At 43.2% G+C, this 144179-nt stretch overlaps 11 protein-coding genes, 3 long non-coding RNA genes and 1 pseudogene across 16 annotated transcripts in view; 12 read left to right on the top strand and 3 right to left on the bottom strand.

Annotated features, from left to right (window-relative positions):
- Positions 1–2217, bottom strand: part of LOC132449148 (uncharacterized) — a 2651-nt gene extending 434 nt beyond the window's left edge. Inside the window, exons 1-3 of the long non-coding RNA XR_009523518.1 lie at positions 2203–2217; positions 1043–2120; positions 1–599 (exon numbers count right to left, since the gene is read on the bottom strand). The exon at positions 1–599 is cut by the window's left edge and continues 434 nt beyond it. This is a non-coding gene — a long non-coding RNA (uncharacterized LOC132449148). The remainder of the gene's footprint in view (positions 600–1042; positions 2121–2202) is intronic.
- A 26817-nt stretch (positions 2218–29034) lies between these two features.
- LOC132449142 (gamma-crystallin M2-like) lies at positions 29035–30426 on the bottom strand. Its single transcript, XM_060040791.1, has 3 exons — positions 30301–30426; positions 29888–30130; positions 29035–29499 (listed from the first exon to the last, which is right to left on the bottom strand). The coding sequence occupies exons 1-3, from the start codon at positions 30307–30309 to the stop codon at positions 29224–29226; spliced, it is 528 nt and encodes a 175-aa protein (XP_059896774.1). The 5' UTR covers positions 30310–30426; the 3' UTR covers positions 29035–29223.
- Positions 30427–31499: 1073 nt separating this feature from the next.
- On the top strand, positions 31500–32897 carry LOC132449141 (gamma-crystallin M3-like). The gene is made up of 3 exons (XM_060040790.1): positions 31500–31627; positions 32187–32429; positions 32529–32897. Exons 1-3 carry the CDS (start codon positions 31619–31621, stop codon positions 32802–32804), a joined length of 528 nt encoding a protein of 175 aa, XP_059896773.1. The 5' UTR covers positions 31500–31618; the 3' UTR covers positions 32805–32897.
- Positions 32898–36353: 3456 nt separating this feature from the next.
- On the top strand, positions 36354–37255 carry LOC132449143 (gamma-crystallin M3-like). The gene is made up of 3 exons (XM_060040792.1): positions 36354–36493; positions 36572–36814; positions 36922–37255. Exons 1-3 carry the CDS (start codon positions 36485–36487, stop codon positions 37192–37194), a joined length of 525 nt encoding a protein of 174 aa, XP_059896775.1. The 5' UTR covers positions 36354–36484; the 3' UTR covers positions 37195–37255.
- A 1869-nt stretch (positions 37256–39124) lies between these two features.
- Positions 39125–40184, top strand: LOC132449138 (gamma-crystallin M1-like). Its single transcript, XM_060040787.1, has 3 exons — positions 39125–39279; positions 39473–39724; positions 39852–40184. The coding sequence occupies exons 1-3, from the start codon at positions 39268–39270 to the stop codon at positions 40122–40124; spliced, it is 537 nt and encodes a 178-aa protein (XP_059896770.1). The 5' UTR covers positions 39125–39267; the 3' UTR covers positions 40125–40184.
- A 2968-nt stretch (positions 40185–43152) lies between these two features.
- Positions 43153–44179, top strand: LOC132449136 (gamma-crystallin M1-like). Its single transcript, XM_060040784.1, has 3 exons — positions 43153–43287; positions 43476–43727; positions 43855–44179. The coding sequence occupies exons 1-3, from the start codon at positions 43276–43278 to the stop codon at positions 44128–44130; spliced, it is 540 nt and encodes a 179-aa protein (XP_059896767.1). The 5' UTR covers positions 43153–43275; the 3' UTR covers positions 44131–44179.
- A 5589-nt stretch (positions 44180–49768) lies between these two features.
- On the top strand, positions 49769–50745 carry LOC132449137 (gamma-crystallin M1-like). Its single transcript, XM_060040785.1, has 3 exons — positions 49769–49868; positions 50066–50317; positions 50437–50745. The coding sequence occupies exons 1-3, from the start codon at positions 49857–49859 to the stop codon at positions 50710–50712; spliced, it is 540 nt and encodes a 179-aa protein (XP_059896768.1). The 5' UTR covers positions 49769–49856; the 3' UTR covers positions 50713–50745.
- A 2607-nt stretch (positions 50746–53352) lies between these two features.
- On the top strand, positions 53353–54229 carry LOC132449133 (gamma-crystallin M1-like). Of its 2 annotated transcripts, XM_060040781.1 has the most exons (3): positions 53353–53454; positions 53561–53812; positions 53923–54229. In XM_060040781.1, the coding sequence occupies exons 1-3, from the start codon at positions 53443–53445 to the stop codon at positions 54196–54198; spliced, it is 540 nt and encodes a 179-aa protein (XP_059896764.1). In that variant the 5' UTR covers positions 53353–53442; the 3' UTR covers positions 54199–54229. The 2 variants fall into 2 exon arrangements, with proteins under 2 accessions (XP_059896764.1, XP_059896763.1); XM_060040780.1 differs by lacking the exon at positions 53353–53454 and having other exon boundaries at positions 53525–53812.
- A 6999-nt stretch (positions 54230–61228) lies between these two features.
- LOC132448920 (beta-crystallin B1-like) lies at positions 61229–69074 on the top strand. The gene is made up of 7 exons (XM_060040477.1): positions 61229–61330; positions 61476–61727; positions 61830–62101; positions 65635–65765; positions 68286–68302; positions 68414–68665; positions 68768–69074. Exons 1-7 carry the CDS (start codon positions 61319–61321, stop codon positions 69038–69040), a joined length of 1209 nt encoding a protein of 402 aa, XP_059896460.1. The 5' UTR covers positions 61229–61318; the 3' UTR covers positions 69041–69074.
- An 8863-nt stretch (positions 69075–77937) lies between these two features.
- LOC132448652 (uncharacterized) lies at positions 77938–79933 on the bottom strand. Its single transcript, XR_009523403.1, has 2 exons — positions 79582–79933; positions 77938–79497 (listed from the first exon to the last, which is right to left on the bottom strand). It is a non-coding gene; the product is annotated as an uncharacterized LOC132448652 (long non-coding RNA).
- A 321-nt stretch (positions 79934–80254) lies between these two features.
- On the top strand, positions 80255–83827 carry LOC132448912 (uncharacterized; annotated as a pseudogene).
- Positions 83828–87156: 3329 nt separating this feature from the next.
- LOC132448628 (gamma-crystallin M1-like) lies at positions 87157–88100 on the top strand. The gene is made up of 3 exons (XM_060040073.1): positions 87157–87251; positions 87440–87691; positions 87794–88100. Exons 1-3 carry the CDS (start codon positions 87240–87242, stop codon positions 88064–88066), a joined length of 537 nt encoding a protein of 178 aa, XP_059896056.1. The 5' UTR covers positions 87157–87239; the 3' UTR covers positions 88067–88100.
- Positions 88101–107073: 18973 nt separating this feature from the next.
- On the top strand, positions 107074–107994 carry LOC132448629 (gamma-crystallin M1-like). 2 transcript variants are annotated; one of them, XM_060040075.1, is made up of 3 exons: positions 107074–107123; positions 107334–107585; positions 107691–107994. In XM_060040075.1, exons 1-3 carry the CDS (start codon positions 107112–107114, stop codon positions 107961–107963), a joined length of 537 nt encoding a protein of 178 aa, XP_059896058.1. In that variant the 5' UTR covers positions 107074–107111; the 3' UTR covers positions 107964–107994. The 2 variants fall into 2 exon arrangements, with proteins under 2 accessions (XP_059896058.1, XP_059896057.1); XM_060040074.1 differs by lacking the exon at positions 107074–107123 and having other exon boundaries at positions 107313–107585.
- Positions 107995–125214: 17220 nt separating this feature from the next.
- LOC132449134 (gamma-crystallin M1-like) lies at positions 125215–126134 on the top strand. Its single transcript, XM_060040782.1, has 3 exons — positions 125215–125322; positions 125449–125700; positions 125828–126134. The coding sequence occupies exons 1-3, from the start codon at positions 125311–125313 to the stop codon at positions 126101–126103; spliced, it is 540 nt and encodes a 179-aa protein (XP_059896765.1). The 5' UTR covers positions 125215–125310; the 3' UTR covers positions 126104–126134.
- A 9815-nt stretch (positions 126135–135949) lies between these two features.
- Positions 135950–138738, top strand: LOC132449024 (uncharacterized). Its single transcript, XR_009523490.1, has 3 exons — positions 135950–137760; positions 137845–138324; positions 138561–138738. It is a non-coding gene; the product is annotated as an uncharacterized LOC132449024 (long non-coding RNA).
- The last annotated feature ends 5441 nt before the right edge of the window (positions 138739–144179 follow it).

Genomic DNA, 144179 nt, shown 5'->3' with positions numbered 1-144179 from the left:
TCAAACATGAATGCTAAGAAACTACAAACCAAATGCACTTTTCTTCCCACATCTTTCTACCTACTGGCAGTGTGAAACCAGGAACAAAAAGCTAAATAAGGGTCAAGGTCTAGTCCCAGCTGCAGCGATGCTGCTGGATTATCACAGAGGTCGAAGCGGTTTCAGCTTGACCCTTGAAGGATGAGCACGTCACATTTTTTTCTGCAGGTGCTGTACAAGTGGGGGGCTACTACTTTGTTTGAAAAGAGGAGAGTCGGGAATCGGTATATTTCAATTATTTTCTTTCTTTCTATTATCGGCAATTAAAGAAAAAAAACAATGCTCAGGAAAAACCATTCAGGATCTTCGTCAAAGCGTTGACATTTCTTTTCACCTTGGGGCCTTGAGGAAATTAAAGTGTGTGGACTCCATTACGGACTCTCTCATCATAAATCTGGCCGTACAGCAAACACACACACACACAGACACACAATAGCGACTCCCACCTTCACGCCTCTATTCCCAAACAGCAGAGTGAGGTGAAGTTCAGCCTGCATTTCCACATCTAAGCGGTGTTGCTGTTTTAGTCCCGGCGGCTGGCGGCTAATGAAAAGTTGAAGCTGAGAGAGAGAGGGGGGGGGGGGGAATAAAAAAGCAGGACTTGTTCGGGCTCATCCGAACGCAAAGTGAACACACATGCAGCGTTCGATAAAGAGAGCCGACGCAATGCCTGGAAATAACACAGAAAGCAACCGAGGGGAGAGACAGGGGAGGACGTTTACAGTGAACACACACGATATCAAGTGAGACATGAGATGTACGGCGTGTATGGGGAGGCGAAAGAAAGGATGGGGGGGGGGGGGGGGAGTAGAGAGAGCGAAGAGGAGTTGAAGGGCACTGATGAATACAAGGCGGGCTGATCAATAACACAGTATTGGTGGGCTTTGGAGACACGGCAGCGGGGAACGCAACAAGGTTGGGAAAAGAGAGAGAGAGAGAGAGAGAGAGAGGGGGATAGGGAGAGGGAGAGAGAGAGAGAGCATTCAAGGATACTCTTGCCTACCTCAGGCCATGCCTGCCTTGTCCGCGTGCCATCCCTGCTGGCGGTGCACCTCAGTGGCGTGCTGACAGCCTGTGGCCGGACCGCTAGGAGAGCATGAGGAGGAGGAGGAGGAGGAGGAGAAGGAGATGGGGCTGTAGACGTTGATGCGGGTCTCGGGGCTTGCCAGAGCTCCTGTCTGCCGTCTGGCTCCCGGAGAGCAGCCTTGTCCTGCTCTCTGTCGCTCTCTCTGAAAACCCGCGGCTACAAGCGGCGCGGTGCGGGCACTGGAGCAACGGCAACCGACAACAACGTCCCTCCCATCCAGCCTGAATTAATTACGCTTGGCTTTTTTTCTTTTCCTTCTAACGTCCACGCTCCCTCTCTGTTTCTCTCTCTCTCTCTTTTACCTTCACAAACACACACACACATACACACACACACACACCCCCGCGCGCACACAGAGACAGTCCCTTCCTCCTCGCCCTTGCTCTGGTTCTGTCACTGAGTCTATGTCTTACCGTTTCTCTCTCACTCTCTCTCTTTCTCTCTCTGTTGCTCCCCTCAGTCCCTCCCACCCTCTCTCGCTTTCTGATTCTCACGCGCGTGTGGTTAACTTCTCGCTTGTGCGCGCTCTCTTTCCCTTCCTCTCTCTCAGTCTCTCCCTTCCTCTCTCTGTCTCTCACTCCCTCTCTCTTACTCTCCCTCTCTCTCACTCTCTCTCTCTCTCTCCGCCCCTACTCGACCACTTTGAGTGCGGCTCTGTGCGTTCTGTGTGATTTCTCACCTTTTCCATCCTCCAAAGGGTTTAAAAATGTCCCTGCACTTTCTATTTTGACAGCTTGTTTACATAGTACACGTCTCTCTCTCTCTCTCTCTCTCTCTCTCTCTCTCGCCTTTTAGCACAACTCTGTCACATGCAGTACTTACAGCACAATGCTCCAATGCCCTACCACCACCCACCCTACCTAGCAGAAAGGGGTGCACGTACACATACACACACATTATGCACACACATGTACACACGTGCAACCTGTAGTGTTTGTCAAAGAATTGTAAAGATGTGTGCTCAACTTATGTGTTTTTCAGCTCTTGGCTATTTCTGTGGAGAAGGAAACCATACCTACATCAGCTTCCCTTCCCCAGAAAAAACAATAGATGCCCAACACACTTGTTACCCTCACTTCTCTATTGCCGCTGTCTTGCCAAGACAGCCTGCTGTATTTCTCTCTTTGTGTCTACATGGCTCCCCACCGCTGTCCCTGGGAGGGAGCAGAAGAAGAAAAATGTGACCCAGAGAAACAGGAGAGGAGGTGAATTGTGCATCTTGTCTCTGCATCTGTTCCATGTCGATCTCCACCTGCCATTCCAACTGTTTACCAAGAGATAGACAGAGAAAGATAGACCGACAGACAGAGAGAGAGAGAGAGAGAGAGAGAGAGAGAGAGACCGAGAGAGAGAGAGAGAGAGAGAGAGAGAGAGAGAGAGAGAGAGAGAGAGAGAGAGAGAGAGTGAGTGAGTGAGTGAGTGAGTGAGTGAGTGAGTGAGTGAGTGAGAGAGAGAGAGAGTGACAAAAACAGAGCGAGAGAGAGTTATAGAGAGAGGGAGAGAGAGCCGTATAACACCTTCATCTCCACCTGTGTCAAGGACCTAGAGACTGGGGAGGTATCGGTAGGATGAGGGCAGCGATGAGGATCCATTAAAGGGGGCAGGGATAGAGGAGGAGAGCAGGGGAGCGAGTAGCATAGCGGGGACGGACACGCTGAAAGGTCAGCCCCTACTCATGGTTCCATCAGAGTCATCATGAGTTCAGCCCGGGGGAACGCAACGGCGTGTCGGAGGAATCCTGCGGATCCTGACTGGTTTCACACTCCCCCCCCTCCCCCCCCTCACCCTCCTGGAAGAAAGGCCTGGCACGCATGTGGACCGAAGGCCATCCAGCGCTGTGTCACTAGGCAGCCAAAGGTCGGGACGTGCAGGACTGAAAAGTCTAATTCCCCTTTTTGAAACCAAAATATCAACTGCCACATGCACGAGAAGGGTGGGAGGGAGGGAGGGAGGGGGTGGAGGGGTGACATGTTGCCTAAGTTTAGCAGCAGACAAAAAGGGATAAAAATAACAGCCAAGTGTACAGTCGGCCCCCGTTTTTGTATGATCAGAAAGAGACTTTTGTCTGGCTTATAGTTTTCACTGCTACACACGACTTTATAGCCCATCACGACCGCTGCTGTTGTTTCATCTTGTGTCTGAGTCTTTGACGATCAGGAGCCCGACAACTTCAACGAGAACAGAGTACCTACCGGAAAGGATTTGTCAGACATCGTTTTTTTAAAGCTCTAGTACCGTTCTAGTTAGAAATCACATATCGCATCAGCATCAATTCAGGATTATCTAAAAAGGGAACAATCTGTATTCAGTGTAGCGATCACCTCGGTGGGTCCCCCTGTTTCGCTCTTTGTCATTCTGACCAAAAGAGACAACCCTCCCATTCCTCTGAGGTGTCTTGGTTGATTCTATCAAGACGAACACGAGACAAAAAGCAAAAGGTTTTAACTGCTGGCTGTCCCGTCCTGGGCCGGCCTCCAGGGCATGTACGTTATCCCTGTGCCAGCCCCATTCATCCCAGCTGAGAGGGAGACCTGTCTACCATTTAACCAAGAAAAGAGGCAGGCCCGGCTATAGGTGCTGACTAAGGCCCTTCCCCGCCAATCCATCACAGCAATCGAAAAGGCTGGAGACTACTCGTTGCACCTGATGAATGTTTCAAAATGTGTGTGTGACAGGATTCTAATCATCGCTCTTTCAAATTCCCCCTCTGAGATCTCCACCACAAGAGTGTGTGTGTGTGAGTGTGGGTGTGTGTGTGTGTGTGTGCGTGCATGTGTGGGTGTGTGTGTGTGTGCGTGCATGTGTGTGTGTGTGTGTGTGTGTGTGTGTGTGTGCCCACCTGTTTACCCAAGTAGGTCACCGTCGCCTTCCCAAACTCACATTTCGCGAGGTTCAGTGTCAGAGACGCATCAGCCAGTCGTTGAAACACGGCTCTGAGCGAATCCACATGAGCAGGCCACTCTGACGAGTGTATTACCACATCATCCAAATATGCAGTACAGTTAGGCACACCACTAAACACAATATTCACCAACCTCTGGAAAGTGGCCGGTGCGTTTCGCATCCCGAAAGCCATCACGGAATACTGTAGAAAATGATCTGGAGTCACAAAAGCACTGATGGCAGAAGCCCGTGGTGAAAGGGGAACTTGCCAATAACCTTTCAATAGGTCAAACTTTGTTACAAGGCGAGCTGATCCTATGGTATCCACGCAATCATCTACGCGGGGCATAGGAAAAGAGTCCGGCACAGTGACATTGTTTACCTTCCGATAATCTGTACAGAATCGGACAGTCGCGTCAGGCTTTGGAACTAATAAGCACGGAGAACTCCATGGGCTAGAGCTGGGCTGTGCTTAATTATGTTCCAATAAATAATCAACCTCTTTCTTCATCAGAGATCTCTTGTAGGCATTTACTCTGTATGGGTGCTGTTTAATCGGTCTGGACTCACCCACATCTATGTCGTGCTCTAACACCGTAGTGCGGGTAGGCACATCTCCAAACAGACAGGGGAACTCAGAGATAAGGCAGAGTAGGTCAGCTTCCTGTTCCCTGCTTAAATGATGCATTAAAGACGGTAGTTTTAACAACATTTCTGAGTTTGCCAACCGAGGGGTCTGTTGCTGGGCATTGCGCAAACTCAGTCCATCCTCATCACTCACTGCCGTAGCGGGCTCACAGCTACTGACACCGCAGCCGCAACAGTGGCTACAAGAGGCGCACTGCGTGTCTCGAGCTGAGCGTCGCCTCTAGTGTAGTACTTCTTCAACATGTTAATGTGACACACTCTGGTTTTCCGCCTTCTATCAGGGGTTCTGACTACATAATCAGTCTCACTCAAACTCCTGTCAATAGTGTACGGTCCTGAAAATCGTGCACTCATTGAACTACCTGGAATGGGCAGCAACACTAAAACCAAGTCACCTGCTTGAAAAGACCGCGGAAGTGCTTTCTTATCGAAATGCCGCTTCATACCCTGTTGTGCAACAGAGAGACTTTCCCTAGCGATACTGCAAGCCTCGTGCAGTCGTTCTCTGAAGCGACTCACGTAGGTCAGAACGTTTCGCTGGGTGGGCGAACTCTCGCCAGTTAGCTGGTCTCTCAACATTCTTAAAGGGCCTCTCACTGTGTGACCAAATACCAGCTCTGCTGGACTAAATCCTAGTGACTCTTGCACTATTTCCCTAACTGCAAATAAAGCCAAAGGGACTCCTTCATCCCACTCCCTACCACTCTCCATGGTATATTTCCGCAACACTGACTCAAACGTCTGATGCCATCTTTCGAGCGCGCCCTGTGACTCCGGGTGATAAGCACTCGAGATTCTGTGTGATATAGACAGTGATGTTAAAACCTGTTCAAAAATACCCGAAAGGAAGTTGGTACCTTGATCGGTTTGCACGATCTTAGGGAGCCCGAAAGTAGAAAAGAACTTGATCAGGGCCTTTACTACTGACTGAGCTGTTATGCTCCTAAGAGGGATCGCCTCAGGGTACCGGGTAGCTACACACATTATGGTCAACAGGAACTGGTTACCGGATTTCGTTTTTGGCAGAGGGCCAACACAATCCACAAGTACATGCTCAAACGGTTCCCCTATAGCTGGGACCGGGTGAAGAGGCGCAGGCTTTATAACCTGATTAGGCTTCCCCGTGACCTGACATACATGGCATGTACGGCAAAACAACGACACATCTCGCTTCAAACCTGGCCAGAAGAACTGTCGCAACACTCGGTCATAGGTTTTTGTAATACCTAGATGACCAGACCAGAGATGTTCATGAGCCAGAGATAGAACGGCCTGTCGGTACGGTGTAGGCACAACAATTTGAAAGACATTAGTCCAGTCATTATTAAACTCAGCGCGAGATTTCCATCTCCGCATCAAGAGATCATTTTCAACAAAATAATCACTTTCTTTATTTTTAGCGCTCTCTGGAGCAAGAGCCGCATCAAAACACTTCACCAAAGTCACGTCCTCTTTCTGAGCAGCAATCAGATTACTTCTAATCATAGGCAACCTAGTTGTCTCTTTGGTGGAAGTATCACATTGAACCTTAGGCTGGACACTCGGCTCAGCAGTAGACTGAGGAAACACAGGTGGAGAAACAGTCTGGCCGGTCAACTCAGTCGCGAACAGAGTATCCGACAAAACAACTGCTTCACCCAAACTACGTGCTTGAGCACGAGTGACCACACACACAGGGAACACTTCAGGGAAGTCCTGAGCCAACACATCAGGCTGCAAAATCTCAGGTCGTTCTAGAACTTCTAAAACTGGCATCACTTTGCCACCAGCGATGTCATTCCCTAGTAGAAATGTGACGCCTCTAACAGGCAAAGACGGGCGCACACCCACTTTAAACACTCCATTTGCTAAGTCACAGGATAAATGTATCTCATGGAGAGGCACAGACACAAACCCCATTTCAATGCCTTGCACAAGCCCACTAGAGCCACTTAACGAGTCATTACTAAAAGGTAACACATCCGATAAGATAAAAGACTGTGCTGCGCCAGTATCTCTAAGGATACGCACTGGACACTGGTTCAACGCATTTGCGCTGAGAGAAACCAACCCGTCCAACATGAACGGTTTATAACAGGGTTCCAGATTGTCACCCTCCATCTCCGGGGCTAGGGACACTGGACCCACCAACGTTCGCACTAACAAAACCTCTTTTGGTCGTTTGCTTGGCTGTGACAGCTTGCATATTTTTGAATGGTCTAGCATCATTTCCTTATTTTCTGGAGAGACTGGAGAGATCCGTATCGATCTCCAACACTTCCTGTTTTTTATGACGCAATATGACGATTTTTGCGTGCAAGAAAACAGGAAGTGTAAGAGGGGATGATTCTCGTACGACTACAACCACTAGTCCCACCCCCCTCTAGGGGGTGGGACCCACTGACGCTACAGACCTATTAGAGCAGTGCCAGTGGGTGGGACTTCACCAGCAGAAACTAACATCCACAGCGTCTGAAGCTAAGATAACAGAGGCTGTTGATAAAACTGAAGTACATTGGCGGAGGGTACTGGATCTGACATAGAAGATGGCTCCATGCAAAAGTTCACCATTTCGAAAGAAATACAAACGAGGGCTACCGTATTTTCCGCACTATACGGCACACCGGATTATCAAGCGCACCTTCAATGAATGGCCTATTTTAGAACTGTTTTCATGTATAGGGCGCACCGGATTATAAAGCGCATAGAATAGAAGATACTGCAGTCAAACGTTTGACTGGGGTTGCGTTATGCATCGACTAGACCGAGCTGTGCTAAAGGGAATGTCAACAAAACAGTCAGATAAAGTCAAACTTTATTAAGCGTTCTGACAACTCCGGTCACTCCCATGGTAACGATGTTCAAACGTTAATGTGCATATTAACAATATCTCATCAATATCAATATCTCTTAACAATAAGCTCACTTTTTCAGTTCATTCCGTCTACGAATCCCTCGAATTCTTGTGTGTCCGAATTGAACAGTTGGGCGAGTACGGCATCCAACATGCCCGGATCCCTCTCGTCATTATCCGAGTCAGTGTCGCTGCTGTTGCCTGGCAGTTCAGTGATTATTCCTGCCTTCGTGAAAGCTTAGACCACAGTTGAGACTGTTATATCAGCCCAGGCATCCACGATCCATTGGCAGATAGTGGCGTAAGTCGCCTGGCGCTGTCTCCCCGTCTTGGTGACGTGTGTTCGCCTTCTTGGCCCCGTCCACACGAAGCCGATTTTTTGGGTGAAACCGCATAAAAAAACGCTTTTGGTGGACACGGGCTACAGCCACACCAAACGCGTATAACGTGCCTAACTTGAAGCTTGATCATTGTGTGTCACTAAAATGGTTCAACGCGCCTGTGGCTGCGCTGGATTTAGGAGTCCGAGGTAGGAAACCCAAACGCAATAATCGGGTTAAATAACTTCACATGGTGTGTCTGGTGTGTTTCCAGCATTCGTAGTGTTGATCAGCAGATAGTCCGCCAAGACGTTGAGGTTGCTTAGTAACCAGAGACGCTGTCCATGCAAGTGAATGGAGCGTTCCCTCTTCGTCATAACTATCAAACCAAACATCCTTCACATTCAACGAGCGAACATTATGAAATTAAAATGCACATTTCTCGCTAAAAATGTTTACATAAACGCATTTAATTGCGTAACTATGTTACTATTTCCACCCAGAATAAAGAAAGATGTCGGCCGTATGCTTCTGTGCAAGCGTCACTACTCTAGTGACGTCGGTTCAAGCTCCACGCTGATTTGTTCCATTAGTAGATGGAACAAGGAGGTGTCCGATAGGCGGAGATGATCAGCGGGAGTGGCCGCCAGCGAAGCTGTGCATGGTGGGAGTTGTTGTCTTCAATCCACAAGCGCCAAAAAGTCACTTTCTGCCTTTTCTCGGTCAAGACTGCACCAAATTAGAATTTTATTTTATTATTCGACTACATATAGGACCCAATTTCAATACATATTCATGCCTCCACCGGTGAAATGCTCCTTTAAGCTTCACCTCTTTTTCTGCAGCTATCTCTAATTCAATTTTGCGGTTGGCGGTGTCCGCCTCCATCTCTAGCTCCATCTTCCGAATAGCCAACTTGTGACTGTATTCGGCGTCTCTATCTTTTTTCTGAGCCTCCAGTTGCAAACGCGCTATGCGTAGCCTATGGCGGGCATCATCACTTACCCTAGGTAAGGAAAACGGAGAGAATCGGGGCACAGAACGAGGAGGCTTAAACTCCACATTAGCGTCTGTATCTACAGGAACTGGCTCACTCTCAACCAGCCCTCTCTCAACTACTTCTTCCTCCCTGCTCTCCTTCTCTGAGCTAGAAGACAAGGATGGGGAAATAGTAGGCTCACTAGCAGTCGCACCGCTGCCAGTACCAAACACTTTTTCGTGTACTAACATCTGTACAACAGCTTCTTTCAATTCTGCTTTAAGCAGACCTGCTGATGCTTCAAATGAAAAATGTGCCGCAATGGCATACAAATCTTTTTTTCTGCAGCGATCAATCTGATCCACAGAAGGATCACTAAGAAAACCCTCAAGGTTAAACACTCATTTTTTCTCAAATAGCCTTAAGCCAAAACTTTACCAACCTAACCAGCCTACTTGACGTGTGCACTGCACACCAACACTCATCAAACCCGTTGCTTAAAAGGATCAAGGATCCCGGACGAGCCCCCAATTTATGTTACGCCCCCCTGGTGGCTCGGAGTAGGACGCAACATAAGGGCAACAGGTTTGGGAAAGTGAGGGTGCAGTCACACAAAATCCAGGACAAAAGGTGAATTCAATATGAAGTGTTTATTTACAAAAAAGGCAACACAGGGATCAACAAGGACTGTCAGTGGCACCAAAGAAAAGAACATAACAAAACCCTCCCCCCCCCATTGACAGGTGCTTTGCACCCAAAAAGTACAGTGGGTGGTGCTCACTCTAACCTAGGGTATTAACAACAGGTAAACCTACGTGTATGAAATATGTAAACCCCAGGGTATCTTAACTATCCTTATTGACCCTGTGCGCACAACAAAAGAATTAACAAAGACAAAACTAAAGTAGGCTGCTAACAACTAAAGTAATAAGGTTTAAACAAATGTGTAATACTAAAGACAATACAATAAACCAACAAAGAAACCAAGCACTCGCAAGCACTAGTAAACACTAGCAAATACACTCAAAAACAAGCCAACAGAGCTCAACCAAAGCTCTGCCACAGCTCAAACCAAAGCACTCTACCAGTGACAAACAAACACAGGACCATTTAAAGGGGAATGGTTGATGGGAGATCTGGAACAGGTGTGGTGATTTGGTGATTGGGACCAGGTGTGCACATCTGAGAATTTGGAGAATGAAAACAGGAGGAGGAGACAGAACAACAACACAAACATACTACACAAAACAGAACACAATACATGTAGGCCTATACCATGTATAACATATAAGACATACAGAACACTGTACGTAACAGTGTGTGTGTGTGTGTGTGTGTGTGTGTGTGTGTGTGTGTGTGTGTGTGTGTGTGTGTGTGTGTGTGTGTGTGTGTGTGTGTGTGTGTGTTAGTGCATGCATGTATGGTCGTTTGTATTGGGGCCTCCAGTCTGTTGTTTCACTTCCTGCAAACATTGCATCTATCTTTATTTATCTAGGTGTTAACATCACCAACAACCACCACGGACAGGTACACTAAATCCTCTGCACGAACAGTGTTGGCCTCACACACAGAGACAGGCAACAAGAGATTATACATGTTAAGGAAGGACGAAAACAACACACGTCCAAGGGATTAAGGCTGAGATTAACACAATCTAACATATTTGTGTACCCAGCTACACATGGAATCCATCAAAATAAAAGTGTGTCCTGCAAATACACTTGAAAAGGTGTCTGATGTGCACAATATGCATTGCATGTATACGCATCTTTCTCTACGAAAAAGTGGTTAAGCCACACAAAAATTCACATTCAGGTATGCATAAACAACCCTTGATAAGGGCAAAACAGGAAGTGGAAAGTAGTACTAAACAGACAAAGGACTCGGTTGACTTGATGGAAAACAAAGCAGCCATGAGAAGAGCTGTGGAAAGGCAGAACATAACAATGCAGTGGTTGATGTGGGGAGCTAAGAATCGAGCAGAGAGCAGGCTTCGGAAAGGTCAACAGTTTATGGGTTCAGCGTATATGCATGTCTGTTAAGTGCGGTAAAGTGTGTCTGATGTTCCAAATGGTTATACTAATTTGACTTAAAATGTTGAAAAGCTTTCCCTTTTTTTCAGTTTGTATGTTTGGGAGAATATTGAGAGAAGCCAAAAGTTGACCATTCATTGGAAACTTTTTTGAAAAAGGCCTATTATATAATCGATGTATAATAGTGAGCCTTGTGTCTTATTGCCCTCTGGGGATCAAAGTGTAGCAGTACCAGGAAGGGCTGCCGTGGGTCAACCCTCATGCAACAACATTGTTTACAATACAGAAGAGCTAAAATACTGACGGAAAACCAGCATTGGAGGGACAGTGTGTGTGAATTTCAATTCATCCATGATGAGTAACCGCTCAATAGGTATGAATTGATCGCTATTCTATGTTCTTAAATGAAAATAGATTGTGGGTATAGACACAGACATGTGAACACAAGGTGCATACAACACAAAGGGCGTTGCCATAAATCCAACATCTCCTCATGAAAACTGCTTGGATGTAGGCAGTTTGATTTGACAGAGAATCTCTACTCCTCCTCCCACCAACACTTCCAGTCGATAACAATCTAATTCCCATTGGGCCCGCCAGACCCCCAAGGCCCCATCAGTCCTTACTGGTCTTTGGGTCCTTGACTGGCTATTTACTGGTCTCATGCTGCTGGAGGGACAGCAGATCAATATGGATCAGCTCATCAATTGGCTCAAACTAACGATGGAACCCACAGTGGCTGGTCCAATCAGATGGAGGCCATCAGTGCTAATGCCAACACTCTAGCCTCGTCAGTGGAGTAAATGTTGTGTATGAAAGATAGTCCAAAGAATGAACCATGTGCTAAATAATAAATCATACAGATAGAGGCATGGAAAAGTTCAAAAGGAAATAGGGAAGCGGTGAAGTGAGTAATACGTGTTTAGTATGACAATAGATGAGCTACATATGACTACTAACCTTAACCATAACTTCTGCTGCTGTATTTTTTTTAACTTGCATACGTTCATGCTGTACGAATGTGAGTGTGACCAAGCCACCCACTCACACGCAACCGCACACACACACACACACACACACACACACACACACACACACACACACACACACACACACACACACACACACACACACACACACACACACACACACACACACACACACACACACACACAAACACAGCAATTTCACAAAGTAGACAAAATAAAAAACTAAACCATACCTTATTGTAATGTTCACACTGACTAACGGAAAAACCCGAAAAAATAAATTGATAAATGCATGGCATGAGGAAACAGAAAGGAAAAAACTGGGGTGGTGGTTTCAATGTCACTTTGAAAAAACAGAATGGAAACTCACGTTTGTTACTCATTGGGTAATCTCTCAAATCAGATGAGATTGCAATCTAAGGTTTAGAGGAGGACAAGATTGAATCATTGTGAACTGAACTATTGAACGAGTGAACTACTTTTCACTAACCACATATTTCTACCACTCATGTTGTTGGAAGCTGGGATATGTAAGCACATAATTGGCTGTTAAAAGTGAACACAAACTTAGCCAGCAAAAATAAACAGTACAAAAGTATCTGCAAAGGTTTCAAGTCAACACTTGAAACCACTGTATACATTCACAGATTAAAGGCCCTGTCTGAATCCTTTGTATACTTGCGCAAAGCAGTATATCTCTGTAAAGAAACAGGAAACAAGGTTTTACTCTGCCCCTTCAGATTTCGGTTTCTGCTCCCCAGCTCTGTGCTCTATACCCCCCCATCTGCTCAAACATAGGCTAAACAATTTTTTTGACTGCTCTAGTAAACCACAGAGACCCTAAGAAATTGATTGGAGGGTGATGTAGTTTTATGCTAGTTCCACATATTGTGGTATTCGAACAAAGAGAAACAGGTGCATAATATCAAATAAAGAACAAAGAAATAAAAAATTAAGCAATTAAATCAATGTCATTTTTTCCCTCCTTCCCCTCCTTGAATGTTCACGCTGACAATGAATCTCCAATACAAGATGACAAGATATATAATATCCACAAAGTTTGATTTGGGATGGTTTCCCCATAGAGAATTTTCTCTCTTAACAGTGTGGGCTGGAATAGGAAAGAGGGAGTAAGGGGGAGGGAGAGCTTGATGTGGTCTGGTCTCAAGGAAGGAAGACCTTTGATCAAATGAGGTAAACCCCTTTCACATCACCCATGGGCTGCTCCACTCCAAACACACTGACAATGCATGAGACGGACACAGTTCTTCCATCCCCTACTATATGATGTAAAAATGCTAAAGTTGAGCTACCTAGCCCTTTTTTGGGGCCCACTGTAAACACTATTACGTATGACTATTTATGGCATTTTCAATGTATCATTCACAGTGCCGATTCACATTTTTTACTAAATGACAGACCTGTGGCAACAGCTGTTGAAATTATAGAAAGTTCCTTACACAAAGCATCGGGTTATCCAATTCAGCATTTAGAAATATATGAACATCCTATCTATTATTGGCATCCAATCATATGTATGTTTGACTATTCTTTGCTCTGAGTTGATTGTTACCTGATATATTGAGGTGTGCTGATTGGACGAAACACAACCAACTGTAGTGTAGTTAAGTTAATCTGTTTTCCTAAATGGAATAAATCCAACTCTAAATCCCTAGTGTACACAGGTTTGCATACACAGACTTAGTCCTACTGTAGTGCTTGCTACCCATCATGAACTGTTTATGTAGCCTTGTAGCATTTAATAAACATGTCTGCCTGTATGAAATTCAGGCTTTCGAAAGAAAGGTGATACATTATTGACATGGACTGCACTTAGAGTAGCTTGGCACCTGGGAAAGGCAGTGAAAGAATGATTGGGAAATGCACCAAATACTATCAACCATTGGGTTGTGTCTATTTTACATACAATGTCTGAACGTATGATATCGAGGGTAAGTAAACCCACAACTCCAGAGCAGTGGTGACAGTCCTAATATTTAACAAAAAGCGTCTGCGTTGGTGTCCATAGGAGCGAGTGCAAGGGCTGTCACCAAACATTGTCAAAACCCACGTCACATTCACATTCACCAGAGATTGCTACCAAATACTACTCAGTTTTTAGCTGTAAACAGCAGACATCAGCAGACATCACCACATTTTTGCCAAAAAGAACACTGAAATGTTCACCAAAACATTGTGGGACCCAAACATGACAAAAAAATAAGTGATCTTGGGGCTCACCCAAATCCGAGGACTAGAGCTAAGCCAATGATCGATTCGTTTTCACCAGCAAGCAGGATTGGATGCCAATCTTTGATAGGCCAAAATATCCCCAGAGGTAGAAAAAGAGTCTTGTAAGAAATGCCAGAAACACCTATGTGCTTAAATTAATTTGACATTCAAAGCAGTCATTTGCCATTTGGCCAAATAACCATCCCTCGTGTCATGACAAAAAGATACACAAAGATGGAAAATAAAATCTGGCCAATTTACACACACTCCCAATCCCACACGAGGAAACAACACAAGGAAAGCAGGAAGGCACAGCTAGCATAGAAAACCAACACACACACACACACACACACACACACACACACACACACACACACACACACACACACACACACACACACACACACACACACACACACACACCAATCCACTCAAGCAAATTAAACAATTCCCGCAGACACAGGAGTCTATTCATACATTTAACTCATGGATCCTCTCGGAAAATTGAAAGAGGCAGTGTTAACCTTTTACAATGTAGCATTACATGCAGTAGGGAATTTACATTGTCATAAAACCCAGAGCTTTTGATTTGGGATAAGTTTGGCTGAAACTGTCGTTGAACTGAATTGCATGATGAGGCAGGGACCCCCACTGTCCTACTCATTGGTGCTGTGTAAAGACATTCATCTCACACACACAAACACACACACACACACACACACACACACACTGAGATAGCACACAGAAAACAAGGCCAAATGGGCAATTGCTGATCCCCAAATCCTCAAATAAGGGCTAATCACATTCGTAGGCCATTATCATCCCTGATAATTTTCCTCCATTTCCTCTTCCATGCAACTGATTCCAGTTGCGGGAAGTGCGTTAACACTAATGCACTGGAGCCTACTGTCCTAGCACAAAGCCTAGTTCATAACATGCTTACACTCTCTGATGGAGAAAGGAGATATTGGAGACTAGACATATTTAGTTGACCTCATTTCCTGAAGGGGATAGAGCATTCGGAAAGAGTGAGGTTGAGATCAAATTGGAGATGTGCAGGAGGTGGGGGAGAGAAGAGTGGGCGGGGGGGGGGGGGGGGGGGGGGCACTGCCCATCGTTGTCCGACAACTGTACAATTTAGGGTGATGACATCAACAGCCTCCTGTAGCCATAACAACAGTAATCTCCCTGGATTTGGTAGCAGGTGACCGAGGTGAAAGATGTTCATTGGCTGCTCGACACCTCACTGGTCACAGGACGAGGAGGAGTGGGAAGCACCCTGATGCATCATAATACATTTCCACTGCGCAGAACTTCAACAAAATGACATTCCCAGAAATGTAAATTGCAACAGTTACGAATAATGATGAGTCAAATCCCTTTCTTTTCTGTTCAGTTAGATGGTTTGAAACCCCAGCTCTCGGAGTGGTCGCAACTTTTATTAATTCAAGTAACACTACGCCTGGAGGACTGTGAAGAATAAAAATATATGAAACTGAGCGTTTCTGCTTCCATTTCTTTCCTGTAACAAAATAACCATCTGAATAAAAAGATCATAATTCCAATTGAACCATCGCCATAATTTTTTGCCCTTCTGCCAAATTTCATGAGTTAGCTTAACTAGGCAAATAAAAAATGCTGTTATTTTAAAAAACTTGCGTTTCATGTGTCACATTTTGAATAGCGAACAGGAAAAATATTCAGGCTACAGATTTTAAACAGATAAATTCAAATAAATCCATCAAACAAATGTGTCATCTAAAGGAAATGTTTGGGCTTTGTAATATATCTTTATTATTTTCTGTTATATTTTTTAGACATTTTCTAGATTGTTTGTGGTTTGTTTAGCCCTTCCAATCTTCCTTTAATTTAAGTGGGAATCTTTCATCTTTCATTTCAAATACTGTATGGCATTCTTTGAAAAAACATAAATACAAATAGCATAAAAAATATATATCTTTGCTACAAACCGTTCAAATTATAGCAACTTCATTGAGTATTTTCTATTTCAACCCAAAATACTACTACTATTTTATAAACTATTTCTGGGATCTGGTTTAAAAAGAGTGCGTTTGCACTCACCTAAAAATACTGTCCAATAAAAAAAGCCGAGTGGACAAGGTGTTCCGTGTGCACAACCGATGGATCAGGTGTAACATTTTTGCAGGGAAGGTGTCACCGGCAAACCACAGGATATTGTTAATTTGTGTAGGATGTTATAGAACCTGCTGTCCTCTATGTAACAGGCTTGAAGCTAAACACATGCTGTGCTCTTCTCATCTCATCTTCTCATCCTCTCCTGTGTCACCCGCTCATCTTACTGCAGCTTACACAACGCGACGAAGGAACCGAAACGGAAGCACGGAACAAAGCAGCCCTCTTCGGTGGAGTTTGGGGGACAGGGGGGTGCAGGGGTGCAGGGGTGCAGGGGTGGATCGGTGGCTTGTTACAAAGGTAATCATTTGCCTGTCTTTTTTGTTTCCTTCATCCCAACGTGGACCACCGTTGGGGGCTGCCTACAGCCTACACACACACCACAGGAATGGCGATGGAAAGACGTGTCAAGAGCTGCCAAGGCTTTTCCTGGATGGCTGTGTCTCAGCAGTTTTTAATTAAAAGGCTCTATTTGTGCCACACGCCCCAGCTGCCCGTGAGAGAGAATACAAGCGGAAAGAGAATTACTGCATTCATCCCCCCGCTGGCTTGGGCCCACCCATTGCCCATCATTTTACTTAGACACATATGCCACCTAAACAGAACATCTGGTTACTTGTTCACATTTATTGACTGGTAGTATCGGTGATGGGAAGCCCAGGTATTAATGCAAAAGAGAGAAAGGAATACCTAATTTTAATACCTAGCCACATAATGGCACTACTATGTCAATGCAACCTTGCAGAATAAACACTGATCAGTGATAACTGTCACATCAACCCTCGCATCAAACTTCTAGCTGATCCCGGCACATCTCTAATTCTCACAAACTGCTATTCTACAAAATCATGTCCTCTTCCCTAAATGCGTTAAGACAATGTGGGGAGATCCTACAGTAAGAAGACTGTAAAAGACAGATGCACTATGACGGCTCTGCAGTCATTATCTTGTGCGTCATGTGACGTGTGCATGGATCATATTGGGAGTTTTGGGAACAAACGCTGTGACATGAGACCGTCCCTCTCTTCGCGCCTGTAGTCGGCACTTTAATGTGCATCGTCAGATGGACAATGGTGACACAGCACAGCACTCAGTCTGAATAACCTCACGAGGTCGGCTTTACCTTCTTGTGGATAAGATTAGGGGTGTGTGTGTGTGTGTGTGTGTGTGTGTGTGTGTGTGTGTGTGTGTGTGTGTGTGTGTTTGTGTGTGTGGGCGGGTGGGTGAGGTAATGGAGACAAACAGAAAGAAAAAAAGAGACATAGACTGTGATTAGACATAGATTAGCTTTTTAGATAAGTGCTTCCATTCCCATTGTCTAGACAGAAATGTCAGATGACGCTATCGTTTTTAAACATGAAAATATTTATGCAACCCCCCCAACCCACACATGCGTGATTCATCTTTTCAAAATGAAAATGCAATTATGGTATGATTTGCATTCAAGTATAGGATATTTACAGGAGAGCAGGAGAAAATTGCCTGTAAAAAAGAATTGCTTAAACGTAAAATGGATTAATCATAAAATGGAACCCATCTCACCTCAGTATGGGAAAAAAAACAATAGATTAGGATTTATTACAGTTTTGCAAGAACAGGACAAGTGATAAACAATGCTTAGAATCATTTAGTTCATAGCCAGCACCTTTTTTCAATTCTCTGTAAAACACATGAAGTCTGTAACTTCCTGCTGAAAACAGGAAGTAAGCAGTAGTTTTCTATTGGCTGCCCACCCATGTTTGACAACGGCCATTTGCACCTGCTCTTATGAAACACAATGTGTCTGCATTTCTAAAACAATTAGGACTTTTATGTGCCTCAAACCGCTGCTCTTATACTTGCCCTTTAAATACTGGGCCATGCTGGTGTCCCCTCACAGCTCCAGAGAACTTGGATCGAGTCCCATGATGTGTGTGTGATTCTTCTGACAGCCACAGCCCCTTCCTCCTGGATGGGTTGCTGTCTCTTTGTTTTCAGGCCTGACTGGGGTTGTTAGCGGAATATGGAGCACCTGAGGCTGGTCATGGCTGATTAAGAGCTATCTACCTTTCATGTCCCAGCACTCCACCTCCAGCATTCATCAAATTCATACACACATGACGCAACTGCTTTGTTGACCTCTTAGACCTTTCTGAGTCACTAGTTTGCTACTAATTTCCACTTGTGTGATTCACTGTGCCTATGCTTTTGATAGATAAAACAATACATCAAAAACAACATAAACAAAAAGATTCAATGCTTTATTCCAAATAAATACAAAATAATCTCTCTCTCACTATATATATATATATATATATATATATATATATATATATATATATATATATATATATATATATATATATATATATATATATATATATATATATATATGCATAAATAAGTTTGAGAAGTAGTAAAGAAATTAGTTTGAATAGTCAAAACAAAAATACAAATATTGATCAAATTGATTACAGGTCAACTGGATGTGACAATATCGGCCTCCTTAACAGCCTAGATGTAGTGTATACAGATACCAGGCCTTTTACATCACCGGAATGCGTCGTACCCTTACCTCCATCCAAAGAGGACATAATGAATATATTGGCTGTATATATTAATACACACAACTGTCGATCGGCAGGGACATTTTGTCGCTTACCATTAGATAATAAGTTGGCCTGCATTGCATGGGATTTGTTTATAGACCGTCTAAGTGTTGGTTAAATTTTTTCCAAAGAGCATGAGAAGGGGTGTTTGGGATCTACATCCAAACACAATTTATCTTCCCGCCCACAAAGTGACAAAAGCAATTACACCCTGATTCATTTTTGTCAGTTGTAATGCGTGCAAGGAAACCCCAAATATTTCAATAAAAGGTTCTGGTGTGATCTGTGGGACACTTCTCCAATAGTGTGTTAAAGATGTACTGCCAGAGCACATTGTACACAGAGAGGGTTCACATCCTTGTACATTTTGGATAATCTTCTCTGGTCCTTGTGAATGAGTTCACGTTGGTGAGACCATGCTGAGGCCAAATACAAGAGAGGTGCGTAGCCTTTTGAGTTCCCCTTCCCATAGTTTGTCAGATACAACCTGTTCCTCTTCCCATGAAGAATTAATGTCATACAATGAGGTGGTTTGTAAAGGGCAATTATTCTCAAGGTACCTTTCTGAGTAGGGAGTGGGGTATGAAGTGTGTCAAATGGGGTTTTACCAGGAATGGTGTCGGAATTCGGGGATCCATCCTGCGGACGTAAATCAGAATCTGTCTGATTGCTCAAATATATAGTATATATATTGTTAACATTGAGATCTCCTTTGAAATCCTTTGATAGCGACACTAGACCATGTTGACAGAACCCCCTTCAGCTTTTTGGGGTCCAGTGCCCTCCTTCTATGGGCCTCAGCCCAGCACTGCTCAGAAGGCCTCCATTACTGTCCAATAAATCAGACTCTAGAATAATATCTAAAGACTGATGGGAGACAAGGTCAAATCTGGGCCAACGGGGCGCTTCACTTTCTTTCGCTCCGTATACGTTTAGCTCAATCATGTTGCTGGAGGCGGGTACAATTAAGCTCGTAATTAGCATACACAAAATCGTCCAGAAGTTAACTGTCAAATCGTGTCTGTAAAGGTTTCAAATCAACACTGGCAACTGTAGAATAACACATTTTAAAATCCACTTTTGGAAGCTTCGTCAGCTCGCGCAAATTAGTTTTCTTCCTAATGGAAATGGAAACAAGATGCTACTCCGGCCCTTGTATTCCTGGTTCCTGCTATGTGCTGCCCCCCTTCCCCAGATGTTCCACCGTAACTTAGTAGGAGTGCTGGATCACAGATAATCGCTACTGTGATGCAGCTGGCCTATCTAAACTAACTGAGCAAATTACGTTTGCCCCGAGGTTTTCCAAGTATAGACTGTGGTAACGGTCGTAAAAAATAAATCCTGTGACCCATCTCAGAGAATGGGCTGAGGCCTCTGCTTACGCAAAAAGCAAGAGAACCAGAGCACCAGCGGCCGGGTTTCCACTCTCTGGGAGGTCTCCCAGCCCGCCTCCTTCGGGAGAACTTGTGATTCCATTATTGGATTGTTTCACCATTCATCGGCATGACAATTTCCCCTCAGAGTGGTCATTATAGATGGCTTGGCACGAGATAATTAAAAAAAAAAAAGACCCGATGCCCGGAAACGAGGACCCATGAAGGGGTGTGCTGCTGACTCCAATCTAATTTCCAGAGGCTTCTCTCTCTCAGGGTCTCCTCGTCGGAGGAGGGAGTACCGGGGGCTTGGGGGTCGTCTTGTAGCAGTGGGGACATTATCTGACAAACACACAACATGTGCAAAGAGGGTGACAGGCTTTTCTTTATATCTTCTTCAATACGGTGACACTGACATTCACTGAGCAACGTCCCAAAGCCACCGGTTCCTCAAAAGGACAAAATAATTACGTAGTTGCCAAGGTATAAACATTAAATAAATCCCCAGGAAGGCATACACAAACACACATAATATACACAGCAATGAGTCACACAATGCAACCCTAACCCTAACCCTAAGCCTGTTTAATCAATGTAATAAAAAAAAGTCCTTTCCAAATGTAACATCTCTCGTCTCCACATTTGGTTGGAGCAGGAGAGGGTGATGGATGGCGTTGTTTCATAATGGTGAGGCTCATGAGGGCAAGGCGTTGACCACCAGGCGCGTGTCTGTTGTGGCAACCCAGGAAGAATCACTAAACACTGGTACAGTAGTCCCTTCCACCGAAGCGCGGCTGGCGCACGCACACTGCAGCCTTTTGTTTACAGGCTACAGGGCTGGTGCGCAGCACAGAGTTATTTCCTCGGGCGAAGGTTACACACAAGCATTGTGAGGCAATCCCAATGGTGAGGCATTCAAATAAAACCTTGCCCGGGTTCCACTGAGATCGATGCTGTGTCGAGGGAAAGGCTTGCTTGAATCAACATTGTGTATAAATCAGAGGTGTTTGAGACCAGGTGGAGTGGATTCAATGAGCTGCCTGGATAAAGAAGTGAAGGAAAAAGCTTTGTGGTGACAGATGCGGCATCTCCCCTGCTCTGTGTCGTATGCCGGTGGTTTTACAGCCTTTCGCTCCTCTTCTCATTAGAATGCAGCTCTTGTCAGCTGCTGCACACAGAGAGGGGAGATGGGAGTGATGAAACCAGGGCTAAAAATAGCCGCCTCCCAGGATCCCCCCTTCATGCCGCTCTGTAAACATTCAGAGAGCCAGCGTCAGCCAGCACCGGCCAAGACCTGTGTGTGTGTGTGTGTGTGGTTTTGTGTGTGTGTGTGTGTGTGTGTGTGTGTGTGCATGTGCGTGTGTGTGTGTGTGTGTGTGTGTGTGTGTGTTCATTAGGGAACATGTTTATGTGCACGGGTGTGTCGTGTGGCACGACAAATGTGTACGTGATGCTTGCAAGCTCGTAGGACTGCTGGCCAAAGTGTGTTCTGGCCTAACCACCGTATCTTTGCCACGCTGCTTATCTATTACGAGTTCATCTATTGAGTTAACAAGCATGGGGTTGAAAAGGCTCTGGAGGGAAGATTTGCACAGCATACACACAGGACACAGCATCATGTTTAACATGTAGCTGGGACACCACTGATGATCACCACTGATGTATAATGTATTTTTCTTTACAAGCATATATTAGTCCAGATGGTCAAATATGAGGCCAATTGGCAACATGAATGATAAATGACAATAGAGAAAAGGAAAAAACCCTTGAGTAAATCCAGCCGGGTCATTCCTGTCCCCTGGTGTGCTCTGAAACAACATTGACTCCGTCTATTTGAGACTTTATTAATAAAAGCAAATATTGTGTGTCACTCAAACACACACACACACACACACACACACACACACACGCACACACACACACCCCCACACACACACACACACACACACACACACACACACACACACACACACACACACACACACACACACACACACACACACTAATACGTGCAATGTGACCTCATCCAAAGCAAGATTGTATTACTATTATTAACTAATAAACCCGACTAAAACAGTAGCAGTATTTACCCTTTGCATGGACGACTATTACAAAATACCATATCTACATGTTTGTCTTTGGACAAACCTATATGGTTTATTTAGCAAAGCAAATTTTGTGTGGCTCAAATCAAAGGCATTCAGCACCAGAGAGCAGTAGCCTATTTCGGACCAACCAAGTTACTGATGCCAACCTCGTAAAATGCAGTCAGTAAATTAAAATGAGGTGGTCTTTTAAAGAAAAGATTACACTAGCTGCAAGCCCCTAATCTCTTATGAACATGCAACGGCTCTGATTAAAATTCTTCCCATGCATCATGAGGCAGAGAGCTTTGTGCAGGGAGTCAATACACTGGCTTACACGTGCAGCACATCATTTAAATCAGCCAATTCGCCTTTAATCACTCAGGACAATCTCACATTCAAATCACAAGAAAAAAAACATGGCATGCACAGCCTCCTTTCCTACCAAACCATGGTGACGGGACACTGGAGCATACATACAAATAAGGGAGTATTTTCCTGGTCCAGACAAACACAGGCTGCTAGTATCGGGATCTGTTGGAACAAGATGGGGTGTCTGCGCATTTCTTTCTGTGTTTCTGCGGTCATATCGCATTCAATTCCACCGATCTGGAGGGATGGATCATAGAGAAGCTGAAGGGAGATGAGTTTCCATGGCAATACTGTATTGCTTTTTTTCGTTCTTTTTTCTCTCCAGTTTGACGTCATATCAGGCTCCGTGGTAAATCCTTTGCACTGAGGTGTGTTAGCGCATGATTGTGCACTTGTGTGCGCTTGCGCTTTGTGTGTGTGTGTCTGTGTGAGCACAAATGCAAATAGAAAAAGTGTTTATCATAAGGTAATATTATTAAAAAATTTACGAAATAATGTTATAATGATTATTTTATGGTGGACCCTTTTTGTACTATTCATCCCTGGAGGACTCTGCGGTTCACATAAAATAATCCGAAATTGGTATATTTTTTTCTGTTTTGTAATTCTTAAATCTCCCATGCTGATGTCAGAGCTGCAGTATGCCACTGCTGTATCCTGTGACTCCTACACAAGCCCTTTGAACTTCATCTGCTGTAGACATGGCGACTGAACCGGTTCTACTTCAAAGAATGCTAAGTATTTGTTACCCGGCCTGGCTAAATGACTGGACACAGGTGTTGTGTGGTCGTTTGCTACCGTGCTGAGAAAGTGGGATGTTGGGAGAGGCTGGTGCACGTCCACTAAATGTGCAGTGGACATGCACCACATTTTAGATGGCTTTCATTTGTCCATGTGTCTGCCCATCCACTATTAATGTAATCCAGTCTAATGCTGTCCTCTAGTGGCATCAAAGGGAATTGTTCAAATGGACTTTAGGGAATATATTGTATGACCTATTGTATGCTCAATACATTTACTATACAGGCCTTGAAAATCCATGCAGCTCCATTTCTCTTTGTATTTCATTGAGTTCCGTGTGCATGCTCTGACTGAGATGTAATATGTGTGAGGGAACTAAAGTGAGAAAGGAGTTAAGAAAGGAAAGGAATGTAGTGACAGGCCACATAAAGATGAACTTTGTTTACTAGAGTATACAATGCGTTCTGCATAGGGCTTACTGTGAATGGCTATTTGTGTCCCAAACTTTGATCCAAATTAAGGTCTCAGCGTGTCCCAACATGGACCAGGTGTCTGGGTATGAGAGTGTGAACAGAGGTACCCATGGGCGTGTGTGTGTGTGTCTTAGTGTGTGTGCTTGTCTCGTTGTGTGCGTGTCTTGGTGTGTGTGCGTGCCTGTGTGTGTGTGTGTTTGTTTGTATGTGCCTGTGTGTTTGTGTCTGTGTGTCCCCACTTGTGTTTGACGGCATCTCTGCGTTGATGTGTGTGTGTTCGTGTGTGTGTGTGTGTGTGGGTGCGAATGTCAATCGGTGTGTCCACACTTGTGGGTATGGAACTGTGCATTAATCTGAGTGTCTGCATGTGTGAGAAGTTGCGTTCGTGACGGTCAGTATGTGTGAGGTGTGTGTATGTATTTGTGTCTGCCTGCGTGAGTGTGTCTTTGTGTGTGACTTTCAGCGTGTGTGTGTATGTGTGTGTGTATGTGTGTGTGACTCTCAGTGTGTCTCTGTGTGTGTGTGTGTGTGTGTGTGTGTGTGTGTGTGTTTGTGTGAGATGTGTGAAGGACACGTGTGATCACCGGCCAGCCGGCGACGGGGTTGGCAGGAGGTCCCAGGTCGCGGGGACATGACCTCACCGCGGTGGTTCTCTCTGAGGACTGCGGGGTGACAATCAACCGCGACAACATCAAGCTCCTCAGCAATAATGACCTTAACATCACTTTGAACACACAACGCAGTGTAGATACACACACACGCACGCACACACACACAGACACACACACGCAGACAGGCACGCAAGGATACACACACACAGACACAGACACACGCACACACACACACACACACACACACACACACACACACACACACACACACACACACACACACACACACACACACACACACACACACACACACACACATGCTCGCAGGCATACACATCTAAACACACGTTATGTGCGTTCTGCATTAGGGTTATTGCTCCTCTCTTATTCACTCTCCCACTCTCTCCATCCGCCCTTTTTTAATCATGGACAAGCATTTAGGCATTAATATTGCATTACTCTATCGCAATACAATAGTGTTAATATTTATCAATTGCTGCTTCTTATTATTCTCGAGTAATATTAAAGATAATGCTTTTTTTTTTCTTAAGCTTTATATGTATTTATTATTTATTTATATTATTTATTTAATATTTAATAAATGTAAAAAATACAAAATACAACATATTTCGCCAGTTTTGATTATTCTGTGAAGTTTTTAACAAAGCAAAACATATCTGCTACTATTATATTTCTGCTATTATACTGATTGCCTCTGAGTATCAGCTTAGTTTTCTCTACTGCAGGAGAAAGGAGACCAAACACTCATCATGCAGCTATAAATAGAACTCATTTAGAAATGGTGACAATTGAACAACTAACACATTTACTTGAAGTCAGCAGTATAAACAACCACAACGCAATGTAAAGCATGGTGCGCACACACACGCGCACACACACACACACACACACACACACACACACACACACACACACACACACACACACACACACACACACACACACACACACACACACACACACACACACACACACACACACACACTGTGCAGTACCTGCCAACACCCACCAGGGGCTCCCTTCAACACAACTTGTCCCTAGTACCGACTTTGTTCTCGAACACCAATCAATAGTAATCCAACTCTCTCATCCCACCCCAAATCCCTTTGTCATTCTCTCATTCATCCCCCCTGCTAGAGCATGGAGGGGTTTGGGGTTGGGGGGGGGGGGACACAAACAAGCCTGTGTGGGAGGGGATGGGGTGCATTGAGGTCAGCTATGTGTGGCTAGGTGAAGGTGCTGGCATTGGCAGCCATTGTGTTGCCAAAGACCCGTTGTTGTTTCAGTGAGCCTCGCCCCTGCTGGCTTCAGCACTATCGGCCAGCTGACACGCTCCGGGCCAAACCCAGAGTCATCAGCATGCCTGCACCCCTTTGTCTCCAGGTTAAGCCGGGGTCTGCCACCAGGGTTTGACACACATTGTGCACCTTCTGCCTGTGGTGGGGCTGCAGACTTTAGACTGTGAAATGCATAAGCCCAGGATTGTATCATAGTCGAGTTGATGCAACATGGTAAACCATTACAGCTATATACTAATATATAATATATATATAATATTGATACTTGAATGTAGTGTATATAGAAATATTATATTAAAAGTTATATATTACAAAGTATGTGTATTTCCAGGACTATCGTGACTTCCAGCAGAGGGGGATATTGACATTTGGGAGAGTCCCCCCCCCCTGGCCCACTGTTTGGGCCCAAGGGTGGGGGGGCCCAAACGCATGACAACAGACGACGATTGTAATGGCGTGTTTGAGATGCCTCACACCACCCGCACGAGTTGCAAAGTGGGAAATCTCACAGCTTTCTTGCGGCTATTCACGGAGGAACGCCACCTTTTGGTTGGTCCCACAAGGGATTCATAGAATCAGCTGAGTACAGTGAGGTTGATCGTACGACTCGGAAAGCAAAGTTGGCTGCACCCATAAAGATATTCATTTTCTATGTATTTGTACCACGTTGGTCATTTTAATGTAGATTTTAAATGCTCTTACACACATGATTACATTGCTAGTTTATTCCCGTCACCAATTTATGCAATTGCACGGCTGGTTTTCTAAAGAGGCTAACGTATCTAACAATAACAATAACTAGCTAATTACTCACAAAGACAAATGGGAATGCTATAAGTGCTGCAAGCCAGGAAATTAAGTCACACGAGCAACTCGGGCGGTTGTATGTTATATGTTCAATCGTTATTTGTTGGGAAGGAGCAGAGGCTGGTTGATGCAGGAGGCCAACCGGGTTGGTGTAGGAACAATTAAGGCAGTGGGAAATGACAACACCGCTGTAGTGCCAGTATATAACTAGACTGTGACGATCTGGCGAGGAAGGGTTCAGAAGCCATGGTTAATAAGCAGGAAGTGTTGATTGTGATGATCCACAGCTGTGTCTGTTTGAATAGGAGAAAGGAGGAGTCTGGAGAGGTTGGAATCCGCTAGCTCCGCCCACAACAATAAAACATCGACAGACAAAACACACAGAGTGATCGTAGCTCCCGCCAGTATCCACGGCTGATGCCATAACAATCACTTGACCTTGGCTGGGACTAGAGATTATCCCAACACATATTACAAAGAAACTAGATATGAAACTAAAATTTTAGTTTATTTGTTACCAGAGACCCACCACATCACCACCACCCAGAGTGGTTTATTTTGGTTCATTGTGACCAGCTGATAGACAGGCTCTTTGATTAAGAGAGAAACTTTGTGACTGTGAGGGTATATACTTATGTCTTGCACTGGAAGTATTGGCTCCAATCTGCGATGACACTATGTAGATGTCAAATTCGACTTTCAGAGTTCAAAGAAAGGTCATCATAATAACCAACCGACTTTTCAATAGCAAACTCAATTGTGGCAGTCAATATTACGTCATGTCCTATTGGTGTCAAATCCTTTGGTTTTGCATTTTAATTTGTGGCAACATTTCAATGCTTCATACCACGTTGACAAACTATTGTACAATTATACGACGGCGGCATGGGCTTTGATCACACAGTCCATGTTTTAAGATTTTTTTTTCTTTTTTCAGCAGTTGCCACCAATGCCAATGCACCAATTTTTTATTTATTTTTTCCAAATCTTAGCGAGGGAAGCCCACTATCTCAGGGAGTTGCAGGATCAGCTGGTGCTGTAGAAGGACTGATGAGAAAGAATGGAATATGAATTGTAGAAATATTGCAAAGGCTTTATCCACCTTCTCTATACCACAAGACGTTTTCCTGCGGTTTACGAGACACTATAACTCAAAAGTCATTTTAGCTCTAAGACGTTTGAATAGCCAGTCAATTATATTTTTATGTTCATGACTGTATTCCAGAATGTATAAGACAAGTATTCTGTCATAGTCAATAGGCCAAACATTGATTATAGCATGGTTTCCGGTTGATGGCTGTAACAGTGACTCTAGTCACTGCTGTTCATTTTTGTTCTGAAAGACAAGTCAAATATTCAACTTCAATAAGTATGTACATTTTTTTAAGATGTATGTAGGGATTGAACCAAAAACTGTTTAAACAACAACACAATACCTCCACACTGTCTGTTCATTTTACAATGAAGATTTTCAAAAGTCAAAATAAATTGACTTATTTTCATTAATCAAACAATACCTTTGACCCACTTCTCACACCATAGTGAAGCATGGACACTATGTCTGTGAATTCATCGAGGGATCAGTTGGATTAAGTAGCAGCAAGGAGAACCTCAGGTGGCAATCTGCTATAATTTATTTATTTATTTTAGAGCTGTCAAGCGATTAAAATATTTAATCGTGATTAATCGCATTAATGTCATAGTTAACTCACGATTAATCGCAAATTCGTTTTCTATGCTAAATATCCCTTGATTTCTTCGTCCCATTAATTCTTCTCGTTTTAATTCTCTTATCAACATGGTGAAGTGCATCGGCTTGCCTTGTGCAAATGATTTTTTATTGATAACAACATTGGCATATACTGATCAAAACGATACAAGACGATACAAAAAAAGAGCCTATAGTGCAATTAAAAGACTGCTTTGAACAAATGTCATTTGAACATAGCAGTCAGGCTACTGCTTCTTTGTTTTGAGCCAAAGAAAATTATTATTATTATTTTTTTCTTTTATAAAAGATTTGCGTTAATCGCGCGATAAAAAAATTTACGCCGTTAAAATTGGTTTGCGTTAACGCCGTTAATAACGCGTTTAACTGACAGCTCTAATTTATTTATTTATTTATTACGGCTCACGGCCATAGCACATGGCATGGAGCACAAAATTCAACTTAAATCATTACAGACCAAAACAATGGTGCACGGCAAGGGAAAAAAATAATAATTTAGTCATAAATCAAATACATTAAAGCTGGTCGGGTCTCCTCAATGGAAGCGAGCATAAATGTAATGTGGTAAAAGTGTATGGAATTAATTTCATCGCTAAATGTATGGATATTATTTTGATTCACAAGCAGTCCGATACAATATTAAACCAGCATTCAGTATCGGTTAGAACTCAGTCCTGGCTCCCTTGGTTTTGTCAAATGTTTTTGACCTAAACCTCACTGAATACAACACGACAACAATATCTTTGCAGATTGGAGGCTTTTAATGTCAATGTGCATACACACTTAAGAGTGGACTCTGGAAGAAAGTTTGGAATGGAAAAGGAGTGGAAGGAGAGAGAGGTTTTAAAACTTGAGATGATGATCTAAGGCTCTCAAAACCAAGAGATGGTTTTCATTCGTTCCATCACGGAATTCCTCCATGGTGGGTTCTAGAACTCTGTGATCCTGCGGAAGGAGCCCACCCCAGGGGAAGGCGCGCCCCAGTCGGTGTAGTTGTGGTACTCGCCACGATCCAGGAAGTACTGTTGCCCCTTGAAGTTTGGCTGCTCGTACAGGGCCCAGGCGCCGTCCGTCACCACGCAGGAGTGGAAGTCGCTGAACTTGAACGCCTCTGAGACCGATGGGCAGTCCTCGGTCCACTCTGCACTTTGCCCTTCGAAGTCCTGCTCATCGTAGAACTTGATCTTCCAGGACTTTCCATAAACCTGGAAAATTCAAAAGGACACAGGCGAAGAAGAGAGTAAGATGTTACAATCATAATTTGTCTTCATTGTTTAACTAATGCTGTCCTCTCTGTGTGTCCATCGCTGTTGATTGATTTATTGGCTGTCTTCCTGGTTTCCTCCACCTATAAACGGGCATGGGCAAACCCCTGCCAAAACATGAGCCCTTTATCTCTCCTTTTTGTCTGTTGGCCTTCCACTAATTACTGCCGGATCAGTGCACACTGGTATTTTGCTCGGGTACTCTATCGCACCCAGTTATTAATAAGACATTAAACTCCAGTTAAATGTGTACAGGAACACTCTAATCGAAATATAAACAATCCCAGTGGTGCCCTGGAGAGTGACTATACCGTTTCGCTCAGCTTACATTTTTGATGGAGCGACAAGACCTGATGTTGTCATTGAAGCTCATCCACTGCTGCTGATCAGGGTACTCCCCTGGGCTCAGGATGTACTGGTAGCCCACGTAGTTGGGCCGTTCGTACAGCACCCAGCAGCCGCCCTCCACCCTGATGGAGCCGCAGCGGCTGAAGAAGGAGCTCAGGTCCGGGCAGTCGCTGCTGCACTCATAGCACTGACCCTGGAAGTTCCTGTCCTCAAAGAATATGATCTGTAGGGAAAGGAAACGTGCTGGTGAGTGACCGTTGTATGTTGCACAGTTTTGTTAAGCTGCAGCACAAAGACATAATTTTATGCATGTCTAAAGATCAAAATAAAAAAGATGACCACTGCAAACAAAAGTTGATTGTGGTGGAAATATTTTTAGTTTGCGATCCTTACCTTCCCCATTCTTAATGATATTGCTCCGCCTTTTTTCTCCAATTTTATTTAACCTTTATTTATTCAGGTAGATAACACAATCAGATAAAAACCAATCTCTTTTGGAAGGGTGAGCTTCCAGCCAGCTGCAGCTTGGTTGTGCTATATATCGAAATGCAGAATGTGCTGACAGGAGGATGCCATTGACATCTAAATTAGCTTGATTTGCATATCAGCAAAAAATACTTTTTAGTTTGATTTCAAATGTATTATATCAAAGATTGGCCCGAGGTGAGAAGTGAAATGTATTAAGACCATTGGCCGTACTATGTGTACGACTTTTACTTTAGTAACCGGAGTAACTAAAGGTTTCTGATTCTATTACTTTTTACGACAATAAATTGTTTTTCTTCTGCAGAAGTTTTTATTTAGTGCAATGAAATTGCTCTTAATGGAACGGCGGACAATCGCTTAATGGTATAGGCAACATTTCATATATTAAGAAATGTATTTCATACATTAACAAGTGCATACAGTAGAAATGCTATTGAGATTTAAACTCTTATGACTAATATAAGTGAGTTATTAGCACTTCTAGCTAATAAGAAATTGATTACAAAAAGTCTAACAAATTTGTAATAAATTACTTTCTATTTAATAGTGATGCAATCAGCAAAAATACAGCTGCAAACAAGCTTAGTTTTGCATTCACTTTGCATTCTTCTTCAACCACAGACAGGTCTTGATTTAGATAATAAAAGCCTTTACAAATAAAAAACTAGAAAGCTGATTCATGTGCTATACCTATATCAGGTATGAATCTACCATAATTTCTGCATCATGGTTGTACTGAACAAAATAATCTCCCGACCTAAAAGCATATTCCCTGTGGCTTTTATTGATAATGTTAAGGTTTACACCAACATTTTTGTATATTTGATCAGTGCACTGCACACACACACACACACACACACACACACACACACACACACACACACACACACACACACACACACACACACACACACACACATTAGCCATTTGATTTGACATTGAAACAAAATACTTAGTAAAACTACAGATATTCACTTTGTAAATGTTATTTATGTCCTTTAAGCATATGAACAAATACAACATGTACCCCTCTCATCTTGCACTCAACTCTCTTTTTAGAATGCGCAGTGGCACAAATAAAGTGAACAGCGATTGCATATGTGCTTATTCATCAGGTTCAACATCATGTGAATGACAAAACCCTGCTACCGTATCAGTACAAGTATAAAAGGGCCCCAGCAGCCATGGCTTTCTGACAGAACTGCACATCAACAAACCATCAAACATGGGCAAGGTATCTATGAATTGTATTTTGTACCATTACATTACATTTATTTAGCCAACGCTTTTATCCAAAGTGACTTCCACATTGTACATTTAACATTGCAGCTACAACCCAGGAATTGCAGCAACATTCAATTAATCAGATAAACAAACTGCATCAAATGCTGCATTTTAGAAACAATTTAGAAAGTATATTTTTCTCCTAACTAATGTGAAGGATTTAGCTGAGACTAACAGTGACAATAGTCTGAACAGCTATATAGAGTGCACATCATCAATCTAAATTGGCATTTACATTAGCATTGTAGAGTCACTGTTTTTGGCAATGTTGCAAGCGCTTCTATCCAAATCAACCTTAAATGATTCCAGAGATACAGATCATTAAGAACTGTAGCAGGTAGGGAGGAGGCATCTTGCTCATTGATGCAAAGAGACTGTAAATACTAACCGAGAAACTTTTGGCTCAGAGTCTGATACCATAGCCTTGATAGCTTGTATCAGTCAGCCCCCACTTCCTTTACTGGCCATAAAATGTGTTAAACGTTTCAATTTTGAATCTCATTTTCCAGATTACTTTCTACGAGGACAGGAACTTCCAGGGTGGCTCCTATGAGTGCATGAGTGACTGCGCCGACATGTCCTCTCACATGAGCAGGTGCCACTCCTGCAAGGTCGAGAGTGGCTGCTTTGTGATCTACGATCGCACAAACTACATGGGCAACCAGTACTTCCTGAAGAGTGGAGAGTACCCTGACTACATGAACATGATGGGCATGTGCAGTGGCATCAGATCCTGCCGCATGATCCCCATGGTAGGTATCAGAATAAAGGAAAGATTAACACACAACTGGTTTTACTCATATGGATTATATTTTAACCAATTGCGTCTTCTTCTTAATTAAAAAACACAGCACAAGGGCCAGTACAAGATGAAGATCTACGAGAGGGAGAACTTCGGTGGTCAGTCCAATGAGATGATGGAGGACTGTGACAACATCCAGGATCGTTACAGCATGTCCGACTGCCAGTCTTGCCACGTGATGGACGGACACTGGCTGACGTACGAGCAGCCCCAGTACAGAGGCAGGATGATGTACATGAGACCAGGAGAGTACAGGAGCTTCAAGGATATGGGATATGATGGAGTTAGATTCCACTCTTTCAGAAGAATCATGGATTCCTGTTAAGAATAGAAAGGAATGCTGTTCAAGCACATAATTGCTCATGCTGTGTGGACTTGTAGTACCTTGTACAATAAAAACTTGATTTAAATCCACAAATGTCCCTTTATTCTCTTTATATCTCTCTGCTAATATGGTAGAGTATTCTGTCATACATTCTGGTGTATTAATTAATACACCAGAGCCTGTAGAAGAAAAAGCAAAGCAACATAATGGTAAACTGTTTAAATATTGCAAGCTTCAATCATTGCATGACATAACGACTATTTTAATCTCATGAAGAGGTGCATAGACATACTGGGACTACCCCTGTGAGATCATCTAAATATTCACGGCTGCGTCTCATAATGAATATCAACCTGAATATCAGTCGAGTTTCAGCTAGGCAGCAATAGTTATCCACCTCTAGGCGTGGCCGTAATGGTGTCAAAAAACTCAGCAATTTTTGATTTGGGTAGAAAAATGTGTATGAAGTCGGAGATAAATCATGATCATCCAATCATGTTTCCTCAAACATAAATCACACAGCGTTATCATCTTATTGCAAAGAAATTGTATAGAGGGAGGGGGCAAATTATAGGTTGTTTATTTTAAATGTCTTGCTTCCGTCTGCTGTCTCTCTCTTTACAACTGTCAAATCTAGAGCAGCTTTGAATACAATTATACGGCTAGAAAGGAATGGAGACTTAGACAGATGCTTTTCTCTAAGTCAATCAACTGCAGTCTATATCATATAACAATTCTCATTGGGAATGATCTATCTAGACTTAGACTTTAGACTTTATTGTCCCCAAGGGGAAATTTTTCTTCACGTCACAGTACATTACATATATGGGCCGCACGCCGACAGACAATAGACAGAAACAAATAAACATCTACACAGATCTACATAAACATCTACACAGAGTAGGACTGGGGGTGATTTATCTTGGCCTTTTATTGAGTGCTGTTATGGCTGCAGGCACCAGGCTTTTGCCGTAGCGAACAGGGACCTATACCTGCGTCCAGACGGCATGACAGTGAAGTGGCAGTTGAGAGGGTGTGTGTTGTCCTGTGCTATTGTGGATGCAATGCGTGAGATGGCCTTTATATTGAGCTCTGACAGTGTGGGTGTGGGGAGACCAATTAATCTACTATCTATTAATCTATTATCTATAGACAGAGATGCCACGACAGCTTACCTTCTGAGAAGCTGCTGAGACATTTACCTACAACACAAGTATAGTCCGTACCCTTATTTTGGAAATGAAGCAGATAGAAATTAAATAGATGCAGGCCTATCAATTGATTGCTGGATTGCTTGGAGACTTTAATAGCCATCATATAGAATGGGGCTACAGTAGCTCCAGTGCTGGTGGTGACTTCCAGGTAGACTGGGCCTCTACTTCTGAGGCGACACTCCTATACGATCCGAAGGAGCTGCACACTTTCTATTCTGCATGAGGGAACAGCACCACCAATCCAGATCTGGAATTGGCAAAATGGAACAACAACCAGCCTCTCCCTGTCATACACATCCCGGACATGTTCACCCGGTCACAACATCGACCATCTCTCATCACCATCCCATCCCTTTTCCAACCATTGCAAGAGAGGAATGCCAAGAGGTGGAACTACCGCAAGGCAAACTGGGCAGGCACTTCACGACACTATTGAACAAGGCAGCTGCTGGCCTACCATACCCGTGCCACAACAACCCAAATGATGCCTACGACTCGTACTGCAAGATGCTGCTGGCCGCAGCCAAAAAGAACATCCCAAGCAGTATACCAAAGCCTACGTTCCCTGCTGGGATGACGAATGTGAAGACCTACTTCGCACCCATGCAAAAGCACAAGCCAGCGTAGACAGGGACAAAGCAGCAGACGTCTACGCTGTAGGCTAATCGAGAAACAGAGGCAACGATGGACAGGGACTGTGGAATCAATCGACTTCACACACGCCAGCCGCCGGGCGAGGCAGACCATGAACAAGCTGACTGGAATGTCAACAACTCCAGCACAGTGTTCCATCACCAAAAAATCCATTGCGTCACTCCTGAAAAGTAATGGCCACTTCTAAAATGAGGAAAAGGACCTCGCCAGAACAACGTCAGCGAGAGTCCTTGAGCTGTTCAGGGCCCCCAGGATGCAATTTCAACCTATCCCCTGATTTCACAACACCATATATCACACAGGCCGTCCAACGCCTTAAGACCATAAGGCACCAGGTTTAAACAGAATTAACCCGGAATACATTAAACACCACGGCAAGAAGGGAACCGACTGGCTGTGCTCTTTTCCCTCTACATGTCTCCAACATTCAAAGCTGCCAAAGATCTGGTTCCTTGCCAAGGTAATCGCCCTGCTGAAGCCAAACAAGCCAAGCGAAGACCCCAAGGGATACCGGCCCATCTCATTGCTCTGCATTCCATACAAGCTCCTCAAACGTATTATCCTGGCGCGTCTCAACCCAGTGTTCGACCCACAGCTGCCTGAAGAACATCTTCCAGGCTGGAGGGAAGGCCGGCACCTTTTTGCTGGACCAAACAGCAGCATTTGACATTGTCTGGCTGTGTGGACTACATGTGAAGCTTCTGGGAACTATCCCAGACAAGCACATTGTGAGCTTCATAATGGAGATGCCGAGTAACCGCAGCTTTCGGCTATACACCAGCAACGGCCAAAGCAGTAGGGTGAGAAAGCTCAAGGACGATGTCCCACAAGGCTCAGTGCTGGCACCTATGCTGTTAAACATCTATCTCCACGACCTATCTACTACACAATCAAGGAAGTACGGCAATGCAGATGACTTGGCCATCCTACTGAGTAAGCCATCCTGGGAAGCAGTAGAGGAGGGCCTCTCTGGAGACATGAACATCCTGTCTTCATACCTGAAGAACTGGTGCTCTTACTCTCCTTTGTGCATTCCATACTATCAATAATATTGCTATTGTTGGTTTGATTTCAATTATATAACTTAATTTGAAGGGAAATACAAAAATCTACTGCTACACCCCACATGCTGATTCTGTATCTCATAGCGGTATTAAATAAGAATAGAAAAAGTATAAAATAATGTTATTCTAATTGAAAGGCAAAGTTGGATGTTGTCGCTGTGTCAATTTTTTATAAATTAGGTAAAAATGGTTGTTCAGTTCATGTGCTGATTTTTGCTTTGAATTGTCACCCATTCGGTAAAGTATGTTGTCTTCAACTTCCTTATTGAATATTGACCAATTGATCATATAACATAAAAAAAGGATTTCCCAATACGGCCCATGACTGTGCCTTGTGTTGTTATGCAATTGTGAGTGGTTGTAATGTATATGATTAAGGCAATTATCATGAGATACAAGGCCAGCTTTTTTATAACTTAAATTCAATTCAATTATTTTATAATATTGTTGGATTTCTGTAGTGTACTGTAAATGATACAGTATGTTTGGAAGCTTCTGTTGTTCTCCTTTTGTAAGAAAACAATACAGTGCAGAAAAATGCATTTGCACTACACATGTATAGAGTGTTGGATAACCTGCAGTTGCATAATCCTTTTAACATCAACACCGCTCTGCATGCCGCTATGATGCTTGGTCAGGGGTTTGCACAATTAAATCCCTACATGACGTTTAGCGCAAACAAGTATAAAAGAAAGAGTTACAACGTTGAGAATTCAGAACATCCAGAGGCCCACCAAAACCTGCAACCATGGGCAAGGTAGGCATCTCATCTTTTCCATCCTGTAGTAAAAACCACCTGTGAAAAAATTGTAGCTCAATACCCATCTTCTTTCAGATCATTTTTTACGAGGACAAAAACTTCCAGGGCCGCTCCTATGAGGGCATGAGCGACTGCGCCGATATGTCCTCTCACCTTAGCAGGTGCAACTCCTGCAGGGTGGAGAGTGGCTGTTTCATGGTCTATGAGAGGAACAACTACATGGGAAACCAGCACTTCATGAAGAGGGGAGAGTACCCCGACTACATGAGCATGATGGGCATGGGCAGTGGCATCATGTCCTGCCGTATGATCCCCATGGTATGATATACAACATTTACAAGATAAACGGTTATTTTATACCAGTTGTTTATTGAGTAATCCTTTTGAACTGATGGCTAATAACATTTCCCATTATTCCATTACAGTACAAGGGCCAGTACAGGATGAAGATCTACGAGAGGGAGAACTTCGGTGGTCAGTCCAATGAGATGATGGACGACTGTGACAACATCCAGGATCGTTACCGCATGTCCGACTGCCAGTCCTGCCACGTGATGGACGGGCACTGGCTGATGTACGAGCAGCCCCAGTACAGAGGCAGGATGATGTACATGAGGCCCGGAGAGTACAGGAGCTTCAGGGATATGATGAGCTGCCAGAGGTTCATGAGCATGAGGCGTATCACTGATATGTGTTAAGCATCCCCTTTTGCCACCATGTGTACAAAATATGTATTCAATTAAAAAATTTATGAATTCATCCATTTCGTCAGCTTCGTCTCATTCATTTCTTCTGTATTAATTTAGTATTGACTACAGAGGCATAACTTGGTGGCATGTTTACCCTTGGTGCCTACAGTTATTATAAAATGAATTATAAAAATGTTCAGAGGAAGGCAACTTTAATTAAAAACTTAAGGACTTCCTACTATAATGTGTTTCTTTGTTGCTTTTCTATCGTGTTGCTTACTTGACAACACCGATTTTTTTGCTTGTAATATATGTTAATATATATAATATAATAAGATACAAAAAATAACACAAAATAAAGGAAAATAGCTTAAATAGCCTACTTGAAATGCGGAATATGACATTTTCAACTTTGGTATTAGTGTTTCCCTACTGAATTGAGCAGTACCTTAAAGGACAAAGTAAATACATGTTCCTCCTTTAATCTAATGTACACATTTTACTATATATTCTGTCCGTGTTTGTTCTACGACCAGGATATGTCGATAAGTTGCGCCATGGGTGCAAATTTGAATGACAGGCAGCGGGGGGATCAAAGGCCAGAGTTGGGCAGCCGTGACAATAAAATAAGACTACTGAATAAGCTTTTGCAAGAACCTGCATTATCCTACTAAAGCTAAAACTCCTATTTGGCAACAGATCACAACCTCAATAAATATTGCTTATATTTTGTATTCATGTATTCATTCAATTTTTTGTATTATGATTAATTATTATAAATTTTGTGTTCATCATGTTTTAATCACATACTCGCTCGGTGAACCAAGAGCAACAGTCTTGTCCAGTAGCGATACTGGAAGGAAAATTGGATTTTGAGAATCTGTTTTCGTATTGGAACAATCAAGGCAAGGAATGGCACTAGATTTGTTGGAAAGGTTATAGATCGGCTGAGGAAAAACTGATAATCCTCCATCAATAAAAAAATATACAGAGAATATAATAAAATGGTTGCCAATAGTTGGTCCTTTGCACCTGTTGCCCCTTAGCAGAACTAACAAGCAAACAAACTCTTAACACAAACTTGAAATCCATCTTTCTTTTGACTTTATTAAATCACATGTTAAAGATTGGGGAGGAGACCTCGATTTAGACCCAGGACTAGTTGGAGAATTCATATCTCAACACTGGCCTGGGAATGCCTCAGGATCCCCCTGTCAGAGCTGGTCAATGTGGCCTGGTAAAGGGAAGTCTGGGGCCCCTTGCCAGAGCTGCTGCCCCGGCGACCCGACCCCGGATACATGGTTTTGAAGATGAGGATGTTAAAGATTTCGCCATTTTCTGAAAAAGTCGTGAATTCTGCTTATCACTGGATAAGCCGTTGATAGAGCATTATCTTATGTCAAAAATGTAGACATATAAAGTTGACTAAGGCTTTTAAATGTAACGATTTCAGCCATAAATAATAGCAGCCATATATGGCATACAGTTACAACATGCACATAATCCATATCAATGAGGCAATCAATGTAATTTATTCACTCATTGTATTGTACTAGAAAGTAAAATTGAGCTATTTCAGAACAATTTTAAACAGCAAACCGTTTCTCAGTTTTAAATTCTAATTAAATGTAGAATAATTTATAACATAAATACACACTATTTAGTATTCTGGTAAAAATATATATCATATTTTCAGGTTTCCCATGACAATTCAGTATTTTAGGAAACCTAACCTTGTTTGATCATTTAAGCATGCAATTAAAAAAATGAATCAAGAATCAAAACATCATTGATATATCACATGCTTATAAATAAACGTTATTATTTAATCTTATATTCAAACCCACATTAAGAGGCAGCGACGCTTTCAATGAACACGATTATAATAGGAGAGTTCGACCTTGTTAGAGCATGAGTAAGCCTCTGTATGGATTTCTATAGCATGTTGCTTGGTCAGTTGTTTGCACAATAGGGGTGTCAGGCAGTGTTTGAGTCTGTTCTGGTATAAAAGTATGAGTCTGACACAGGTAGGGTATCAGTTCACCAACCGATCTCTGACAGACCTGAGTAACCAAAGCAATCATGATGGGCAAGGTAAAACATTTTTTAATGTAATGTATTTACATAAATATATAAGAGTTATACTTTCTATATTACATTATTTAATATATATGGTTTAATGATAGTATATTAACTGATGGCTGATTTTCTTTCAAATAAATACTAATCAGTAATGGATAAAATAATCCAGTATTATCTACAATGGTTGACCAATGTTTTGTTTCAGATCACTTTCTACGAGGAGAAGAACTTCCAGGGTCGCTCCTATGAGTGCATGAGCGACTGCTCCGACATGTCCTCCTACATGAGCAGGTGCCAGTCCTGCAGGGTGGAGAGCGGCTGCTTCATGCTCTATGAGAGGAACAACTACATGGGCCAGCAGTTCTTCATGAAAAGGGGAGAGTACAACGACATGCACCGCATGCAGAGCATGGGAATGATGTTTGACAACATCAGGTCCTGCAGAATGATCCCCTTTGTAAGAGAAGTAACCGATAGTTCAAACATTACTCACTCCCAGTTCAACTTCTACATTGGTGTTTAGTGTGTATGTTCATTTAGGTTATGAGTCTGCTCACATTTTTCTTTGAATATCTGCATTACAGCACAGAGGCCAGTTCAGGATGAAGATCTACGAGAGGGAGAACTTCGGTGGTCAGTCCAATGAGCTGATGGACGACTGTGACAACATCCAGGAGCGTTACCGCATGTCCGACTGCCAGTCCTGCAACGTGATGGACGGACACTGGCTGATGTACGAGCAGCCCCAGTACAGAGGCAGGATGATGTACATGAGGCCCGGAGAGTACAGGAGCTTCAGGGAGATGATGAGCGGCCAGAGGTTCATGAGCATGAGGCGTATCACTGACATGTGTTAAGCATCTTCTTTTGCCACCATGTGTACAAAATATGACAATAAAAAAATATTGATTTCATAACTTTTGACTCATCCATCTCAACTAAAGTAACTTGATACAGTATTGACTACATAGCATGACACAAGCCACCTAATAGAATTTGGTTCGTAGAGCTTTTGTTAAATGAATGCTTACATTTTTCACAGGAAGGCAATTCGATTAAAATATCATTAGCATTTCACCGTATAATGGGCCAGAATTTTTGTTGCTCTTTCATTGTGTTCCTTAGCTGACAACTCACTGGCTTTTCTGTCATGATTTGTCTCCATTTATTCAATTTGCTTAAAGATTAAATGAAAGATAAGACAATACTTTTTTGATTCCAGATGGGAAATTCATGTAGATGCAAACATAAAATAAAAAATGTTAGTTGAAAAATGTAATCCATATAGAATTTAATACTTTATAAGAATGTACATCATGGGCATGGTTTAGAAAATTCTGATTTTGGCATATATAATAGCAAAGACAGGATTTTCTCGAATGTGTTATTTTTTATTAATACTTGTGATGCGCTTTGTCTGATTATGAGATTTTCATATTTGATATTTGGTGTGCCCCCATGTGTTTAGGTATGTATGTGTTGAAGGATAAGGCTGATATTTCTTTCTCTTTCAGTCCAAAGTATACATTTAATTATATTTTTATCAGCATGTGTCAGTGTTTGTTTGTTTGTTTTTATTTAGATCCCCATTAGCTTTTGCAAAGTAGCAGCTATTCTTCCTGGGGTCTATCATATTTTAGTGTGACAAATACAATGTAGAAATACACCGAATGATAACAGACATGACATACATCACATGAATGCATAACATACTACAAAAAGAACACACAGACAATACGTAATTACATTTCACCTAAAACATGTTTAACATCACAAAACAAAATACATAACAAAACACAAAAAGACAGCTGCATCAATTAAAGTTGATAGTTAGATAATGACTTTTAAGTTGTTTTTTAAAGCTATATAGATTTAGTAATATGTAATATGAGTAATATGAAAAGGGAGTGAGTTCCATTGTTGCATTGCCCAATATATAACTACGTTGAATCTTTGTCTTGGATCTTGGTAAACTAAAACAACCTCCAACTGCATGCCTTGTTGAATAATTAAGTGCCACTGAACTGAAAGACACATTTCTATAAATAATAGGAGGTGATTTTGTTATTATGACATTCTTAATAAAAACCATCAATAATGACAGAAATCTAGTTTTTACATCTAACCAACCTAATGATTTGTGCATTTTAATAACATTAGTTCTCCATCCACAAGAAAGAGCAACTCTTGCTGCTTTATTCTGGACCAACTGCAATTTCCTTATATTACTCAATGAAGTAGTGGACCAGACTATAGAGCAATAGTCTATATTAGACAAAACCAAAGCTTGCATCACATGCCTAAGTGTATGTGTGTGCATGTGTCTGTGTGTTTATGTCCGTTAAAAGGATATTAAAAAAATTAATACCGATTTACACAACATTTGGTGTGATGGTGGTCATGGGCTGAGGAAGTGCAGATTATATCTTCACGCCAATTAGAAATCATGGGTTTGGCAGAGGGTGTGCCATTTGTGTGTAGTTATATGTCCCTTTGTGAACTAAATATCTGTAAAGGTTGTTCATGGATTTGGTGGGGTTGGTGTACCATTACCAGGCTGAGGAATAACTGATTCACTATTGACACAAATTGGCAAAAAGTGAGTGTGGCACATTACAAAAATACACATTACTTCTGAACGGATTGACGTAACACCATAACATTTCATGGCAAGCTTGCTAAAAGGTTGGAGTTCAGGTGAGTAATTTTTCATACCACTTGGCTAGACATTAAAATTGCACATCACTAATGAACAGACCAAACACTTCCAAATTTGGTGCGAAGGCTGGTGAAGGCCGGGAAAGTGTTGTCTGACTCCTTCACCATGTGTCTGAAAGGGGTGTGGTGGGCATTGCTTAGCACAAAACAGCAGGGTACTGCTAAATTTATTTAAGTGTTGCCTCAGAATTTGTTAGTAGGGTTGGTCCCACTCATTAGGGGTTGACCTCCCCAGATCACACTGTTGAAATGACTCAAAGTATGCCTTGGTGCTGTCGTCCGGGGGCGGAGGTTTGTGCTCTACGGACCACATTTTCTTGTTCACGAAACATTCTCGAAATTGTACATATTTACATTATATTTTGCTTCTCATTTATTATTTATACATTTGATAATTAATTATTTATTGAACATTGAACTATAGAATAACTGCTGTACAAACCTCTATCTATAAAGAGTACAACAGTGGATTTGATCATATTGCTTTCAAAAGTTGTTTGTAAGCCCATAATGGCCCTAAACATAACTATCAAGTAACTGTAGCCCGAACCAAAATTCCATCGTTCTTTCAAATTTATATGTTCAATATTTAGCAATTGTGCTGAATTGTAGCGAATTCAGTTTATCACTCGATAAGTGAATTTAATTTAGGATTAATTTGGATTGAAGATGTAGACCTTGAAGGTTGATTATATAGGCTTTTTTACGATTTGAGCCATAATTGACAGCAACAATATTTGACATACAGGTGAATCTGCACATAATCACCATCAGTAACGTAAAACGTTTGTATATTTTATAACATTGCATGTAATACAATTTTTGTTCCAAAAGTTACATTGCATGTAATAAAATTGGGAGTTAACATTAGCTTTTTCAGATAGTAATGAATAATTTAACAGCGAAAATTGCTCGAGAATTCCAGTCTAATACCAATTTGTTCTATTTCCGCCATTTGTTGAATTTTTTTGAATAAAAACATGAATAAATAATCAAACATTACCAGAAAAACATAATAATCCAACCTAATATTGGAACCATCTTAAAGAGGCTGTGTCGCTTTCAGTTAACGTTACATCCAAAAGTTAAATTAGGAAGGTTCGAGCATGTTAGAGCATGAGTAAGCCTCTGTATGGATTTCTATAGCATGTTGCTGGGTCAGTTGTTTGAACAATAGGGGTGTCAGGCAGTGTTTGAGTCTGTTGTGGTATAAAAGTATGGGCCTGACACAGGTAGGGTATCAGTTCACCAACCGATCTCTGACACACCTGAGAAACCAACACCGCCATCATGATGGGCAAGGTAAAAAATATTTATGTAAAATATTTAAATTAAAATATATATAACAATAAGAAATTATATCTAAAATAATTAAATTTTATCTGATTATATTATAATAATTTAAATGAGCTATTTTTTATATATATAACAATCATTAATGGTACAGGGTTCTATTATTGTCTTCAATGGTTGATTTTTTTTTGTTTCAGATCACTTTCTACGAGGAGAAGAACTTCCAGGGTCGCTCCTATGAGTGCATGAGCGACTGCTCCGATATGTCCTCCTACATGAGCAGGTGCCAGTCCTGCAGGGTGGAGAGCGGCTGCTTCATGCTCTATGAGAGGAACAACTACATGGGCCAGCAGTTCTTCATGAGGAGGGGAGAGTACAACGACATGCACCGCATGCAGAGCATGGGAATGATGTTTGACAACATCAGGTCCTGCAGAATGATCCCCTTTGTAAGAGAAGTAACAGATAGTTCAAACATTACTCTCTCCCAGTTCAACTTCTACATTGGTTTTTAGTGTGTATATTTATTGAGGTTATGAGTCTGCTCACATTTTTCTTTGAATATCTGCATTACAGCACAGAGGCCAGTTCAGGATGAAGATCTACGAGAGGGAGGACTTCGGTGGTCAGTCCAACGAGATGATGGACGACTGTGACAACATCCAGGAGCGTTACCGCATGTCCGACTGCCAGTCCTGCAACGTGATGGACGGCCACTGGCTGATGTACGAGCAGCCCCATTACAAGGGAAGGATGATGTACATGAGGCCCGGAGAGTACAGGAGCTTCAGGGATATGGGCATGAGCGGCCAGAGGTTCATGAGCATGAGGCGTATCACTGACATGTGTTAAGCTTCTTCTTGTGCCACCATGTGTATAAAATAAAAATGCTATGATTTCATATATTTGCACTTTGACTCATCCATTTCTTCTATAATAAGATGAAAAAAATCTGCTTACATCAATATCCTAGTTTTCTAAGTTTCCAGTCTTTGTTTATTTTTTTGTGTATCTTACCTCGTAATCATCAATGACATGATTTTTTAAAAATTATTTATGTTCATGATACGCTAAGTTTAGAATAATTTGAGCAATTACATGTACAGCAGCGTGGGGTTTGCTTGTGTCTATGAGCAGGATATCTCTAAAAGCGCATCACATATATAACCAAATTGGTTAGAATGGATATTTCTTTGCCAAGGAAAATTTTATTGGCTCTTTATGACAATTGGCTAAATAGAGGGCAAGTCAGCTGGTGTTTCACTTGAGTATGTGCTGTAGAATTTAAAGAATGACATACAGATGTCAGTTACAGAATACCATGAGCATACCAACATTTGAAAACAGGGAGAATACAAGCCCCCATGGGGAACATACAGAGCAGAACCAATGCAGGTGGAGGCTGTGGGTGAAATTCGGCGTGTGTGTTTGAGATGGAAGGTCTTAAATTGACTGCCTACCAGTGTTTGATTGGTTAGCAGTCAGCTGATAGGGGTGCATGACTAGAGTGTCCTGCCAGAACTAGCTACCTTCATTTGCATCTCTAGAAAGTTGAATATAGGCTCTTAAACGCAGCTTATCACACAGTCCTTGGCGCGGATCTGGGGCTATCTGATCACAATCTGGGGCTGTGACTTCACATATATGCTTCTCTCAGGAGAGCTGTTCCAACACACACCATGATAAGTAATAACATTGACAAACTCTGTCTCACAGCAAGACTCTTCATTTAGAGAAGGCGAGGGCTTTCAGGGATTTGTGGAGACAGGGATTTGTATAGACTGGCTAAGTACACTTTTGGAAGGACGATTAAGGAGGCCAAACGACAGGACAAACAATCTAGAACAATTCACAGCCAGTGACTCCTCCTCAATCATTTACTTTGCATAAAGCTTTCGGCATGAAGACCCATAAAGCAAGCCCTCCAGACTCTTCTTTTTCATTGATATCAAGTCTGGAACTTGCCCCCAAATGCCCGGAGCGATGTACCAGCCCAATTGGCTTCCATGATATTGGCTAGGGGCAGTGTGAACTCTTCCAAATAAAAAAAATGTAACCACTGATACTGCGAAAAAGAAAAAGTAAAACAGCCCAGCACGAAGAGGGGAGATTGTTATGTAAAAGAATTGGCGCCTCTATTATCGTATTTACGGTAACGGTAGACAAAGCATTCAAAATGGGACTCTTGCTCCAGCACCTCGTCTCCTCAGGCACCTGGATCCTATTTGTGGACTTCTGCTCCTCAATCAAAGCCATCGCCTTAATTCTTCTCCACAACAAGCTATCCCAGCAAAGCTTGTCAAAGTTCAACCCCAGGCGGATCACTGACTACCTGCCAGACAGGAAGAAGAACGTGCGGCTGAGAAAGCTGCTCTCAAAGCCATCAGCACTGCAGCACCACATGGCTGTGTGCTCTCTCCTTCACTCTTCTCCCTCTATCCCAATGGCTGCACCTCTAGCCATCCTTCAAAGCCATCATTGAGTCTTTCCTCAGCTCATCTTTCACCGTCTGGTTTACTGCCTCCTCAGCCAAGGAAATTCTGACTGCAGTGGATTATTTGGTCAGCCGGGAAGGTCATTGGCTTCACCCTGCCGTCTCTCCTGGACCTGTACCAATCCGGGCCGGGAAGAGAGTAGGAAAGGTCATTGCTAATCCTTGTCATCCCGGTCACCACCTCTTCCATAGACTTCCATCGAGCAAAAGGTTCTCTCAAGACCAAAACCTAGTGGAGGAAGGAGTGGAAGAAGCTGAAGGGGACGGATGTTTACATGAACGAGCACCTGGTTAAACGCAATGCCAACATAGCAAAAGAAGCACGCGATCTGAGGAAAAACAAGAAGATTCAACAAACCTGGACGAGGAAATGCAAAGTGTTCATCAAACTCAACGGCGATACTCCAGAGGAGGCCAAAGTGATGGTCATCAGGAGCATCGAGGAGTTGGGCAAGTACTGACATGACATCTGTCTCACAACACGCTAAAGTGTCCACCACACCAGACACTGACGCTCTACATTACAACACGCGCACTGTCAATTCACACCAATCCCAGGATGACATTACCCGTTTATCTGACTTGATTACGAGCATGTTCAGCTGAAACCTTCGGAATACACAGATCACCAAACACAGGATATTGATCAAGATATAGACCCGGACAATAACTTTTTCTTCAACCTCAATGAGAACTGTCATTATTACACTAGTGAGCAGTTCAATGCAAAAATGTACTGTACTGGAAAACTGACAATAATTCACTTTAACAGCAGGCATTTGAGCAAAAATGTCCATGCAATCAAGGACTATTTACACACATTTGCCATTCCTTTTCACGTAATTGCTATATCTGAATCCTGGATCACTGAGGGGGAGGAGACCAACTATACTCTAGAGCAGGGGTGTCAAACTCATTTTAGCTCAGGGGCCACATGGAGGATAATCTATTCCCAAGTGGGCTGGACCGGTAAAAATATGGCATAATTATATAAAATTAAACATGCTGTGAGCACACCAAACACAGGTTTCGCATTTACTTCTGTGAATAAAAAGGACGATGACCATTTTTCTTGGAAAACTCTGCACTCTGTGTCCACTTTTCGTCTTTTTGACAGAGACATTTTGGGGCAATGAGAGTGCCAAAGCGCATAATGTTGAAAGTATAAGGCAGAACGACAAGGTAGCTCCGGGCTAGCTGCACTACCTGTTTATACTTGCTCCCTGCTCAGCCCCGGTATAAAGTTTTCTTGCTTAACGTAATTGCTATAGCGACTTCTAGTGGACACATTAAGAAGTTTCCTTCTTTGAAAAATAGCAGATCATTTTACGTTACATTCCAAAGCGACTTCCAGTTACACACAATTGTCCAGTAGTTCAATGTACAACAAATTAATCAGTGCCATTCAATGCAATCCATGTAATGCTAGGAAGGATTTTTATAAAAAATAAATAAAAAAAAGTATAATTTTTTCTTTTACAATACTGTACTTCACAAAATCATCTCGCGGGCCGGATGAAACCCGTTCGCGGGCCTGATCCGGCCCGCGGGCCGTACGTTACTGTAAATCACCGCAAACAAAAACCACTTTGTTGCAAAACTTTGAGAACATAGAGTCAATCCAGTTAGTGAAGATTTCAATACTTCTGTAATGGTTCTGTAAATACAGCTTATTATGATGTTTTTTGTTTTCTCCATACAGATTTCTATTGTTATGCATTCCAGTACATTGTCCATTGTTACTGTCATTTCATCAACTATGTGAAATTATAAAGCATTGATCACGAAAATCCCCACTCCTCCCCCTCCTTTATTTTGTCTGTTGATGTTAACCAGGTCATAGCCCTCTCAAAAAAAAAGTGGTTTGATTACAACAAATGATCCCTAAACCTGGCTAAAACTAAAATTATGCTATTTGGATATGGTAAAAGAGATGTGCAGGTAAAAATGGAAATAGATGGGGTGGAAATCGAAAGAGTACACAAAATGAAATTTCTTGGAGTTATGATCGATGATCTAATCAGTTGGAAATCACACATAAAACTTGTTCAAACCAAATTGTCAAAAAGCATTGCAGTAATAAACAAAGCAAAGCAGGCTTTGGATCATAAATCACTCCACACTCTTTACTGTGCACACATTTCGCCATATCTAATGTACTGTGTCGAGGTCTGGGGGAACAACTACAAAACCTCATTAGCACCAGTAACTATCCTGCAGAAGAAAGCGATTTGTGTCATTCATAAGGTTGGATATTTGGACAATACTCATTCATTATTTCTAGTCAAAAATAATGAAATTCACTGACATGGTGAAGTTTCAAACTGCTCAGGTAATGTACAAAGCAAAAAACAAACTCCCAAATAATATTCAAAAATTATTTAATGAAAGACAGCTTAGTTATAATTTGAGGGGGAAACTAAATTTTGACAGGTTCAGCATCCGAACAACCAGAAAAGGCTATTGCATTCAGTTTGTGGGGTAAAGCTGTGGAACAGTTTGAATATGGAGATCAAGCAATGTCCAAGCATGAAACAGTTTAAAAGAAGATACAAAGAGATGGTTTTCCAGAGTTACAGTAATGAAGGAGGGCTTTGACGGCTCATTACTTGTTAACATGACTAGTTAACTGTGTGATCAGCAGTGAGCTATTGGTCTTAAGGGTGGTGTCGCGTGCTGTGGTGGCTCGGCCTTCTGCTGTCTCCACAGTTGCTGTGGTGCTGGCAGTTGGAGTGGCTGACATTTTTAGTGTGTCAGTGAGTAGGAAACATGGGTATGTGAAGGATTGTATATGTATGGATTTACAGGAAATATATTGGTACGTTGTGTGAATCTATGTGTACTGGTATGGTGTACAGATATGCAAGTGTTCGTGTGTACGGTTGTGTGTATGTGTATTGGTATGGAGTACAGAAATGCAAGTGTTGTACGCTTGTGTGTATCTATGTGTATCTGTATGGTGTACAGATACGCAAGTGTTGATACATAGATTTATTATCATGAAAATGAGAAATGAGTCTGAACGAAACAGGTAGTTTTGAGTTTGAGTTTTGATTTCTGACCTGTTGCATATTTGAAATAAATCATTCATTCATTCATAGTTGCACCTGAACAGTTTCCTTACCTTTGCAGAGGGTCTCATAAAAAGCACTCCTGCCTCCCACTGACTGGGACTTCGACTCTTACCTCTCTTGTAAAATAAACACGTGAAAAACAAATGTATATAAATCCACACATTTAAATCTGTATTAGTGATATTTTTTTAATCAAAATCGACATGTCTTGTACCCATTTCCTTCGTTGCTTCTTAGTCTTCCAGAGCCTACTATAAATTAAAGTACTGAAATAAGTAGTGTGTAAATTTGTGTGTATAGTTGTTACTTGTTTTAATTCTCGTTTTGGTTCTGGTTTGTATTTTTGCTAATGTCATTAAGCTTTACACACTTTATGCACCAGCAACCGAGTCGCTTTCCTTGTACGTGTTATTAGAATTGGCAATAAAATAATTCTGATTCTTAAATGTTAAAATCCAGTCATGATTCCTAACAGCAATGTTTGACTTAGAGATAAGACAGAACATAATTACTTTGATCGATAAAAAAAAAGGTATTTTACTAAACTGTGTACTGTAAAGTTAACATGAGCTTTTCAGAAAAGCAATAACTTCTTAAATAACAGGCATTATTTAAGATTTTCAGGCAAATAGCCTAGCTGGCAACCATATGCTCTACCATGGCCATTTAATAAAGCATTAAACAAAAGATTACAAGAAAATTATTTAAATATATATCGCAGGCTTACCCGATTTTTTTTTTAAATCAAATCTAATAATAAAAATCCTCTTTAAGAAGGAGAGTTTCTTTCAGTTAACTCCCTAACCCAGTTTTCAATAAGGAGAGTTCGACCCTGGTAGAGCATGAGTAAGCCTCTTTATGGAATTCTATAGCATGTTGCTGGGTCAGTTGTTTGAACAATGGGGGCGTCATGCAGTGTTGGAGTCTGTATAAAAGTATGGGCCTGACACAGGTAGGGTATCAGTTGACAAACCGATCTCCGACCGTCCTAAGAAACCAAAACAGCCATCATGATGGGCAAGGTATAAAATATAAATATTAAGTACTTATGACAAACATTATATGATATAAATTAATAATTAATTAATTCATGATATCTGATCAGATAACAATATATTTAATTAAAAATAACAAATATATATTTTTTAATAATCAATCAATCATTAATGGCACAAGATTTACAGTATATCTGCTATGGTTGACAAATGTTTTGTTTCAGATCACTTTCTACGAGGAGAAGAACTTCCAGGGTCGCTCCTATGAGTGCATGAGCGACTGCACCGACATGTCCTCCTACATGAGCAGGTGCCAGTCTTGCAGGGTGGAGAGCGGCTGCTTCATGGTCTATGAGAGGAACAACTACATGGGCCAGCAGTTCTTCATGAGGAGGGGAGAGTACAACGACATGCACCGCATGCAGAGCATGGGAATGATGTTTGACAACATCAGGTCCTGCAGAATGATCCCCTATGTAAGAGAACTCACCAAAAGTTCCACTCTTACTCTCACATAGTGCCACTTTTATATTGGTGTTTAGTATATATGGTTATAGGAGTCTGCTGACATTTTCTCTGAATCTCTGCATTACAGCACAGAGGCCAGTTCAGGATGAAGATCTACGAGAGGGAGAACTTCGGTGGTCAGTCCAACGAGATGATGGACGACTGTGACAACATCCAGGATCGTTACCGCATGTCCGACTGCCAGTCCTGCAACGTGATGGACGGACACTGGCTGATGTACGAGCAGCCCCACTACAAGGGCAGGATGATGTACATGAGGCCCGGAGAGTACAGGAGCTTCAGGGATATGGGCATGAGCGGCCAGAGGTTCATGAGCATGAGGCGTATCACTGACATGTGTTAGTTTAATCATCAATAAAATTTGAACTGACATATATTTGCTTGATATCTTCTTGGTCCTTTCAACTTGATAGCACCTGATTATTCTGGAGACAGCCATTTAGATTAAAAACATATATGAAAGCAATGTTGGAGGGAAAGTTTTATCTAAAAGGATACGGGGTACAAAAGTAAATACAATCCAATGTGTATTTTAATGTATTAACATTGTCTGTGGAAATTAAAATGGTGGAAAGTTATTACGTATCAAGACCTGGAAGGTCACAAAGATGTCAATATTGAGGTCCACATAAAACTCAAAGAAAACATCAGCATTGAAAAATCCAAAAACACAATTCACATATTTAATAAATATTTGTGTCACCGGATTTAACAAATCATTGACACCTATACAAGAATCAAACCAGTGACTTGTTCTGGAATGTAAAATTGTATAATAACTCGGAAAAATGTATCAAACAACAAACCATCTATGATCAATTAAGCAACCAACCTGATGTGCCTTTCAACTGATTTTCCTAATAAACACCACCATCTTAACCCTGTCCGGCTGCAGGATTTATTCCACTAATTAAACTACCATCGTCCAAAAAGACAGCATATGATCCAGTTTGTTAAATCCTTGGACTCTGACACAACATCTGGACATGATGTTGGTGGGATTGTGGCCAAGAGTTCTTACCTGTTCTTTCCTAGACTGACAGAGGCTTATTAAACGTGGTGTTACCCCGATCTATCGCAACGCAATTTCTGTTCTCCTTCATATGAGCTGTGTTCGCCAGTTAACAATCCACGGAGCGAGAAGAATTACATTAAAAGAACAACAACAAGGACTGGTCAAATAAATGTAAAGGGCCCTATCTTGCATCCAGCGCAATTGACTAAATCACTGGCGAATATGTCGTTGCTAGTTTGCAACTGGCGCAGAGCGTTCTTCTCCCTCCTTTGGGAAAGAACAGCTGATACAGCGGTATTAAGTTATACTTTTAAATAAATGCATCTGCAAACACTGTACAGTAAACACATATTTTCTTGACACAGACATCGTGTACATGCCCATAACTTTTAGGATTGATGAGCATTTGATCGTGAGAAAACATTGTTTTACCGCAAATGAGTGTTTAAAAGAATGAATGAATGCGGGCGCGCGTGTGTGTATGTGTAAAATAATTAATGAATGCGGGCGCGCGTGTGTGCGTCCATCTGTTTAAACACACGCAAACTAAACACGTAACGCATAATACAGTCCATGCCATGGCAATGTATATTAACGGGGGGAAACATGCATATTAGGAACACAAGTCGATAACGATAATGCATACAATACTGATAAGAAACAATGTTTACAATGTATTGCGTATATCATTAAATAGAACCACAGTTACCGCATATCATATGTTATACCATATACGTTTTCTTTGCCGAAATTTATTTGAGGACTCAGTATTTCGCGAGTTGTGGAAGAACAACTTATTCCATGTGTGAATTAGGCCATATTATTTTGCCATAAACGAAGCCATTTGAAGTTTGAAATTAATGTGCATCAGACTGTCTCATCGGAGACTGCAGACGCGCTGTCAAAATATGAACTCGTCAGATTAAAATGTACTCATGCCTCTAAAAGGGGATGGGAGCTGTCACTCTCATTGGTTTATTGCACATTACACCCAAACCACACCTACGGGTAATTGGGCTACTTCAGACCAACCCTTTTTAGATTTGCGCCGGGTGCAAGTCATTTTTTGGCTGGTAAAATAGCGACATCGCCATAGAACCGCCCACAAAGCTACTTGCGCTTGGCGCTTCTCACTTGCGTTTCAGACCGTTAAAATAGGGCCCAAAGTGTTTTGACCATGAAATTGACAAAACCATATCCGAAACATGATGTCCTCTTACCAGAAGTCCCTCGCTCTCTCAAAGCACTGAACCCATGCAACTAAAAACAGACATAGTTCCTTCTGAGTATACTCAGAAGTCCCACCCCGTCTCTCTCCATTAACGCACATCTCCAGCACCCTGTTGTAGACGTTCTGTTTTGAGGTGATAATGCATTGGTACATGGTTCGTCTTTGACAGTGTATTTGTTTTTATTTTTCCTCTGCATATCAATACTTTAGTAGGGTAGCAAACATAATTAAAGCAGTGAAACATGGTACATCATGTTTTTAAGTTATGGTATGTCCTCCCAATTCAAAATAAAATAAGTGATAGTTATTTCAAAAGTTTATTAATAAGTATCCAATACTTATTTTGACATGGGCTTCACTTTATTTCTGCCAACCGAAACAAATCTTCCTTTGGGAAATAATTCTTACCTTTATTGTAAAATTATAAGGTTCCATTCAAGTGTTTATTGTGGACTGCATTGGAGTTATATCTTTATCTTTAGTTAGATATATAGATTTTTATAATGCATATAATATTGTTAAAGAAATTATTAAAACATATATAACTAGATTGAATAATGTAATTTAAGTCAAATTGATATTTGAATCCTCTTGAAGTTTATCAGTGAACCCTCTGTCCATATTTTCAACACTGTTAAGGGCATATAGAAACTTCTCAATGGGCTTCTACAGTACGTTGAGTCAGAGTCATGAGTCAGTAGTTTAAACAATAGGGGATGTCATGCAGTCTTTGGGTCTGTTCAGGTATAAATGTAGGGGGTTTACACAGGTAGAGCATCAGTTAACCAACCGATCTCTGAGAGACCTGAAAAACCAACACCGCAACCATGATGGGCAAGGTAAAGATATATTAACATAACTAATTGATTTGCATTAATATAAATAACATGATTTAGAAGAAATTATATTCAGAAATTATAAACTATGGCCGACAATTTGTTTCAGATCACTTTCTACGAGGAGAAGAACTTCCAGGGTCGCTCCTATGAGTGCATGAGCGACTGCTCCGACATGTCCTCCTACATGAGCAGGTGCCAGTCCTGCAGGGTGGAGAGCGGCTGCTTCATGCTCTATGAGAGGAACAACTACATGGGCCAGCAGTTCTTCATGAGGAGGGGAGAGTACAACGACATGCACCGCATGCAGAGCATGGGAATGATGTTTGACAACATCAGGTCCTGCAGAATGATCCCCTTTGTAAGAGAAATCACAGTTCAACTTTTACTCTCACCTAGTTTAACTGTTACATTGACAGGGTAATGGTTATGAGTCTGCTGACATCGTTTCTCTGAATTTCTGCTTTACAGCACAGAGGCCAGTTCAGGATGAAGATCTACGAGAGAGAGAACTTCGGTGGTCAGTCCAATGAGATGATGGACGACTGTGACAACATCCAGGATCGTTACCGCATGTCCGACTGCCAGTCCTGCAACGTGATGGACGGACACTGGCTGATGTACGAGCAGCCCCACTACAAGGGCAGGATGATGTACATGAGGCCCGGAGAGTACAGGAGCTTCAGGGATATGGGCATGAGCGGCCAGAGGTTCATGAGCATGAGGCGCATCACTGACATGTGTTAGTTTCCTCATCAATAAAATATGATCTAACTTACATTTGTTGAATTTCTTGCCGGTCATTATAACTTGATAGCACCTGACTATCCGAAATAAAATAGAATATTCTTGAGTTAGGGTTTTTAAAATCATGTAATGGCATATTTGGAGGGAAAGTTGTATCTTAAAGGGGACCTATTATGCTTTTCGACTTTTATGACCTATAAACGTTGTTATAATGATTGATCGTCATGTTTAACCATACACAAAAAACGATGTAGATTTTCGGGAAACTCTTCCTCTCATCTGGGCGCTTTCAGCCTTCTCTGTCAACGCTCCGTTTCGTCCTTCTCTGCCCCCTCGCCCCCCTCCTGCCAACCCAACTCCGTTGTGATTGGTTACCTTCCTTGGAGCGCGCGCGCGGGCAGATTTGACCAGGCATATGGGGGCGTGGCAGGAGTACGTCTACATAGATGTTTCCCGGAAATGTGAACAAGTGAATCGCAATCATTGTCCCGAGTGTTTAGCGCTCTGCACAGCCACCTCAGACTGTCAGCAGGGAATATACGTCGAAATGCATGTACGTCATTATTTGACACTTTAGTATGGTTAAACATGACTATCAATCATTATAACAACGTTTATAGGTCATAAAAGTCGAAAAAGCATAATAGGTCCCCTTTAAAGGAAATGGGGTACAAAAGTAATTATAATACAAAACATATTTCGGTATTTACATAATCTATGGGAAAGTTAGTATGGTAATATGGTGAATAAATATAAATATGGTAATTCCACCATCTGTAAGTCAACAAATATGGTGATATTGATGAAGACATCAAAACTTAACCAAACCACAACATTGATTAACAGAAAAGAATATGCATTGCATAACAGTTTACATATTGAATAAATAATAATTAGTTTTGAAATCTCCTGATTGCATACCTAAACCAAACCTACAGCATTTTCTGGAATTAATAATTGTTTTAGAAGAAAAGGTAAATTATATGAACTCCATAAGATTATATTTTTATCCAAAAAAACATTAATGAAAAGTTTGAAAGCCAAATACCCAAATAAGCATCAAAACAAATAGAAAATAATCATCTTACCCAATTTAAGTTGAAGCACTACAAATATATATATATTTTTTACCAACAACTAAATCAAATCAAAATACAACACAGGAACAATACATCTATTGCATAAAAATGACTTGAAATCGTTATATCAAATCATTAACGCATGACGTTTTAGGAATAATTTCGATGCATTTTAGCATCCAAGGATTCATTCTCTGAATACTATTCAACATTCTCCAGGGGGATTCCAGGGGTTGGTTAAAAGATGAGGCTTCAAGTAATAAACGGCCCAAATTAAGACCACATGGGCTCCAAGCCTCAATTCCCTAAATGTTTCTGATGCTTTTTCCTTCTCCACCACAAACTTTTCTTCCGCTTGAGTGCTATTGTGACCAATCCTCCGCTCAAATCATTTCTCTCCCAGGCCTCCTTGATATTCAAGCTAAAGCCTTTCTCCTTCCTTACAGACCACCCCTGTATAGAGAGGCTGATGTATACCCATCTCATTCATCACACCTGGACCTTGGACAACTGAATAAGTTGCATGGGAATCATGGCGCTATATTCAGTCCCTCCAGGATTTCGCGGGCCTTTTTTGAGATTGTTGCGGCCTAAAATGCCTGATGTTGCGTGAGCTTTTCAAAAAGTTGCGATGAAATTTGCGCTGTTTTTTAGGTTTTTGTTGCGATTACAATGCGAGAGGAAGTGAAAATTGCGAAAAAAGTTGTGAAAGTTGCAAATTTCCTGATGTTAAATATTAAGTTATCACTGCAATTTTCCCCGAGCAATTTGTTAAATATTAATTTATTACTGAAAAAAACACTGAGAAATGGTCCTATGAATAATTGATTCTTGATTCTTTCTGCACTGGCAATTGACTTGGATGCAACAGCCTGTGTCATAGTGATCTGCCTCGTCGTTCGACGTCCTGCCTGCAGTTCTGTAGTTATGTTTCGCGGTGGCAAAATGCTTATCAATGGAAGATTTCCGCTCATGTTCCATCACAATGTTGCATGCAGTGCAAAATATTTTCCCCCGCTTTCATGTAGAATACCAGGATACTGCTTTTCGCGATCTGTCGCAGTTATTTTGGTAAGTGTGAAACGTTGGACGCGCACATGCTGCATGAATGCTTGACTCGCTTGAACATTGTAAACACGCAAGTAAGGCAGAAGGTAGTTTGTCGACGTCAGTTCAAGACGACGCCACTGATTGGTCAAATTTGCGGGAAAGTTGCGGTGGTTGGTTTAAATTGTGACACGGCCCTCAATTCGCAGTGATTGGTTGATGTTACGTTGAAGTTGCAAATCGCAACATCGCAAAATCCTGGAGTGTCTGTATAGTTAAAAAAAGGTTTTCATTTTTATCTAAATCAATTTTAAATTGTTCATTCCTCTTCAACAAATAGATCCATTGTTAAAATGTCAGGTGTGCAAGACTGTGAAACACCAGTCAACAATAGTTAATCAACTTATAGGGCCCTATCTTGCATCCGGCGCGAATTACTTAATCACTGGCGCATGTGTCGTTGCTAGTTTGCAACTGGCACAGAGCGTTCTTTTCCCTCCTGCGCCACGCGTCAATAAATTACGATCTTGCGCCCCAAGGGGCGGCTCTGCAAAAGGAGGAGGAGTGTTCTGGCGCAAACGCTCCCTGGTGCTATCTTGCCCTTTCAGAAACTACTTGCGCCACAAACCAGGAAATACATGTGCCGTGTTCCAATACCCGTACTTCCATGAGTATACTTAAAGGAAGTATACTATCCGTACTATCTACCATGCAGTGTTGTTTTCGTCAGGCAAGACGAAAACGAAAATGACGTCGTCAGACCCCTTTTTTCCATGACGAAAATGAGACTAAGACGAACGTCACCAAAGCCATATAAAGACTAAAATGTGACGAAAAATGTAGACATTTTCGTCAGACGAGAACTAGACGAGACTAAATTGTTAGTGAGTGGACGAACAAAGTTTCAAAACATGCTTTTTTCCCGCCAACTATAATATGCGGAAAAGAAATGGAGAAATGGAGCCAGCTGCTTGTCCTAACAGTCACGCCCCCATCACACACTAAAAGCCTCGCTCGCGCGCAGCTGCGCCTGCACGCACACGGCACACACGAGTGTGCCGTGTGCGACGAGTGCGACAGTCCGACGAGTTTTCGTCGGACTAAAACTAGACTAAAACCTTTTGAGTTTTCGTCAGACTAAAACTAGACTAAAACTTTCAAAGATAGAAATGACTAAAATGGGACTAAAACTAAGAAGCATTTCGTCAAAAAGACAGACTAAAACTAAATCTAAAATGCCTGCCAAAAACAACACTGCTACCATGTTAATTTTTCAGATGTGAGTGCTGTTCCAAATCGAGTATTCCGTGGTGCACTAACCGGAAATTACGATCACGACTACCGCCGTGGCTCCTCCCCCGCAATAAACATCCCGCTTTGAACGGTGAACTCTTTACGCCTAGCAGCTATAAAAAGCTATAAAAACTATAAAAACTACAAAATGACTATTAATGCAGGCTTTGTGGAAAATGCGCCGACTTTGGCTCAGCCTGGCTCTGCCTCTTCCGCTACGCAGCTAAGATGGCTGCCGTTGAGTACGGAAAGTGTCCTTTGATCCACACTTCACGATTAGCCCGTTTTGAGTACGACATCCGGGTCCTTGAAGTATACTTCTTTTCGCCAGATCTGAATTGGACCGTACTACGTACTTAAAATTTGGCTAGTAAGTACGGACAGTACGGGTATTGGAACACGGCACTGGTTTAAAGACAGTGGCGCGTTGTTCAGATGCTATTATAAGGGCGCATGCATAATGTTGCTTGTGCACCTCGCGCATACACTTTGCTTCTCTCATCTACCTAGCCACACATTCTTGGGAAATTATTTGGGAAAGAACAGCTGATACAGCGGTAATAAGTTGTACTTTTAAATCAATGCATCTGCAAACACCGTACAGCAAACACATATTTTCTTGACACAGACATCGTGTACATGCCCATAACTTTTAGGATTGATGAGTATTTGATCGTGAGAAAACATCGTTTTACCGCGAGTGAGTGTTTAAAAGAATGAATGAATGCGGGTTCGTGTGTGTGTATGTGTAAAATAATTAATGAATGTGGGCGCGCGCGTGTGTGTCCATCTGTTTAAACACACGCAAACTAAACAAGTAACGCATAATGAAGTCCATGGCAATGTATATTAAAGGGGGGACACATGCATATTATAGGGTGACCAGACGTCCTCTTTTTCCCGGACATGTCCTCTTTTCGAGACCTAAAAAATGCGTCCGGCAGGGATTCCAAAAACGTCCGGTATTTTGCCTTGTCGCAAAAAAAATTAATAATATTATTGTTATTATTATTATTTATTTTTTTGCCTCGTCGCATATTTGTGTTTCTGGGTCTTTCACATAACCTACTAGTTATTACCATTGTATATGTCTATGGTTATTACGGCCTTCCAAGTTCTGGAAATGGTATCTCCCTTACGTTCCACCTTCTTGCGCGAGCTGACTGTAGAGTCTGTCATTGGGCGACCGATCTCAGGGTTGCCAGAGCCACGATAATTATCCTCCAAATACGACCATTTTGGGCCTTTGGTACGTTACTTTGCCATTTCCAATCTGGCAACATTGAGCACCTTGCCGCTTCCACTCTGTTTACAACAGCACATTACATCTGCAGCCATGCCTAAACGTAAATGTAAGTTCACGGACAAACTAAAGAAAAAAAAAAAAGTAATTTATTATTTAGAATATTGTATTTGTTATCATTATTGCTTGAATATATGAGGAGGACTGAAAAGTTTCTAATTTTCTTATTTTAATGTGGCCATATAAAGATTTTATTATTTAGAATGTTTTATTTGTTATCATTATTGACACATTTAAATGCCACAAAAAAGATTTCAATAAATAGATGTTCATATTGTCATTTCATTTGTGACATTTGTATGCATTCACATGGTCATGGTGCGGCATGCTATCCACTACCCCCCCCCCCCCCCGCGACAAAGTGTCCTCTTTTTTACAAACTCAAATCTGGTCACCCTAGCATATTAGGAACACAAGTCGATAACGATAATGCATACAATACTGATAAGGAACGATGTTTATAATGTATTGCGTAGATCATTAAATAGAACCACAGTTACCGCATATCATATGTTATATCATATATGTTTTCTTTGCCGAAATTTATTTGACTCAGTATTTCTGAAGTTGTGGAAGAAAACCTTATTCCATGTGTGAATTAGGCCATATTATTTGTCCATAAACTCAGCCATTTGAAGTTTGAAATTAATGTGCATCTGTCTCATCGGAGACTGCAGACGCGCTGTCAAAATATCAACTCGTCAGATTCAAATGCGCTCATGGCTTCTTAAAGGGGATGGGAGCTGGCACTCACATTGGTTTATTGCACGTTACGCCCAAACCACTCCTACGGCTAATTAGGCTACTACAGACCAACCCTTTTTAGATATGCGTCAGGCGCAAGAGTCATTTTCCGCGCCGGTAAACTAGCGACATCGCCGTAGAACCGCCCACAATGCTACTTGCGCTTGGCGCTTCTCACTTGCGTTTCAGACCGTTAAAATAGGGCCCATAGTATGAGGAAAAAGGAGCAAAATCAACACAAGCACACTTGCTGACTCTGAGTTTTCATATGTATGGTTAATAGCCCCCTAGTTTGTTTCAATATGTTGACACTGTAGGCCTCTGTACACAGTTGTACATTTAATAAAATATGTATATTTTCATTTATGGGGAAAATTCCATTTTACATCCGACATCCCTTCCACGAACATTTAATTGAGAATCAGAAATCAACATCCAAACTTTTTTAATTAAGTGCCATTAACTCCAACATACATTTTTCAGTTTCCAGAGTCCAGACGTGATGCAGGAGATGGGTGTAACTTAGCCAGTCAATTAGCCTTGTGAGATCATCCTGATCTTGCGAGTACACATACTGTTTCTTTCTGCATAATCATTCTCGTCCTGACCCGATTGAAAACCTCTTCCAAAAAATAAAAGGGAGGTTCCGCCAGTCCTCCGGGAGCGAGTGTCAGTTGATGATAGCAAAGAAATACACCAGTCTGCCGATTTGAGAAATAACATGGCGGTGCCCGAAGAAGTTTTTTTAAACTGTTTATCCAAATTAAGAAAGAATAATGGTAAAAGGATAGACATAATTCTGCACATGCTTTTTCTGAGAGAATATGTTTTGTTTTGCTTAAACCAGATACGGCAAGGGCAAAGAGAGAAAGAACAACACTTAGTTATTTTATCCATTTTATTTAAGAACATATGGCCTGACCATGTTTGGAAATCTAATGTTGTCCAGCTAAGGCCAGAAAAATTCATAGCATAACCTTTCTTTGAGGCATTTTGAATGGATTTGTTTTCACAATTTAGAATCTGAATTGTCACGCATTAATCTAAATTAAGGTTAAGTTATTGTGATAGACTGCGTTAGATCTGGCACTGTTGTATCAGTGTCATGTGATTGACGGCAACGTGCTATTCATTTGACCGTAACCGAGTTAAGTGGATTGCATCGTTGTGAATAAATGAGTCCCCTCTGACGTTACTTCTTGTTTCAGTCTCCGATATAGTAAGTAACAGACCAACTAGCCTATAATCAGTTAAACTTAGTTATATAAAAATATATATATGGTTACACGTGTTTACTCTTTGTATTGTACTATATTGCTGTTAGACTATGTCATATAGACATATTTTTGAGAACATTTTATGAAGAAAGATTGAAGTTGATTGAAAATGTCAAGTTTATACTTGGATCCTCTAAGTTTTTCAGTGAAGCATCCATCTATACGTTAAATTAGCTCCCCCCTGTTAAGAGCATGTGGAAGCTTCTCAATAGGCTTCTACAGTACGTTGAGTCAGGGTCATGAGTCAGTAGTTTGAACAATAGGGGCCGTCATGCAGTCTTTGGGTCTGTTCAGGTATAAATGTAGGGGCTTGACACAGGTAGAGCATCAGTTCACCAACCGATCTCTGAGAGACCTGAAAAACCAACACAGCCATCATGATGGGCAAGGTATATATATATATATATATATATATAGACACAGTATTAACGTAAATAATTGATTTGGGTTAATATGATATTGAAGATATAGATTATAGCCAACAAGTCGCTTAAATTAAATTATAAACTAAGGCTGACAATTATTTTGTTTCAGATCACTTTCTACGAGGAGAAGAACTTCCAGGGTCGCTCCTATGAGTGCATGAGCGACTGCTCCGACATGTCCTCCTACATGAGCAGGTGCCAGTCCTGCAGGGTGGAGAGCGGCTGCTTCATGCTCTATGAGAGGAACAACTACATGGGCCAGCAGTTCTTCATGAGGAGGGGAGAGTACAACGACATGCACCGCATGCAGAGCATGGGAATGATGTTTGACAACATCAGGTCCTGCAGAATGATCCCCTTTGTAAGATAAATAGTTCAACTTTTACTCTGAATTAGTTTAACTGCTACATTTACTGTGTTGATGTCTCTGCTGACACCGTTTCTCTGAACCTCTGCAATACAGCACAGAGGCCAGTTCAGGATGAAGATTTACGAGAGGGAGAACTTCGGTGGTCAGTCCAATGAGATGATGGACGACTGTGACAACATCCAGGATCGTTACCGCATGTCTGACTGCCAGTCCTGCCACGTGATGGACGGACACTGGCTGATGTACGAGCAGCCCCAGTACAGAGGCAGGATGATGTACATGAGGCCCGGAGAGTACAGGAGCTTCAGGGATATGATGAGCGGCCAGAGGTTCATGAGCATGAGGCGCATCACTGACATGTGTTAGTTTCCTCATCAATAAAACATGATCTAACTTACATTTGCTGGATTTGTTGCTGGTCATTATAACTTTATAGCACCTGACTATCGAAAATTAACCATAATATTCTGGAGTTAGCCATTCTGATTTAAATCATGCGAGTATTTAAATTATCTACGTGAAAGTTACTACGGCAATATGGTAACTATTTATTTATATGTTAATTTGACCATCTGTAAGGTAACAAGTATGGCGATGTTGAGGTAGACAGCAAAACTCACCCAAACCCCAATATTGAATATCAATTAACAATATGCAATGCAGAACAATTTACCTATCGAATAAATAATGCATTAATTAGCAGGACATTTCAAACGTGTAACTATCTTTTGATTGCATACTTGAATCAAACCTACTTTTAAAAAGTAGTGTTTGCTCGTTACTCGTTACTTCTTAAAAAAGTAATCTGTTACTTTACTTAGTTACCCTCTTGGGGAACGTAACTTTTTACGGTACTTACTTTTATGTTACTTTTATGTTTCTCGACTTGGGCAGAACAGAATATCTGTTCTTAAATGTGGAGTCCTTCATAAAGTTCATTATTATTAAAAACTGCCACAAACAGAGCACTTGACAAGAAAACATTTGGCCATTAATGGCTTCAGCACCACCACTAAAGCCCAATGAAAAAATAACGAATACCATAGCCTCGATACATCTTATGGGCTCATAGGTGAACACAAAATAGATAAGGGCTTATTTTATAGCCTTACACTCTTTTATTAAACAGGCTACCCTGAAATTGGGGCAAAGCTAGTACAAATCGTATCAATAGGCTCCTTCGGAACAACGTGATGAAAACCTTAAAACGGCTCATATGTCTCAAAATCAAACATGCCTCATCTAAATTCAACCAAAAAAATAATAATTTAAAATTGTTATTCTTTTTTATGTCGCTTGATGTAGATGGCTTGTGTATATGAATTAAAATGGCATAATACAGCTTGGCATAGACAGGCATAATACAGCTTGGCTTAGACATTTTAGCATGAATAAAATCAACCACAACTTAAAGCATGACTTGCCTGTGAAAGCTCTAAGATCTGACCCTGGGCGCGTGTCTCCTGTTATCGGTATCGGTAAGTATTGTGGCGACTGTGGGTGTGGTCGCCGTGTTCAGCGAGCCGCAAGGGATCCTAAAATCTCACTTGTTTTGCTGCCACTCATATTAAAGACACTCACAAATAACTGGCTTTGATAGCTGATGACTATAAGGAAGAATGTGGATGTGGGACATAAACTAGTGGTGTCAAAGTGATGTTTGTTAAGTGAAACTTTAATCAAACCATGTTCATCCCTCTTTCTTTCTACTAGGCCCATGTCTAGTGAAACATTACTCAAACAATGTACGTCCCTCTTTCTACTATGATCATGGCTATGCCTTGCCTGCTTCTCCTAATACTGTTAAGGCCAAAGTAAATGATTCATTTGGCACCAGTGCTAAGTCTGGAGCGAGAAAAGAAGAATGCCATGTCCAGAGAAAAGAGGGCAAAGACCACAGTGAAGGGTCTTTTGGGAGATTTGAGGGAAAATAACCTCATTAATGAAGATTTAAGTTAGAAGCTTGCATTCTACTCAGGTAAGCACTTTGAAATTCATGTACATGTTATTGTTACTCTCTTCATTTAACTCCTTGGTTATTATCTGAAGGGGACTAATCCATCTTTGCTCATAACATTTCAGATCTTAAGATGGATTTTGTGGCAAAGCAGGGCAATGAGTACACACATTACTGCAGAGAGTTTGCATTCTCGCTCCATCTACATGGTTCAAAGGCATACAAATACCTCAGAGCGACTCGACATTTTCCCCTCCCACATCCACAAACATTACAAAGCATTGGAAAGTACTGATGCCAACACGTTATAGCTTCTTCTCAATATTTTACAGGTAGCTGCGTTCAGTGAATGCCAAGCCTGTCCTGAACAAGATGATGCTGGATATGCTAGAGAGAAGATGCCAGGGAGACCCGGCTAAATAGGGATGTGTTTCACTCATGTTGGATGCCATGTCCATCAAAAAACATGTGCAATATAATCCAATATAATCCACTTACCACAATGTCTGTTTTTGTAGACATGGGTGATGGAAACAATGAGACTGATGTTGCATTTGAGGCTCTTATGTATGGTGGTTGGCCTACAAGGATATTGGAAGGCTCCCATTACATACTTCATGACCAGGGGCCCTATCTTGCATCCGGCGCAAGTGACTTAGTCACTGGCGCATGTGTCGTTGCTAGTTTACAACTGGCGCAGAGCGTTCTTTTCCCACCACCGCCACTCGCCGGTAAATTAGGGATTGATCATGCGCCCCAAGGGGCGGTTCGGCGGAAGGAGGAGGCGTGTTCTGGCGCAAACGGTATTTTGCCGTTTCTGAATACCATTGCGCTACTGACCAGGAAATACCTGGTTTAAAGTCAGTGGCACGTTGTTCAGATGCTATTTTAAGGGCGCATGCATACATGCGCATGCGATGCATACGGATTGCTTGTGCACCTCGCGCATACACTTTGCTTCTCCCATCTACCTAGCCGCACATTCTTGGTAAATTATTTGGGAAAGAACAGCTGATGCAGCGGTAATAAGTTGTACTTTTAAATCAATGCATCTGCAAACACCGTACAGCAAACACATATTTTCTTGACCGAGACATCGTGTAGGCCTACATGCCCATAACTTTTAGGATTGATGAGTATTTGATCGTGAAATACATTTTTTTACCGCGAGTGAGTGTTAAAAAGAATGAATGAATGCGGGTGCGCGTGTGTGCTGTTTAAACACACGCAAACTAAACACGTAACGCATAATACAATCAATGGCAATGTCTATTACCGCGGGGACACATGCATATTAGGATAGCATACAATACTGATAAGAAACAATGTTTATAATGTATTGCGTATATCATTAAATAGAACCACAGTTACCGCATATCATATGTTATATCATATACGTTTTCTTTGCCGAAATTTATTTGAGGACTCAGTATTTCTGAAGTTGTGGAAGAAAACCCCTTATTCCATGTGTGAATTAGGCCATATTATTTGGCAATAAGCTGAGCCATTTGCAGTTTGAAATTCATGTGCATCTGTCTCATCGGAGACTGCAGACGCGCTGTCAAAATATCAACTCGTCCGATTTAAATGCACTCATGGCTCTTAAAGGGGATGGGAGCTGGCACTCATTGGTTTGTTGGACGTTACGCCCAAACCACACCTACGGGTAACTAGGCTGCTTCAGACCAACCCTTTTGACACTTGCGCCGCGACGCAAGTGTCATTTATCCGCCTGTAAAATAGTGATAGCGCCGTAGAACTGCCCACAAAGCTACTTGCGCTTTGCGCTTCCCACTTGCGTTTCAGACCGTTAAAATAGGGCCCCAGGTCTCTCTCTCCAGAACCACAGGGGGTCCTTCTCAGTCAGGCTTTGGAGGAGCTGCAAGCACTGGGCTTTCGGTTGGTATGTCTAACAATGGATGGGCATTCCTCCAATGTCAGCATATTCAACCAACTTGGGTGTGAGCTGAAGGGGGACCCACGAAAGCCGCTTCAAACCAGTTTCCCACATCCGGTGTCAGGGGAGAAAGTATTTGTAATGATGGATGCTTGCCACATGCTCAAGTTGGCACGTAATATGTTGCAGGTAAATGATGAACGTTGTAGACCTTTTTGCACAATTTATGCCTCTGCTACTAAAAGTTATCTAAATATTTTGGTCCGTCCATTTGCACTGTTATGGCTGGATGTGATCATCATTTTGCTGTTTGTACTTGTTTGAGGAGTGACTGATTCTAACTCTGCAGGCATACAGTCCAATTGCGAAGACCACCGGACAGATCCATTGGAGGTATCAATCGTCGCCATGATCTGCAAAAAGAGGATGGACTGCATGCTGCCAATAAAATTACAGACAAGCATGTCTACTTTGAGAACCACAAGATGAGGGTGAACCTTGCAGCACAGACACTGAGTCGCTCCGCGTCAGTAACTGTTAAATTTACTGTGCACAATGAGGGATCTTTGCTACTCTCAGTTTAAGGACTGTGAGGCAACAGCAGAATTATTTGAGTTAATACAATTAGTGATTATAGAACCAAGTACCTGTTTCTTCTTTTTAAACTAGTGCATGCCCGTTCATACATCGAAGGGGTAAAGCTCTGTGAAATTTGCTGTAGTACAAAAAAGACCTATGGAGAGAAGGAAGTCTAGAAAATACTAATACTTGCATGTTTACTTGCATGTTGAGCACAGTTTAGAAATATGTACCTGATACCTTATGATTTACATAACGATATGTGTTTATAGATAATTGACAGGCTGTTTGATACAATGAATGGACGCGATCCTCGTGCCAAAGGATACAAGGTAGGTATTGGTAGGTATTTTAGTGTTGTGCATGGGTTAAATTTTTCCATGTGTTCCGTTGTTCCAAGTTATTGTTCCAAGTTATTGTTCCATTGTCTACAAGAATGGGTTATGGCACATTACCGATGGATGTGATGGAAACTTCAATTACGGCTTTGAATGAACAAAATCCCATGGTGCTTTGTTGGGGTGTCTTGTTTGGCCATGATCAGAGTATGATCCTTGATATTTTTTACATTCACATTGCCTTGCATAAACTACATTGGTCAGTCTGCATTTACCCTGGCTGCTTTTTATTGTATTTTGAATATCCCTCGTTCTGGTCTGATCATTTTCCTGTATCAATTCCCACCTGCAAACTCATTTTAGGCAAAGTATAAGACAACAGTATAATTGTAACCATGAATAAGTCATTCAAGTAACAATATTCAAGTACCAACATTGATGGGTAAGACCGAATTTGGTTTTATTCTGAAACCAGTGAAGCAGATTGGTGGTTTTAGCTGATATAAAAACGTTCAGGTGTTTACATAAGTTTATGTTTAAGTATTTGGCAGATGCTTTTTTCCAAAGCGACATACATAAAAAATACATATAAAACAATCACTGTAAACATTATAATCATTTAAGGAAAGAATGTTATTACAAGTAATTACAAAATATCAATACTAAGTGTCAAGACAGAATAAACTCTGCTGCTGCAGCAAAAGTCAGATATGGTGTACGTATAAGGTCCCTAAGATATGTATAGATATCTAATGTATTCATACATTGTTTATGTAGGATATATATGTATATATAGCCTAATCATATATTGTTTCTTCAACTTAAAAATAGCTGACCGTTTTTTTCCCCTTCTCTGGGATTATGTTCCCAGTTTTGATCTCGGACGTCTGGTCACTTATAGCATATCTGAATATTCTATTACTGTTAAGCTAACTATGAATAATAAAACACGCCAAATCATATGCCCTTTATAATAGCTACATGTATGCCAAAAACCGGCGTGATCCAAGATGGCGGCCCTGCGTCTCGTCAGCGGCAGAAGGCAGTAGCGTTCGATGCTCCGTCTATGACACAGGATGTCTTATGAACTCTATATCATTTTTGTAACCAAAAAATTAAAAACCAAATACACAAATAGGCATGGAAACAAATGGGAAATAATGATCTTACTCAATTTATGTTGAGTTGCAATCTGTAGTATTAGAGAATACTAATTTCCTTCCTCAAACACTGCAAATGAAAATCGTCATTATACCTTACCAACAACTAAATCAAATCAACACACAACACAAAAACAATACAAACCATTTGCATACAGATTATTTTATATCGTTAAAACCAATCATCAACGCATGTTTTAGGAATAATTTAGATAAATGTTAGTATCCAAGGATTCATTCTCTGACAAATATTTAAAAAAATATGTGGTTACATGTATTTACTCTTTGTATTGTACCTTTTGCTGTTAAACATATAGCATTTAGACATATTTTTTAGAACATTTTACAAAGAAAGATTAAAAATGATTTAAAATGTTCAAGTTCATATATCTTTAAGTGAAGCATCCATCTATACATTAAATCAAGCCTATTATGATCATGTGGAAGCTTCTCAATGGGCTTCTACTGTACGTTGCGTCAGGGTCATGAGTCAGTAGTTTGAACAATAGGGGCCTTCATGCAGTCTTTGGGTCTGTTCAGGTATAAATATAGGGGCTTGAAACTGGTAGACCAACAGTTCACCAACCGATCTCTGAGAGGCCTGAAAAATCAACGCAGCCATCATGATGGGCAAGGTATATACTGTCTATAGCGTATTAACGTAAATGATTAATTTGCGTTAATATAATGACATGATACAGACTAAGCCAACCAGTGCCATTAAAGCCACATTATTTTTGTTTCAGATCACTTTCTACGAGGAGAAGAACTTCCAGGGTCGCTCCTATGAGTGCATGAGCGACTGCTCCGACATGTCCTCCTACATGAGCAGGTGCCAGTCCTGCAGGGTGGAGAGCGGCTGCTTCATGCTCTATGAGAAAAACAACTACATGGGCCAGCAGTTCTTCATGAGGAGGGGAGAGTACAACGACATGCACCGCATGCAGAGCATGGGAATGATGTTTGACAACATCAGGTCCTGCAGAATGATCCCCTTTGTAAGAGAAATAGTTCAACTTTTACACTGAACTAGTTCAATTATTATATTGACCGTGTTGATGACTCTGCTGACACTGTTTCTCTGAACCTCTGCATTACAGCACAGAGACCAGTTCAGGATGAAGATCTACGAGAGGGAGAACTTCGGTGGTCAGTTCAATGAGATGATGGACGACTGTGACAACATCCAGGATCGTTACCGCATGTCCGACTGCCAGTCCTGCCACGTGATGGACGGCCACTGGCTGATGTACGAGCAGCCCCACTACAAGGGAAGGATGATGTACATGAGGCCCGGAGAGTACAGGAGCTTCAGGGATATGATGAGCTGCCAGAGGTTCATGAGCATGAGGCGTATCACTGACATGTGTTAAGTTTTCTCATCAATAAAACATGATCCGACTGAAATGTGCTGGATTTCTTGCTGGTAATTACAACTTCATATCACCTAACTATCCAAAAAAATTACTGTAGATAGCCATTATGATTAGAATCATGTGATGGTATCTTAAAGGATATGGGGTACAAAAGTAATTGCAATACAAAACATATTTTGGTATTTACATTATCTAGGTGAAAGTTACTATTGTAATATGGTGAATAAATATAAACATGGTCCTCTCACATAGCACTCTAGAACAGCCACGTCAGAGTTACAGGCCAAATAGTGTGAATATACACAATCTTGTACCTATCAACCCTCATTGTTCACTCACTAAATATCCCCCCTCTGTTATAAATTCTGTTGATTTAAAATCACTGCAAAAGTTTCACTGAAATTATGGCTTTAAACTATTCCATTTCAATATTAGGAGTCTGCCACCTAAGCATGACTATCCTGAAGAATTGATGAATGGAGCTCCCCCTGATTTGTTGGTGATTTCAGAATCCTGGCTCTCGGGAGAATCCCAGATACAGATATAGCCATTAATGGTTGTAATGTTCTTAGACTGGTTAGAAAAGCAAAAGGAGGTGGAGTTGTTATTTATGTTAAAGATAATTTAGCAACGCGTATAATTACAGCCTCCTCCATGCCCAAACACTTTGAGTTCATTCTACTGGACGTCTGCTTGGGGGTTGATGTCCATATAATTAGAATTACAATTTGGGCATTTAGCAGACGCTTTTATCCAAAGCGACTTAAATCGGTTGGAATTTATCGTCCACCCTCTGCACTAGGGCTGTCACTTTTTATTCAAAGTAAATATCAAAATAAATATAAATATTCCCCAAGTCATCTTGAAAGTGGTGTCTGGAAAGGTTTGGGTTCTTCACCGTAGATGGTAAAAAGTCAGACAAAGGCCGTTGCCGACTTTGCAAAAAATAGTTTGACATCCAATCTCCGCGCGCACCGGTCGAGGTACCATCCAAATGAGGCAGCGGAGTCGGAGGCTCAACAGACGGCCACAGCATCAGCAGGCGCCAACATCGCATGACTACTATGCTCCAGCTCCACAACCGGTCGGCACCTTGTCAGGTGCACGTGAAAAGGCCTTCACTCAGTGTCGGCGCTAAGATTGGGCATTTAGGGGCCGTGCCCCCCCCCAGCGGTCATTAATGCCCCTCCTAACACAGGTCATGGCGCGGCCCAAAAAAAAAATCTTTTAATATTAAAAGTGCGAACTGTAACTTCAATTAGATAAAATAAATGAACAGGGAAAACGCATCACTTTGGTTGTGATGCATAGCAGGTTAGGCTTGGTCAATGCTCATTGGTTGCTAAGTAAACTTGTTACAATTGATCCAACATAACGTTAAGCTGCAGCGCGCGGAATCCTGGTTTGAATCGAAAATAATATGGTAGACAGTTTGTCCGCCTATATCAAAGACAGTTTGCCTAATCACGATATTTGCTTAGCCTTTACACGCAAATGCACAAGCAAAAAGAAGGTTGCTTTGAAGTACAAGCAAGTATTTTATTTTCATGAATTTAAGACAGTCCAGAAATTATAAATCATAAGCCTGATTGCGAGCAGGTGCCCGCAATCAGGCCCAATCCCCCCAGCTGATCCGATGCGCTCCCAACCTGCCCATACTCCCCTTGCAGGCCAGACGCTGCACGTCAGCCCACAGTCACAATTTCTTAGAATCAAAGGTGAAAGTAGAAACGGTTGGCCAAAAGCTGTCATATTGTTAGAAATTTGTGCTTTATGGCACGAAATAATTGAAATTATGTGTCCCAGATCACGAATTAATAGATTAAATGACGTGACAGTGTCAGATTGGGGAAATTTTCACGCCCAATTGAGCTGCTTTTAATCAGGTTAGGTTGGAAAAAAACTAACAAAACTAGACATCCTCGCGCTCACACATGCGCTCGCTGTTGCTGCTTGCCTCATTTAACTGTTGAATGGATACATGAGCGGCTTGGCGCACTTGCTTAGAAATAGTTTCACAAACACCAGCGCAAGGAGATTGTCAAAATAATAGCGTAGGGCTGGGCGATAAACCGATTTTATCGATTAATTCGAGTGTGTAGCTCACGTCGACTTGTTCAAATGAAAATCGGTTTTCTCTTCAACATCCGCAAACGCTTCCCTCTCAGTTCCCGTAGTTTGGAATGGGCTCAGCCCTCCCCCCGCACAGAGCGCGCATTTACCAAAGTGATACACAAACATGGCAGCGAGTTTGACAAGTTGTATACCACAATTTATTCATATATGTATAATCTATTTTGAGGTAAACATAATTCATTTGAAATATATCTGTGTGGTTTAATAATTCGTCGATCTGTTGGTGATTCGTCGATCTTTTGGTAATGCCTCGGGGCTCCAGTAGGGGGATCGCACTCCTCTTCCTCATTCAATACAGACGAGTGAAGGAAAGAGCTGCGTGCGTGTGTTTTTCCTCATTCTTCTCCCGTTACTATTCCCTTTCTTAAGGTAATTATTACCGTTTGCAAAACAATGTATATTTATCACCAGTGTTGAAAGTTTGAATGTTATGTTGGCACTTTATCAGAAGTCCTCTTATCATTAGAAATATTTTATGTTTACAGAAATATTTTATTTTATATTTTATATATTTTACATTTTATGTTATGTTGCAGGTTACACTGTTTACAATGGCAGGGCCTGCCATAATGCTTTTTTATGTAAATCGATTTAAATCGGAAATCAGATTTTTTATGAAAAAATCGGGGATTATTATTTTAGGCCATATCGCCCAGCCCTATAATAGCGTATAATACAGCGATATACATAGATGCAGTTGGATCGTTCGCCAATCTATCAATGTATCGATCTACATCGATGGATCATTACACCCCTACTTGCTTGGCACACACGCTAAACCTAGCAGTGGGCAATGGACTAGAGGTGCAAAATATGACAATTAATAACACAAGCTTAAAGCAAAACAATTAGTGTCAGTCTACAATCATTGATCAATTCATTTTGTTAGCCAAGATGATCGACAATTTCAAAGCGCGCTTCAGTGAAAAAAAAACAACAACGAATGGATGCTTCTCAATGAAGCGGCTCTTCTGGACCCCCAGTTCAGACTCTTGGTTCACCTTTTGTCTGGGCAGAAACAACTCGTAATTGAAAGCTTATCTCAGGAGCTGAGGTAAGCTGAGACCGATGGAAACTGTGCGCAAGAGAACGAAGACATGGCTCCGGCCTTAGGTGCCATGGGAAACTTGTTTGGGGACATATGCAACTCTATCGACCCGGGCACACGCACCAATAATGGTATCCAGGAGCTTCAAAACGACATGACGTAACCCCCTCTCCCCACGGACAGCAACACCCTGCATTGGTGGAAAGACTATTTTAACGGTCTGAAACGCAAGTGAGAAGCGCCAAGCGCAAGTAGCTTTGTGGGCGGTTGTATGGCGATGTCGCTATTTTACCGGCGCAATAAATGACTTTTGCGCCCGCGTGGAGCAGGCGGGAAAAGAACGCTCTGCGCCAGTTGCAAACTAGCAACGACCCATGCGCCAGTGATTAAGGCCCCGTCCGCACAAAGCCGAAACGGGTGAAACCGTTCCGGTTTCGATCTATCCGGTTTCGGAGTATCTCCGTAAAGACGGAGTCAAGCGAAACCGGGTAGATCTGTAGAAACGCTGTAGTACACATGCCAGGCCCATAAGGGGCGCTGCTTCTGCTACAGAAATCCAGAAGAAAATTAAATAATAAGAGGCGAGCATGCGCATAAAGGCTGCTTCCCGAACCACTAACAACACAAACAAACAGTCAGTCAACAGTCAAATAATGGCTTAGCAACCCAACAAGGGACATGATCTGCTGCAGAACAATTACAAGCCTGTGGTCCGCCATCATCTTTGTTGTTGTGAGTTCTGAGACTCCGCGGGCTTAACAGTCATTGGCAGGAGGGTCGAGGGGTGGGGCGATGACGTCATGGTTTACGGTTTCAGGCGTCCACACGAATCCAAAACGATCCGGGTTGATTTGAAACCACCTCCGAGGGTGGTTTCAGAAGTTTACGGTTTCGGTCAGCGGATTCGCCGGCTTCGTGTGGACGGAAGGCCGAACCGTACAAGACCTTTGCGGTTTCGCCATGAAATCGGCTTCGTGTGGACGGGGCCTAAGTCAATTGCGCCGGATGCAAGATAGGGCCCTAAGGCTACAACAAATACCCGCTGCTCTCACCATTGACCCACAAATACCTGTGTGTGCCAGGCACGTCTGTGCAGGTAACATCGTGAATAAAAAGAGAGCCGCACTTGATCCAGATCAAGTTGATAGACAACATTGAGGAATGAATTTCTTGTGACATTATAGGCCTTACTCCTGCTGCTGTCTACTGCTTAGTTGTCACGTTATTGTTTGCGCTGTGCGGGGGGGGGGGGGGGGCTTGTAAATATTAGAATATATTCGAAAAGTTTGCTTGATAGTCGATATCCGAATTATCTCAAAAGAGACAGCGAGAGAAGGGCCGTACTATTCCCCCAGGCAAACCCGGCATTTGCCTGGAGCCCCAGGCCCCATAGAAGGCCTTTTGGGGCCAACAAAATGCCCCAATACATATATTTTGTCCCCATATTTATTGTTTTTAGAACAATATCTTCATAATAGTAGCGTAGGGATGTCTAATTACTCATGTTTTGACGATCTTTCCGTGTGCACCCCCCCTTCAGTCTGAACGACATTGACTATTCCTTGTTACGCACATCACGCTCATCACGCGTATGCGGAAATTATGTAAAATTCAAAACAGTAAGCAGTAAGAGATAAATCCAGTGAGAAATTAAGCGATCGTACAAAAGCGGGTCACAGAAAAAGAAGAAGAAAGACCAAAGGCTTTGGCTCAGCCAGCAGAGATGCTAATGACGTTAATGTGTGTTAACAAACTGACGGAGATGATGCACAACTGGCAGTGAGTATTTCTCCCTCTGCTTCTTCCACTTCGGTTATTGATTATGATGACAATAACGATAACAATGACAGCGACTGCGAGACACACATTCTTGTGGATGACTGAGCACTCTGGCCCAAGCTGCTCACTGATAGAGAGCGCTGCTTGATAGTCAAATTGAGGTCAGTCCAGGTCAAAGATCAAGAGCAGACCGTGTTTTTTGCCTTTGTTGTCGCTTTTCGTAAAACAAAAACAATTTAGTGAGGAAGGATTTAAAGACTGGAAAAACCTTGCAATACATTTCATTTAAACCATGAAAGGTCTGAAGAGCACAGGAAAAATGCTGATAGCTGGAAGCAGCAATCACATCAGCTTGAGACAGAAACAACAATAGATCAACATAATCAGTACACAATTGAAGTAGAAGCAAAACGCTGGAATGAGATTTTATCAAGGTTACTGGCAATTATCAACATCCTGTCAGTGGCCACTCTGACAAACTTTATCAACCAGGCAACTGTCATTTCTTGGGTCAGTTTCAGTTAGTGGCTCAGTTTGACCCTGTGATGCGGTCTGTTGCAGCGTCTCTACACTCTCTTCAGCTCCTCAGTACATCGCTGGACAATCCTTAAGGACCATGTGTAGACCTTCACCGTAAAGGCACTGTCTACAATGAGGTGGGAATGTTGAATTGAAGCTGTCAAAGCTGTTTAGTATCAGTTGCCTGATAAAAGGCGTTGACTGTGCTAGAGGACCATGCCAAGGAAAAGAGGGATGCAGAAGTTGCCTTGTCAGCTAAAGGAATCTTCAAGGAGATGCAGACATGGCCTTTTCTGGTAAGCATCATTGTATGGTACAATGTTTTGTACCAGATCAACAAAGTAAACAAGCTTCTACAGAGCCCCACAGTGTCAGTTGCTACACTCAGGATACACTCAGGCAGCCTATAACTGCAGTTACAGGCTTCTTACAGGAATTCAGAGAAACAGGATTTTTATCTCAGTTGAAACTGATGCCAGGGAAATTGCAGAGGAGATTGAGGTAAAAATTGGCTGGCCCGAGGTCCGAAAGAGAAGAGCAAATATACAGTTTGAATACAAAGGAGGAGCGGAAACACAGGGTACAGCAGAAGGGATATTCAAATGAGAAGTTTTTCTTCCTCTTGTTGATACAGCCCTGGTGGTCAGTGTCAAAGAAAGGTTATTTTTCTAACTTCCCTCTGTGTTTCACTATGGGAATCGCCTAGGCGTGACCTACTACTGGAAGCTCCAATTGCACCACGTCTGTCCTTGACAGACAGGTCGGACTGTGCCACAGGGTCCCGCCCCCTGCACTTATACAGTCGACCCGCCCTCAGTGTTGCCAGATTGGGCGGTTTTCCGCCCAATTGGGCTTCTTTTGTTTACGTCAGGCGGGGAAAAAATACCTTGGGCGGGTGTATACAATTTGGGCTGCTTCTGTCCACGTTTGGCGAGTTTTTATTATTGTGAAAAATATTTTTAATATTATTATTATATAAATGTGGCGTACATATCGTTAATATGGCGAATGGAAAGGAATTTGCGAGAAATATGGTCACGTAAATAAAATATACAAACGAACAGAGCTTTGTCTCCCCGCAACCTTTTATTGATTGAGTCTAAAATGTTCTCATCGATTCAGCCAATGAGAGTACTACAGCAGGTAGCAATCGCGTTGCCATGGCACATGGGTGAACAAATAGGCACCACCACACAAGTTAACTAACGATCGCTGGTAGGCTTCAATTTCATGCAAGCACTTTGTTTTATTTTTATTTTGTTCTACATCACAATTGCAAGCTTTAATAAAGTATTGTTTTTACCTACCATTACGAGTCTCGTTTGGTCTAGTAGGGAATTCGCACAATGGTGATTCACTGCTTATTATCTATGTTATTAGCACTACTTGGAAGACGCCTTTTAATTCTTACTGCACCCCATTATGTATTAAGGATATTTATGAAAAAAAGGCACATATGTGCTTTATATTAATATTTACACTTAACCTGGGCAATTTCGTATTTTTTTATTATTTTAATCTGCATAATTTCAATTGGCAATTTGACCATGACGTCAGTTCAGCAAAAGTTCAAAAAGTAAGGTTACTAAATTGTATAACCCATCACAAAATTTCGGCAAATTAGATGTTTTTACCTAATGTTGTTAGGTAAAAACGAAGGCTGACCCTAACGGTACAGCCTTCGAAGCTCTCGTCTTTTCGCATCGGAGACAGAGCATGCTTTTCCCGGTGTTATCAAGCTGTTTTTGAATGGCGATTCTCCATAATGGCAAGTAAGAGACAACAAGAATCTGGTGATGAAAAGCGAAAGAAAAAAAAACGTAGCCAACCATTAGCCTATGGTTGATTTAGTGCGCTCTTGTTGGTTGCAATTTTCAAAAACCTATTTATCTTTCATTTATATGTGGTTATTTGATGCAGATATGAAGCTCTGGATGTGTTTTCTATTGTATGTGTTATGATTTTACGGGTTTACATGGGCGTCTGGCAACTTCGTGGTTTGGGCGGGTTTTTATTGGAGTGGGCGGGTTCTAAGATGTGATTGGGCTGGAAACTGTCAATCTGATCTGGCAACACTGCCCGCCCTCCTCAAATCATTCTCGCTTTCGTTCCATGAGAAAGCTACTCAAGCTCCCTCAGCTCATCTAGGTTAGCTTTAAACTGCTTAACAGTTCACGGACGGGCCGTCAAGGATTCCGTCGTCGAACGCAGTCGTAGGCTTTTAACCTGGTTCGGCTGAGTAATAACTTCGTAAGAAGCTATCTATTATTACACCCGCCGGGCAGTGTCCTCGTAAAGGCGAGCTGCTTCTCCGGTTCTCCTGTATTTGTTTACAGCAGGCATGAAAACGGGTCAGGGGTGAAAAAGGTGAGAAGGATATTATCCCTCTAGGGGGGTCCGGGGTATCCTCCCCGGTAGAATTTTTTTAATATTCTGTTCGAGCCTGCATGAGAGTTCAATGTTGTCATTAGCTGTTACGTCTTTCTGATCAATCGCAGTTCAAGGCCGACCTGGGCTGTACCACTTCGGGAGGGGGCGCTCAGTTACTCCCCTCTAGACAAAATCGAATTGGTTGCGACGTTGACCCGGCGCCCCCCGAAACGTTAACGGGCCACAGGGAATTCTCCCAACTCTCCCGATTACCACTCTGCGTGTGCGTGCGTGCGTGACTGTGTGTGTGTGCAGGCGTTATTCAACTGCCTGGTAAACATGTAGGCCTACGGTAATATTCATACTGGTTTAAATAATGCATTTGATAGTAGGCTATTTCCCATCGTTGCTGAGCAAGAGTTTTGTTCGAAAGTTCAGTGATAGAAAACAAATAATAGCCCGGGCTATTGACGTTTTACGGTACCACTGTCATGCACCTACCCGATGTCAAGTGGACCGGGTTGAATTCACTGCAGGTCTCTCTTATATCCATCTTACCAAAGATATTTTGGTACTGTCCTTCTCAACACTCTGATCTCACTAAAAGGCTAGCAGCACAAAACAGCAATATCGACGAGATGCGCTATGCAGAAGAAAGAATACCGACGTTGAATTTGCAACATTTTGCAACAAATTATTCTAAATCTGCCCATACATGGACACGGCAGAATTTTGCGGTTTTCACTCGCTACAATGTTGCATCTGTGGCTGCTGGTAATTCAATCACAAAGAAGTAAACTCTACGGGGCTACTTTCAACATTATGATGTGTTTTTTTACGGCACAGCGATCCGGGGCTATTCCCAAAAGATCCGGGGCTATAGCCTCGAATGCCCAGGTCTAACGAGGCGCCTGCTCGCGCATTCAAAGTTCTCCGTCGGGATGTCGGATACGCATTGCAATTCTCCGCCCGATCGATCTTATATGTTGACAACAAAATATTTGCAAATAGTTTTATAAATAAACTTCCAAAGCTTTAAAAATCCTATTTGGTATTTTATTGGTCCTTTGCAAAGTAAACAACGTACAAAGTAAATAAGGTCCAAAGTCAAACCGAGTAGCGTTTCCGGAAAGGATTTTGTTAGAGGACCAATCACAGCCCTTACCGTCTCTGTTGCGACGACTGATAGTTAAAAAATATTGGATGCGCACGTAAACTACGGAGAGGTTCTCCGACAGGCTCTCCATGTCTATTGCTGCGTTTTAATATCCATCCGTCTCGGAGGTCCGAGGACGTTGCCAAGCGACACGCCCCTTTTCCTCGGACGGCGAACTCGCCATCTCGGTTGAACTCAGTGGTGACCGAGCAAAATTCCGAGACAGAATTCAAGATTCATTGTGACTTGAAGTATGAACTGTTTTCATTGTGCTTGGACCACTTTGGTGGTTAAAATTAGGGCTGCAACTAACGATTATTTTAATAATCGATTAATCTGTCGATTATTTTTTCGATTAATCGATGAATCGGATAGAAAAAAATAAAAATAAAATTGGAATTGCCGCATCTTTATTCAAAAACTGAACATTACTTCAAATTCACAGTGCAGACTGAAATGTAAAAACACCAGGTTATTGCTCCAACGTCCCGGAACTATTAAAAGTAATACTAAATAATAAAAAGATTAAAAAAACATAACTGGGATAACACAAAAAAGAAACATACAATGTATGATTTGATATACTTTTATATGTATACAAGGGATGTCCATGGTTAACCGGTCAAACCTATTGATACCATTTTCGAGACTCCTTGAAATAGAACTTGTAATATTGCTTTAATTGCTGATAAGATGATGATAGTTCAAGATAGGACATTAAACAGGTCATAATTAATTCTATCTTTACTATCTATTTTATATTACTGGGAAAACAAGTCTTCACCAAAATCTCAATTTTATTTATTTTTTTACTGCTGCATTTGAACGCATCAATCGTATTTCTGAGCCGACCTGAACACATCACATTTGACACTGTTTGTGACCATTGGTTAGTTGTTTTTTTTAAGCTAACCATCTCTATATCCTGCCGATTTTAACATGGATTTAAAAACTGCATTACTATTTTTAACTGACGGGACTTTCTACACCGTCCGGTTGTGTGATTACTACCGCTGCTTTGAATGACTGTTGATGCACGCGGTGCCGACTCCGAGCCTGTCTGCACAACGTCTGCAGCAGCAGCAGCTGACAGAATTTTCGGTTGGACTACTAGACGGACACTGAGTTGAAGGAGTTTTTTTTTACCTAAAGACAGTGAAGGTACAACACTTTTATGTAGGCCTACAGTCCAGTTTTAAGATATGACAAATACAAGCTGTGGTCGCTCACACTGAAGCTCGCTGTGGGCGTGCATGAACCGTGAACCAACCTGTCGGCGGCTGGCTGTAAACAGTGCTGCGCCTATGAGTAACTTATTAATCGCGCGACACGACATTTAGTAATCGATTTTTATCGATTTTATCGATTCGTTGTTGCAGCCCTAGTTAAAATGGTAATTTCAATCACTCGTATTACTGCAATACCTTACTGCGTCCGTATCTCTGCCTATGTACACAAATATATTGTATTTGTGTACAGCACTTTGGTCAACTACTGTTGTTTTAAATGTGCTATATAAATAAACTTGACTTGACTATGGCCTATAGCCTACTTATTTTGGAGCGCCTGGTCCTCTGCCAATGCTACCGCGACAACAGCTTTCCGGGTGGCGTCCATGTTTTCCTCCAACGACCGAGCGAAATAATAAAACGCTTGAAGTGTGGGCGTGGCGTCAGATCCGAGATCCGAGTCGGTTCGCAGAGAATACTCGAACGCAGCATAAGTACAGCACTTTACGGAGGACTATAAACTGGCCGGCCTCTGAACCTACCCCCCCCCCCCCCCCCCACCCCACCCCATTAATATTTTTTCATCAAATCTACACGATTCACGGAGGTCACCTATTTTGGTTTCAAAACGGCGAATTTCGCCGAAAGGTGAGTGATTTGCTGGTTACGGTATAGCTTATCGGCTAACGCGTCAAGGCGAGCTTACCGCGGCACAGTTAACATTAGCTTGTTGGCTGAGCCAACACACCCAGAGTGTAACAAACGCATCACGGCGAGTGAACTCTGCGCTATGCCTTCGTCCGCCACCTCCGCCAAAGGGTCGGAGCCGAAGGCTAAGGAGGCTGTATCCCGCCTGTGCATCGCGTCATGTGGAGCCTCGATATCAGGCCGGGACCCCCACCCCATGTGCATAGCGTGTATGGGCATTAAACACGCTCAAACTTCGCTAGCGGACCTGCATTCACTGTGCATCGATGCTGGAGAAAATTCTAGAAAGGAGGCTAAGAGTGACGGTGGCTACCAACCAGGATCCCTGCCTGGCGGGTGCCACCGCCATAGCCTCAACGAGCACCCATCAGTCCCAAGCGACAACGAGCTGGGTGGACATGATGGAGGCGGCATCCCCCCTCGTGCCCCGGCTATTCGATAACTTAATCCTTGAGGCGGAACCAGGCGCTGAGGACGCAGAGGGCGACGGCGACGCCAACATTGACCTCCTTGACATGGACGGAATGGAGGAAGAGGAGGACGACTCCACTTTTCCTGTCCAACTGTCCAGACCCCCTAGCGCCTCTGACGCTGTGCAACCGGTAGACGGTAACCTGTACGAGGTGTGCAAACGGGCCGCTGCAAAACTGGCCATTCACTGGACTGCAGCCCCGGATGCTGAGAGAGACCTGTACGATGTCAAGAGGCTCCCACCAGCCCAACCGCCTTCAGCTCCTACCAGAAGTTCCCATCTCAAGGAAATGAGCCGCTACTGGTCCAGTCCATTTAAGAGCAAGCTTCCAACCAAGGGCTGCTCAAAGCTGGAGATCCACGGGATTGGAGAGCTGGGGCTGTTTGAACCCCCAGCTGTGGAGCCTTCAGTGGCTTACCACCTCCACCCAAACCGTCGCTCTCTCTCCGCTTCTTCAGGCATCTCCCTGCCTGGTAGGATAGACCGCCTCACCGGTTCCACTTACCAGAGGATGTATAAATATGCAGCACAGTCGATATGCTCACTTAATGCCATGACACTCCTGTCTGCATATCAGGCTGAAATCCTAGAGGAAATGGGTCGACGGCTAGACTCTGGGTCACCCAACCCTGCCCTCTGGGATGAAATTTGCATTGTGAATGACCTAGTCCTACGCTCCTCACGGGGTGCAGTTCAGGGCTGTGGCCAAGTCATGGCACTCGCAGTCTCAGGTGAGAGAGCGTTGAGGCTCAGTCTCTCCGGACTGAGTTACGCGCAGAAAGCCGAGGTCATGGATGCTGCATATGACCCAACCAAGGGTCTGTTTGGTCCAGCGCTGGAGAAAATGTGAGAGACCAGCACTCTCAGGAAACAGGAAGGAGAGGCTTTCGATCTCTGCCTTCCCCGAAAACAGGCTCCCCGCCCACCCCAACCAGCGAGGTTAGGCTTTGCGGCCGCTGCAGCGGCAGCAAGGGGAAAACAAGGGGGAAGCAGGCCTCAGAGAGCTTACAGACCAGCCCACACAACAGCCTAGGTCAGAGAACCTAAGGCCATGGGGCAAACACTCCTTCGCTGCTGCGGCAGCCAGGAACCGCTCTCCCCACCCCGGGGATTGGAAGAAGAAGCGTGCAACCTAGCACTCCCAGCTTCTCTCTCTCCCCCTCCCATGAAGAAAAGAAAGCTTGGGAGGGTAGGGCAAAGCCCCAAGTTCCATGGTTCAGGGACCTGGATATGTTCAAGTTCTCCAGGGGCCCTTTCTCAGTCTCTCTCGCCTAACGTTCAGGGCGAACTGAGACAGGGGCAGCGGTTGACACAATGCCACCAAGCATTTTCCCAGTGTCACCAGACATTTTCACTCTTTTTAAACATGGAAACAATAAACCCTGCATTTTCACAACCAGGCCCAGAGCCAAGGGTGAAATGTACAAAAAAAGAAAGAAAAAAACTTGGTCCCTGCATTCCCATAGGGAGAGCTCACGCTTCTCCTGTGAGGGCAGACCTCTCCCCTTGCGTCCCGAGGGTGACGTCGTTGAAGTGCGATCACATGGGCACGCTCGCTACACGAGTGGAACAGTAGCGTGCATGCGCAGTTCACCCGTGGATCCTGTCTGCGGTTTCCCAGGGTTACAGACTGCAGTTTGCTATGAAACCACCCAGATTCAACGGCGTGTTCGTTTCTATGGCCAGTGGGGATTCGCCGCGAATCCTAGAGGACGAAATATCGTCCCTGCTGCGAAAACAAGCGATCAGGGCTGTCTCGAACGAGCAAGCCCAACAGGGTTTTTACTCCCGTTATTTTCTCATTCCAAAGAGAGGGAGCTCGTCCCTTCGCCCCATATTAGATCTCCGTGCGTTAAACAGACACCTGCGCAAATACACGTTCAGGATGTTAACACACAAAGTGCTCTGTCGTTCAATCCGTCCAGGGGATTGGTTTGTAACGATCAATCTCTCAGACGCATATTTTTACATTGCCATCTATCCCGCACACCGGAAATTTCTCCGGTTCACGTATCAGAACAGGGGTTACGAATACCAAGTAGTCCCGTTCGGGCTATCGTTGGCCCCGAGGGTGTTCAGCAGGTGTGTGGAGGCAGCACTGTCACCGCTAAGAAACAGCGGCATCAGAATATTCTCTTATCTGGACGATTATCTGATATGTTCCAATTCACGCGAACAGGCACTCAGAGATTCCACTACGGTGGTAAATCATCTGAGGACTCCGAGATTCAGCATAAATTGGGAAAAGAGCCATGTGGACCCCGCACAATGTGCGGAATATTTTGGTCTCCACATAAACTCTCGCTCTTATCGCGTCACACTATCAGAGAGGAGACTAACGTCTCTCATGCCGTGTCTCTCCCTCTTCAGGCAGGCAGACAGTATCGTTCAGGTTATGCCTACGCCTACTTGGCTTTATGGCTTCGGTGATATCAGTAGTACATTTGGGGCTTCTGATGAGAGATTTTAAGCGCTGGGTCACAGCACTACGTCTGTGCTCCCGTCGCCACCTGAATCGCAAGGTGAAAGTAACACCAGCGTGTGTTACCGCTCTCCGCCCGTGGTCGGTGTGCACGGTTCGTCCAGGGTAACCATGACAACGGATGCGTCCTTGTCAGGGTGGGGTGCGACAATGATGGGCAGAGCAGTGAACGGCACCTGGAGCCACAATCTAGCTCAGGCTCACATAAACCTCCTAGAACTTTGGGCAGTGTTCCTTGCTCTAAAACACTTCCTACAATTTATCCAGGGCCGCCATGACTTGGTAAAGACAGACAATTCCACTGTAGTGGCATACATCAACCGGCAGGGCGGCACTCGCTCACTGAAACTACATGAGTTAGCTCGAGAAATTATATTTTGGAGCAGCACCAGGCTCTTGTCCCTTCGGGCGACACATGTACCAGGTGTACTGAACAGAGGAGCAGATCTTACGTCCAGAGGAAACCCCCTGTACGGGGAGTGGACTCTTCAACCGCAGGTTGTGGGACAAATATGGCGGAGATACGGCTTGGCAGCCGTAGATCTCTTCGCCTCGCGGGAAAACATTCAGTGCCCGTTGTTTTTCTCCCTGTCAGACGTAAAGGCTCCCCTAGGGGTAGATGCGCTGACCCATCCGTGGCCAAACGTGCTGCTATATGCCTTCCCCCCTCTCAGCCTAATCTCCCCCACCCTAGCCAGGGTGAGAGAACAGAGTCTGTCGCTAATCCTGATAGCGCCGCGGTGGCCATCCAAACATTGGGAGGCGGAAATAATACAACTCCTGGCGGGAGACCCATGGCCCCTTTCCCAAGCGGGCGGGGAGATTTACCATCCGCACACGGATCGCATAGCACTCTGGGCTTGGCCCGTGAGAGGTGGAACCTGAATGCGGCAGGCCTGCCTGCACAGGTCGTTGACACAATTCAGAATGCAAGGGCCCTTTCCACTCGCCGGCTCTACAGTGGCAAGTATCGGCTTTTTGAGGACTGGTGCGACTCGAGGCACACCAGCTTGTGGTTAGCTTTAACCACAGCTAAGCGTGTGAGTGATTTACAGGCTTTGTCTATCCGTCCTTCCTGCTTGCAGTTTGCTCTGGGGATCTCCAAGGTCTGCCTGGGGCCCAATCCGGCCTTTGTGCCTAAGGTGGTTGAGTCGACCTATAGGTGTCTCACGGTGGAACTGTCGGCGTTTCACCTGCCTCCGTTCTCCTCTGCGGAGGAGCAGAGACTCAATACATTATGCCCGGTGCGGGCCCATGTATATGTGAGTCGGTCAGCTGCTTTTAGGAAAGGGGATCAACTGTTCATGTCTTGGGCCACTCCCCATAGAGGCAAGCCTTTGTCCCGCCAGAGGCTATCCCACTGGATTGTAGAGCCTAAATCTCTTGCTTATGAATGTAAGGGCTTGAGGGCCCACTCCATAAGGGGTATGGCTACTTCATGGGCCTTATTCAGGGGAGTGTGAGTGCATGACATTTGTGCTGCGGCGAGCTGGGCTACGCCTCACACCTTTGTTAGGTTTTATAGGCTGGATGTCTCAGGGCCTTCTGTTTCTCAAGCCGTGCTGGAGACGATCTCAACAGACTCAAAGTGATATTTGCTGCCTGGCTGAATTTGCATGGCTTCGGGAGACATATGCAATACGGGAGTGGTCTATGGCCCCGTCAAAACGAAGACGATTTCACGGCGAAACCGCAAAGGTCTTGTACGGTTCGGCCTTCCGTCCACACGAAGCCGGCGAATCCGCTGACCGAAACTGTAAACTTCTGAAACCACCCTCGGAGGTGGTTTCAAATCTACCCGGTTTCGTTTTGGATTCGTGTGGACGCCTGAAACCGACTGAAACCGTTAACCATGACGTCATCGCCCCACCCTTCGACCCTCTAGCCAATGACTGTTTAGCCCGCGGAGTCTCAGAACTCACAACAACAAAGATGATGGCGGACTACAGGCTTGTAATCGTTCTGCAGCAGATCATGTCCCTTGTTGGGTTGCTAAGCCATTATTTATTGAGACTGTTGACTGTTTGTGTTAGTGGTTCGAGGGGCAGCCTTTATGCGCATGCTCGCCTCTTCTTCTTATTTAATTTTCTTCTGGATTTCTGTAGCAGAAGCAGCGCCCCTTATGGGCCTGGCATGTGTACTACAGCGTTTCTACAGATATACCCGGTTTCGCTTGACTCCGTCTTTACGGAGAAACTCCGAAACCGGATAGATCGAAACCGAACCAGTTTCGCCCGTTTCGGCTTCGTGTGGACAGGGCCTATATCTCCCATAGTGAAACACAGAGCGAAGTTAGAAAATAACTTTGGGTAATTTAACGTAATCCCTGGTTCTTTGATAACAGAGTGAGGTGTTTCACCAACACGTCCCTCCTTGCATTTACACGGAAAGAAACCGGTATAGAATGATTTGAGGAGGGCGGGTCTTTCAAGGACAAACGTGGTGTAATAGGAGTTTCCAGTAGTAGGTCACGCCAAGGCGATTCCCATAGTGAAACACCTCACTCTGTTATCAAAGAACCAGGGATTACGTCAAGTAACCCAAAGTTTTCCATTATGGAAACATTCTTCCAGCTTGATGGATTTCTGTACTCAAAGGACCTGAGAAGAAGACCACAGAAGATGTTGAAGCTCAGGACCTGAGCCTGGAGGCAGTGGGGGAAGTTCAGTCCTTCCCCACAGACATCTCCACACCATCAGAGATGCTAACTCACATCTATAAGGAGGATATAGTAGGCCTGAATCCAAACTTCTTACTCACCCAGTCACTATAGTTTCAGTTGAGAGAAGCTTTTCAAAACTAAAACTCATAAAAACATACCATACTATTTTGCCCCATTTTTGCATTGGACGCTACAAGCCTGCATATTGCCTTTAATGAATTTCGGCAGTTTATTTTAAGGCGTAAGCTTGTCTTGAACCCAGACAAAACTAAGTGGATGTTGTTTTTTAGGTTGCCTAGCATTCACCGCACTCAAAACATACATACACTCCAAGGTGAGCAAATTTCAATATTTAATATCTTGTCATCTGGCTTGACTCTGAACTCACATTTTAGGCCCAATGTGGAACACCTAACATTAGGTGTTCCTTTAGGTTGAAAATTTAGATTTCTATACAGAAACAAGTCCTGTTTTTCAATCTTGAACAAGAAGACATTAGTTGAATCATTAATAGCGTAAGGGTCTGTTTTTTATTATATTTGTTATTAGGGCTGTCACTTTTTCCAAAAATGAAATTCGAACGAATTTCGAATGTCCATAATTAATTCGAATACACGACAACGACTGTTGTCGTGTTTCTTTTTATTTCTTGTGGAAATCACGTATACCTACTGAATTCATAACAGCACAGGATAAAAACACATCTTTGATAACACATTTGTAAACACAACAAGAGGAAGCTCCGACACACAAGTGCGGCTGTCTTTTACGCATTAACAATAACTGCTCGGAGCGCGATATGCGGAGGGCATGTCGTCCATGGCACACACAGCCTATATAAACGAACAATCTGTGAGGCCGACCTCCAACACGGCATGCTGCTCTTTTGTACTTGTAAAGAAAATTACAAGTAGTCTCGCAGCTCTCCGTTACCGCTGCAGCTGCAGCCGCTACAGGCTGCCCATCGCGCCCAGCGCAGCAGCGGACTTTTCTCCCTGTCGTGTGCGATCAGTGTCGGTCTCCGTTTCAATGAGCTCGTGTGAGAGGCTTTCAGTCACGAGATGTTTCTGTGCAGGGGAAAGGTGGACTAACCGGGAGAAGCGGGGATCCAGGAGGGCCGCTTTATTGAGGAAAAGCCACTCGCCGCTCTCTTCTTTATAGCGCATTTTTACAGTTCGAATGGAGAATTACACTTCGAATTCGAACTTTTCACCCCACCTTCGAACGAATATTCGAACTTCGAATAAAAAGTGGCAGCCCTATTTGTTATACTATTGTTATGTGTTATACATGCATCCTTCATCTTCAATTTTAAAGCTGATAGATGTATGGCATACAGACATATTTGAGAAATTTACAGAGAAAGTTTGAAGATGATTACGAATGTTAAGGTCAAAGTTTTTCAGTGAAGCATCGTTACCTTAAATTAGGGTTACAACCTGGTTAAGGGCTGTGGAAGCTTATCAATGGGCTTCTATAGTATGTTGAGTCAGGGTCATGAGTCAGTATTTTGAACAATAGGGGCCGTCATGCAGTCTTTGGGTCTGTTCAGGTATAAAAGTAGGGGGTTGACACAGGTAGACCATCAGTTAACCAACCGATCTCTGAGAGACCTGAAAAACCAACACAGCCATCATGATGGGCAAGGTGTGTGTATATATATATATATATATATATATATATATATATATATATATATATATATATATATATATATATATATATAAAGTATTCACATAAATAATTGATACGCATATCAACCCCGGACATAGATTAAAGCAAACTAGTGGCTTTAATGAAATTATAAACTACAGCTGACAATGTTTTTGTTTCAGATCACTTTCTACGAGGAGAAGAACTTCCAGGGTCGCTCCTATGAGTGCATGAGCGACTGCTCCGACATGTCCTCCTACATGAGCAGGTGCCAGTCCTGCAGGGTGGAGAGCGGCTGCTTCATGCTCTATGAGAAGAACAACTACATGGGCCAGCAGTTCTTCATGAGGAGGGGAGATTACAACGACATGCACCGCATGCAGAGCATGGGAATGATGTTTGACAACATCAGGTCCTGCAGAATGATCCCCTTTGTAAGAGAAATAGTTCAACTTTTACACTGAACTAGTTCAATTATTATATTGACTGTGTTGATGAGTCTGCTGACACCGTTTCTCTGAACCTCTGCATTACAGCACAGAGGCCAGTTCAGGATGAAGATCTACGAGAGGGAGAACTTCGGTGGTCAGTTCAATGAGATGATGGACGACTGTGACAACATCCAGGATCGTTACCGCATGTCCGACTGCCAGTCCTGCCACGTGATGGACGGCCACTGGCTGATGTATGAGCAGCCCCACTACAAGGGAAGGATGATGTACATGAGGCCCGGAGAGTACAGGAGCTTCAGGGATATGATGAGCGGCCAGAGGTTCATGAGCATGAGGCGTATCACTGACATGTGTTAAGTTTTCTCATCAATAAAACATGATCTGACTGAAATGTGCTGGATTTCTTGCTGGTAATTATAACTTGATATCACCTAACTATCCAAAAAAATGACCGTAGATAGCCATTATGATTAAAATCATGTGATGGCAATATTGTATGGAAAATTGTATCTTAAAGGATATGGGGTACAAAAGTAATTGCAATACAAAACATATTTTGGTAATTACATTATCTAGGTGAAAGTTACTATGGTAATATGGTGAATAAATATAAATATGGTAATTTGACCATCTGTAAGGTAACAAGTATGGCAATATTGAGGAAGTCATCAAAACTCAACCAAATCCCAACATTGAATATCAATTAACAATATACATATCTAATAAATAATGCATTATTTTGCAGGACTTAACAAATGTGAAACTATCTTCTGATTGCATACCTGAACCGAACCATCAGCATGTTCTGGAATGTATAATTGTTTTAAAAGAAAAGGTTAATGATATGAACTCTGCATGATTTTTTTTACCCAAAAGAACACTAAGGAAAAAGATGAAAACCAAAAACAAAAATATGCATGGAAACAAATCATATTTGTAGATGTGCATGAATGAGGAAGACTGTAAACAGTCACGGTGTAACACCCGTTAGCTTTTATTAGCCAAGAACCACACAACAACCAAACGTGCCCAGCATTCCCCGCTACCCCCGACATCATCTCGCTGTAGCAGTAACCATTGAAACTGTCAACACCCTTCTTAAATTATATGGCAACGAAGCACATAGTAGAAAATAGCACGGACTTGCAGATTATGAAACCCCAAACATCTAATGCAGAACATGTAACACATATTTGTTGTCCTCCCCCTGGTTCTATTTTGCTCACTGTCAAAAACCGGGTCATACTCACACCATAGGCGTAGTGGCCATATACATTGGGGGGTACAAGTCCCCCCCAATGTTCAGATATGCCCAAAATGTCCCCCCAAATAAATCGCTGGGAATAGGCATATAGAAATTCAATATTTCTATGGCTAGACCACTTAGGTTTTCCCTGAAGTACACTCCGTTCCCTCAACGCATCTCTGCACACAGTGCGCGCCGCACACCCGAAATAACTCAATCCGATTCCATCGACAGCTCTTACAGCCAATGGGAATATGGCTGTTCGGGCTAGCTAGCCAATGGGATAGATCCATGATTTGATTCGTCCCCGCACATGCGACTCGGTGACGGTGACTTGTCACTCGATTGCATTGGTCATCAACCGTCTCTCTCTTACATGACCACGGATTCAAAAACGTCAACACACAGGTAAGTTATGAAGCTTTTGATAGTTCTCTCAAATTTTGTGGGTTGTTGTCGCTTCTCTAGAGAGCAGCATCATTAGCTATGTGTTACCTTGGGTGTCTTGAAAGGCGCCTCTAAATTAAATGTATTATTATTATTATTACCTATGTGTTAGCTATGTAATAAGCCAGCTAGATGACGTTGGCCCCGGCCCCATTCCGTAATTCCAACTCCTCATAATGCCGACGTCTCAATGTTCCCCATTAGATCTAAATGCATGGGCAGTTTGGTTTTAAATGCGCTGGGGACAGAGATGCATTCGGAAGTGCATTTTCAGAAGTGCTGGGTACAATGAAGATGCACTCGTTTTTCTCTCTTTAGAGCAGTTAATGAAAGGTTCTGAAAGACGGCATACCCATGTAGCTAATACTAAGGAACAAAATGTATACAAAATCTGTCTGGCATGTTTTATGAAGAAACGTTTCCAAAAAGTCGGACACATGACCCACTATGTTCTGCTCCATGTAGCCAATGTTAACGTGACATGATATGGCTAAGCTACCAACATAAACAAGAGGAGCTAGGAAAGGAAATTAACTGCGTGTTCAAGTTCAGAAGGGGCGAAAGTGTGGCTAGTGCTACACACAGCACTACAAAAGTCGTCAAGATTGTATTTGGTGCTGCTTAGTGTGAGAGAGAGAGAGCGAGAGAGACAGAGAGAGAGGCCTGATTCACAAATTAACAAATGCCAGTGACAGTAAAGGTGTTAGCAAACTGTAACAAATATGCATTAGCAACCTTTGCTGGTTTAAGTGAATTCACCATCCTCTTTAGGGTAACTAGGCTTGGCGGTGTGGAGAGCGAAAGAGAGGAGAAGAGCAAGGGATTGGGAGTAGGAGAAGGGAGGTAAGGATGATAGTAGAATCTCATGTTAGCCAGGCCTGCCTCAAAATTGGCTCTGTGTCGCACACACGCACTTGTGTATGTCACCATGGGTAAATATTTCACATGCACTGTAGGCCTACGAAGTGCACACCCATTCTCAGCACTCCATTTTAGGAACTATCAATGTTGTAAATTGTAACAACAAGCATGCGTGAAGTTTTAACTTGTCTCTCATGATGTTGGTGCTGCTTGTGTTATTTCACAGTCGTCATGAGCAAGAGGAAGAAAGAGGGTTGCAGAGACATTCGACAATGTTTTGCCTCATCTCAGAAAAAAAGCAAAGTAAGTAAAGAGGGGTGAGAAAATGAGAAGTGTTAACCTATCAGTTGTAACAGTAGAGTAAGGTTAATAGACTACAAATAACTAGCCAGTGTTTCTCATAGAATTATTGTCATTCAGATCAAAAGTGGTTTGCTGACTATCTGAGAAAGGAAAAGTACTTGTTATCTGATAATATTTCTTCCCTGTGGCATGTTCACTTTGGTGTGTTCAGAATAAAGAGGGTGAAGCACAGAGAGAGCAAGAACGTTTGGAGGATGAAAGTAGTGTGTGTCCATCTGTTAGTGACAGAGGTGAGTAGCCTAAGAGAGGAGTTCTGGAAACTAGTAGGGCCTTGGCTTTTCCTATGTTCAATGCAATTTGTAAGTTACTTTGGATAAAAGCGTCTGCAAAATGATTGTCAAAGAGTAAATATTAATGGTTTAAACCGAATTGTGACATTAGAGCAGAATCCTGTTGGCAGTGGCACTGATAGTCTATAGTGTGTTTCAGTAGTCTACTGGTAAATAGTTTGCTGATATCTGTGATATTATTCCTTCCATGTTTCCTCTGGTGTGTTCAGAGTAGAGCTAGTGAGCCAGCGGGAGAGACAGAAAGTTTGGAGGATGAAAGCAATCTTTGTCAATCTAGTGGTGGCATAGAGGTGAGTCGCCTAAGAGAGGAGTAAATATGAAAGGTTAAGACCGAATCATGACATTCAAGCAGAATCCTGTTCTGCTTGAATGTATATACAAATGTATACAGTGTAGGGTTGTCAAAAAAATGTATACGTTTGATAACATCTATTCCACGTTCGTTCTGGTGTGTTTAGAGTGGAGCAAGTGAGGCAGAGGGAGAGAGAGAGAACATCTTGAGGATGGAAACATAGGAGAGAAAGCAGAGCAGCTGGGACTACACCCAAATCAGCCAGATGTCAGGGTCATACCAACTCAAATACTGCCAAACAAAACACTCCACTTTCAGGAGAAGTGGTTTAGAATATATACCTGGCTCCACTACTGCCAACTCCGAAAAGGCATCCTTTGTTTTTATTGTGCAAAATACTTCATGGCACCAAATTCAAGGCTGGCATCCAAAGCAGACCCTATGTTTATCAAAAGAGGCTTTACTAATTGGAGAAAGGCAGTAGAGAAATTCAGTGCACACCAAAACAGCCAATGTCATAAATTAGCTATGATGACAAGAATCCATGAGGCAAAGCCTGTAAATGTTCAACTTGAAAGACAGATTGAAAGACAGCAGCAAGAAGCGAGAAGAAATCTGATGAAAATAGTTGAGGGTGTCAAGTTTTCGGGGCGGCAAGGTATTGCCTTTCGAGGCCATGAGAAGGAGAGTGGCAACTTCATTCAGCTTATGAAGTACAAGGCAAAGGGGGATGCAGAGCTGACCACCTGGCTAGATGGTCAGACTTCACCAGTCCCCAGATACAGAACGAACTGTTGAAGCTGATGGCCAATACAATCGTCAAAGAAATAGCGGCTGAAGTAACGTCAAGCGCAGTGGTCCAGTTTGCACTTATCATTGATGGCACCCAGGATATATCAGGAGCTGAGCAGAGTCAATATGTGTCCGCTTTGTTGATAAAGATCTCCAGCCAAAGGAAGAGTTCCTGGGACTGTACCAAGTCTCATCAACAACTGGGCAAAACATAGCCAATATGGCATGTGATGTCATGACACGCCTAAACCTTCCTATCAGTCAACTCAGAGGACAAACGTATGACGGTGCCGCCAACATGTCTGGACATTTGCAGGGAGTGCAAGCCATCTTGAAAAAGCAACAACCACTGGCTCTGTACTGTCACTGCGGTGCACACTGCGTGAACTTAATAACGCAGGCTGTCTGTGTAGCTAGTGTACTTGTCAGGGATTCAATGGGTCTGGTCCATGAATTGGGAGGCTTCTTCAATCAGTCGGGCAAGTTCAAGTTGATTTTCCAGGACATCGCAAAATCAGAGCATGATGGAAGATTCACCAACTTAAAGCCTCTTTGCCCCACCAGGTGGACTGTTCGCACCCATGCCATCCACTCAGTTCTCAGACAGTACGAGTGTGCTCACAGCCCTTGAAGAAATGGCATCATGCAGCTCGGCTGAAGCTTCAGCTAAGGCCAGTGGTCTCCATGGAGCATTTCTGAAAGGGAGCACTCTGCTCGGCCTTGTAATGGCTGAAGACCTGACGGGGGATTTGGAGTGCCTGAACACCTCACTGCAGTGTAGGAAACAGACCATTTCAGGCATGTTAGGGGCTGTGGACCATGCCAAAACAAGCATGCAGCACAAGCGAACAGAGGAGACCTTTGATGCGTTGTTCGCAAACGCACAGGCGATGGCAACAAAGTTTGACCTACAACCCATACAGATGCCTCATGTTCGCAGACCTCCAAATCGTTACACCGGTCAGGCTGCAGCTCATACCCATCCTGATGCCCAGTCATTCTACAGAGCCCAATTTTACACTGCACTTGACACAGCAAATTCACAATTCACCAAAAGATTTGCCCAAGCAGGATTCCTAAAACTTCAGGAGCTTGAGAATGTGCTTTAAAGTGGAGAAGTGGAAAATATAGTGAATGAGTACCCTGAATTTAACTTGGATCATCTTCGGGTGCAGCTAGCCATGTTCAGGGCTAGTTATACATACGGAACCAGCTCAGATGTGGCTAGCATTATCCACGACATGGTGCCAGAGGTGAGGGGACTCTTTGGGCAAGTGGAGACTTTAGTAAGGCTGCTGCTGGTCGTCCCTGCTTCCTCTGCAGAGGCTGAGAGGAGTTTTAGTGCCCTAAGGAGGCTGAAGACATGGCTTAGAGCATCAATGACTCAGACACGACTGAACAGTGTGGCCATATGTCATGTGCACCAGAAGCATCTGGACAGACTGGACCTTGAAGAAATATGCGATTCCTTTATCGCTGTCAATGCTAGGCGCAAAAAGACCTTCGGCACACAGCAACCGTAATCCCCGTTACAGAGGCTCTGTTATATGGCTGTTATATGTTGAGCGCAGTCAAGTTACCTCTAATAGGCCTGAAAGAAATAATTCTCAGTTGCAGCTTCAAATTAAAAGCATTTAACTTACTAAAAATGCGTTTACTTATTATTTTTAAACAGTCATAGCCACAGCTGTGGTGCTGTGTGTTCTCCCTCAATGTCCGCCACAGGCTGAGCCAGCAGTTGCGATCGAAATTTCCGGTTAGTGTACCATGGAGTATTCGATTTGGAACACTGACATCTGAAAATTAGCGCACTTAGTGAGTGCGGATGGTGTACTACGTTTAAGTGTACTCATTGAAGTATGGATATTGGAACACAGCACTGGTCTGCATCTACTCATCAGCTACTCTTGAAATACATCCGGTTTCCTTGTCAGCGGTGGATCATACTTCAATTTCAGTGGTAGGTATGTGTACCTGGCTCCCGTATATCTAACACCTGATTAGGGCTGGGTATCATGGCCAAGTTCCTGAATCGATTCGATTTCGATTCTGAAGGCTTTAAATTGATTAATCACGATTCGATTCGATCCGAATCGGTTCCATCTGCTCCTAGATTGAATGATAATTTTCTTAAGTTGTAAGGAAATATTCTTTATAGGCTATCATCATTAATTCATCACTAAAATCATTAATTGTGACTAAAATCTTGTAGTTGTGACTGTTAATTAACATCCTTAGCAAGATTTTACATTCTATTCAACGTGATGGCCTGCCTAATTCATTATATTAATGAAATTATCTCCATGCAACACACTGCAAAAGACATGTTTTTATTTTGTAGGCTACATTAATGACAATCCAGGCAACTATAAACAAAACTGCCTCCATCTTCCTAAAATATATAAATATAACCATTGTAAAGATTATACCATTTAAGATACAATATTCAAGTATTATAAAACTCCTTAAATTCATATTTTTTCAACATATTTACTAAAAAAAATAAAATAATCGATCTCATGCCATGTGAATCGATAGCGTGAAATTTAAACGAAATCGATCCAAAATCGATTAAATCGATCTTTTTACCCAGGCCTACACCTGATAGTAGTTTTTCTCCCCAGTTGTATTTCTCAATCCTTGTTTCTTTCTGCCTGAAGTGCTCTCTGGATCTCCACTTCCAGCCTGCCTGCTTCACTCTCCAGCCTGGAGCTCCCCCACTCACCGCCAGCCCATGCTTCATCCCTAATCAACTTATTTTGTTAGGGTAAAGGTACCCATTAAGCCTATTCCTCTACTATCTTAGGACTGGTGCTGTGATTTCTTCTTTTTGTAGTAATTATCTTCCTGCGAACAAATTAGCTTAATCTATTATACTAAGATAAATGTAGTACTTTGAACAGTGTATAATCTTGATGGATATAACCCCATGTAATCAAGTCTTAAAATGAACAGCCTGACATTTCATTACAGTGAGAATTGGTCTGACAACATGGATTTCCTATTGAAAAACATGAGGTGGGCTTTAATGGAACATGGTCAGCTTAAATGGTTCCATAGTGACTTCTGGTGAAAAAAGAGGATTCATTACCTTCAAATGAAATAAATTTATATAAAAGTTTGCATGGAGCCTAAATAACCTGTAGACTAAGCATTATATTAATTGTTATTTATTCAATGTTTATAATTATTAAGTCAAGTCTCATTCAAAGTTACAAAACATTGTATAATGTATGTATTCATAGATTAATCTATAACTAATCAGAAAACATTTGGGTTATGTCCTTGACAGGTCTAATTCTTTAACAGTGCATCATTCAATACGGCTAATGGTTTCACCATGCGATTAGCTCAGTGCGCTCTTTCATGAAACTCATCTATGTACTTATTAAACAAGTGGTTGAAAATATCAGAAAATCTATGTTTTCTGAGGGGTAACAAAAGTTTTGGGGTGACTTTTATTTAGGTCCATGAGATTGATGCACCTGGGTGGGTTTTACTCAACATTGGCAAATGTGATGGTTATGCAATAAAAAATGTAATGGAAGTAAGAACTGGCTGGATTTTGTGTCCTTGTTGTGATGGTGCAGGTGTTTGTCTGTGTGTGTTTTGTTAAAAAGACAAAACATCAATGAATATAGTGTGGGAAAAAAGAACTGACTGGATTGGTTGAAATGTTGAGGAGCACAAAATGTTATATTTAATTTAAAAAGTAAAGGAAAACCGAGCTCTGAAGTATACGTGTGTCAACCTTTTCCTAATTTCAAGTCTTCCACACTCCCAGACTGCTTGGTCACATCCAGTATTAAAGTGTTTTAAACATCCATCCCTAAAAAGGTCTTCAAAATGAGGTGCTAGGTATTGAGATTTTCCTCTGAGTGCACCAGATTAATGCATGTTCAAAATCTTTGCCTGGGGGGGGGCCGGACCCCGCCCCAGGCATTTGTCCCCCCCAATGAACCATGGCTACACCTCTGACTCACACGTGTCACAAACATAGCTGCCAAATTAATCGGTCTCCCCACACCCACACTGTCGGAGCTTAACCTAAAGGCTATTTCACGCATTGCATCCACAATATCACAGGGCAACACACACCCACTCAACTGCCACTTCACCATCATGCCCTCTGGACGCAGGTACAGGTCTTGTTGTGCAGGAGGGCACGCTATGGCAAAAGCCTCGTGCCTGCAGCCATAGCAGCCTTAAAGGTCCCATGACATGAAAATCTCAATTTATGAGGTTTTCTAACATAAATATGAGTTCCCCTAGCCTGCCTATGGTCCCCCAGTGGCTAAAACTTGCGTTTGGTGTAAAACGAGCACTAGCTGTTCTGCTCGCCTTTGAAAAAACGGAGGCTCAAGCGCGCTGATTTGGAATGTCTGTATTCATGACGTCACCAAGAATCTCAGCTCCTCCCCTTACTCTGCCTGGCCCGCCCAGAGACGTTGGCCCGCCAATGAGACTCGACCGTGCGAGCGCCACGTGTGTGTGTGTGTGTGTGTGTGTGTGTGTGTGTGTGTGTGTGTGTGTGTGTGTGTGTGTGTGTGTGTGTGTGTGTGTGTGTGTGTGTGTGTGTGAATACACACACTATAACGCAAGTGTTTCTTGCCGGTTCTTTGACGCGTCTTGTATTTCCACAACGAGACTGTTGTGGGGGGTTATCTGAGCCATGGTTGAGAAGGAATTGGGGGAAAGGAACTTTGGCTTTGACTCGCTGAAGTACATGAACTGCGACATGCCGCCGGTTGCCGCGAGGCACCATCGCCCGGCAGCGGGCAGCCGGCAGCAGGCAGCGTGCGGTTCAGTCGACTTCAGGTTGATGTGAAAGTGGAAGAACCAGAGACGTTGCAGAACCCGACAAAGTCATTTGTGATTCATAATATCGTCTGGAGGCGCACAGCTTTTGGCCGTGATAATATGTATTAAATGTAGGGGTGTAACGGTACACGTATTTGAACCGAACTGTCACGGTACAGGCACTTCGGTGCGGTTACAGAGGTGTACCGCGGTCCGTAAATGTGGCATACATAGCGTTAATATGGCGAATGTAAAGGCTTGTTTTGCGGTGCGGAACTTAAAACTTAATGTCGGAGTTCCCCCCGGACCGTTTAGCCTTATTAGGCTCGGCTCGCACGTGCGCGAACTCCGCGTAGTAGCAGTAGCAGAGCGCGATCGCGACTGTGTGTGGATTGATGTCTACTAGCGAACTGAGAGCGAACTGCATGGCGAGCGACAACAGAAAACCGGAGCTTGAAGATGCCCCCCTGTCATTTAAATCCCAAGTTTGGGAGAACTTTGGATTCCAGGTTAATTATCACAATGGGGAAAGACGAGTGGACAAGTCGAAAGCTGTGTGCAGACATTGTTCAACAGCGATCGTCTATGCAAATGGAAACACATCGAACATGCACAAAATTTTTGCCCCCGGTACAATTTTAACGTGACAGCACCATCCAGGTGTTACTGTCACCCCTGCAAAATGAAAAAAAGTTGTTCAAACCGTTCAAACCCAGCTCCCTATACTATTTAATCAACCCCTACACCTGTCTGGGAATTCAGAACAGGCAAATGCCATCACCAGGTCTATTGGTGTTTTCATTGCCTCTGACCTACGAGAGGCAATGAAAACACCAATAGATTATAAAATACATAAGCTGTAATTTAAGTTAAGGCTGCAATTGCACTTTTATTTAATGATTGATATTTATATTTATGAGAACTTCAGAGCTTTAGAGAGCTGCAGGAATATTTTCTTTAAACCCTTAAAGTTTACATACTCTTTGTTTACATACCAGCTTAAAGAGTTTAGACTGAGCATTAACACTGGATTTTTCATTAATTTTATGTTAGGGTTATTGGAGAATTGCAGCAGTATTTTTTTTATATTTGTTACACATTTTATTCACCATAACTATGAACCGTCCTGTACCGTACCGTGACTTCAAAACCGAGGTACGTACCGAACCGTGACTGTTGTGTACCGTTACACCCCTAATTAAATGATATAGATTTCTATGTATTATATGATATTATTTAGATATGGAGCTCCAGGACTGTAACGCAAGTGTTGTACACTTCCTTATTATTTGGATAACCGTTCTGCTTTTGGTGTTATATGGCGCATAACACGTCGGACTCTCGTCTCTGGTATTTCTATAACGAGACTCGTATTGGGGGTTATCTCAGCCATGGTTGAGTAGGAATTGGGGAAAGGAACTTTGGCTTTGACTCGCTGAAGTACATGAACTGCGACTTGCCGCCGGTTGCCGCGAGGCACCATCGCCCGGCAGCGGGCAGCCGGCAGCAGGCAGCGCGCGGTTCAGTCGACTTCAGGTTGATGTGAAAGTGGAAGAACCAGAGACGTCGCAGAACCCGACAAAGTCGTTTGTGATTCATAATATCGTCTGGAGGCGCACACAGCTTTTGGCCGTGATAATGTGTATTGAATGATACAGATTTCTATGTATTATATGATATTATTTAGATATAGAGATCCAGGACTGTAACGCAAGTGTTGTACACTTTCTCGTCGGACTCTCGTCTCTGGTATTTCTACAACGAGACTCGTATTGGGGGTTATCTCAGCCAAGGTTGAGAATGAATTGGGGGGAAGGAACTTTGGCTTTGACTCCCTCAAACACATGAACCACGACATGGAGGAGAAAGGGATTGTTGGCGGCGAATGTCTCCCGCTTGAGCCCCGCTGAGGGACCACCGCCGGAGGCGGAGGTTCCTAAGACCGGCAACGATCCCTTTCTCCTCCTTGTCGCGGTTCAGGCTACTTCACTTTGATGAGGACGTTGAAGAACCAGGAACGTCGGAGAACCCAACGAGGTCGTTTGAGATTCATAATATCGGCTCACACAGCTTTTGGCCGTGATAATATATATTATATGATATATCTATGTAGGCTATATGATAATATTTAGATATAGAGCTCCAGGACTCCCGTGTGTTCTAGAATATTTACAGAACACGGCTAAAGGCTGTGTGCGCCTCGCCATTGCGATACATCCACTGTAAACAGAGCGCATGGTACCGTGGCTGCAAGCTGCTCAGGGCCACACCCCCACCCTCCTCCTTGACCCGCCTCGCTCCTCATTTGCATTATAGCTACAGACACCAAAACAGCGCATTTGGGGGAAGCTCAATGTGCGACTGGCTCGGAGTGGCTGTAACTCTGCACCACGGCTGAATTTCGGGAACGTCTTTGAATACTGTGTTAGTTGCCCACTAATACCTATATTAAAGAATACATAAAATAGCAAGTCATGGGACCTTTAAATAAAATGCCAAGATAACTCGGTCCTGTTCCACACTATTCACATATTTTGTCTGAATGTTGTTTTTGTTGTGTATGCTGGCCATCTGTTATTGTCTGTCGGCGTGCGGCCCACAAATGTACTATGGAGTGAATAAGAATTTCCCCCAGGGGACAATAAAGTAAAAAGTCTAAAGTCTATTTATTTTTGTGTTTAAAAAAAAATAATAATAATTAGAAAGAGTGTCCAACAGTCCACACAGCCAGAACAGGCTGAAACATGAGGAGGGGCAAAAGTCAGTGTGCCTGCACATCACAGAGCTGGTCTGTGACAGTCATTTTAGAGAGAGCTGGGTCTTGACGCACTCCCTGAGCGAGTAACAATCACAGGCCGCTGTCCCTGTGACAATTCTGGTCCCACACTGTCATGTTGTGGGCTTCGTGGATGTGCGATAGCAGCAACAGCAGGTGGGTCCCCTGCCGTGGAGTCAGAAACATAGGTCTCATGTATCTGGAGTAGGTGGCGTCTGTTCCTGACATATGTAGCATCTCCAGCCTTGACCTGGTAACTATTGGGTTGTGGTGCTGGTCCTAGCACTGTTGCCAGCCTGTCATTTCCTATCTGTGTCTCACTGTCTGCCCAGCTCACAGTGGAGCCAGCGGCCTAGCTGATTTTTGGTAGTAGGCCTTTCCTGTCTGTCTCACCTGTGTCAGGGCCATTTGGACCTGTGTCTCCACTCTGGGTGAGTACATGGCTTTGGTCATGGAATGAAAGCCCTGGTGCACCGGGAAAGCAGGCATTGAGCTGGCGACGGCAGCCCGTCCATGGGCATGTTACGTAGGCTGAGGAGAGCTGCATCTATGTCCGTTCCATCTCGTGAACATTTCTCCAGCAGGTGCTTTGCCGAGCACACAGCCCTCTCAGCAAGCCCGTTGGACTGAGGGCACAGCGGACTGCTGGTGACATGACAGAAATCCCACTTGCGAGCAAATTCCTGGAACTCCCTACTTGTGAAGTAAGCAGCATTGTCTGTCATGAGTTGCTTCAGCTCCTCAACCCTGTGTGAGGAGAGGACGTCCGCCTCCATGACCTCGTACTCCTCCACCTCCTCAGCTTGGTCAGTGGAGGGCAGATGTGCACGGGAGAGAGCATCAGCGACGTAGAGCTCCCTGCCCCTCTTGTAGATGACGTTGAGATTGTAACGCTGCAGACGGAGGATCATCCTTTGGATGCGTGCAGAGGCTGTGTCAAGTGTCTTCTTTAGTATGGTAATGAGCGGCTGATGGTCAGTCTCGACAGTCACAGCCCGTCCATACACAGTATGTAGTGATGGAATTTTGTGCAGGCATAGACAAGGGCCAGGAGCTCTTTTTCAATCTAAGCGTAGCGTGACTCAGTCTCTGTGAGGGCCCTTGAAGCGAAAGCCACCGGTCGTTTTGGAGGCAGACAGCACCCAGTCCGTGCTGTGAGGCTTCAGCTGACAGTACAATAGGTTGGTGCACATCAAAGTACCGCAGCACCGGGGGACCTGCAATAAGTTCTTTGAGTTTGGTGAATGCCGCTGTGTGGAGCTCCAGCCAGCACCAGTCTACATCCTGGCGCAACAGCTCACGCAGGGGTGCCGTGGCCTCGCTGTAGTCTGGTATGAATTTGGCCAAGTAGTTGGTCATGCCCAGGAACATTTGGAGACTGCGCTTGTCCTCCGGCGGGGGAATCAGGCGGACGGCAGCAGTATTGGCAGGGTCGGGTCCAACACCCTGGTCAGTGAGCAGGTGACCGACATAAGCAACCTAAGTGACCCTGAAACTGCACTTTTCAGGGTTCAGTCTGAGATTGACAGCCCGTATCCTGTCCATGACTTGGCGGAGACGTAGATCATGCTCCTCTCTCAAGCGGCCCGTATACCAAGATGTCATCGATCACTCTACTCAACTCTATCGACCCGGGCACACGCACCAATAACGGTATCCAGGAGCTTCAAAACGACATGACTGAACCCCCTCTCCCCGCAGACAGCAACACCCTGCATTGGTGGAGAGACTAAGGCTGCAACAAATACCCGCTGCTCTCAACATTGACGCACAAATACCCGTCTGTGCCAGGCACGCCTGTGCAGGTAACATCGTGAATAAAAGAGAGCCGCACTTGATCAAGTTGATAGACAACATTGAGGAATGAATTACTTGTGACATTATAGGCCTTACTCCTGCTGCTGTCTCCTGTTTAGTTGTCACGTTATTGTTTCCACTGTGCGGGGGGGAGGCTCGTAAATATGTAAGGGATAATGTATAGAACGCCTGTCATTATCGCGAAAATAAGCCCCGACAGGGCGAACAGGACACCGACGCACAGCGGAGGTGTCTTGCTTCGCCATGAAGGGGCTTATTTTACGATAATGACCGGCGAAGTTCTATACATTATCCCGCTTATTACACGGCTACTTGCCAAATCGAAAAATTTATTTACAATGTATTTGTTACCAGCATTCATAGTGTTGATCAGCAGAGAAATAGTCCGCCCAAGACGTTGACGTCGTCGCTTAGCAACCGACAGCGCTTGGGTTGATACATATCCCGCTTATTACATTGACAAGTTACCGGACTACGTGCGGAGTGTTACCAAAGGCAAAAAGTCCTTTTGTTTACCTTGACAGCGGTCATTATTCATCCGTTGCCAATGAATTATCCAAAAATAATTGACCTCCGGAAGTTGTGAAGTGCCCATGCAAGTGAATGGAACGTTGAAAAGACCCGTGTAATAATAGAATATATTCTAATACATTGCTTGATATTCGATATCCGAATTATCTCAAAAGAGACAGCGAGAGAAGGGCCGTACTATTCCCCAAGGCAAACCAGGCATTTACCTGGAGCCCCGGGCCCCATAGAAGGCCTTTTGGGGCCCCCAAAATGCCCCAATACATATATTTTCGTCCACATATTTATTGTTTTTATAACAATATCTTCATAATAGCATCAGGATGTCTAATTACTCATGTTTTGACGATCTTTCCGTGTGCACCCCCCTTCAGTCTGAACTACATTGACTATTCCATGTTACGCGATTCACGCTCATCCCGCGTATGCGGAAATGATGTAAAATTCAAAACAGTAAGCAGTAAGAGAGCGAGTGATAAATCTAGTGAGAAATTAGGCGATCGTACAAAAGCGGGTCACAGAAAAAGAAGAAGAAAGACCAAAGGCTTTGGCTCAGCCAGCAGCGATGCTAATGACGTTAATGTGTGTTAACAAACTGATGGAGATGATGCACAATTGGCAGTGAGTATTTCTCCCTCTCCTTCTTCCACTTCGGTTATTAATTATGATGACAATAACGATAACAATGACAGCGACTGAGAGACGCACATTCTTGTGGATGACTGAGCACCCTGGCCCAAGCTGCTCACTGATAGAGAGCGCTGCTTCAAATTGGGGCCAGTCCAGGTCAAAGATCAAGATTTTCAACAAAATGAAAAGGGCCGCTGATTCACAAAAGCTTACTATTACATAGTAATGAAAAATGGTGAAAGGGTAAACAGGTCTGGGTTAGTCTACAGTGAAAGTGCAGACTGTGTTTTTTTGCTTTTGTTGTTCCTTTTTCGTAAAACAAAAACAATTGAGTGAGGAAGGATTTAAAGACTGAAAAAACATTGCAATGCATTTAATTTAAACCATAAAAGGTCTGAAGAGCAAATGAAAAAGGCTAATAGCTGGAAGCAGCACTCACATCGGCTTGAGACAAAAACAATAGATCATCAGTAGATAATTGAAGTAGAAGCAAAACACTGGAATGAGATTTTATCCAGGTTACTGGCAATTGTCAACTTCCTATCAGGGAGAAACCTCCCTCTCCGTGGCCACTCTGAAAAACGTTATCAACCAGGCAACTGTCATTTCTTGGGTCAGGTTCAGTTAATGGCCTTAACTGAACCTGTTTGACCTTGTGATGCGTGAGCATCTCAGACGAATCCAAGCTAAGGCAGCCTCCGACACGTACCTGAGTAGTCTGATCCAAAATGAAATCACCTCACTTGTGGCCAAGTGCACAACAGTTGCCATTGTCAACCGAATAAAAAAAGCCAAATATTATTCAGCAATAATGGACTGCACACCTGATTTGCGTCACAACGAGCAGCACTCGGTCTGTGGCAGCGTCTCTACACTCTCTTCAGCTCCTCAGTACACCGCTGGACAATCCAGAAGGACCATGTGTAGACCTTCACCGTTAAGGCACTGTCTACAATGAGGTGGGAATGTTGAATTGAAGTTGTCAAAGCTGTTCAGTATGCCTGACAGCCTAAAGGCGTTGACTTTGTTGCCTTGTCAGCTAGAGGGATCTTCAAGGAGATGCAGACATGGCCTTTTCTGGTAAGCATCATTGTATGGTACAATGTTTTGTTCGAAAGATCATCAAAGTAAGCAAGCTTCTACAGAGCCCCACAGTGTCAGTTGCTACACTCAGGATACACTAAGGCAGCCTGTAACTGCAGTTACAGGCTTCTTACAGGAATTCAGAGAAACAGGATTCAACAGTTAAAACTGATGCCAGGGAAATTGCAGAGGAGATTGAGGTAAAAATTGGCTGGCCAGAGGACCGAAAGAGAAGAGCAATAATACAGTTTGAATACAAACGAGGAGCGGAAACACAAGTTTTTTTCCCCTCTTGTTGATACAGCCGCTGGTCAGTGTCAAAGAAAGGTTTTCCCAAATGGAATTTTTTTTTCCAGTTTTATGGATTTCTGTACTCAAAGGACCTGAGAAGAAGCCCACAGAAGATGTTGAAGCTCAGGACCTGAGACTGGAGGTAGAGGGGGCAGTTCAGTCCTTCCGCCTATCTCAACACCATCAGAGATGCTAAATCAGATCTATAAGGAGGACATAGTAGGCCTGTATCCAAACTTCTTACTCTCCCAGTCACTGTAGTTTCAGTTGAGAGAAGCTTTTCAAAACTAAAACTCATAAAAACATACCTGCCAAACACCATGACACAGGAAAGGCTGTCTTCCCTTGCTGTTCTTTCGATTGAGCAGGAAATTAGAAAATCATTGGACATGAAAGATTTCATAGCAAGATTTGCTGATGCCAAGGCTCGCAAAGTCAAGCTTTGAGAGAGAGGCAGAGAGAGAGAGGGAGAGTGAAAGACAGCGAGAGAGAAAAGCTCACAGATGAGGACAAACTGAGCGAGAGAGAGCGAAAAGCTCACAGATGAGGACAAACTGAGAGAGACAGAGAAAAGCTCACAGATGAGGACAAACAGAGAGAGAGAAAGGCTCAGAGATGAGGATAAACAGAGAGAGAGGAGGAAAAGCAAGCTCAGAGACAGGAGAGGAATAGAAACAGTGAGACTGAAGAGGTAAATTATGACATCTTAGGGGTACGGTCTGTCTAATATGAGTCCCCATAATTGATCTTATTGTTTGGTATGCTATTTTATTTTTGCACATGACACAAAATAAATATATCAGCATCATAACATGTCTTCACTTGCTTACACTCAAGGAAACGGTGCTAGCTTATGGAAAAATGCAAACTCATTAAAATCCAGGGCCCGGATTCACAAACATTAACTTAAGAAGATCCTTATTGAACTTCTTTGTTTTCTGACTTAAGAAGTTCTTAGATTGTTAACGTCATAGAGGAATACATGTAATGTTCATCCTCATGCGCGCTTGTCGGTGGAGCAGCAGAGTGGTCTGGCCCCGTTTCTATGTTACCTGTACTTTGTTGATGTTTATGTTTTGGGTCTCGTGGAGATGAAACCAGTAAGTTAGTTCTGTGGAGTTACGTTACCTACCGTCGGGAATTAGAGTTGCCATTACTACCATTCGGAATTAGTTAACAGTTTGTTTTTAACACTGGATTCGACATCGCCTCCGCCCCGTATCTGAGAACGTTAGAGTACTTTGGAAAATAAGATTGGGCGTAATGGAGGACAACACCGGCAACAGTGCTAAGCGCAGCCAAAACTTTTAAAAACAGAAGTTGGAGGTGTTGGTGGAGGTGGTTGTTGCAATGAGAAAATCAGTAATGGGGAAATTGGAAAGTGTAGTGACAGCAGATAATTAGAAGAGGCAGTGGGCGAAAGTTGCCGTGGCCTGATAGATGAAGAAGACGGGAGGAGGGACGTCCTGTGTCAAACTTAACGCCTTGGAGGAGAGGATTTTGGAAGTGGTCGGGGAATCGCTGGTAGGACGAGTTCAAGGAGGGGTGACACTGGCTGAAACAACAGCTGTATGCAGCTGCTACAGCAAATACAAACGGGTAAGCTCACAAGCGTCTGTCCCTAGCTGTTAGCTGTTGATCATTACGTTGATCCCGTTGATTAAGCCTTTTTTTCCCCTTCACTTAGGCCTTTAGCCTAAGTGAAGCTGGCTGGCTGCCTTAGGTCCCCTTTTATTCACACCTCATCCTCATCCTCATCGTCATCCGCTTATCCGGGGTCGGGTCGCGGGGGGAGCAGCTCAAGCAGGGGGCCCCAGACTTCCCTTTCCCGGGCCACATTGACCAGCTCTGACGGGGGGATCCCGAGGCGTTCCCAGGCCAGTGTTGAGATATAATTTCTCCACCTAGTCCTGGGTCTTCCCCGAGGTCTCCTCCCCACTGGACGTGCCTGAAACACCTCCCAAGGAAGGCGCCCAGTGGGCATCCTTACCAGATGCCCGAACCACCTCAGCTGACTCCTTTCTAAGTAAGGCCTTAAAAAAAAAAAAGTTTGGTTCCTGTTGGTTGTCAGTTGAGGTCATGGGTAGGTAGGGAATTTATTTTATTTTTTTATTTTATTTTTTCCAGCGGCAGCGAATGATAGGTAGGTTGTTTTCATTTAAAAACGAGAAAATTCGCTCATCCTTGTACAGAATGAAGAGGTGCTGTACCAAAACGTGATTATAGTTTGCATAAAAAAAATAAAAAAAAAAGATATATATATATATTTTTTTTAAAGCTCATAAAATAATTTGGGTCGCACATAAATTGACAGGGTCGGTCGGAAACCGGAACCAAACAAAAAAATTTTTTAGGCCTAAAGGAGCAGCGGCTCTAATCCGAGTTCCTCACGGATGGCTGAGCTTCTCACCCTATCCCTATCCTATCCCTATTCAAACCATATATTAATAATATTTTTCAGCACTTTCAACATTGTGATGGCCATTTGGCCGCTACAAGCCTGCATACTGCCTTTAATGAATCAGCAGTTTATTTTAAGGCGTAAGCTTGTCATGAACCCAGATAAAACTGAGTGGATGTTGTTTTTTAGGTCGCTTAGCCTATACCGCGCTCAAAACATACATACACTCCAAGGTGAGCAAATTTAAATAGTTAATATCTTGTCATCTGGCTTCACTCTGAACTCACATTTCAGGCCCATGTGGAACACCCAACATAATCCTTTAGGTTGAAATTTTGATTTATATACAGAAATAAGTCCTGTTTTTCAATCTTGAACAAGATATTAGCTGAATCATTAATAGGGTAAGGGTCTGTTTTTATTATATTTGTTATACTGTTACTACTTCCTGTTACTACTATTATGTGTTATACATGCATCCTCCATCTTCATATTTTTGAGAATTTTACAGAGAAAGTTAGATGATTCCAAATGTTAAGGTCAAAGTTTTTTAGTGAAGCATCCTTACCTTAAATTAGGGTTACAACCCTTTTAAGGGCATGTGGAAGCTTATCAATGGGCTTCTATAGTATGTTGAGTCAGGGTCATGAGTCAGTATTTTGAACAATAGGGGACGTCATGGAGTCTTTAGGTCTGTTCAGGTATAAATGTAGGGGGTTGACACAAGTAGAGCATCAGTTAACCAACCGATCTCTGAGAGAGCTGAAAAACCAACACAGCCATCATGATGGGCAAGGTGTGTGTGTGTGTGTGTATATATATATATATATATATATATATATATATATATATATATATATATATATATATATATATATATATATATATATATATATATATATATATATATATATATATTTGATTGCTTAATCTATATCAGGTCATGATATGCCAATCTAGTGGCTCTAATGAAATTATAAACTATATGACAATTATTTTGTTTCAGATCACTTTCTACGAGGAGAAGAACTTCCAGGGTCGCTCCTATGAGTGCATGAGCGACTGCTCCGACATGTCCTCCTACATGAGCAGGTGCCAGTCCTGCAGGGTGGAGAGCGGCTGCTTCATGCTCTATGAGAGGAACAACTACATGGGCCAGCAGTTCTTCATGAGGAGGGGAGAGTACAACGACATGCACCGCATGCAGAGCATGGGAATGATGTTTGACAACATCAGGTCCTGCAGAATGATCCCCTTTGTAAGAGAAATCACAGTTCAACTTTTACGCTGAACTAGATCAACTGTTACATTGACTGTGTTGATGACTCTGCTGACAATGTTTCTCTGAACCTCTGCTTTACAGCACAGAGGCCAGTTCAGGATGAAGATCTACGAGAGGGAGAACTTCGGTGGTCAGTCCAATGAGATGATGGACGACTGTGACAACATCCAGGATCGTTACCGCATGTCTGACTGCCAGTCCTGCCACGTGATGGACGGACACTGGCTGATGTACGAGCAGCCCCAATACAGAGGCAGGATGATGTACATGAGGCCCGGAGAGTACAGGAGCTTCAGGGAGATGATGAGCGGCCAGAGGTTCATGAGCATGAGGCGTATCACTGACATGTGTTAGTTTCCTCACTAATAAAACATGATCTAACTTACATTTGCTGGATTTGTTATTGGTCATCATAACTTGATAGCACCTGACTATACAAAATGAAATAGAATATTCTGGAGTTAACCATTATGATCAAAAACATGTGATGGCAATTTTGGAGGGAAAATTGTATCTTCAAGGATTTGGGTACAAAAGTAATTACAAAACATATTGTAGTATTTACATTATCAATTTGAAAGTTACTGTGGTAATATGGTAAATAAATATGAATATGGTATTTTGACCATCTGTAAGGTAACATTATATGGCGATATTGAAAACTCAACCAAACTCCACCATTGAATGTAAATTAATATATGAATCGCAAAACAATTTACATTTCTAAGAAATATTGCATTATTTTGCAGGACTTTACAAATGTGTAACTATCTTCTGATTGCATACCTGAAACAAACCAACAGCTTGTTCTGGATTGTTTTATTGTCTTAAAAGAAAACGTAAATTATATGAACTCTATGATTTTTTTTTACGAAATACACATGGACAAAAATGGGAAATATTCATATTAACACAATTTTAGATAAGTTGCATTCTGTACTTTTGGAGAATAAAAAATATCCTTCCTCAAACACTACAAATGAAAATCTTCATTTTTTCTTACCAACAACATAATCAAATAAGCACACAACACAGAAACAATACATACATTTAAATAAAAATCACAAATCACAAATTCCAATCATCAACGCATGATGTTTTTGGAATAAGTTAAGAGAATTTTAGCATCTAAGGATTCATTCTCTGACAACTACTGGAATCAGTCTCACAGACTGATTCCCAGAGTTCTTTTAAAGCTGAGGCGCCCAGTAATTGACGGCCCAAATATAGACACATGGGCCCTAAGCCTCAACTCCCCAACTCAGTTTCTGATGCATTTCCTTTCACTGCAACTAACTTTTCCTCCGCCTGAGCACTATTTTGTCCTATCGAATCATTCTTCTCTCACCTTGGACAACTGAAAAAGTTGTATGTGATCAATGGCGCTAAATAATAAAAACAAAATTCTTTCATCAACAGATATATTGCTAAAATTGTCAGGTGTAGAAAATCAGTTGTACATCAGTCAAAAATTGTTAATCAACTTAAAGTATGTGGATAAAGGGAGCAAAATTAAAGGGATCAAAATGAACGCGAGCACACTTGATCACTTTGAGTTTTCATATGTATTGTTAATTGCCCACTATTATCTGTTTCAATCAGTTGTAATTACTTTATGTAAACAGTTGTAGACATGACATTTAATAAAAAATGTATGTTTTCATTTATAGGGAAAATTATATTTACATTAGACATCCCTGCTAGGAACAATTCAATAAGTTTGAGATCAACGTCCAAACTTTTTTAATTAAACGCCATTAACTCCCAAGTAACTTTTTCCGTTTCCAGAGTCCAGTCTTGATGCATGATAAGGGCGTGACTTAGCCATTAGTATATATGCCTTGTGAGTTCAGTGTTACCCCTATATGCACCAAGCAGCGGCGGTACGACGCTGCTAGGTGCATATAGGGGTATATATGACCGCCCCTGCTGATTTGTTTTTTTAACAAGAGGAGAGGAGAGCTCCATCTTATCTCTATAAAAAAATTATGTTATATTATTTGCACTACGGACGCTTCATATCCAGGTCAATTCACACACTTGTGAGTAAAACATATAAATGGAGAGGAGAGAAGAGGAAAGGAGAGGAGAGCTCCGTCTTCTCTTTAGAAACATATTATTTTGCACTACGGACGCTTCATATCCAGGTCAATTCACACACCTGTGAGTAAAGCATGTAAACAAGAAACTGCGCTTACTTGATAATGTCAGCACAACAATTATAACAACAATCACGGGATAGATGTCAACAATGAAGCAAACAATGCTGATCCCGGATTCAGGATCGTTCATTCGTCAAAGGGAACACAGTCCTGCAAATTCAACCGAGTATCGCACGGTAATGTTACAGCAAACGCAATCATTTGATAGGAATACGCAAGGAAACATTTGGAAGATCCATCTTGATAAGAAAGTAGGTATTCCACACAGACCCGTTTCTAAGTAAGGCGGGCCATACTATGCGGGAGGGTCACCGTGACGCGCAAAAGCTGTCAATCTGAAAGACAACTGACAGATTCCCTCACAGAGATATTAACGTACAGATTATTAGGATAGGATTCCATAAAAGAAACGTCATAAATGTACGTTTTATCATTGAAAATGTCACTACATGTAAGTAAATTAACAATGTTTGATAATACAACAGTGTGGGGATGCAAGTTAATTCATGAAAAAGAACAGTTAAGAATGAATAATTGGAAGAATAAGTGTAAGCTAGCTAGCAGCTAGCCAACACCCAGTGGATGTAAACAGTCACCAAGTGGGTCTGGGTCACACAAACTAATAGCTTGTTTGTCAAATCACATTTTAAAAATTTCAGATGAGTTTAAGACTGCCTGATTAAAAGGAGAAGGTGTGATGACCATGGTGATGAGGAGGAGGTTAGTTGGGTAAAGTTAGGGGGAGGGGAGGTGGGTCTCTCTGCTGTCTGGCAGCAATGTTTTGAATTGAGCAAATGGATAAAATTCTTGGAGACACCAAGTTTTTAAGTGGTCTATCAAATACAATTTTATTGACTGTATCTCCTACTAGACAGGACAGGCAGTGGGGCAGGGAAGCTCAGATGTGAGTGGAGGCAAGATCAGAGGAAGTGAAGGAGAAGCAGGACAGGGGCAAAGTGCCGCTACAGCACCGAGTACTCATAGGCAATCTGGTTTTGATCCGGGGTGGATGGAGAACCGAAAATTCAAGCTTTGGCTTTACTATACAGCTGACCATGGTGAGTACCACATCTAACATATGGAGCAGTTTGGGGCTTGATCTCTCAGATGCTTTATCAATCATAGTTCTTCAACTTCTTACAGAAAAGAAAAACAACATCAAAATTCTTGTCCCCATAAGAATGTACCGCCGATTGTGCCGTCAACACAAACAAGCACCGAAGCGGGGGCCGTCCACATATGGAAGTAAATCTGTGCCATCGGATTTTGAAAATAAAAAGCCATTGAATTCTAAGCACTGAATATTTAGGCATTGCAATTAGGGATGCACCGATACCAGTATCGGGTATCGGGCCGATACTTCATTAAAATACTCATACTCGTATTTGTTTTTTAATTGCCGATACCACGCACCAATACCACTATGTCAGTAGCCTACATCAAACCTGTCGCATGCGGAGATGAGTTGTCCTACCTAACTTCGATTTCTAGGGGGAGATAATGAGCCGAAACTCTGAGATTCTGCCAACAGAACAGTGTTAACAGAACAGTAGGCTAAGGCTGCATCCGAATACTCGTACTTGCATACTATATAGTATGCATTTTGTAGTATGCGAAAAATCTAGCGCGTCCGAATACTCTAGTATGCATTCTGTAGTACGGAAGTCGTTTCCGAATGCATACTACCGCCAAAGTGAACCACGGACCACACTACGCTATCCCACAATGCAACCGGAGTCTGGTAACAAACGAAGAAGAGATGGCTGACCCGACACCACCAACAGCGGCTCCCGCAAATTTCGAAACATTGAAATGTAAGTACAACATTGAAATGTTAGTACAAGTATTAAATGTTTCTTTAATCGGTCATTACGAAAACTGTGCCGTCTTTCTTGTCATGGGAAGGTCAAACCTTGATCTGTTTTTCAGGCTAACGTAAATGCTACGTGTTAGCAGCTATCTATCGACAATAATAACGTAATTTCAGGTAGTAAACTAGTGCCGTTTTGTTAGTACATCGTAGCTTGTGTTTGCTGTGGATACAACATTTATGTTGGTTTATATGATGGCTTAACGATAGGTTACGATTGTTAAATGCGTGTTGCGTTCATACGACAGTCTCGGCATCTGTGCAAGCACACGAGTGCCTTGCACAGATTGAGAGTGAGAGAGATATCAACGTACCAAGTGCCAAACTAGTAGGCAATAAACTCACCAATGAATTACTTTGGCTGAATATCTGATTTGTCATAATTTGCTTGGACGCAGGGACTGACGAGGACACCCGCCAGTTTATAGCCTGGCGGGCAGCTAATGCAATGCTATTCACGGGAGTGAAGAAATCAGCTAAGGATGGCTTTGAGTACGTAAAAGTAAACATATGTTCGAAGACTTTGGTTAAATATTGTTGTTTTATCCTGTGCTCATTGTTTTTGTCTCTTCTGCAGACAATTTATTAAAGACAAGGGGATGGGGGGGAAGATATCCACCCAGCAGGTGAAGAGGAAGTGGGAAAACCTCACCGCAAGATACAAAGTAAGTTTTTGTGCTTCTACATCAAAGATCATGCTAAATGTGCTAGGACTGCATAATTTTAAGATATCATGCTTCTTGGTAATGTTTCATAGGACTTGCGCAAGCCCCCATCGGGGGTTGGCACTGAGGACGGGAAGGCCACAGCGGCGTCATGGAAGTGGTACAGTGAGATGGACGGTATTCTTGGACAGAAACCATCCATCTCACCCCCCATAGTGATCTCTTCCTCCGGCCAGGGCACCGCTGTGGCCACCCCGTCCTCGGTGCCATGCACCTCAGCAGATGACACCATCACCCCGCCACCAAATAAAAGGCACTCGTCAGGTGCCGCTACAGGTTTGAGGGAGCTCATGGAGCTGATGGAGAGAAGGGAGCGGCAGGACCTGGAGAGAGAGAGAGAGGCTAGAGAGCAGGAGGAGAGGCGATGGAGACAGCTGGAGGAGAGGGAGGAGCGAAGAGACAGAGAGAGACGTGAGGCAGAGGAGCGGAGGGAGCTGCAGGCGAGAGAGATGGAGGAGAGAAGGGACAGGGAGGCAAGAGAGAGGGAAGAAAGATTTTTCCTCTTGTTGGAGCGAATGAGGGAAAGAGAAAAATAAATAAATAATCTTTATGAGAATTTTTTAGTGTATGTGTTGATATTTTGCTCAAACAATCAACAGTTTATTTACTCCTTTCCGAGTCCAATACAATAAACAAACCAATACATCAATAATTTTCCATATTATAAATAAATAGCAGCATATATACAAATAGATGGCAGTATAAATATCACATCTCTACGTGTGTGTCCACCCAACCGCACACCAACCAACGACGGAAAGAAAAGGCCAAGATCTGCAACACACCGACCTGAATAGCCGCAGCAGCACTAACGTACCAAGCGACAACATAACTCGGGTCGGCTTAGCTCAGGAGGTAGAGCAGTTGACTTGTAACCGGAAGGTTGCAAGTTTGATCCCCAGCTCCTAGCAGAGTGTTGATGTGTCTCTACGCAAGACACTTGACCCTAACTGCTCCTGACGAGCTGGCTGTCGTCTTGCATGGTTGACTCTGTCGTCGGTGTGTCAATGTGTGTATTAACCGATGTAAGTCGCTTTGGATAAAAGCGTCTGCTAAATGGAGAACTGATGGAGAACTGATTGAGAATTATTAAACAATGAATCCCTGGCTTTATCTTACAGATAGTCGTGCCCGTGAGGTGCTGCCACACGAGGCCCAGCAGCAACGGCAGCAGCCAGGATCGCACGTGCATCATCCCCTCGCCTTGTCTCAATGACCCTCTCGCCTGCAGGACCATCATTGTCACGCCCATGGTCATCCTCCACAATGTCTGGCTCAACAAGGTCTCCGTTGGCAACGCAGACATTGTGCAGGATGGCACAACATGTGACCACGTAAGGGACAAAGGTGGGGCTGACCTCCAGTGCCTTAAAGAAAATGGACCGCCACCTCGCCTTCATCATCCCGAATGCCCTCTCAATGACATTTCTCGCCCGTGCGTGCCTACGGTTGTAAAGGGCACGCACAGGGTCTCGGACTAGTTCCCTGTAAGGGGTCATTATGCAAATTGGGCTCGTCAAACACGGATACCCACCATCCCCAAGGATGCACCGGCCCTCAGGTGGGTACAAGGCCTCATAATAGACCGGACTGTTCCTCAGCACCCTTGAATCGTGGACAGAACCTGTGAATCCAACAAAGACATCAATGAACCTGCCTCGGTGGTCACAGATGGCCTGCATCTGGATTGAATGGAAAAGCTTCCGGTTGAAGTAGCAGGCTCCATCTGCTGCTGGGGGCTTCACACGAATGTGGCAGCCATCTATGGCCCCCACTGCCACATTGAATGCTTGCGAACCAGCCGATGCCGCAAAGCCATTCCCAACTTCCTCCAGGTCCTGTGGATGTCCAACTACCCTCCGGAGAAGGCCCACAATAGCCATGCATGTCCGGTGTACCATGTCGAAGACCGTGGACCGTGGGATGTCGAAAGCCCTCGACACCACTGGAAAAGTGGTAGCATGGGCAAGCCAATAAATGAATACCAACACGTTGATCTCTATTGGCCAACCATGGTCCGAGTCAGACCCCAGCATTCCAATAAGGGCTGTGATGGTCTCCCGAGACAAGCGGAGATCTCGCTTGAGGTCTCCACCATTGTAGTAGAGACGAAGGATGGGCACATGCAGATTAACCTCACGATAGGATGTGGGATTTGCACCTTCAGCCTGTAGATAGACAAAATGAATGATAGAATAATTTTATTTTATTTTTTTCAACATGTACGTTATTTGTGTGTGTGTGTGTGTTCAATAAAAAAGGAAAAATTAACTTCAATCGTCTTTTTCACGGAGTAACAAATAACTGTAAATGTATTATTATTCCAAAAAAATTACGTACCAAATGTCCACATATATACAACATAACCTGCCGGTAAGTCGCTCTACGAGATGACCGACGACGACGCCTTCTAGCAGAGATATCCATTTCAAGAGCCATTCGCGTAGAAAGAGACATTTTTTTCATTCAATTGCAACGATAATGAGACGGAAAACAGGTAAATTTTGCCGCCACCTGGGGGGAGATACGTCATCTCCAAACATCTGGTGGAGTTTCGGCGGTGTGCGGAAGCGTTCGGAGGCGTTCTACGCATGTCTGTAGACCGTACTACACAGTCAAGTGTAGTATGGTCAAGTAGTAGACACTAGACAGAAATAGTATGTACTAGGTATTCGGATGCAGCCTAAGTCATGTCTGCGATTTGGGCATATTTTAAGATAAAAGATGACGAGAGGAGTAAGGCAGAGTGTAAGATCTGTAATGCTACGGTGTCGAGAGGCGGAAAGGAAAGTACTTCTTTTAATACAAGCAATCTGATAAAACATCTGAAGACGCCCCATAGTGCTAAGTACACAGAGTTCAGTAATGCTAGCGGCGCAAGACCGAAGCAGCCAACCTTAACTGACGTCTTGCAAAAGCGAGAGAAAATGTCCAAAGACAACTCACGGGCAATAAAAATAATAGAGGCACTTACTCACTTCATAACGCTCGATGACCAGCCACTTTCAGTTGTTGATAATGTTGGATTTTGCCGTCTTCTAGAAGTGCTAGAGCCCAGATATGAGATTCCCAGTCGCCTCTACATCACAGATGTGATGTTGCCAAAGGTGTATGATAAAGTGAAAATCACATTAGGGTCCTTGGTGCATGATGCTGAGACAATAAGCTTCACAACTGATATATGGACCAGCAGTGTCTGCCCAATGTCTCTCCTCAGCTTGACTGCCCAGTGGATAGATGAAGCGTTTACCCTTCAACACATTGCCTTACACGCAAAACCTTTTCGGGGCTATCACACTGGCAAAGCTATAGCTAATATCTTCGAAGACATGCTACAAATATGGGGTATCCAAAAAAGCTCTGTCCATGTTGTGCTCCGAGATAACGCAAGAAATATGATCAAGGCCATGACGGCTGCGGGGCTCCCTGTGTGCTGTGTGTTGCTCACTCGCTTCAGCTGGTGGTTCACAAGGGCCTTCTCTCTCAGAGGAGCGTTGGTGATGCTTTGTCGGTCGCAGAATAGTTGGGCATTTCATACATTCAGATTTAGCCTACTCCTGCCTCGAGGACATCCAGTTACAAATCAATCAGCCTACAAAACGACTCCAACAAGACGTACAGACTCGCTGGAACAGCAAATTTTACATGATCCAGTCCCTGATCGAACAGAAACGGGCGCTGGGAATGTATGCGTCCGAATACGATATCCTGGACAATCTCGTGCCTGGCCAGTGGACTCTGCTGGAGAAGACTGCGTCTGTTCAGCTCTTCGGATGATATGGCAGTAGAAGTGATTCCTGCGATTACTGTGTTGCTGAGGTTTCTTTCTAGAGAGATCGAGGAGGACCAAGGCATCAAAAATATGAAGCGAACGTTATCTGCAGCTGTCATGAAGCGATTTTGCGACGTGGAAGAAAATCCGCTCTATAGCCTAGCAACTTTGCTCAATCCGAGGTAGGCCTATACCCACTCTCTCTTTCTCTCTCTCTCTCTCTCTGCATGCATACATGTGTGTGTCTGTGTTTGTGTGTGTTTGTGTGCACTAAGCAGTGAACGCAACAATTCTAAGTTGTTTCTTCGCTGGGATTTTTTTTAAATAGGAATTCCTAAATGGCCACATGGCTAATGACCGTAAATGTTGTCTGTTTTAGATACAAAAGTGTGTATTTCTCAAACACCAACACTGCTGCAAATGCCAAGGAGGAGATACTGATGAGACTGATTGCAGAACAGGACAATCAGGAAGAGGACATCCACTGTGAAACACCTACCAGAAAACCACGCAGGGAGGACCAGGCCAGCAGCAGTTTAGACTGTATATTTGATGAAATTGCAAATGAGCAAGCATCAGTAGCACTGACCCCAGCTGCTGTGGGTGTTACCGCACAATTGGAGACATACCTTTGGGAGGCTCCAGTGGCCCGTGAGGACAATCCACTGCAATACTGGGGGGTTAACAAAGTGCGGTTCCCTTCTCAGGCCAAAGTGGCATGCAAATACCTCTCAGCACCTTGCAATAGCGTTGAGAGCGAACGGCTGTTTAGCTCAGTGTCACACATTGTGAATGAAGGCAGAAACAGGCTGAAACACCTGATCAAGCAGAGATGATTCTGTTCATAAAAAAAAAATCTGCCTCTCACTTTCTCCAAAAATACAGTCTAGTTCAGAGACAACATTGTGTGTTGATAGCCATTTGACAACATAGTTTGTTGATTTGTTTAGCCTTTCTGAAGAAACATGGGAATAGCGCAACATGGTTTGTGTACTTGAAAGAAGGAGACTTTTGATAACTGAAATGTGATAATGTGCTTATTAAGCAATAGTTCTACTCACTTTGTGATTATTTTTGTTGTTATTCGCTTTATCTGGTTATATTTACATTTAGTCTAATGTGATGGAATTTTGTCTTTGAAGGCTTCTTTGTTAAAACCAGATAGCTCTGTTTAATATTGGCTTGGAATAGCCTTCTGTTCATTTTGTATAGCCTTACTAAAGGCTTGACATAATCTTCGGAGGAGAAAATAAAATCTGCCTTCAAATTAATTGCACTTCTTTCACAGAGACCAAATCCAGAAAATATCGGTACCGGTACTCGGTATCGGCAAGTACACAAATAAAAGTATCAGTATCGTATCGGTTTGTAAAAAAGTGGTATCGGTGCATCCCTAATTTAAATAACGTATCTGGATTTTTTGCCTCTGAATTTAATATATATATATTTTTTTAATTTTCAATAAATCATTTTCAGCTTTATTTTTCAACGTTAAACAATTCAACTTAAATATTTTCAATGTCCCTAAATTCATCATGCAAAATTCAGCTGCAAAATTCAATGGATGAAAATTCAATGTTAACATCCGGGGACCCAAGGCAGAGCAATTGATCCTAAATGCTAAATCGCGGTCAAGCAAGGAGAGCAGGAATAAGAGCGTCACTCACTGGTTCTTTCTTTCTTACTACAAACGTTAAGTTAAAGTGGCCTCAGTCACTTAACGTTAAGTGGCTGGAGCAAAACGGTATATACGCCTCTGTGGTGGCATAACAAGAGCGCAACGAGCGTGCAGAGCCAACACTATTCCGCACCGAGTGATATGATAAAGATATGAGGATGACCAATTAAAAGCAGGTTGCTGTCGGTCGCCTCTCCCCGAGGCACGCCGTGCTTCCACTCGAACTACCGGCTGCTGCCGCTTCAGTTGCGTAATACTCTCAAAATCTGATGGCACAGATTTACTTCCATATCCACACGGCCATTTATTGAGGTTGGGTGCCAGCCAGCTTTTCCATCAAGACAGTGTGAAGGCACACGCTGCACTAGGGTTGCTCGATTATGGGAAAAATCATAATCACGATTATTTTGGTCAATATTGAGATCCCGATTATTCAAACGATTATTTTTGAGTTTGAAAACAGTTTGAAAACAAACTTTGTAACTGAGAACTTTGAATTTCGCCTTGAAAAAGTAAAATAAATAGTCAAAAAGAAAATGTTCCAATCTGAAATGATATACAGATATGTATCCAGCTGTTCTGCCCTTTCTATAAAACATAAAAAAAGATATAATAATAATAAGAAAAAATAAACATTGAAAAAGTTGATTATGTAAATGTTGTGATTGTTTGACGCTAAAATCGAAATCACGATCAAGATTTGATTAATCGCCCAGCCCTACGTTGCACTGATTCAAGGTCAAATTCACTAATATTTCTTATTTTTAACATTAATTAAAATTCATCCCACATTTGTTTGAAAATCAATTTTTAGTTTTTTTTACGTTGGAACAGGGTCCTCAGGGTTGCCTTTGACCCTGTTGTCATTCTTGAACACGAGGCATTGATTGGTGGCTTCAAGTGTCTAACATCTCACAAAAAAGGAACAGGCTCATCACACAAATTACACTGACCTCCTGGAGCTTGCTGAACTACTTGGCTGCCAGTATTTTGAAAAGTTAAAAGTAAATATTAATGCTTGTCTTTCTTTAATCAACATCTTCATAAAGTTTGTAATATTTAATCTAAGCTAATTTCAGGGCTCCAGACTAACATTTTGCATTGGTTGCACTGGTGCGCCTAGCTCATTTTGTTTTAGGTGCACCAGCAGAAAATTGAGGTGCACCCAAATTTCTCATTACGTCGCCTTTAACGCCAAAAGGATTTTTTAACAACAATAAGGTGTAGAGAAATACTTTATTTTAAGCCCAATTATATAGCTATATATATAAAAAAAACTCATAGCCTATGCATATTTTCGCCTTTGCTAATTGCATTATGTCAGCACTTTGAAGTGAGCTATAGACCGAATTTCACATAAGTTCAGGCACTAACTGATATGAACATACTAACTGTTGTACAGACTACTTGTACACAAGGAACCATGTGATTTTACTGTATAGAATTTGAGAAAATGTCTTTTGAAAAACTCACATATGCATATTTTGGCCTTTGCAAATTGCATTATGTCAGCACTTTGAAGTGAGCTATAGACCGAATTTTGAGAAAATGTCATTTAAAAAACTCACATATGTATATTCTGCTGGCCAATGGAGTCGAACGTCCGCACTGGCGGCCAACTTGCCACAGTCAGCTGCTGTTGGTAGTGGTACATGTACTTTTTAAATAACCATAACTTGCTACATTTTCAAACGGTTTGTTTTGTTATAAACGTCAGAGATGTAGTTACGGCACTGCATACTTGATACTGATGAACAATTATGTTAGATTCTAAAAAAATTTAATAATGTTCTAAAATAGGTACAATATTATAACCACGTTAATAACGTTTGTAAGAAACCAAACCGTTGGTAAACCGGTTGAAAATGTAGCAAGTTATCGTTATTTAAAAAGTACATGTACCACTACCAACACAATGTTATGGGTGAGCAGCTGACTGGCAGGATGGCCGTAAGTGCGGACGTTCTAGACGCCGCCGTAAGACATTTCTATATATCTACACACTACACGGGTTTTATTTTGAAAACGTTGCGAGATACCACCCAAAGGCTGTTTAGAGTAAAGGCGCACAAAGATTCTGTGTGATAGACAGCTGGCTTAACCGCGGATTAACGAATGGCGGCTCACTTGACCGCAGTTTACCAACGTCCGCAGCTGTCTTCTTCTTTAATGTATCTCCTATTACACCAATAAATTGGGCACATGCCGTATCATTGCTGTAGGTCGGGTTGACGTTTAATCCATTTTTCTTCATCAAAATAATCTCTGATTTAAATGTCGTGAACGGCATTTCCTCCTTTGCAATGTTGTATGCAACATTACATTTTATGATAATTTCGGATTCCTCCGAGGACCTGATTATTACAGCCTGCCTCTGAAATGCAGCTGGGAGAGGGGCCACTTTATCCACACATTTGTCACGCCATATTGTGTGCTTTCTGGACATTTTTTAACGTTTCGATACGAAACGACTTTGCCTCGCCTACTATTACCGGCCATATTCTGACCGCACTCCCGACAGTAAATGCAGTGCATTGCATTCCGTCCTTTGTCGTATTTCAGCCAGGGAAATTGTGTCAACCAGTCATGTCTGAAAGAGTACATTTTGGGCTTTTTAATTTGAGTCTCGGGGCCGGGCTCAATCTCAGACTTGGTCGTCTCCTCTGGTTCCGAATCTATAATGCCATCGCCGAAGGACCGGGGCCAGTTGGCATCTTCCCAGGGACCGTCGCCGGTGTCTTGGCTGGATTTCTTAATAAAAAAAACTTTCAATGTTTCTACCTCTCTTCATTTCACTCGTTTTGTCGTGTTTATTTTCTTTTCTGTTTCATTTAGGCAACTCTGGCGCTCAGCCTGCTCAGGTCGATCGCATTTCTTCAACTCACACTTAGAGCAGTGAAAAAGAAGATAGCCAATCAGAGGCAAAGAAACGCCCCCAGCTCTGTCTCTTATTGGTGACAACCATGGTTGACAACAAATCAGGCGTCCATAGAGAGATGCTGCGCTTCCGCAAAAAAAACAAAAATTCACCCGAGCAGCATCAGCAGCGTCAGCAGCGTCAGCAGCGTCAGCAGCGTCAGCAGCGTCAGCAGCGTCAGCAGCGTCAGCAGCGTCAGCAGCGTCAGCAGCGTCAGCAGCGTCAGCAGCGTCAGCAGCGTCAGCAGCGTCAGCAGCGTCAGCAGCGTCAGCAGCGTCAGCAGCGTCAGCAGCGTCAGCAGCGTCAGCGCGACCTAGAATTTTTTTAAGTCGCACTATTAAATATTTTGGTCGCACTCTGGAGCCCTGTAATTTGTTCTCTTTAAGATTGGGAAGAAGAAAATTACACATCACACAGAATCATGGATGAGGTGCTAAAAAACCTGGGCACTGTTGAAGAGCCCATCCTCAAATCCATCAGTGCCTCTGTGGCAATTGGGCTGGAGGTCGACGTGAACATTTTGTTGATTTTTCTGTTAAGAAGCAACTTGATGTTCACGTTAGGTATAGTTTTATTCAGAATTTTATTCAGAATGACAACAATTAAGACTTAAAATAATTTAAGTCTACATGTTTTTATTATGTTTCATATGTCTCTTTGTTCATCAGATACATGGACAAGAAGGGACTGCGGAACAGACAATTTCTGAACCTGGTGACAGTCAGCGATGGTAGAGCTGACACTATCGTCAAAGCAATAAGGGAGGTCCTCACAAAAAAGAACATTCCAAACCAGAAGATCTACGGCCTGGGGACAGATGGAGCAGCTGTCATGACTGGTATGAACTACCAACAAAAACAAGGTTGATATTTACTACTTAAAAACTAAATCATGATTTACTTATTTTTTTCCTGAAACAGGGAGAGGGAATGGGGGGGGCAAGCAGCTCCGGGACACCTTCCCATGGTTGGTGTCACTTACATGTGCCACATATCATCTCGCCCTGTGCTGTAAGGACGCTTCAACAGGAGTGGCTTAAATTGACTCCTTCAGGGACCTTTTACAGCAGCCACACCTGTACTTCGGGAACAGTGCTAATCGCAAAGCTGTACTCCAGGCTGAATCAAAATGCTTAGGCCTAGATAACCTGAAAGTGAAGATAATATAATGGGGAAAAAAATCTATTCCATATGTGGAGGCACCTGATATGATATGAATTAATATGCTTGCAACTCATGGCTCTAAATATTTTTCAGAAGTGAAGGACACACACTGGCTGTCGCAAGCCATGGCCATTTCCAACATGCAGCGGAACCTGAGTGCGGTCCTGGCGGCCTTGGCCGAGGAGAATGAGCTGAAAAATGCCCAACAGCCAAGGGGCTGTACGGCTTTTTGACCACCTAGCGCTTTTTGGCATCGTTGTACCTGCAAGCGGATGTGCTGCCACAACTTAGCAAGCTGACAAAGGTGTTCCAGAAGGAAAATGTGAACTTCCTGGTTCTGAAAGTTCAGGTACCTTCCAATAATTTATTTTTGACACCATTGACCACATTAGGTCCCTGTGACAATAGCTTGATTCTGAGCAATTAAGGATGCTGGAGACCATCAGCTACCTGGGTCTTTCCTGTCAAAGCTCCACCCAGACCAGGACAACCCTGCGGCACTCAGGCTTATAATATTGACCATGAGGAAGAACGGAACGAGAGAGGTAGACGCCAAGAGGGACTGACCACGGACGAGCTCTGGGCCCGATTCAGGAGCCCGGTATGTTTAATTTAGATGCCTGTTCAGGGCTCCAGAGTGTGCCTAATTTGGGCGCACATGCGCCTAGAATTCGGGGTAGTGCGACCAAATATTTTATTTGGGCGCACCGGTGCGACTGAAAATTTATCTGGTATAATTATTATTATTTATTTTTTTTACAGAGCAGTCTATTCATAATATTGTAATAACCACGGAAGAGGCAGTGAATGAAGTATTGATTAGACAGCAATTTATTAGATACCTAAAAAACCGTTGGACACGCTAACACGCAAGACCGGTAACAATAGCAACGCCGGTAAACAAACCCGCGAAGCCCAATCCAGGGGCCTGTACTACGAAGCTCGATCAGAGGGTTAGCGAGGTATGTTGAGCTGAAAGCCTGGGTTAGCTGTACCATGAAAGTCGATCTCTTTAATCGCGCTGTATCACCATTGGTGACTCGCAACCAAACCTGGTCGGGAGAAGCTTTTCAGCGAGTCTACCCGGAGATCGGCTACTTATATCGGCGTGCGCAGCTTCCTAGCCCCTCCTCCGATAATGGCGTCACCATTTGTTGGTGTTCCCATGGACCTCGGCGCACTTATCGTACAGGCGTCTCTCCGGAAACAGAGGGTTTTTGGGGACAGAACTAATCCCTTGGCATTGTCTGACGATATTCTTTATGAGAGATACAGATTCGGCATTTATTTAAGGCATTTATTTAATGGTCAAAATATTCTTAATCAATGGCATAAATATCGACGGTGCAACCAGTGCAGCTGCCCGGTTGCCCCCCCGTCAACAACTCAGCGCAATGCAGGCACGGTCCAACGCCGCCCCCCCCCCCCCCCTCAAAAAGAAAAATTCTGTTCAATCATTTGTTATTGCTTTGGTTAGGTGATGGATCCATATATTGATGGCCTGCTGGAGAGCCTGGAGGGAAGGTTCCAGAACCTGGACCTTTTAGGGGCCTTCCATGTGCTCAGCCCTCAGGCAGCGACTGGTGATGAGGCAGTTCACGTGGCCAATTTGCAGCTCGTTGTCGGCAAATTTTTATAGAGCAACAAGGTGCTGCAGGAATGGCCCTTTTTCAAGCAGCATATGCTAGTTGGGACATTGAAGGTATCATGAAATGAATTACATTGAGTAACATTCTTTTTCAGGAGTTCTCTAGCCTAGATTAATGTTGGGTTTAATGTGTTTCAGGACATGGATCAGAAGCACCTGATGCAGGGCCTGGCGTCAGAGGTGGGTGAATGGGGGCAGCTCTACCCATCACTGAGCAAGCTGGCAGCCATTGGCCTGACCATAGTAATATAATTATTTGACTTAATTCAAATCTCACCCCCTAGGGCCCCATTTCCACTCGTCTGTTGATTTTTTTATTTTTTATTTTTTTTCCAGGTGAAGACTGACCTGAGAAATCATTTACAGGGGCATCTTGCCACTTGTATGCGCTTGAGCATCAATGACCCCCAACAAGAGAGTTTCCTTTTGAGAGAGCCATAGAGCTATTCGTTCAGACCCCTCGAAAGATCAAATGCTCTAAGGCAGGATGCAAACTGTGACACCACTAAGGCTTTGTTTTAGACCCACCTTGAACCTTGATAGTTTGGGGCGAGGGCAGGGTAGGGTAGGGAGTTTAAAGAAGTGGGAGGGAGGGAATGGAGGAGACTGAGATGGAGGGGAGTCGGTTGAAAGGTTTTGAGGGCCAGAGGTGTGAACGATGGGTGGAGAGGATTGTGATGGGAAAAGGGGTGGGAGTGGGAAGATGCCTGGGTTGGTGGCACAGACCTTTTCAGCAATCTAAACTGTTAATCCAAATTACACCCGAAAGTGGAAAAAGATAAACAGAATTCTGAAAAAAGGCTTTTTCTAAGAGGAGAATATGTTTTGTTACCTCAAGGAGATATGGCAAGAGCAAAGAGAGCAAGACCAGCACTTTGTTATTTTATTTGGTTTTTTTTAGAACATAAGGCCTGCCCATGTTTGGAAATCAAATGCTGTCCATCTAAGGCCAGACAAATTTATAGCAAAAGCAAACTAGAATATCTGGATGTCTCACAAGGATCCTCCTCATAGCCTACTAGATCAACCCCCTCCTTGTTCAGAAGGGCCAAAAGTCTCCAAATAAATCAAATCAATACAATTTTTTTAGGCATTTTGAACGGATGTGTTTTTGACAGAAGATTATTAGAATCTGAATGATCAAACAATAATCCAAATTAAGGTACAATTATTGTCAAACTGTGTTACATGTGGCACTGCTTCGTCAGTGTCATGTGATTGACTGCAAAGTACTATTCATGTGACCGTATCCGAGTTCAGTTAGTTGCATCTTTGTGAATGAATGGAGTATGCTCCAACGTTAGGGCTTGTTTCAGTCTCAGTTATAGTAAGGTAACAGACTGGCTTCCACCAACTAGCCTTCATCGGTTAAACTTAGTTATATTAAAAATATAAACATGTGTTTACTCTTGTATTGTACTTTATTGCTGTTCGACTATGGCATATAGATATATTTTTGAGAACATTTTATGAAGAAAGATTGAAGATGATTTTAATGTCAAATTCCTTTCAATCCTCCTTTCAATGTTCTTCAGTGAAGCATCCATCGATACGTTAAATTAACTCAACCCTGTTAGGAGCACGTGGAAGCTTCTCAATGGACTTTGAAAGTACGTTGAGTCAGGGTCATGAGTCAGTAGTTTGAACAATAGGGGGCGTCATGCAGTCTTTGGGTCTGTTCAGGTATAAATGTAGGGGCTTGACACAGGTAGAGCATCAGTTCACCAACCGATCTCTGAAGGACCTGAAAGACCAACACAGCCATTATGATGGGCAAGGTATATATAGATACACATATATATAGTATTAATGTAAATAATTGATTTGCTTTAATATAATGAGATTATATAGATTGATGGCTTTAATGAAATTATAAACAATGGCTGACAATATTTTGGTTTCAGATCACTTTCTACGAGGAGAAGAACTTCCAGGGTCGCTCCTATGAGTGCATGAGCGACTGCTCCGACATGTCCTCCTACATGAGCAGGTGCCAGTCCTGCAGGGTGGAGAGCGGCTGCTTCATGGTCTATGAGAGGAACAACTACATGGGCCAGCAGTTCTTCATGAGGAGGGGAGACTACAACGACATGCACCGCATGCAGAGCATGGGAATGATGTTTGACAACATCAGGTCCTGCAGAATGATCCCCTTTGTAAGAGAAGTAACCGATAGTTCAAACATTACTCTCCCCCAGTTCAACTTCTACATTGGTGTTTAGTGTGTATGGTTATTTAGGTTATGAGTCTGCTCAGATTTTTCTTTGGATATCTGCATTACAGCACAGAGGCCAGTTCAGGATGAAGATCTACGAGAGGGAGAACTTCGGTGGTCAGTCCAATGAGCTGATGGACGACTGTGACAACATCCAGGAGCGTTACCGCATGTCTGACTGCCAGTCCTGCCACGTGATGGACGGACACTGGCTGATGTACGAGCAGCCCCACTACAAGGGCAGGATGATGTACATGAGGCCCGGAGAGTACAGGAGCTTCAGGGATATGGGCATGAGCGGCCAGAGGTTCATGAGCATGAGGCGTATCACTGACATGTGTTAGTTTACTCATCAATAAAACGTGATCCAACTTACATTTGCTGGATTTCTTGATGGTCATTATAACTTGATAGCACCTGACTATCTAAAATAATACATTATATTCTGGAGATAGCCATTATGATTAAAATAATTTGACAGCAATTTTAAGGGAGATTGTATTTTAAGGATATGGGGTACAAAAGTAATTACAATACAAAACATATTGTAGTATTTACATTATCTATGTAAAAGTTACTATGGTAATATGGTAAATAAATATAAATATGGTTATGGGGATATTGTGCGCATGGGGATATTGAGGAAGACTTCAAACTCAACCAAACTCAAACATTGAATATCAATTAACAATATGCATTGCATAACAATTTACATATCTAATAAATAATCCCTTATTTTGCCGGACTTTGCAAATGTGTAACTATCTTCTGAATCCATACCTGAACCAAACCAACAGCACTTTCTGGAATGTATGATTGTTTTAAAAGAAAAGGATAATTATTTGATATTTTTATGATGTTATTTAATTCAAAAAACAATCCGAAAAATGTAAAACCAAATACACAAATAAGCATGGAAACAAATGGGCAATTATCATGTTACCCAAATTAAGATGGATTCCATTCGGTAGTTTTCGACAATACTAATTCCCTTCCTCAAACACTACAATTGAAAATCATCATTATTTCTTACAGACAACTAAATCCAATCAACACAGAAACTATACCATACCTTTGCTTACAAATGACTTCAAATCGTTAATACCAATCATCACTCATCCTCATTGTTCTAGGAATAGTTTATATAAATGTCAGCATCTAAGGATTCATTCTCCGACAACTATTCAACAATCTTCCAGAGGGATTCCAGGAGTTGGTTAAAAGCTGAGGCTTCCAGTAATAAACAGCCCAAATTAAAAACACATGGGACCCAGGCCTCAACTCCCTAACTCTGTTTCCGATGCTTTTTCCTTTTCCACAACTTACTTTTCCACAGCCTGAGCGCTATTGTGACCTATTCTCCCTTCCAATCATTCTTCCCCAAGGGCTCCTCCTTGCTATTTAAGGTAAAGCCTTCCCCAAAGACCACCCCTGTATAGAGAGGCAGATTCAAACAAATCTCATTCTTCAGGTATGGACCTTGGACAACCGAGAAAAATTGTATGGGAATCAATCGTGCTATATGAAAAAAAAAATTATAATTTTGATCTAAATCGGAAGGAAGGAAATTTTAAATGGTTCTTTCCTGATCAAAAAATAGTAATATTGTTTAAAATATCAGGTGTAGAAGAATGTGCAACACCAGTCAAATTTTTAAAGGGATCAAAATTATTTGTATGATTAATAGCCCACTTTAGTCTGTTTTTATCTGTTGACATTTCTGTAGGTACACAGCTGTAAACATGAATTAATAATAAATATGTATTTTCATTGATGGTGAAATCTATTTAGACATCCCTGCCAGGAACATTTCATTGAGGTTCGGAAATAAAAAATGTATGAGGCGCAATTAACTCCCACATAACTTTTCAGATTCCAGAGTCAAGACGTGATGCATGAGATGGGGACTTAGCCAATCTATTAGCCTTTTGAGATCATCCTATACTTGCGAGTACACACACTGTTCCTTTCTGCATAGTCATTATCCCTCTGACCCCATTGAAAGCCTCTTCCAAAAAAACAGAGGTCCCACCAGCGCTCCGGGAGTGGGTTAAATTTGATGATAGCAAAGGCATACCGCAGTCTGCTGACTTAAGAAATAACATGGCGGTGCCCGAAGAAGTTGCGGAATCTAAACCGTTCATCCCAATGAAGACAGAATAATGGTAAAAACATGAAAATAATTCTGCAAAGGCTTTTTCAGAGGGGAGAATATGTTGTTTTGCTTTACTTTAAACCAGATACGGCAAGAGCAAAGAGAGCAAGACCAGCACTTAGTTATTTCATCCATTCATTTAAAAATATAAGGCCTGCCAATGTTTGGAAATCAAATGGTGTCCAGCTTAGGCCAGACAAATTCATAGCAAATGCAAACTTGTATATCTTGATGGTCTCACAAGGAATCTATGGATTTTGAATGGATGTGTTTTTGACAATTTAGAATCCGAATTGTCAAACACTAATCTAAATTAAAGTACAATTATTGACTGTTACATCTGGCACTGCTGCGTCAGTGTCATGTGATTGACGGCACTGCTGCTGCACTATCTAAGAGCAGAAGGAGAGCGAGTGTCTGGCACTCTTGGCACCGCAGTGACTTTAACAAATGCAGTGGAGCTGATAAAATAACATTTTGCCGCTCCACTAAGTACTCTCCCCTTCGAGTCATTTTTAAGAGTTACCAACGGTCGGGTGAGTCGGCGGCTGATTTACGGGGTTTGGCTAGCGTTTGCAAATACTTGGCCTTACAGGACGAAATGAGAAGGGAACACCCGATATTGTACTCAAACTCAAACCAAATTAGGGAAAGACTAACTGGAAAATTATGATCTAACATTAGCAGCAGCTCTGAACCTAAAAGTTCAGTTTCAATCTGCTCCGGAATGTGCGGGCGAATTAATCCACCTATTCCATTTCTCTGGGACTCACCAAGGCAGTGGGCACGCTCGAGTCCCGGTTGCCCATCCTCCACGTGAGGGCAGACATTAGCGAGGAGAACATACTACTAGCCACTCAGTCATGTGACCGCCCACACCAGCTGTGTGGAAATTGTGTTTCTTCTGCACAGAGTTCCCGTTGTCCAGTAATTACCGGTCTTTGACCGGAAAAAAATGAGGAGGACCGAAAATTCTAAATGTCTCCGGTCAGAATGACCGATTAGAAATAAGGCCCCGTCCACGCGGAGCCGAAACGTTCGAAAACGATCCGGTTTCGTTTTATGCGGAATATTCAAGGCGCTGGTTCTCCACAGAAAAAAGTGGAGCGCATCAACCCTGCGCGCATACAGCACGCGCGCTTTATACGAACATTCAGTCACGAGGAGATTCAACGTTTTAAATTGAGCATAAATACTTTGTATGAAAATAATTTGAATTGTGTTTAAATATGCTACAGTGGTAATTTGTTTCGCCAATTCATGTAAAACAATGAGGGTTTTGATTGTAGCGTAGCCTGTGTGATAAAATAAGTTGTTACATTTCGTGCACACGCTCAAATTGATCGCTATAGACTACCGTAGGTTTATGAATTAAAAGGCGGCAAGCTAGTGAAAGCCGGTGGCAAGCTTTGCGGAGAACCAGTATTTAATAACCATGGCGAATCAAAATATGATCACACACTTCTTCAAACAAAGTAGCAGCAGCGGCAGGTCTGATGTCACACACACACCTCCATCTGTGTCAGAAGAGGCGGCTGATGCTGTGCCCTTGGCTCCAGCAGAAAAGAGGAAGAAAACGCGGGCGTTCAGGCCGGACTGGAAAGAGAAGGTCCCCTGGGTGAGGTGCGATATTGTAGAGGATGAGGAGAGGCTGTTTTGCGCTCAGTGCGGAAAGATCAGGGAGGAAGAATGGCTTCACTCGGGGGTCCGCAAATATGCGATTCTCAAGTTTAACAGAGCACAGTCAGTGCAATGATCACATTTCGGTAGCCAACCTAAAACAGCTACAAATGGCCATGGAAGGCCAATGTGAGAAAGCCACCGACTCCTCCAAAAAAAAAGTTGTGCTCGCAGATGAAAGTTGTGTTTCACATGGCCAAACACGACATCCCGGGTCATCAGTATGTGGGGATGACAGAACTTCTGAGAGCAGTTCAGGCCCCGGATTTCACAGATTCTGAGGGGCTTTACCGGCACAGCGAATCCATCTGTGACATGGAAATGGCTCTCGAGGATGTGGTGTTGAAGGGATTGGATGAGAAAATACGAGCCAGTGATTACATCGGGATCATAATTGACGAGACCGTCAACATAACGGTTGACAAAAAGTTGATCCTGTATGTAAAATTGCAAGTGAGTGGAAGAGTGGAGACGTGCTTTGTGGGAAACTACGACGTACACTCCGGGACGGCACCGTTTATTTTCGATAAAGTAGCAGAGATTCTCTGCGGCAGGAATGTTGGCGCTCTCCTGAAAAAAAGAGCGTTTGTTTTCCATCCAGGTGCACTGTGTTGCCCATCGTACTGCGCTGGCCGCGATAGATGCAGCTAAAGCTGTGGACCGAGTAGGAGCATACAAGCGCACAATTTCTGCTGTGTACTCCTTCTACAAACACTCAGCTAGCAGGACCAATCACCTCCGTCAACTAACAGCAACTCTGAGCGAAGAGGACATGACGAGTCTGAAGCAGCCATGCGCTGTCCGCTGGCTGTCATTGCATAGGGCAGTGGAGAGTATTAAAAAGAACTGGCCTGCTTTGGTGATGGAGCTAAATGAAGAAGCTGTGGGAGGAAATGCCCAAGCCCAAGGCATCCTGGGACAAATCCAGCCATACAGCTTTATCGCCTTGACGCACACACTGGCTGATGTTCTCCCCGTGATGACCAAACTGAATTTGGTTTTTCAGAAAGATGATGTGAATCTGGCCACAATCCGACCAATGGTTCAAGCATCCGTCTCGGCCCTCACACTGCTACGAGATGCACCCAGTCCAGAAGAACAGAGGTACCAAACGGACTCCCAAGAAGGCATGTACAAAGGCATTCAAGTGACCCATGCAGGCGACCGGTCCATTCAAGCCTTTAAAAATGCCCGAACAAGCTACATTCAACACCTGATCGATGCTTTACACGCCCGTTTCCCTGACGATTCCCTGGATCTGCTTAAAGTGTAATTCCGGCACAAATTGAACACAGGATCTTTTTTTTGCCATGAATACCCATCAAATAAGCCCTCCAGATACCTTTTGAATTGAAAATCGAGTATTATAGTTTGCCGGGCGCAATGTTTGGCGTCCATGTTGTTGGCTTGGGGCATCGAGTTTCACTTCTAAATCTGCATTTTTGAACCACTAATATTGTTAAAAATATTACCAAACCTCTGCAGTAGCATGACTAGGGTCCCTACACATAAAACGAAGCACAAACAACTTAGTTTGCAAAGCCAGAGTTTAAGACAGTTTAACAAGCATTACCGGTAGGTCCGTGTTTCCAGGAAGTCCACACAAATCGATTGCCGAATGCGCCAGAGTTCAGTTCAAGGAGGAAAGTTTTGGAATTTATAAATAATATATAGCAAGTGTTGACACGTAAATCAAAGGAATTGCACATGTAAGTTAGTTACAAAATAATTGTTCGCTACAATCAAGCATGGCACGTTGTTGGAGGAAGACGCACTGCACACGTGATTGACGCATAGAGTGAAGGACAGCTCAAGCACCCGAGTAGACGACCCATCTACATCTTGTAGTCGAGAGAGATGGTTCGCGTTTGTGTTTTCCCCGGCTGCGAATAATAAATGAAGTTACACTCCAGGAACTTTTCATAGACTACCATTGCGGTACAATGACCGATCTCTGTTAGACCAGTGGCTTATTGTTCTGCATATGGACATTGAGAGACGCCAATCAAGATGCTAAGGCAGAAGGATGACCGCGTCTGCAGTGCTGATTTCTTCATTCCGAAAAGCTGATGACCCAAAGAACCCAAAAAGAGTTTCACTGAAGAGAAATGCAATCCCTCGAGTGCGGCAATTGGCTACGGATAGATTTGAGGTAAAGTTGTGTGCTTATTTTTTATTATGTTATATATGATTGTTCACAATTGATTGTTCACAAATAACAATTTTTATTATGTTATATATAGGGATGCAAACAATTAATCGATTATCGATTAATTGTCGATAAGAGATTACTCGATTAAAATAAATTACTTGCAATTAATCGCGTTTTTAACCCGTAATTCCCCACCAGTCCACGTGAGGGCGCGCTTGACGCCAGACGTACTTGACGCACACGCGGGAACGAGCGGGAACGCAAGCGCAGGACAAGACAAACGAAAAGCGGGACACACTGACACGATGAAGAGGGCAAAACGGAGTGCAGTATGGAGCCATTTCAAATTGATTGACGATAAAGACGCCAAATGTACAATATGTGGTAATATTCTGAAGTACAACAACTCCACTACTTCGTTAAATTATCACCTTAATGTGTCGCATTCAGCCGTGCTACAAGCAGCCGCGAGTGGTTCTCAATCGCAGCCTACAATCCCCACTGCGTTCGGACGAAGGGTATGTGACTCCACAAAATCAGAGGGCATTACCCAGCGGATCTGTGACATGGTTACCACAGACCTGCTTCCGATAAATGTGGTTGACGGACAGGGATTTCAAGAGGTACTAAAGTACATCGAGCCAGGGTACAAAATCCCATCAAGGACAACCATAACCACCCGCGTGGAAGCAAGCTACGTGAGGAAGAAGGCCGAGTTGAAGATACAACTTGCAACCGCGAATGTGGCCCTCACAACAGACTGTTGGACTTCCTTAACTACAGAAAGCTACATCACAGTTACATGCCACTACATTGAACCGGACTGGCAGTTAATGTCAGCAGTCCTACTCACAGAGAGCATGCCAGTGAGGCATACGGCTGACAATTTAGCTGACAAGTTAAATCAGGCTGTGGATATATGGGGACTCAGCGGGCGTGTAGTTGCTTGTCTACACGACAATGCACGGAATATCGTCTCGGCAAACAGTCCCACACGAGTCAATTGGCTCTCAGTTCCATGTTTCGCCCACACTCTGCAGCTGGCCATTAACGACGGTTTCGCTACCTACATTAACCGAGTCATTGTAGCTGCTAGCAGACTCGTGCAACACTTCAATCATAGCAATCCAGCAAACAAAGCGCTCGCAGCAAAACAGAAAGAAATGCAGCTGCCGTCTCATAAACTCATCCAATCCTGTAAAACCAGGTGGAATTCAGCCAGTGATATGTTTAACAGACTAACGGAGCAGCGGTGGCCCGTATCTGCTGTACTATCAGACCGCACAGTGACCAAACTCACAGACGCGAGGACGCTGGAGCTGAAAGATGAATATTGGCAATTGATGGAGGATGTGGCGCCACTGCTGGAAACACTCAAGTGTGCAACCACCGTCATGTCTAGTGAGACTGAGGTGTCCATATCAGACACGTATCCCATCACCTTCAGCCTGATCAACGTGCATCTCAAGACAGACGAGGGAGACCGCAGCAAAGTGGGGGAATTCAAAACCAGAGTGCGCACTTCACTGGGTGAAAGGATGAAGGTAAGCTAAATCCATTAATTTAATTATTGCAGATATTTCTAACTATGCATTGCACACAAAGCACATTGTTTGACAATTGTAGTTTTTAACTGCTTCTACTTGCTATCTTATCTAATTAATATTAATAATTAATATATATTAATGATTAATAGTGGTTCATTCATTAAATGATAAAAGACATCATATTAAAAACAAATGATTAAAAACGAAATCACATTTAAATCATATTTAAATCTAATTTATTATCTTTTTCTTCACAGATTGATTCTGATGGCCTGATGTCAACACCACCAATAGCCACCATGCTGGATCCTAGGCACAAGCACCTGGGATTTCTGACCCCACCAAGGAGGATTGGAGCTCATGCCAAACTGCTTGAAGTGCTGGCAGAAGCAGAAGCCCGACGTGGGAGCTCCACATCAGCAGATGCCGCTGGGGACCAGCAAGAGGTGGTCGGTGCAGTGCCAGTCCAGGGAGCTGTGCTTCAGAGACGCAGTGCTTATAGTTTACTCATGGGTGAAAACTATACCACCAGGAGCACCGATGACATAGGAAAAGAAGTGGACAGCTTTCTGAAAGATCCGCCACCACTCCTTGATTCCAGTCCCACAGCATGGTGGAAGGTCAATGAAGGAAGGTTTCCAAGGCTGGCAAACCTGGCACGAAAGTACTTGGCCATACCAGGCACGTCAGTCCCTTCTGAGCGTGTATTCTCAGCAGCTGGCCTAACTGTTAACAGGCTGCGCACACGACTTACTCCTGAGCATGTTGATATGCTGATCTTCTTGAACAAAAATAGATAGGTCTATCTATGCGATGAGGAGCACAAGGGATGTTTTTGTTGACTACAGTTCGGTCCTGGTTATAGTTAATGTTATTGTGATATTGTCCCATTTCCCAGTTTAAGGGGGATTATAACCAAAATGAATAAATCTTTGATTAAGGAATATGATTTGCATTTTTTCTTTATCATAAGGAAGATAGCATTTTATTTTACGTATATAGAAGATAGAATCTATTCAGAGGGAAATTCAGCTTCTCAGCAGAATTGCCGCTTATCAATTAATCGATCGATAAGATGAAACAACTATCGATTAATGAATTACTCGATAATTTGCATCCCTAGTTATATATGATTGTTCACAATTGGTGTGGGGGAGGATGCGTCACGAAACAAAGCTTTAAGTCCTATAAGCCCTAACTTCATTCGAGGAAGTGAAAGATGATCTTGTGAGTTGTCCAGGTAGGCCAACCTCGATTTATTGTGCATAAGGATTTGTGGTAGGAATTTCCGAACCACGTCAATCGTTTTCTGTGTCAACCGGGTAGAATAAAGTCATTAGAACGTTTAACAATTGCGGTCATATATTTGTGTAAAAACGGTACAAGACCATACAATAAACAATAAAACAAACGTTGCAAGGAGAAGTCCATTGCATTGGCTAAAGCCAGGAATTCATATTGCCATTGTAGGGCAGTATTGCCCCCCAATACTACCTTACCATTTGGTTTATTAAATGGTAATCTATCAGTTGAAGCTCCTCATGGTGTCAAAAAATGAGGGGTCGTGGCCGTCTTGATGAGATGGGTGGGGGATGTGGGCTGAATGGTTGTGAGTAGGGATGGGCATTTGAAGAAATTTTCTTGATCGAGCATCGCTAGAGTTATCGATCAATTATCGATTAATCATTAACTTTTTTCTATGCTTTTTTTCTAATGTTTTTATCAATGAAATCTTTATTCCAACAATAATGTATGGGCCAAAATTAATACAATACAGTTAACTTGAAGACCTACAACTGTTTAACAGTTTTAAAATAATAAATACAGGCATTATAGGTTATAGGCCAATGCGGCGCTCGTAAAGTCCGAACAATGCGCCTACAGGCGCTCTTAAAGGTTTGGAAACGATTCAACAAGACTAAATCTGTAGCCTATTCCAATTACAATAAGTAGCGAACTTATCGGACAACAATAATCAAACAAAGGCAGTAGGCTAAAAGTGGGCATTAAACTGTATAACTGTTATGAAAAAAAAGGGGGGGGAAAGGCCGACATATAATGCCTGCAGCCGGCGCGCGGAAAAGGCTCGCAACAAAAAGATGAGCCACCCATTTACAAACAATTGCATGAACTAGTCTATCTAAAAGCAATACCTTATTGAACATATATAAGGCTGGACTTGTTGCTAAAATATCACAGTTTTGGCAAAATGTAACGACTCCAAGAGGCACCAAGCGGAGCGAGAGTCAACACATTAAGAAAGAAAAGAGCGACTCACATACGGTGGTGACTGTCGTCCATAGCATACAGTAACTCCAGCCTACATATTTTTGTTTAGGAATATAAGCATGTTAACATGCTCGGGGGTCAGACGCGAACGCAGCCTTGTAACTGTCAGTCCAGCAGCAGAAAACACCCGCTCTGACGGGACCGAAGTTGCGGGGATGCAGAGGTATTGTCGCGCTAACTTTGACAGCCTGGGGAACCTTCTTCCATTCACTTTCCACCAGTCGGCAGGGTTATATTCAATTAAATGCTTCAAGACTCGCAGTATGCAACACAACGTCCTTTTAATCGATAACAATATAAATTGATCGACGCGTTTCTTAACGATCAATTATCGAGCATCGATTAATTATGCCCATCCCTAGTTGTGAGAGTTGAATGAAGTAGCCTACATGTTGATCCCATTTGTAACAGCAGAGCAAGATCCGTTTATGTTGCTCAAAGACAAATGCTGCATGCTATGCTTTCAGCATTTTACAGTTCAGACAATCCATCATCAGATACAAGAATAAACCTGTATGGCACAGAAGCAGCTGTAATATTAGTATGAAATGAATCCACAAATTTGATCTAAATAGGTATGCTACATTTGATACTGATTTCGGTGTTGAATATTCTCCTTCAACATTTAGGCTTGTGGTGTTCAGTCTTCTGGAACACACATGGACCTTTCAGAGTTGGCTGGAGTCACTCAGTCTACCCCAAAGAAGAGCAAAGACAACAGCGCTGAACAGTCCACATCTAGTCTGCTCTCAGCTTTGACCTTATCTCTGACTAGTCCAGAACCAGCCGTGGTCAGGCCAGGCACACAGCCCACACTATCTGGCAGATACCTGGCACGGCCTCCAACGTGGAAACTTCAAGAGGTAAGCATTGCATCACAAATGTTGCCGTTGATGTTTCAAGCCAAGAGACTTGACATTGTGAACTGTATATTTATTTATTTTTAATTGCAAGGTATTGGGTGCTACATCGGCATCATGGATTCTGCCTCATTCTGCCCCAGAAGACATTTCACCCGTGAGTGAATGGCTTGCTTTTCCAGCCCTATCTAACTGTATGCTTTGATGTCATTGTTGAACTCTGATTTAAAAACTTGCTTTGTTTCATAAAATCCAAAATATATCCCTGTAAATTCCACAGGAAGATGAAGATGATCCTCTACATGAAATGAGCACAAGTTTTGGTGAATTTGGACTAAACGATCCAGCTGACGATAGCTTCGAGCCACTGAGTGACACCTCCCCATCTAGTCCAGGATCGTGTTCAGGTTCTACATCCAGTAAAGGCTCTGAGAATAGCTCGGCAGACAGGAGGTGGTTGGTGGATGAGGCTAAACTGATGGAACTTTTTAAAACATGCCACCAATGCGGAACAGCCATCGAAGAGCAGACCACAACACAACATGGAAGCAAAATAAAAATTAAATGGACATGCCTGCAAGGACACAGCGGAGAATGGGAATTGTGCCCGGACCCGAGGCAGATGGGACCTAACAACATACTGACCTGTGCTGCCATCTTGTTTACAGGAGCAACCTTCACAGATATAAAAGACTGGGCATAACTTGTCAACCTACAACTCCCCAGTAAATCACAATACTATGCCATCCAATCCAAATGCCTCATTCCAGCTGTGAACGACGCATACAAGGCTCAGCAAGATAAAAACATTGAGCATGTCAGGGAACTGTGCTTCCGGACAGAAAGTTGACTTGGGAGGAGATGCCAGGTGTGATAGCCCGGGTATGCATAATTATTAATTCAATTTGAGTGTAATTTTGAACACCATAAGGTACAGCTATATTTATGTGTATGTATTTATTGTACAGGTTTCAGCGCCAAATTCTCCACATACTCCTTCCAGGATGATGCAACTGAAAAAATTCCAGTTAGTCCAGGTAAATCTGCATGAAACTTTTGTGAACAAAAATATATTACCAAGACAAGATGTATCCAGTTGGTTGGCTGATAAATAAGAATGTTATTCCATAGGTCACAGAGGCCCCCAGCTCTGTTGCCATGGAGGCAATTGGATTTCAAAGAGGCCTGGACCATCTTCTTTCAATGGATTTGGATGTTGGTGTCATAACCACTGATCGAGCTCCCTCTATACGGAAAATTATGAGGGAGAGCTATGGCCACATCCGTCATGAGTTTGACACATGGCATGTCAGTAAGGGTAAGTGACACATCTACAACAACCCATATTTTCACACAATATATTTTAATATTTTTGCAGATCTACCCTTTTTGTTTTTTCTAGGCATAAAGAAAAAACTTCTCAATCTAGGCAACAAAAAATAAAATAGAGATCTACTCCCATGGCTAAAATCTATCTGCAATCACCTGTACTGGTCCTGTAGCTCAAGTCATGGTGATGGAAAGGCAAGAAGGAACTTATGTATTGTCAATGGGCAGGGGCACCATAGTGCCAAAGACTGCACAAAAGCAATAGGTGAAATCTTTTGTGTAAATTGTGAATTGTGTAACCCAAAACCTTCATTTCGTCTTTCAGGAATGTGTGCGTCGGTGGACGTCACTGCTGCACCACATCTGTGGTGTGCATCGATGGGAGGAGGCTGGGGTTGAACATACATGTCATCATGCACCATTGACGGAGGAGGAACAACGAAAAAGAGGTGGATGAAGTCTGATTCTCCAGCGTTCCGGGCTGTGAAAGACGTACTCCTGGGAAAGAATCTTCTGCGTGACTTGCAGCAGATGGCCCTTTTCAAGCACACAGGTATGCCTCCAAAATAATTAACTTGAGATCTGGAGAAATGTTTTATTCCTATGACTTAAGTTTTACAACTACGCATGATTATATGTAGCAATACTCTACTGTGCCTCTCGAATAACCAGGACACTGTAGTTCTAAAAGTAGTTGTTTTAAATCTATCTTTCTGAACTATTTCTGAACACATGTTATTATTTAATTTTATCTAATATATTTTGACGGGTTAAATTGAACCTACACAGGGTCCCTTGAGGTATACCTCTCAGGGATGCTGAAGTATGAACCGAAAAGGCTCCACTTCAGCTATGACACCATGCTGGCCCAACTGGCAGTCATGGATCATAACGCAAATGTTGGCAGGCCACAGGCTAAAACAGCAGAAGGTAAAGAGAAGTCTGCTTCTTTAAATCTGTCATAAATACATTTAATACTTGAAAGATAAATGTTGTCAGCTTTGTGGATCATCAACATTCTAGCACCATATAGTCCATAATTGTACCGTGTAGAAATACTCAACTTCTTTCGTGTATCGTCTTCATATGTCCAACTTCGTGTCGTGTAGCCACTCCCTCGTCTCAGGTCCCACTTGGAAGAGGCCCTCCTCTGAGGGTGGTCTATGCCGGGGACAGGTGGTGATGATGTGGTCGGCAGTCTGCTCAGGCTCCCCGCACTCACACGCTGCACTGTCTGTTAGGCCCCACTTCTTCATGGACGCTTTGAAGCAGCCAACCCCTGTGCGAAGGCGGTTCAGGAGGGTCCATTGCCGGCGAGGTAGATCTTCTCCCTTAACGCCACCTCCAGGATCCTGGATGTAATGGTGTAGGCGTGTCTGTCCTGCTGACTCCCACTCCTGCTTCCATGCCGCTGCCAGCCAGGCTTTGGTTGTCAAATCCTCCGGGATGGAAATAAGCATCTCTTGTGCGGCCTGATTGTATGGGTGGCGGGACTTGAGTCTGCTTGGAGGTGTTGCCATGGTGGTGGTTTCATGGAGGAGGTGCCAGCTGTGTTCCTGGGCTTTCCTTGCCAGGGCGAGGGTAGCGGCCTCTCGCCGTAGGCCGGCTGGCGCTATTCCTGCTAGGACTGGCAGGTAGAACACGGGGGTGGGTTTCAGGCAGCCACTTATGATCCGGAGGGCATTGTTGATGGCCGTATCGACCTTCTTGGCATGTGGGCTTCTACTCCAGGTTGGGGCACAGTACTCAGCTGCAGAGAATACGAGGGCTTGTGTGGAGATACGTAGAACCTTGGCCGAGGCCCCCCAGGTTGTACCAGCTCGGCGCCGGATGAGTGAGACCCTTGCTGTTACTTTAGCCCTCACTTCATCCAAATGCTGTTTGTAGGACAGTGTCCTGTCCAAGCGTACGCCCAGGTACTTTGGGGCCTGCTGGAACTCCAGGGGTTTGTTGTCCACTGAGATCTCCAGCTCCCTTCTTGCTTCCCTGTTGCAGAGGTGGAATGCTGCTGATACAGTGTTTCCCTTACTGAGCTGCAGTCGCCAGCTTCGAAGGTAGGCAGCCAGGACTCCATGTCCTGATTGAGACCCTCTTCAACCGCCTTCCATGTGGGCCGGTGTAGCATGATGGCTAGATCATCCGCGTATCCGTACCTTCTAGATGTCGTCACCGGTAGGTCAAAGATGTAGATGTTGAAGAGCATCGGTGAGAGGACAGACCCTTGTGGGACCCCGTTTCTCAGCCTCCTGAGCCTGCTGCGCTGGCCGTCACTGGTCTGGAGAATGAAGCTGCGGTTTGACAGCGTCTCCATGATGAAGTTGACCATATGACGGTCCGGGATTGTTCTCAGCAGCTTCAGGTGGAGTCCGCGGTGCCAGACGGTGTCGTAAGCAGCAGTCAGATCCAGTAGTACCACCCCAGCTTTGGTTTTGGCCTGGAAGCTGTCCTCGAGATCTTGTGTGAGAAGGGTTACCTGGTCCACTGTAGACCTGCCCCGGCGGAAGCCAGCCTGTTCCCTCGGTAGCTGTGAGTCAACTACAGGCTCAATTCGGCTGTGTATCATCCTCTCCAGGATTTTAAAAGGGACGCACAGCAACGAGATTGGTCTGTAGGACTTGGGGTCATCCGCAGGTTTGTTGGGTTTCAAGAGGGCTATGACAGCGGCCCGTCGCCATGCCCTTGGGAGCTTGGACCTCCGGAGGCACGCAGAGAAGAAAGCACACAGCCAGGCGGATGTTATTTCGCTCTGGTGGATCACAAACTCTGGGTGGATGTTGTCGGAGCCTGGTGCCTTGCCTTGTTTGAGTTTGGCCATAGCGTCCTTGAGCTCAGCTGGTGTGAAATCTCCTGACAGGTTGGCATTGACACTGGCCGCCCTAGAGAGACTGGATACCTCGTGGGATGTTGAGCGGGCAAACTCTTTGTCTGCGTCTGGGAAGCGGCCATTTTTCAGGAGTTGGGCTGCGATGGCGTTTGCTGTCACAGGGCACTTGGGAGGCGGTGTACTTCTTCCTGAGAGCTGGTTTATGGTCTGCCACGCTTTACGGCTGGAGTGGGTAAAGTCAATCGACTCGACGACCTCTGTCCATCTAGCCCTGCGAGTGGCGTCCAGCTTCTCAAGCAGTGCTGTTGCTGTCGCATCCACTTCAGCTCTTGAGCTAGCCTGCTGGTGGGCTCGCAGGAGGTGGTTGCACTCCTCGTTCCAACCCGGGATGTAGTTTGCATTGTAGCCTCGTGGTATGGTTTTCTTCGCTGCCCCTGTCAGCACTTCACAGTAGGCTGCATATGCAGCATCCACATTAGGAGTGTCTGGGTCCGGGAGGGTGACAGATCTTCTCTGTGTCAACAGAAAAAGCATGCCAGTTGGCCTTCCGGAAATTCCATCTTTTGACAGGCTTCCCTGCGACCGGCTGCACCAGGGATGGTATTCTGATGACAGACGGTCGGTGGTGTGATCGGGGGAACCTGTCAATGACCCTTCCACAGTTCCTTACTGTGGAACACAGCAAAGGCGAGGTCTGGGTTGGTGAAGGTGTTCCATCTGGAGGAGTAGAAGCTTGGTGGCTCTTTGGGGTCAAACAGGAGATGGGCGTTGGCATTGGAGGCCCACTCGCTCAGCGTCTCCCCATCCGGTGTTGTGTGGGAGTATCCCCAGTCGGTGTGCTGGCAGTTGAAATCCCCGGCGTAGATGGCGGGTGCCGGGGTAATTGGGAGGGCCGATGTGGACAGTACAGATGGTGGGGGCTTGTACACGTTCACAACCGTTGTTGTCTGTATCCTCGTGGACATCCACTCGAGACTAGCGCCTGGAGGGGATTGGCCTGTGGCTGTCCAGCTGAGGTCAGACCTGACAAAGGTGGCCATCCCGTGCTGCCTGCTGAGGATGGAGCCGGTGAGGTGGAACCCGGGCAACCTGAGAAAGTCTGCTTTTCCACAGTGCGTCTCCTGAAGGAGGACGGCCGCGACTTCATGGGAGTCGGCGAGGTGGCGTATGATGTCCAGTTTGGCGGTGGTGAGGCCCTAGACATTTAGCTGGAGCACTGCCAGGCCCTGTCGCTCGATGGTCGGGATGGCTGCCCGCCCTGACGTGAGCTTGCGTCCCCCCGGCCTCTTGCGCCCTGATCTGACAGCGTGACGATTGGGTGGCGACATTAGTTTCATGAGCTGGTCTTGCACCATATCTCATTACTTGCAGGGGAGGCCACGTGGAGGCTGTCGTCTTCTACTCAACGAAGTATGATATTAAGCTTGTGCGTGTATATGACAACCTAGGTACTCATTTGCCTACTCGAAGGCAAGCAGTCGGTGGGTTGCCAGTAGAGCTGTGTTGAAAAAATCGATTTTCCGATTTTTAATCGATTCGCATATTAATGACCGATTATCGATTCATATGTCCAAAGATCGATTTTTTTTAATTACAATTATTTTCTACATTTCCCTCAGTGAACTTTTACCCCCGCCGCATCACTAAATTCACGCAGGCGCGCTCACTAAATTCACGCAGGCGAGCTCGGTCTAAAAAAAACTCGAAAACAATCATGGCGTCGGACAGTGATGGTGACGTTAGCCGAACACTTAAGACACCTGAGACACTGAAGGCGCCGATTTGGAGGAATTTCGGGTTCCGGGAAATAGAAGGGACCAACGAGCTGGACAAAAGTAAAGCGGTCTGCAAAAAGTGCGGAATTTAGGTAAAGCACTGTGGTAATACCACCAACTTAAGTGTTTTCAGTGGCCGACTACTGTCCCAGTCCAGCTCCACTAATAGACTAAAAAACTCTTTCGTCCCCCTGGCCATCAGACTGTACAACAGCTCCCAGTAAAGGCAAGGAGGACAATAGATAACAACAATGGACATTTTATTTATTTATTTAATTTATTTATATTTATTTATATCTGTATTTTTGCACATCCATCTGCACTGTTTTTATGTATGTTTTCGGCTGCTACTGGATACTTGAATTTCCCCCAGGATTAATAAAGTATCTATCTATCTATCTATCTTAAAGAATCATCTGCGGCGGCATCACCCTAACCTGTCCTCCTTGGGGCCGCAGCAGACGAAGCTGGACATGCTGTCACTACCAATCAATTCGGCACGTTCCCAGAAAATAACAGGCGATTGCGGGCTTCATTTGTAAAGATATGCGGCCGTATTCCGTCGTTGAAAACGACGGCTTCAGGCAGTTGATGAAAGTCGCGGAACCTCAATACCAAATGGTGTCTCCACCTCTCCTGGAACCGTCACCTTATCGTGGTGGAGAGGTTTGCGTGTCCCTGTGAACCTGAGAGCTGTGTTGTCTGGAGCCTTGTGCTCCTGGTAGGGTCTCTCATGGCAGAGTGGTCTCAGGTGAGGGGCCAGACTAAGAATGGTTCATAAAACTCCAATGAATAACGAAAAAAGAGGAGATGTGACCCGGCCCGGAGGAAGCCCGGGGCCCCCGTCTGGAGCTAGGCCCAGACGGAGGGCTCGATGGCGAGCGCCTGGTGGCCGGGTTTGCCACGGAGCCCGGTCGGGCATAGCCCGAACAAACTACGTGGCACCCCCCCTCTCTTCATCCCATGGGCCCACCACCTGTGGGAAGACCCGTTGGGGTCGGGTGCGCAGCCACATGGGTGGCAGCGAAGGTCAGGGGTCTCGGCGGACCAGACCCGGGCGGCAGAAGCTGGCTCTGGGGACGTGGAACGTCACCTCGCTGTGGGGAAAGGAACCGGAGCTTGTGAGGGAGGTGGAGCGCTATCAGTTAGATCTGGTGGGGCTTACCTCCACGCACAGTCTCAGCTCTGGTACCGTACTCCTGGATAAGGGTTGGACTCTATTCTTCTCCGGAGTTGCCAAGGGCGTGAGGCGCCGGGCGGGTGTGGGTATACTCATAAATCCCCGGCTGAGCGCCGCGGTGTTGGAGTTTACCCCGGTAGACGAGAGGGTCGCCTCCCTGCGCCTAAGGGTTGTAGGGGGGAAAACTCTGACTGTTGTTTGTGCGTATGCACCAAACAGCAGCTCAGAGTACTCGGCCTTCTTGGAGACCCTGAATGGAGTCCTGTAGGGGACTCCGTAGTTCTGCTGGGAGACTTCAACGCCCACGTGGGCAACGATGGAGACACCTGGAGAGGCGTGGTGGGGAGGAACGGCCTCCCTGATCTAAACCCGAGCGGTCGTTTGTTATTGGACTTCTGTGCTAGTCATGGATTATCCATAACAAACACCATGTTCGAACATAAGGGTGCTCATAAGTGTACCTGGTACCAGAGTACCCTAGGCCGAAGATCGATGATCGATTTCGTGATCGTGTCATCTGATCTGAGGCCGCATGTTTTGGACACTCGGGTAAAGAGAGGGGCGGAACTGTCAACCGACCACCATCTGGTTGAGAGTTGGATCAGGGAATGGGGGAAATTTCCGGATAG

Source organism: Gadus macrocephalus, chromosome 20, assembly GCF_031168955.1.
Source record: "Gadus macrocephalus chromosome 20, ASM3116895v1".
Taxonomy (NCBI): Eukaryota; Metazoa; Chordata; class Actinopteri; order Gadiformes; family Gadidae; genus Gadus; species Gadus macrocephalus.
The sequence above is the reverse complement of the archived record's forward strand: the minus strand, read 5'-3'. Positions and strand labels throughout refer to the sequence as shown.

Coding starts and splice junctions, on each gene's coding strand:
- LOC132449133 (XM_060040780.1), top strand. CDS start 53,540: ATGGCCGACAATTTGTTTCAGATCACTTTCTACGAGGAGAAGAACTTC. Junction 53,813..53,922: donor CCTGCAGAATGATCCCCTTT/GTAAGAGAAATC, acceptor TCTGCTTTACAG/CACAGAGGCCAGTTCAGGAT.
- LOC132449143 (XM_060040792.1), top strand. Junction 36,815..36,921: donor CCTGCCGTATGATCCCCATG/GTATGATATACA, acceptor ATTCCATTACAG/TACAAGGGCCAGTACAGGAT.
- LOC132449136 (XM_060040784.1), top strand. Junction 43,728..43,854: donor CCTGCAGAATGATCCCCTTT/GTAAGAGAAGTA, acceptor TCTGCATTACAG/CACAGAGGCCAGTTCAGGAT.
- LOC132449137 (XM_060040785.1), top strand. Junction 50,318..50,436: donor CCTGCAGAATGATCCCCTAT/GTAAGAGAACTC, acceptor TCTGCATTACAG/CACAGAGGCCAGTTCAGGAT.
- LOC132449134 (XM_060040782.1), top strand. Junction 125,701..125,827: donor CCTGCAGAATGATCCCCTTT/GTAAGAGAAGTA, acceptor TCTGCATTACAG/CACAGAGGCCAGTTCAGGAT.
- LOC132448628 (XM_060040073.1), top strand. Junction 87,692..87,793: donor CCTGCAGAATGATCCCCTTT/GTAAGAGAAATA, acceptor TCTGCATTACAG/CACAGAGGCCAGTTCAGGAT.
- LOC132448629 (XM_060040074.1), top strand. CDS start 107,313: ATGACAATTATTTTGTTTCAGATCACTTTCTACGAGGAGAAGAACTTC. Junction 107,586..107,690: donor CCTGCAGAATGATCCCCTTT/GTAAGAGAAATC, acceptor TCTGCTTTACAG/CACAGAGGCCAGTTCAGGAT.
- LOC132449138 (XM_060040787.1), top strand. Junction 39,725..39,851: donor CCTGCAGAATGATCCCCTTT/GTAAGAGAAGTA, acceptor TCTGCATTACAG/CACAGAGGCCAGTTCAGGAT.
- LOC132449142 (XM_060040791.1), bottom strand. Junction 29,500..29,887: donor CTTGTCGCTCCATCAAAAAT/GTAAGCTGAGCG, acceptor TGAATTTTCCAG/GTTTATGGAAAGTCCTGGAA.
- LOC132449141 (XM_060040790.1), top strand. Junction 32,430..32,528: donor CCTGCCGCATGATCCCCATG/GTAGGTATCAGA, acceptor TAAAAAACACAG/CACAAGGGCCAGTACAAGAT.
- LOC132448920 (XM_060040477.1), top strand. Junction 61,728..61,829: donor CCTGCAGAATGATCCCCTTT/GTAAGATAAATA, acceptor TCTGCAATACAG/CACAGAGGCCAGTTCAGGAT. Junction 62,102..65,634: donor CGCATCACTGACATGTGTTA/GTTTCCTCATCA, acceptor CTCCAATGTCAG/CATATTCAACCAACTTGGGT.